Genomic DNA, 121896 nt, shown 5'->3' with positions numbered 1-121896 from the left:
TGTCAAACTGAAGGAAGGAGGCAGCGGTGAGATCAGAATGGTAATCTGAATTTAATGCACTTTCCAGGTAAAAACAAAACGTATTTCACTCCTGAATTTAACAACAGACTCACCACAGGATGCTTTGAGTCTGGGTCGAATTCAGTGGAGTTGGCGTCTAAGAAGAAAGCAGAAGAAGACATGAAATCTGTTTTTTATAAAAGCAATGAATGATAAGATAAGGGTAAGTATTAATAACTGTCCAAATATTTCTTTCCCAATTTATAAACCAGTTTGAAAATGCTTATTATTCTAAGGCAAAAGCTCAAGTGTCTTCATATTGGTTCAATAAATGGACTTCATTTCACCAACAAGGCCAGGACCCCCACTGACAGTGACTGGTATCCACCCCATAATAACATTACATTAATGCACATCATGTGAACAACATCTTGTGTGAGCCATGTTCATGCTAAGCTCTCTGCATTTTGCACACATGTCTGCACAGCTCTCCATTTTAAAATATAATTCAGTGTAGATTGCCATATATTCACTGTCTTAAATGTGGTGACTATTGCCACTCAATATCACAGAGGGATTTGCTAAACTGGGTGATTTAGTAGGACGAGTGTGATCTCCTTTGACGACGAAGTTTTTTGCTTTCAATACCATTTTATTTTGTATATTTTGTGCTCGGCGACACGGTCAGAAAACAGTTTATTCTTCCCAGTCCCATATCACACACCTGTACCAGGGACATCGATGCTATGCTGTTGCCCCACTGCGCCATCTAGTGTTCAAAATATAACCAATAACAGACAACCGAACCCTCGAGGAACCCACTGAGGACAGAGGAGACACACAGGTGATGGTAATAATCTTGATACGTTATTGAAAACAGCCTCGTGGTATTTCACCGGCTCCACATTGGCTGAGTCGATGTTCTGAGGAGGAAAACACCGTCATGTGATTGGTTGTTAGTTTAGCTTCAACCTGTATGACTCTATCTGTTGAGCTTCATTGTTTTACGTTCATCAGATTATATTCTATATAAACGGACAGGACCCTCCTTCAGTCTCTTTCTGCTTCAAGCCTTCCAAAGGACAAAGAAGAGCATAACCTCCGGTAAACTTAAAATAATCTTATTTAATGTCACAAAAGTGTGTAGTTGCTTTATTTAGCTTATAGTGAACTGAAAATATTAAGTATTTTATCATGTCAATTACTGGCTGACATGTGCTGAAACCAACGAGCTAACGTTAGCTTATGTAGTTTAGTAGCTGTTATCACGTGGTGCAGTTAGCTTAAGTTAATAGCTATAATGGCATGTTAATGTAGTTGTATTTTACCAAACATTGCGTTGCCTTATTATGCAATGAAACACCTGAAGATATGATGATGCTAGGGTATAATTGCTAAATTTAAGGTTAGCTTAACACATCACATGAGAACCACGTGTTCGGCATGCTGCTGCTTCAGGTTTGTCTTTCCTCCGCGCCTTTTAATGTTACAATTGATATTTTCTGACTGGATCACAGGTAGTAACATTATCTTTGTTTTTTTCCAGGTTGAAGCCAGTGTGCTGAGCATTGCCAAGTTTAACAGCATGGTGGTGAGCCTCGCTGCCTTCTTCCCCTTCAAGTCGGCGCAGGGTGCTCTGGAGAACATCAGTGCAATTTCTGAAGGCAAGATCATTTCCTTTTTTTGGCTGCATTTGTGTCCTCAGTTGTAATGATGTATCAATCTGTCAATCCACTGATTTCCTGTGCTGACAACCTCCATGTAACCCTGCACAACTGAGGAAAGCCTTTTGAATGCATGTGTTCTGACATTTTCAGCTATTTTCCGGATGTTTTTTCTTTAGCCCCGGACAAATTCTCCTTCAATAATACATTAACCGTACTTTACCTAGAGGACGGCATAATTGTAATTTCCCGTGTTCAGTGAATGCAACAGAGGAAAGACACCACCAGTAAGCGAACATGTAAGCAAAGCATAAATTACAGCTACGTTGACGTTACTTTGAATCGCGGGGTAAGCTAAACCGTTAGCAAGTAGCTATAGCTAGCCAGAGATATTAAATAAACACTTGGTCATACAATCTAAATGTTGTGTTTTTTTAGCGTTACCTGGTGATTTAAAAGAAAGCTCTCTGGGAAATGTTGACTTGCATGAAGATAGAAGCTACCTTACAGTACACAGTTGATCCTGAGTCCTGTCAGTGAAAGTGTTTCATAGTTAGCTTAGCTAAGCATCAACCTAGCACTGAAATATATGGATGTTATGTGACAGTATTTCTGAAAAAGTCAGCTGAAATGGTGGCATAGTTGCCACTGCTTTGTGTCGACAGCATGTTTGAACGTATTTGCAGCAGTAAATGTGGCTGTTTGGCCACTGACGTTGCCATAACAACACCTGAATTTAAATGTGCAACCTCTTTTTGTGACAGATTTTTGCATGAAATTATAATTCTTCTGAATGATATTCCTATTGACAGCTAGTTTCTGTGTGAACATTATGAGATGGACAGCCAGCTAACAAGCTTTTTATATACAGAGATTTCAGATCAAAGCTAATCCAGTGTGGCTCCTGAAAGGGGGGCAAGGGACACTCTGCTCCCAAATATTAAGCCTTGACCCATCTTAAAATTCATGATAAAAAAATGATCTGCATTGTCGGAGGCCTTTTTTCCTCATTATCATGTCAAATTGTACAGCTTTCCTTAGTTTTGAATGCAGAAAGATGACTATTAGAGTAAGTGAAAATTACTATATTAAAGTGTTAAGTGAATTACTCAAACTGCATTTGTATAGGAATGATTCTGTCCTATTGGCAGATAACTACTCTAACAGTGATATCTACAAGAGGTTTCCAATGTAAATTTAACTTTTCAATTGGTTAGTATTATATTTTGTGACAGTGGTGACACTCATTTTAATGAAGACAAATTTGTGTATCTTGAAATTCATTTATTTGACAGAGCTGGAAACTGATTGACTGATCCACAAGGCCTCAACTATTCTTTGGAAGAGCTTTAAAGCCACCCACGTCCATGGGGACATCACAGAGCAGCTACATGCTGCAAATGTCAGTGAGATTCAGGATCGTAGGGAGGATCTGAAACGCGTAGCAGCAGTAACGGCCTTTCTTGGGAAGCAAGGGATTGCTTTTAGAGGGCACAACGAAGCAGGAGAGAGTGATAACGAGGGTAATTTTATGGAATGCATGAAGCTTCTTGAAAACTTTGATCATTTTCTGCAAACATATAAGCCACCTTCATGTGTGACCTATCTCTCACCCTCATCACAGAATGATATGATTGAAAGCACCGCTGACGTTGTAATGGCAAGGATAATCTCTGAGATTAAAGAGGCAAAAATGTACTCGGTAATGGTGGATGAAGCAAGGGATAATCACACAGAGCAGCTTGCATTGTGTGCGATATGTAAGTCCACAAGGCTCAGTGAAAGAAAGGTTCCTTGGACTTTCTCAGCTTGCAGCATTTGATGCTAAAACCATTACTGACACAATAGAGCAGCTACTTGACAAACATGGAATAGGACATCTTAAATGTGTTGCTCAAAGTTATGATGGTGCTGCTGTTATGAGTGGTACAAGCTCGATTTAGAGAAGCATCCAGAGGCACTTTATGCCTAACAAAGCTAATGCAGGCACACGTTTGTTTGTGACACCAGATGGCGTAATTCTCCGATTTATCAAGGATTTTATACCAACCTTGATAACCCTGTTACACACACACGACACACCTATATGCCGCAAGCTGATTATCGAGCCTTCATTGTAACGGATCTGGTAGGCCACGTTATTCTTTACTTTCTACGTCTTTATATGTAGAAGATATTACTTTTTTCTCCGTCATGTTGTTTCCATAGCAACAACTTCCTGTCAACAGCCTAAACTCGCCTTCAAAATAAAAGCACAGGAAGTTAACCTAAATTACATTTAAGACGTACAACTGCAACAAAAGTAACAAAAAACAATGTAATATCCTTTTCAGTTTCACAGAACACAAATTGGGTTATTTACATATGTTTACAGTACTGTCGATTGTTTTATTTTTTTTAATATTATTTGCAGAATTTGGCCGTGTAAAATGTCCTCTTTGTTTGCTGTACAGCCAATACGTGACGTCATTGGTAAGCATAACGAACCCCGAACAGATTCTGGTACCTACACCGCCACTGTGGGCTAAGCCCCGAATGTTTCCAGGTCCAGGCGACGCCCCTGGTTTAAACCAAATCAATTGTTAACCTTCACATATTAGCAGTAGCCCATCATAAACTGAACAATAAAGGATTCTTCTGGCAGATCCATGTATGATGTGTTGCATCTTTCAAATGGCTCTTCTGCAGGTTTCAAGAGTAATTTGAACCAAGTCTCTACAGACCAATAAGTAATCTTCCTCCTTCCCTTGCAGGTGTGGTTCATGGTGACCTGAAGTTGTTCCTAGAGACAAACCTGCCCCTCTCTGCGAAGAAGAAAGCCGTGTTGGGGGTTTCAGATTCCAAGGTCGGAGAATCTTTACAAGAAGAGTTTACCGTGTCCATCCAGACTGGAGAGGTGGTGGCAGAGATGAGCAGAAGTGAGGATCATTTTCCTGTCTCAGTTTTTTACTCCTGTTGTGATGTCATTTTTTTTTAACCCTGAAACTCATGAAGGTTCATACTGAAAATCTGAACAGGCGCTGGTCACATGCTGTTCTGCCACTCTTCCACTGAACTCAACACATCTAATCTGTTGTCTGTCCTGTAGGTCTGCACTTCCACTCGCTGGTGAAGGGTCTCACCGGCCTGGCTGCCTCCAAGGCACAGCTGGATACCACTTCCCAGAGCTGGTCAGAATCGTCCGCAGAGCATGGAGGCCGTGGTGATGGACGGCACCAAGGCTCAGGCCATCCTGGAAGCATCCTGTTCCTCCATGGGTACGCAAACTTCATTTAATCTTTACTACGTTGGCATCTGTGCACGTCACATGCATTTAAAACTTAAACACACACCATGCCCCTATTTGCCCACCCTGGACTAATAAATGTCCTTGGTGATTAACACAGGGGGGCAAATAAAATCTCTCATAAACCTGTAGTAAAGGCACACCGTCCGCTCTGCGGATCCTGTCGGGAGAAACAAACACAAATGCAATGACTTATCAGTGAAATCTCTTTGGTTGTGTTCAACCTACTGCACAACATGGTTCATGCAATGGTAGTAAACCTCTGCTTAAAGTTCCCATGTCATGGCTATTTGAAACAATTTGGAAACAATATTTCCATTGTTGAGGTATACTAAAATAGATTTATATTGTGCAATTTTCCAAACTCACATTGGTTTCTCATACAGCATCTCTGTATAGTATGTGTATTCACTCTGTCCTAAACGGCTTGTTGGAGCTCCTGCCCCCCCCTCCTGTGAGCCCAGTGTGCTCCGATTGGTCAACCACCAGAGACTGGGCTCCGCCCATGTCCAACACAGTGCAATTTTCGGCTCCGAGCGGAACATCAGTTTTACAATGGCGTCGGTACAGCCGTATATGTTTGAACCGGAGTCCGATCCTGAAAGTGAGACAGACCAACGTGATAGACCTGATCCACCGTCCCAAACTAGAGCAGACGGTTTCACAGTGGAACGTTTTTATTTAGTATCGCTCTTACATTTCAGATGATAGAACTGCATCATGTATCTTCATCACAGTAACAAGTTTGTCCGCTAACTAACCGAACTGTACCTACAACTGTTGTTATTTAGGTGCACTTTTGGAAACTGCGCCATGATGCCTACCGAAGTGGAACACGTCTGTTGCAAAGAAATAAGAAAAGGTAGCCTAGCTGACAGTTACAACATTATGTAGCCAGCTAGCTGAAAACACCAACAGTAGCACACAACATTATATGCCAAGATATACACCATACATATTTGTCAAGTCAATAGACTTTTTATTTCTTCCTTAGTAATTGAATGTTTATTTTGTAAACCTTGCCATAGTTGGTTTAATTGCTAAACGCGTTATGTTACAAATATCTTACCTTCCTATAGGTTGTAACACGAATGAACCAAGTCCCAGCACCTATTATGTGCATGGTACACCACCCAGGACTAGAGCCAAACTGTCTCAACCATACACCCTGCAGAACCTCCATACTATTTACAGATTAGATTATGGACCTTTGAGGCGTAGAACGGAAGAAGAGTAAGTTATTCTTACCTATAATGAACTACTACTGTGTTTGATGAAAAATCAAATCATGGTTTGCTATATATGAATGATATGTTATAGGAGCAAATAATTCAGGGAAGAAAGGCTATTAAGTATTTCCATCAAACTTTATTTTTAGAAATGTACAAAATCAACATATATGTGTACTCAGGTCTTGTACTTGAGTAAAAGTATAAGTACTCAGGTTTGAGTAAAAGTAGAAGTACCAGAGTGTAGGAACAATCCTGCAATCAAAATGTTCCTCAAATAAAAGTACAAAAGTATTATCATCAAAATATAGTGAAAGTAGCAACAGTAAAAGTAGCAGATTGGTCCATTTCAGAATAATATATATGTTTTATAATGATTGATCATGAAAGTGTTCTCAAAGCTGGTAAAGGTGCAGCTAGTTTGAATGACTTTGTATACTGCAGGGGAGCTTGTGAATTTACTCCAGGTGGAACTAAAGTCTGATTTAACACTGGATTATATTTCACATCATTCATCCACATCTGTAAAGTAACTAAAGGTATTAAATACATGTAGTGGAGGAAAAGTACACCATTTACCTCTGAACTGTAGAGGAGTAGAAGAACAAAGTAGCAAAACATTGAAATACATAAAGTACAAGTATCTCAAAATTGTACCCAAGTATAGTACTTGTTGAGTTTATGAACTTAGTTACTTTACACCAGTGGCTATAAAGATAGAAAGACTAAGCCTTGCACAGAGGCATGAAAATACATTTTCAAAATGCTCAACAGTGCTGCCAAAATTATAAACTGACTGCTACACAATTAAAAATAAATGCTTTTATATATTTCTATTGGATGTGACTCTTTGGCGTTTCTGTTATTAACACTGCTGCTTTAGTTGTTCTGACTGATAACATCCTGTTATTCCTCATTTTAAAGCCGATATTCCGTGGGGTTGGGGGGCTCGGATCCTTGTCACCTTTTGCATCCCTGACAACAGCTCGTGGTTCATATTAGGCTAGCAAGAACATGTTTACAATTGCAATCTTATACGGGTAGTATGCTACGTTCGGTCATTCATTGTAGCTGGCATAAAAACAATGTTTTCCCTAGCAAACTCATGTCTAGCTCTTGGTAGCCTTCTTTTTTAGCTCGGTAGCATACACGCTAGGAACGCCAACTATAATGTAATTAAGTTTCGTGACTGACCGTACGGTAAATCACCCGGAGTATACTGTCTGAGTATTTCGTGTGTGAATGCAGACATTCTCCTGCTATGAGATACATGTAAGGCCATCTGCTGACATTCGAGTTGATATATGGAAACGCTAGCAACTTAGTTAGCCCAGTTAGCACTGTGTCAATGGCTTAGCAGCCCGAAAAACGTTTACCCATTTCAACAGTCGTGGTAGATACCTTGTTTGTTTTAAACATCATAAATACACAAACAACAATGAATACTTACAGGTTGTGTACCCGAATCTCCCGCTGGTCCAAACAAAGTAGGAACAGCATCGTTCTTCAGTGCCCTACGCTGTACATATCCGGCATGAATCGCTGAAAGGTTTGTGAAGCTTTGTTTCGTGAAATGCTGGCAGAGGGTGTATTCACACGTCACAGTACCCAGGAAGTAAACGATGGAAAATGAGAAATCTCCAACGAGGCGTTTTGGGGCAGCATAGACTGTGTTATGGCGCAGTTCCACTGCAGCGCGGAGCTCGCTTTAAGCGTGCCGTCCCCTTTTTTGGTTGTGCTTCCACTAGGCCAATTACCGGCACGGCGCGGGGCCACTTTTTCACCTCTTTTCTGGCCCTAGAAAATTGTGGTTCTATCGGGGCCAACAAACAGGGCTGAGTCGGGCTGAGTATGCTAAACTAGAGAGAGGAGCGCTGGCAAGAGGGCTAGAACTACAACAAGATGGACATATTTGACCGTGATTTAATTGTAATACACGTTTCAAAATGATGCCGAAGTAACAACATACTGATACCGGTTAGTAAAAACCATGAATTAATGCTTTGTCAAGTCTGCAGACAGACGGCAGGCGAAAAACCTTTTAAAATTCGTGTTTTTCTAGATGGAGATTGGCTAAGCTAACGCAGTATATGCCCCGACCGTCCACACTCACAACAACGGCCTATACAGACATAAATAAAGCAGCGACTGTATTCACCATGACACAGGCAGTCTGTGGTTTGTACTTGTTTAACTTTTGTCGAGTTTCTGAACATATATAAGGAGCTGTGAGCTCTGAGTGCTAACAGCTAACGGCTGTGTTGTGTTTCTGGATTTCTCATTGAAGATGACGTCACGGCTCCGCCTACACTGCGTTACTATAGTAACTACCCCAGTTCCTAAACTGTAATGGAAGCGCAGCATGAAGTGAGTCGGCCCAACGCGGCCAAGCCGTACCGAGTGTGGCCGAGGCCGACCGTGTAGTGGAAATGCGCCATTAGAGTTGTACTCGCTACAGGGTGTTCTTTGAGGGTTTGTGACTCTGCAGACCGTTTACATGCAGAAAAACCTTCAACACACAAGGGGACGGGTAATAACCGGAAAAGCATGACATGGCCCTTTAAAACAAATACAAATAATAATTTGAACTGTATCTTTTTAACTGTTTACCCTGAACGTATAGTTCAACTGAAAAACCAAAATAAATGTTAAATACCAATAAACAAGATCAACAAATATTTGAGCGCACTTCCACAAGCCACTAAACATAAATATGATAAATAAAAATAAATTAGATCAAATATGTTGCAGTGCACTGTCACAACCTAGCAAAGCAAAATAATCGTTTTTTTGTAATTGTGGCAGGACAAAATCGTAATTGCGATTTAAAATATGATTAATTGCACAGCCCTAGTTCAACCCACTGCACAACATGGTTCATGCAATGGTAGTAAACCTCTGCTTAACACATTTTCTTAATCTATCCTTCAGGTATGGACATCTCACCCATTGAGAGATTCTCCACTCGCGTGGTGGCTCTGGCTGAATATCCACTCGGGCTGCAGGAGTACCTGCGCTGCAAGATGGCCCAAGTGGCCCCAGATTTAATCTGAGAAGTGGTGAGTTAAAGTGCAATGTGTTCACTGTATATAAATTACTCTAGGACCAATGATGTGTTTACCAAATCTGTCAATCCCCTGAATCTGTGTTGATACTTCCGGTCCTGATGGTCCTCCTGAGTATTCCATTTCTCATGGTACCTCCCCCAAAGTTCTGTTGATCATTGAAGCTAATGCCCTTTTCTTCTTCAGGTTGGAGCTCGCTTTTTCCACTAGGCCGGGCCGGAACTAGGCCTAGTGGAAGCGCAACCAAAAACGGGCACGACACGGCACGCTTAAAGCGAGCTCCGCGCTGTAGTGGAACTGCGCCATAACAAGGCCCTGTTCAGGTACTGGGGCACCCCCCCCTCCCTGCTGGGGAATAAAGTGGCTACAGTGATGGCAGGGCGGGGCAGGAACGGAGCAGGGTGACTGGAGAGGGCTAAGGTCTCCTCCAGAGTGATCCCTCTCCCCCAATGCACCCCCACAGTCTGAGGTAGAACATCTGATGAACTAGTTGGACTAAAACACAGGAACTAACATTAAACTAATTGAGGCACTGACCTCCAACAATAATAATGCAACTTGACTCGAAGACAATTTGTGTAAAAAAAGTTCACTCAATAATTTCTTATGGGTGTCCTCAGTTGTAATGATGTATCAATCTGTCAATCCACTGATTTCCTGTGCTGACAACCTCCATGTAACCCTGAACAACTGAGGAAAGCCGTTCCTAACATAACACATAACTATCATAGCGCTTTCCTCGTCGCGTGGGCGTAGATATGCCGGATACGGAAGTACTTCCTTTGTTACGTTTAATAGCAGGCTATAAGCCAACGTGAAATATGCACTGCGCCCCTATCGTACCTGAATGTTGGCTTACAATATTATACTAGAGTAGTTGATTATCAGGATGATAAACAGTTTTACTATGCATTTAATGCACGTCCCATATGTATATTTTAATTGAACAACTAAAATCTCAACCTAAATGTCATGAAATAATAGTACGGTGTCTCTGGTATTTTATGAAATCATTAATACGTTGCTTATTATCTTGTGTTTTTTTCAGAATGTCTCTGTCCAAAACCTTTAGAACGGCCACTAAGCCTTATGAAAGGCTCCCATAAATTAAGGTGAAGGTTCTGGCGGTGAAAGACACCACAAAAGTACAAAGGTGGGAGTTCGATGGAGAGGGTGCCAAGGCCACACAGGTTTATCGAAACCGAACAGCTGCGGTCACAGACGGGCAGACTGTACAGAAATGTGTTTTTTTTGAAGATTTGCTCCAGCAAATAAACGAGGGCCAAACTTACATTGTAAGGAATTATGGCATGAGCAAATTTGGTCATACCAAATTTGCTCATGCCAAATCCATGCTCAGCAGAAAAAACACAGCCATATACATGTGTGCCCCGCTCCAGGCCATTTGGAGGAGGAAGGCAAGGCCCTCCTGACACCTCCCTCCACCCTGGTGCCAATTCTGGATCTGACCACAGGGATTGAGCAATTGGTGACAGCTCAAGGGTTCATCAACGAGGGACGTTATACTCAGATTTACAATGTTTTAAGCAAGTAACATCATACATCAACAATTTTAAAACATTGATATAATGTAATTTACCATGAAGTGCTTTGAAAATATCATCCTATGTTGCACAGACAACTGTGAAACAAAAGGTCAAGTTGTAATTGCACACAAAGCACTGAGGCCTACATACTCAACTAGAATATAGTGTATTAAGGTTTACATAGAAACATACATGTTATTACACCAAAGAAACATTGTATAAGTTACAATTCCAGAGAGATGTGCATAATATATATATTAGGGCTGTCAGTCGATTAAAATATTTAATCGCGATTAATCGCATGATTGTCCATAGTTAATTGGTAACACAGCCATCAACGCATCTAAGCGTATTATGAGATGTCATCAAATGCCGTAGGCATCAAATGCCGTTGGCATGGCGACAGATCATTCGCCATCAAGTTAGTTCAAAAGTTTGCATTTCAAATATTCTGCTGCTTTTCCAAGCCTTTTTACTTTCTTTTCTTCTCATCACACATTCAAGCCCCCAGTGTTCATGTAGCATCTCAATCTAAATTCTTCACTCTCTTCTTACACATTACATTTCAGCATAGCAGTTTAGCGTCAGCTTTTCAGCATAAAGCATTCCCACTAGCAATTTCTTCAGGAATTGCATTCTCTAGTTTTAATGCTGTTCTCTTCCTGCAGGCATCAATCTGCCCATGAGATCTAATCCGATGTCCTTGGGATGCAGAGGCTCCATGTAACATGAGGTATTTAAGGAGATTTGTCTGCATCATTTCATAAATTCCTGATCTATGATGAATTTAAAACAAGAGGACTGTTGGATGAAACTCGCGGATATGGGACTGAGATTAGCTCTTAAATAATGACCTTAGAAAAAGTGTTTGAATTTCACTAAATGTAGTTTCTTTGTATTCTCAGGTGCAGTGCGTTGAAGGCAGCAGCAAGATGGTGAAGGAGGACAGGAGGATGTAAAGCTCTGAGAGTCGTAGCGACTGGACAAAGTGCTATACGAGTACCGTCAGAGTTCTCTGTAAAGGATTTCTTACAAACTGTGCAGCTGAACGGTTTCTCTCCGAAACAATTGTTGAAATAAACATCTTACACAGAACAATTTTGAGAATCCCTTTATTGATATTCTTGTATTTACACATGTGAAGGACATTTAGAGTTTGTGATGAATGTTTCACAACACTTATGGTGCAACAAGCATTGGATGCTTAGTTCACCAAGTTAATACATAACATTAAAAATGATAAAATACTTCCAGACACAGCACATACTGAGGGCTTGTTTTTAATGAAAAAATGCATGTGTTATTTTTGAAAAATCTGGTTGAAATTGTCCTTTATATCCCACTATCATGTCTAGCTTAAATATCAAACTGAAGCACAGGTAATGTGGTCATTGACTAATACTAAACTTTTAAGAGTGATTTCCTGTTACTTTGTCATTGCAATGCCAAATAGTTTTAAATACAGTGGCAACCCCACACATGAATGGTTTCAGGATGCTTTACTGTTGGAATGACACAGGAGTGATGGTAGCGTTAACTTTTGTTCTCCGGACAAGCTTTCTTTTGGACTTCCCACACAATCTGAAAGGGGATTCGTCAGATAAAATGACGTTACCCCACTCCTCAACTGTCCAATCCCTGTATACCTTTTGTAGAATATCAGTGTCTGATGTTTTTCCTGGAGAGAGGGCTTCGTTGCTCCCCTTCTTGAAACTAGGCCATCCTCCAAAGTCTTCTCCTCACTGTGTGCAGATGCTCTCACACCGGCTGCTATTCCTGATCAAACGGTGCTCTGCTGGTGCTCCGATCCTGCTCCTGATCAACTTTAGGAGACGGTCCTAGTGCTTGCTGGACTTTCTTGGGCGCCCTGAAGCCTTCTTCACAACAATTGAACCTCCCTCCTTTTTCAGGATTAAGTTCATTTTCATAGCAAAGAGGGATGTTGAAATAAATTGCAAATCACTCTTCATAACATGCTGCAGTATTTGTGTCATTCTCAAAACTTTTGGCCACGTCTGTACATTTAACCCATCCTTGTATGAGAGCCGTGTGCAGCTCCTATAGCTCCAGGGCTTCTACTTTAACCTCAGGGTTTAATTTAAAACATTTCACGAATACCAAAATGTTTGCGCATAATTCAGTTATTTTTATTACATCAGGTGCACATGTCCCCCTCATAGTAAATAAATATCGCTCTACTGCACATCACTTTATTTCCTTAGTCTCATTTATTCTTCAATGTGCCTACAAAACGGTCAAACTGAATTTAATGCAATTTCCAGGTAAAAATAGAACTTATATCCTTCCTGAATTTAACAACAGACTCACCACAGGATGCTTTGAGTCTGGGTCGAGTTAAGTGGAGTTGGCGTCTAAGAAGAAAGCAGAAGAAGCCATGAAATCTGTTTTTTATTAAAGCAATGAATGATAAGATAAGGGTAAGTATTAATGACTGTCCACATATTTCTTTCCCAATTTATAAACCAGTTTGAAAATGCTTATTCTAAAGCAAAAGCTCAAGTGTCCAACAAGGCCCAGGACTCCCACTGACAGTGACTGGTATCCACCCCATAATAACATTACATTAATGTACATCATGTGAACAACATCTTGTTTTTAATACTGTGAGCCATGTTCAGGCTAAGCTCTCTGCATTTTGCACACGTCTGCACGGCTCTCCATTTTAAAATATAATTCACTGTAGATTGCCATATATTCATTGTCCTAAATGTGGTGACTATTGCCACTCAATATCACAGAGGGATTTGCTAAACTGGGTGATTTAGTAGGACGAGTGTAATCTCCATTGACGACGAAGTTTTTTGCTTTCAATACCATTTTATTTTGTATATTTTGTGCTCGGCGACACGGTCAGAAAACAGTTTGTTCTTCCCAGTCCCATATCACACACCTGTACCAGGGACATCAATGCTATGCTGTTGCCCCACTGCGCCATCTAGTGTTAAAAATATAACAAATAACAGACAACCGAACCCTCGAGGAACCCACTGAGGACAGAGGAGACACACAGGTGATGGTAATAATCTTGATACGTTATTGAAAACAGCCTCGTGGTTTTTCACCGGCTCCAGATTGGCTGAGTCGATGTTCTGAGGAGGAAAACACCGTCATGTGATTGGTTGTTAGTTTAGCTTCAACCTGTATGACTCTATCTGTTGAGCTCATAGACTGTATATATAAAGGTTGAGCTTCATTGTTTTACGTTCATCAGATTATATTCTATATAAACGGACAGGACCCTCCCTTCAGTCTCTGTCTGCTTCAAGCCTTCCGAAGGACAAAGAAGAGCATAACCTCCGGTAAGATACAAATATTCGTATTTAATGTCACAAAAGTGTATAGTTGTTATATTTAGCTTATAGTGAACTGAAAATAAGTATTTTATCATGTCAAGACAATTACTGACTGACATGCTGAAACCAACGAGCTAACGTTAGCTTACGTAGCTTAGTAGCTGTTATCACGTGGTTCAGTTATCTTAAGAGTAATTCTACAATTTAGGGTACATTCCATGTCCTTTGATGTCCATTGATTATAATTATTCTAACTATTGTCTTCAAAAATATCATATTTTGCCTATTATTGGAAAGCATGTTATAATATCACACAAACATTATGTGCATCCTATGCTTTATTTAGCTTGAAATGTGTCATGATGTTCTTTGTCAGTTTTTGCTATGTCCGTTTTTCAGTTGAGGGTGTCTTGGTTTCAAAATAATGAATAAAAACCATTAAAGTAAATTAAAAAAATTATTCATTTATTTCAAAAGTCTAAATACTAAAGAATAATGACATATTTGTAATTGATTTCGTCCTTTAAATAATTTAAATATCTTAATATATGAATGTCCGCAAAAGTTCTGTCAACTATGTTACTAACAGAACTCCCCCCTTTAACTCAAAAATGGTTTGTCCCAATACCATGTCACCAGCATCACATGATGCCATGTTCCTCTTTGGCAGACATTTTGAACACATTGTGGTGATTGTCCTCTAACTTTTTACAATATGTTATGTATAATAGCACATTGTCAATGAGTATATTAATTGACCATCAACAATGTTACGTACATTGTTATGGTTTACAATTGTTTAATGATTTTAATTCAATTATATGTTCAAATGTGATGTTAACCTGTTCAAGAAAATGACATGTGGTCATCCAGGCAAGGCCTACCATTGAAATGATGGGTCAAAATAGGGAAATTGTCAATTAAGTTACCCAGTACTGTAATAACTGGAGTAACTTAGTTGACAGGTAACCTAGTTGACAATTTGTATGACATGTAGACGTCATTACACATCATTATCAATGGAATTTTGCACTTCTGCCTTGAAATGAACATCGTGCTGATGGTTAATAATGTGTCCAGTCAACTATGTTATTTGTGTCAAATGTTTGACTTTCATTGTCAACTATGTTGCACCTCATTTTTTTCAAATTTAAAATATCTAAAATAGTGCTTCTGATATCCTTTATAGTATAATGTATATCTACACAGGTTGGAGTTTTACATGACATCTCTTAAAACTATCAAAATGACCTGTATGGTAGTTTTATTATACAAAATATCCCTATCCTTAATGACAGTGCTGAACATATCGCATGAAAAAACAAAACTTTAATACAATTATTTTTTAAACTTTAAAAAATCTTTGGATATATGGTAGAATAGACTCAAGAGCCTTTCAAATTTGATTTTACTTGAAGTGCAGGACTTAATCAAATGATTGTAATGACATCAAGTTTGTCCGTAACATAGTTGACAAACTGAGTAGTGAAAACATCCTTTCCCTTAAAATAAAAATGTTTAAGCTTTGCAACTAGTGGATATGTTACACTGAGGAATATACTAACTTGAACCACTGATTGTTCTATTGAGAAAGAACACTTTCTTTGTACTGTTTTGTTGATGTGAAATGCACCCTAAATTATAGAATCAGTCTTAAGTTAATGGCATGTTAATGTAGTTGTATTTTACCAAACATTGCGCTGCCTTATTATCAGTGGCGTTCTTATATGTACAAAAGTGGTGGGGCACAAAAAACTTAGATGTCTATATATAAGCTTCTGCAGTGACGTGCAGTGAGGTTCATGGCTGGCGAGGCACTGGTACTGACTCTTCAGGTTTACAAATATTATATTTTGACCTAAACCAAAATATAATATTATTTTCAAAAGCTTTTTTTTGTCTGATGCTTCGATTAATTTTAAACAGACAGTTCAACAAAAGGATACCCAAGCAATGTAATGTTATCATTTAAATATTGAATTGTTCTCTCTTAGTAAGATCCCATTTTCAATAAAATTGCGGTCTTACCTTGACTTGAAGATGAAGTCCATTTGTCTATCCTTCTGCACAAAAATGTCTTACTTTTTTGTAAAAGTCCTCCTTATCTTCTTGTAGTTTCAAAAGTCTATCATAAATCTAATCGATAGATTTATGATTCAAAAATTATAAAAGTAGGGTAGACATGTGGATGTTATCCGGCTGAACAAAACGTGCATTTATCTAACGGGTACGTTTCCCACAGATCTTATTTCGAGCTATTTTCTAAAATCCTATGGAGAAATCTCATTGCTTTTTTGTGGAGGGAAGCCACGCGCAGCTTACTTCCGGGTTTTAGGACGCGTCACTGCAGCTCTCTCGTCTCCTCTTCACACACCACACTTTTCGCGGCACACGTACTTACAGCCAATCGGCTCTGAATTATGTGAGATGACGTATGGTGGGGATGGCAGCTCAGTGCCCCGATGGTCATTATTTTTTTGCCACACACATTAAATAGGAAAATACTCTGAGCATGCGCAGTGTAGTTTTTACAGTCACCGTTCACTTAGACAGTGAGAGGGAGGGGCATGATCAGGTTTTGTCCCACATGGCTCTAAACAGCTCAATAGGCACACACTGTAGACACTAATTAGAAGAACACAGACTAAAACAGCAATGTACAGACGAATCAGATGATTAACCATGATCTTAAAATATATTTTATATATTTTTATTTTTTGTAATCATTATTTGTAATACTTTCTGCTGACACTAGGTGGGGCTGGAGCATAATGTTTACTGGAAACAAATGTTAGGGCTTGCATGTAAACTACACTTTGTCCTTGGATGATGTGAAATGTCTGTTTACTTGATGTATTGAGTTGAGGTTACCAGCCTTGGAGGTCTACCCTGATTTTATTAATCTGGCTGCTCCACCTCCCCAGAACCTGGCCAAACTGTAGGAGGTATTTCTGAAGAACCCCATCAGCAGCCTAATGGAGTAGGCCCTGCGCATCTGCAACACAATTGTGAGTTCCAGCTCGTCAACCAGTCGGGACCCTGTCACAACCCAAGGTTTGTCACAAAAAATAATATGTATCATCATTCTCTTTTCAGTCATGTTGTAATATTAAAACCTAGCTAGGAATGAATCCAGGGTGCTGTTTATAGATCAGGTATTGAACAATTCACTTTAAATACAATGTATTTGTCAATGTCATTGTATCTGTAACATTCATCAAGTCACAGCAGGTCAAAAACTTAGTTTCCAGTGCATCTCTTATTAAACATACCTAAATAGTTGCATGTAAACCTCACATTTCTTACTTTCTGTAAAGCACCTGCTGACTAATTTATCGATTCAAAGTCTGTGGAAAATATACCAGCTTTAATGAAGACACATGATGTTGCCAATTAACAATGACAATTTATTTGTATAGGTCTTAGGAGGAAAAATTGTATCTGCTCAATGAATCATGTATTGACGAATCACTGTGTCTAATCTTTGTAAATGTTCCTCCCCTGTGGCAGATTCAGCATGCAGGTGCTGCTGAATGGGAGGCGGTTTCCTGTCGCAGAGGCGTCAAGCAAGAAGGTTGCGAAAAAGGACGCTGCTGCCATCACCCTGAGAATGCTCACCACAGAGATGCTGAGCACGGGAGACGATGTGGACCAAGTGATGGAGGTACTCCCAGACCCTAGTGCAAGTTCTTCATTAAATGTGTGGAAAAAAGCTCCCATTAGCCATCTTAAGACCCCCAAATCTTGCATCGGAGGTTGGTCACCCACTCGACATGTAAGTAGAGAGTAGCTGGGCAATGTCTTTGATATAAGACTAGATATTGTCTTGGACTTTGGAATTCTTAATATTAAGTGTAGATTAATTTCGTTTTGTAAACTTGCCAGAATGTTTTAGCTTTACTATTATTTACCAACTTATTTATTACATCCACATTACTGATGGTTATTTATATATGCAGTGTACTACTGTAAATATAGGAACTACATTATGTTTCCCTGTTCCTGGTGTAAAACAAATCAATGATCATAAGGTGTAAACCATGTTTTTGGGAAATATGTTTTCCCTGAGAAAAAAATACATTTCTTTAAGAATTCAAAGTTTTGGAACATTATTGAAAGTAATAATTTAACTTACCATGAAGTGCTTTGAAAATATCATCCTGTGTTGCACAGACAACTGTGAAACAAAAACAAAAGGTCAAGTTGTAATTGCACACAAAGCACTGAGGCCTACATACTCAACTAGAATATAGTGTATTAAGGTTTACATAGAAACATACATGTTATTACACCAAAGAAACATTGTATAAGTTACAATTCCAGAGACATGTGCATAATATATATGTTTTCCCCCTTTACCTGCAACATTTAGATTGAGCCAATTATAAAACATCAGATGGGCTCAGAACTACCAGTCCCACTCAGGAATGTGACACTAAAAGAGGTAGGGAAAAGTGGAAATGATGTCCAACAACTGATTTATACTCTGTAAAAAAAAAACAACATTTATTTTATCACTCAAGTGCAATTGAAATGCTCTGGGAAGTGTCTGCCTAAATCACATTGTACCTGTGACTAAGCACTACTTATGTAGCCCGTTCTGTTTTTGCAGGATGAGGGGGAGATCCAGGTTTGCCTCTGGAGGGAGTCCAATCTGGTTCCCATAACAGATGGCATGTTGATCCTGGTGAGCCATCTGCGTGGCAAAAATGCCCCGAACCACGGTTTCTCCTTCCACTCCACAGCCTTCACGGAGGTAGAGGTGAGTAAAGTACTCAAGGTGTTTTACTCATGCGCCGTATATGGCTAGTATTTTACTAAACATCTGGCAACAATGACTAAATTGTATGTTTATGTTCTGTAGCTTCTTTCCATGACAAAAAAAATCAAGGTGGAGGGACTCCGTGTTTTAGAATGTGGAGACGCGGAGCTGCTACAGGAGAACGGGACCAGGATCGTAGTAGATCGAGCCATTTGGTTGAAGTACGAACCTCCAATAGTCGCCATGCCAGAGTTTAATTTCATCTTTACTACGTTGGCATCTGTGCACGTCACATGCATTTAAAATGTAAAAACACACCATGCCCCCTATTTGCCCACCCTGGACTAATACATATCCTTGGTGATTAACACAGGGGGGCAAATTGAATCTCTCATTAACCTGTAGTGAAGGAACACCGTCCTCTCTGCGGATCCTGTCGGGAGAAACAAATGCAATGACTTTGGTTGGAGCTAGTCTGATCTCCCATGCCGGCAGTCTAACAAGGCCCTGTTCAGGTACTGGGGCACCCCCCCCTCCCTGCTGGGGAATAAAGTGGCTACAGTGATGGCAGGGCAGGAACCGAGCAGGGTGACTGGAGAGGGCTAAGGTCTCCCCCAGAGTGATCCCTCTCCCCCAGAGTGATCCCTCTCCCCCAGAGTGATCCCTCTCCCCCAGAGTGATCCCTCTCCCCCAGAGTGATCCCTCTCCCCCAATGCACCCCCACAGTCTGAGGTAGAACATCTGATGAACTAGTTGGACAAAAACAAAGGAACTAACATTAAGCTAATTGAGGAATTGATCTCCAACAATTAAATGTAATGTTAAAAGCTCGTTGAGCCAATTTATTTCAAATAAGTAATGTGTAAGTGGCACGGCCTTGTTGAATTTCCTTTTGAGTTTCACGCTCTGTGGCATTATTACAATGATGTTCACATTTTTCGTCAACAGTAGTCATCCTTCGGGTTGGTGGTGATAAGCTTTATTCTGAGCAAAGCCACTAGGTTGCTAAACTACTGTTATCTTAACAATTTGTGATTTATTATTGAATGTCTTTGCTTGCAAGTGTGTACGGGGACAAGCTGCGCGGACAGGTGGAAGAGCGCTTGTCTTTCTATGAGACGGGCGACGTGCCACGCAAGAATCTGGATTTCATGAAAGAAGCTGTGAAAGAGGTGAGTGCAGAAAAGAAGCTCTTTACCCATGGATCAAATGTGTCCTATAAAAAGTTCAGTCTGTAAATGCTGTGGATGATGACAAGCTTTGTCCTGACCCTACTGTGGGGGTTTAAAATGATTTAATGAGCCTGACGCAGCATTAGGATGTAGAAATGATGAACCAAACAAGCCAGTTTGCAACCATTTAATAATTTTTTTGTCCTAGGCTACTGAGATCAAGCGGAAACGCAAGAAGCGTGAAAAGACGACGCTGGCGAGACCAACGGTGAAGCTGAGGTAAGCAGTGGTTGTAGTTTCAGGACTCTCATGTTTTGATTTGAGATTTGACCCTCACATGGTCCTCTCTGTGTACGACATGCTAAATTATCATGACTCTGAACCATTGGCTGGTCCCAAATAATGGACCCGATCACTGAAGTGAGTCAGACATTGCATCCACATAGAGCAGGATGTATATACATTGAGGGCTTGGAGTAAACATGAATATAGTTATTAACCTTTTTACTGTCTTACAGGCAGAAAATGGAGACGCAGACACAAAGCCAGCGGCCGAGGAGATGGAGGTCGAGGCAGAGGAAGCCCCTGCTGCACAGAACGGAGCCGAGGAAACCCCAGGGAAAAAGACGTGGAGGTTGCTGTGGTCGAAGATAACGGAGCAGAGGTGTCTCTGTCTCTGTGTGTGAGAGCCACATGATGACATGTATAGATGCCGCAGCCTCCGGGCCGTGAGGACCTCTCATCTATCACCCTAGTCTGATGGCTGCTCGTTAATGAGGACCAGTGTTTCCGCCAGACCAGGGCTGAGAGGGCGTCCACCCCGAGAGCGGGGGGGGGGGCGGGTGCTTGAATTTTGACTTGAGCCGTCCCTTATAGATACTGTCTTTTTACGTTAGTGAGCCGGATCATTTGGCTCGGCTCTCTTAAAGCGCCGGCTGTTTCGGCTCCCAAGCGGCTCTTCATGTTACCACAGTTTACCACGGAGCCTCAGTTTCGCCGCTGCGAGGCTCTGGTGTTCACGCGCGTGCTCCACTAGCACCGCTCATCGCGTCCAAATCGCGCACGTTCCGTGTTGTGCTGTAGCAGGCACCGCCGATGTCGGGGAAACGATCTTCAATACTCCGAAAAGAATCCCACCAGACTCCTTTGCCTCTCCAACAGAGGGATGTCCTTTTTCCTATTTGTTATTTCAAGCGATAAAAACTCGATCTTCTCTCGAATTATTAAAATGTTTGGACGCCCTCGGCTCGAGTTCAGGGCGTCCCGAGCTGAATAAGGGCGTCAAATGACGGCAAGACGCCCCCATGGCGGAAACGCTGATGAGGACTCTAATTACCTCACCTGCCCAGGGTTATAATAATAACACCGTCTGTGTGCAGGTGTGGCTCTGATGACCACGGTGGTGATCTCCACCCGGGACCACGGCGGGGTCGCTGAGATCAAGAGGGTCATCATGGAGAGAGACACCTACCCTCGAAAGTAGGGGCTGGGCCCCAAGGTACGATCTGTTTCCTTTTTACCTGTTCTGTGGTGTTAAAGTTATGTGTTGATGAGCTGCGGCTCGCCTCGAAAGTAGACGAGAATAGCCGATTGCAGCCGGGGGAGGTCTCAAAAAGCTTGCCTGAAGTCGGACAGCTCGGAGTCGGCTTGACTCGGTTTGCAATGGCAGAAATTGCGTTGGCGTTCTTCGTTGTGGATGCAATAGAAATCCCACATTTATTTATTTATATGGAGAAGGCCATGATGAACACCGTCTGCGGAGGTAATTACGTATATTTTTATTTGATAGGGACATACCATTTTAATGAACAGCAGTATAAAATACGTAAAATAAAAAATGTAAATGCTTTTGAGCAAACGTGCTAATTTACATCCGTAGTACCTAGGCAGGTAACAAAGATAGACAAAAAATACACAAGTAAAAAGACAAAATCCATTGTAGGCTACTACATGTATCTAGGCCTACCACTGGCTGCATCAGTATAAATTAAAAAGTATGATCGATTATCCGGACTGATTACTTTACTCTACAGATCACAAATTGTGCAAAAATTATGACACTATTAGTCTTTTTTCCTAATGGGATAAGATAAAAGCTACTTTACTAAAGATATAGAAAGCAAGCAAGATAGTAGTACAAAGATACAAGAATAAAACAAATCAAGTGAAGATAATATAGGCCTGCAGCAGCAGTTATGGCAACAACTGCAAAACACTAAATGTTGAATAGGTCTAATGATTTATGCTCATCTGCTGCTGTGTCTGCCTTCCTTAGATCCGTTCCCAAGGTCCAACAATTTGTGGAAGAAGTGGTCCCACAGTACAGTCCTTCAGACTTTAAAAGTCATTTCCGATTGTCCAGGGGACATGTGGAAGTGTGTGTGTATATATATATATAACATAAAATATGTATTATCTGGACTGGTGATATTAAAAGCCATTTATTCCTTTCTACCAAACAGGATGTGATGACGACTATTGGCCCGTTCTACATGAACAGACAGCACAGTAAAGTGGCGCTCCAAAACAGTGTCCTTGCCTGTCTGTGGACTCTATCCAACCAAGAGTCCTATAGGGGGGATTTCCCAACACAGACTGTGCGGTAGATAGAACTATCTGTTGAGCTTCATTGTTTTACGTTCATCAGATTATATTCTATATAAACGGACAGGACCCTCCTTCAGTCTCTTTCTGCTTCAAGCCTTCCAAAGGACAAAGAAGAGCATAACCTCCGGTACATTTAAAATAATCTTATTTAATGTCACAAAAGTGTGTAGTTGCTATATTTAGCTTATAGTGAACTGAAAATATTAAGTATTTTATCATGTCAATTACTGGCTGACATGTGCTGAAACCAACGAGCTAACGTTAGCTTATGTAGCTTAGTAGCTGTTATCACGTGGTTCAGTTAGCTTAAGTTAATCGCTATAATGGCATGTTAATGTAGTTGTATTTTACCAAACATTGCGCTGCCTTATTATGCAATGAAACACCTAAAGATATGATGATGCTAGGGTATAATTGCTAAACTTAAGGTTAGCTTAACACATCACATGAGAACCACGTGTTCGGCATGCTGCTGCTTCAGGTTTGTCTTTCCTCCGCGCCTTTTAATGTGACAATTGATATTTTCTGACTGGATCACAGGTAGTAACATTATCTTTGTTTTTTTCCAGGTTGAAGCCAGTGTGCTTAGTATTGCCAAGTTTAACAGCATGGTGGTGAGCCTCGCTGCCTTCTTCCCCTTCAAGTCGGCGCAGGGTGCTCTGGAGAACATCAGTGCAATTTCTGAAGGCAAGATAATTTCCTTTTTTGGGCTGCATTTGTGTCCTCAGTTGTAATGATGTATCAATCTGTCAATCCACTGATTTCCTGTGCTGACAACCTCCATGTAACCCTGCACAACTGAGGAAAGCCTTTTGAATGCATGTGTTGCATAGCCCCGGACAAATTCTCCTTCAATAATATAATACATTAACCGTACTTTACCTAGAGGACGGCATAATTGTAATTTCCCGTGTTCATTGAATGCAACAGAGGAAAGACACCACCAGTAAGCGAACATGTAAGCAAAGCATAAATTACAGCTACGTTGACGTTACTTTGAATCGCGGGGGTAAGCTAAACCGTTAGCAAGTAGCTATAGCTAGCCAGAGAAATTAAATAAACACTTGGTCATACAATCTAAATGTTGTGTTTTTTTTAGCGTTACCTGGTGATTTAAAAGAAAGCTCTCTGGGAAATGTTGACTTACATGAAGATAGAAGCTACCTTACAGTACACAGTTGATCCTGAGTCCTGTCAGTTAAAGTGTTTCATAGTTAGCTTAGCTAAGCATCAACCTAGCACTGAAATATATGGATGTTATGTGACAGTATTTCTGAGAAAAAGTCAGCTGAAATGGTGGCATAGTTGCCACTGCTTTATGTGTCGACAACATGTTTGAACATATTTGCAGCAGTAAATGTGGCTGTTTGGCCACTGACGTTGCCATAACAACACCTGAATTTAAATGTGCAACCTCTTTTTGTGACAGATTTTTGCATGAAATTATAATTCTTCTGAATGATATTCCTATTGACAGCTAGTTTCTATGTGAACATTATGAGATGGACAGCCAGCTAACAAGCTTTTTATATACAAAGATTTCAGATCAAAGCTAATCCAGTGTGGCTCCTGAAAGGGGGGCAAGGGACGCTATGCTCCCAAATATTAAGCCTTGACCCATCTTAAAATTGATATGATAAAAAAAATTATCTGCATTGTCGGAGGCCTTTTTTCCTCATTATCATGTCAAATTGTACAGCTTTCCTTAGTTTTGAATGCAGAAAGATGACTATATTAGAGTATTAAGTGAAAATTACTATATAAAGTGTTAAGTGAATTACTCAAACTGCATTTGTATAGGAATGATTCTGTCCTATTGGCAGATAACTACTCTAACAGTGATATCTACAAGAGGTTTCCAATGTAAATTTAACTTTTCAATTGGTTAGTATTATATTTTGTGACAGTGGTGACACTCATTTTAATGAAGACAAATTTGTGCATCTTGAAATTCATTTATTTGACAGAGCTGGAAACTGATTGACTGATCCACAAGGCCTCAACTATTCTTTGGAAGAGCTTTAAAGCCACCCACGTCCATGGGGACATCACAGAGCAGCTACATGCTGCAAATGTCAGTGAGATTCAGGATCGTAGGGAGGATCTGAAACGCGTAGCAGCAGTGACGGCCTTTCTTGGGAAGCAAGGGATTGCTTTTAGAGGGCACAACGAAGCAGGAGAGAGTGATAACAAGGGTAATTTTATGGAATGCATGAAGCTTCTTGAAAACTTTGATCATTTTCTGCAAACATATAAGCCACCTTCATGTGTGACCTATTGCTCACCCTCATCACAGAATGATATGTTTGAAAGCACCGCTGACGTTGTAATGGCAAGGATAATCTCTGAGATTAAAGAGGCAAAAATGTACTCGGTAATGGTGGATGAAGCAAGGGATAATCACACAGAGCAGCTTGCATTGTGTGCGATATGTAAGTCCACAAGGCTCAGTGAAAGAAAGGTTCCTTGGACTTTCTCAGCTTGCAGCATTTGATGCTAAAACCATTACTGACACAATAGAGCAGCTACTTGACAAACATGGAATAGGACATCTTAAATGTGTTGCTCAAAGTTATGATGGTGCTGCTGTTATGAGTGGTACAAGCTCGATTTAGAGAAGCATCCAGAGGCACTTTATGCCTAACAAAGCTAATGCAGGCACACGTTTGTTTGTGACACCAGATGGCGTAATTCTCCGATTTATCAAGGATTTTATACCAACCTTGATAACCCTGTTACACACACACGACACACCTATATGCCGCAAGCTGATTATCGAGCCTTCATTGTAACGGATCTGGTAGGCCACGTTATTCTTTACTTTCTACGTCTTTATATGTAGAAGATATTACTTTTTTCTCCGTCATGTTGTTTCCATAGCAACAACTTCCTGTCAACAGCCTAAACTCGCCTTCAAAATAAAAGCACAGGAAGTTAACCTAAATTACATTTAAGACGTACAACTGCAACAAAAGTAACAAAAAACAATGTAATATCCTTTTCAGTTTCACAGAACACAAATTGGGTTATTTACATATGTTTACAGTACTGTCGATTGTTGTTTTTTTTTAAACATTATTTGCAGAATTTGGCCGTGTAAAATGTCCTCTTTGGTTGCTGTACAGCCAATACGTGACGTCATTGGTAAGCGTAACGAACCCCGAACAGATTCTGGTACCTACACCGCCACTGTGGGCTAAGCCCCGAATGTTTCCAGGTCCAGGCGACGCCCCTGGTTTAAACCAAATCAATTGTTAACCTTCACATATTAGCAGTAGCCCATCATAAACTGAACAATAAAGGATTCTTCTGGCAGATCCACGTATGATGTGTTGCATCTTTCAAATGGCTCTTCTGCAGGTTTCAAGAGTAATTTGAACCAAGTCTCTACAGACCAATAAGTAATCTTCCTCCTTCCCTTGCAGGTGTGGTTCATGGTGACCTGAAGTTGTTCCTAGAGACAAACCTGCCCCTCTCTGCGAAGAAGAAAGCCGTGTTGGGGGTTTCAGATTCCAAGGTCGGAGAATCTTTACAAGAATAGTTTACCGTGTCCATCCAGACTGGAGAGGTGGTAGCAGAGATGAGCAGAAGTGAGGATCATTTTCCTGTCTCAGTTTTTTACTCCTGTTGTGATGTCATTTTTTTTTAACCCTGAAACTCATGAAGGTTCATACTGAAAATCTGAACAGGCGCTGGTCACATGCTGTTCTGCCACTCTTCCACTGAACTCGACACATCTAATCTGTTGTCTGTCCTGTAGGTCTGCACTTCCACTCGCTGGTGAAGGGTCTCACCGGCCTGGCTGCCTCCAAGGCACAGCTGGATACCACTTCCCAGAGCTGGTCAGAATCGTCCGCAGAGCATGGAGGCCGTGGTGATGGACGGCACCAAGGCTCAGGCCATCCTGGAAGCATCCTGTTCCTCCATGGGTACGCAAACTTCATTTAATCTTTACTACGTTGGCATCTGTGCACGTCACATGCATTTAAAACTTAAACACACACCATGCCCCTATTTGCCCACCCTGGACTAATAAATGTCCTTGGTGATTAACACAGGGGGGCAAATAAAATCTCTCATAAACCTGTAGTAAAGGCACACCGTCCTCTCTGCGGATCCTGTCGGGAGAAACAAACAAAAGCAATGACTTATCAGTGAAATCTCGTTGGTTGTGTTCAACCTACTGCACAACATGGTTCATGCAATGGTGGTAAACCTCTGCTTAAAGTTCCCATGTCATGGCCATTTCCATTGTTGAGGTATACTAAAATAGATTTATATTGTGCAATTTTCCAAACTCACATTGGTTTCTCATACAGCATCTCTGTATAGTATGTGTATTCACTCTGTCCTAAACGGCTTGTTGGAGCTCCTGCCCCCCCTCCTGTGAGCCCAGTGTGCTCCGATTGGTCAACCACCAGAGACTGGGCTCCGCCCATGTCCAACACAGTGCAATTTTCGGCTCCGAGCGGAACATCAGTTTTACAATGGCGTCGGTACAGCCGTATATGTTTGAACCGGAGTCCGATCCTGAAAGTGAGACAGACCAACGTGATAGACCTGATCCACCGTCCCAAACTAGAGCAGACGGTTTCACAGTGGAACGTTTTTATTTAGTATCGCTCTTACATTTCAGATGATAGAACTGCATCATGTATCTTCATCACAGTAACAAGTTTGTCCGCTAACTAACCGAACTGTACCTACAACTGTTGTTATTTAGGTGCACTTTTGGAAACTGCGCCATGATGCCGACCGAAGTGGAACACGTCTGTTGCAAAGAAATAAGAAAAGGTAGCCGAGCTGACAGTTACAACATTATGTAGCCAGCTAGCTGAAAACACCAACAGTAGCACACAACATTATATGCCAAGATATACACCATACATATTTGTCAAGTCAATAGACTTTTTATTTCTTCCTTAGTAATTGAATGTTTATTTTGTAAACCTTGCCATAGTTGGTTTAATTGCTAAACGCGTTATGTTACAAATATCTTACCTTCCTATAGGTTGTAACACGAATGAACCAAGTCCCAGCACCTATTATGTGCATGGTACACCACCCAGGACTAGAGCCAAACTGTTTCAACCATACACCCTGCAGAACCTCCATACTATTTACAGATTAGATTATGGACCTTTGAGGCGTAGAACGGAAGAAGAGTAAGTTATTCTTACCTATAATTAACTACTACTGTGTTTGATGAAAAATCAAATCATGGTTTGCTATATATGAATGATATGTTATAGGAGCAAATAATTCAGGGAAGAAAGGCTATTAAGTATTTCCATCAAACTTTATTTTTAGAAATGTACAAAATCAACATATATGTGTACTCAGGTCTTGTACTTGAGTAAAAGTATAAGTACTCAGGTTTGAGTAAAAGTAGAAGTACCAGAGTGTAGGAACAATCCTGCAATCAAAATGTTCCTCAAATAAAAGTACAAAAGTATTATCAAAATATAGTGAAAGTAGCAACAGTAAAAGTAGCAGATTGGTCCATTTCAGAATAATATATATGTTTTATAATGATTGATCATGAAAGTGTTCTCAAAGCTGGTAAAGGTGCAGCTAGTTTGAATGACTTTGTATACTGCAGGGTAGCTTGTGAATTTACTCCAGGTGGAACTAAAGTCTGATTTAACACTGGATTATATTTCACATCATTCATCCAGATCTGTGAAGTAACTAAAGCTATTAAATACATGTAGTGGAGGAAAAGTACACCATTTACCTCTGAACTTTAGAGAAGAAGAAGAACAAAGTAGCAAAACATTGAAATACATAAATAAAGTACAAGTATCTCAAAATTGTCCCCAAGTATAGTACTTGTTGAGTTTATGAACTTAGTTACTTTACACCAGTGGCTATAAAGATAGAAAGACTAAGCCTTGCACAGAGGCATGAAAATACATTTTCAAAATGCTCAACAGTGCTGCCAAAATTATAAACTGACTGCGACACAATTAAAAATAAATGCTTTTATATATTTCTATTAGATGTGACTCTTTGGCGTTTCTGTTATTAACACTGCTGCTTTAGTTGTTCTGACTGCTAACATCCTGTTATTCCTCATTTTAAAGCCTATATTCCGTGGGGTTGGGGGACTCGGATCCTTGTCACCTTTTGCATCCCTGACAACAGCTAGTGGTTCATATTAGACAAGAACATGTTTACAATTGCAATCTTATACGGGTAGTCTGCTACGTTCGGTCATTCATTGTAGCTGGCATAAAAACAATGTTTTCCCTAGCAAACTCATGTCTAGCTCTTGGTAGCCTTATTTATTTAGCTCGGTAGCATACACGCTAGGAACGCCAACTATAATGTAATTAAGTTTCGCGACTGACCGTATGGTAAATCACCCGGAGTATACTGTCTGAGTATTTCGTGTGTGAATGCAGACATTCTCCTGCTATGAGATACATGTAAGGCCATCTGCTGACATTCGAGTTGATATATGGAAACGCTAGCAACTTAGTTAGCCCAGTTAGCACTGTGTCAATGGCTTAGCAGCCCGAAAAACGTTTACCCATTTCAACAGTCGTGGTAGATACCTTGTTTGTTTTAAACATCATAAATACACAAACAACAATGAATACTTACAGGTTGTGTACCCGAATCTCCCGCTGGTCCAAACAAAGTAGGAACAGCATCGTTCTTCAGTGCCCTACGCTGTACATATCCGGCATGAATCGCTGAAAGGTTTGTGAAGCTTTGTTTCGTGAAATGCTGGCAGAGGGTGTATTCACAAGTCACAGTACCCAGGAAGTAAACGATGGAAAATGAGAAATCTCCAACGAGGCGTTTTGGGGCAGCATAGACTGTGTTAGAGTTTTACTCGCTACAGGGTGTTCTTTGAGGGTTTGTGACTCTGCAGACCGTTTACATGCATACAAACCTTCAACACACAAGGGGACGGGTAATAACCGGAAAAGCATGACATGGCCCTTTAAAACAAATACAAATAATAATTTGAACTGTATCTTTTTAACTGTTGACCCTGAACGTATAGTTCAACTGAAAAACCAAAATAAATGTTAAATACCAATAAACAAGATCAACAAATATTTGAGCGCACTTCCACAAGCCACTAAACATAAATATGATAAATAAAAATAAATTAGATCAAATATGTTGCAGTGCACTGTCACAACCTAGCAAAGCAAAATAATCGTTTTTTTGTAATTGTGGCAGGACAAAATCGTAATTGCGATTAAAATACGATTAATTGCACAGCCCTAGTTCAACCCACTGCACAACATGGTTCATGCAATGGTAGTAAACCTCTGCTTAACACCTTTTCTTAATCTATCCTTCAGGTATGGACATCTCACCCATTGAGAGATTCTCCACTCGCGTGGTGGCTCTGGCTGAATATCCACTCGGGCTGCAGGAGTACCTGCGCTGCAAGATGGCCCAAGTGGCCCCAGCTTTAATCTGAGAAGTGGTGAGTTAAAGTGCAATGTGTTCACTGTATATAAATTACTCTAGGACCAATGATGTGTTTACCAAATCTGTCAATCCCCTGAATCTCTGTGTTGATACTTCCGGTCCTGATGGTCCTCCTGAGTAATCCATTTCTCATGGTACCTCCCCCAAAGTTCTGTTGATCATTGAAGCTAATGCCCTTTTCTTCTTCAGGTTGGAGCTCGCTTTTTCCACTAGGCCGGGCCGGAACTAGGCCTAGTGGAAGCGCAACCAAAAACGGGCACGACACGGCACGCTTAAAGCGAGCTCCGCGCTGTAGTGGAACTGCGCCATAACAAGGCCCTGTTCAGGTACTGGGGCACCCCCCCCCTCCCTGCTGGGGAATAAAGTGGCTACAGTGATGGCAGGGCGGGGCAGGAACCGAGCAGGGTGACTGGAGAGGGCTAAGGTCTCCTCCAGAGTGATCCCTCTCCCCCAATGCACCCCCACAGTCTGAGGTAGAACATCTGATGAACTAGTTGGACTAAAACACAGGAACTAACATTAAACTAATTGAGGCACTGACCTCCAACAATAATAATGCAACTTGACTCGAAGACAATTTGTGTAAAAAAAGTTCACTCAATAATTTCTTATGGGTGTCCTCAGTTGTAATGATGTATCAATCTGTCAATCCACTGATTTCCTGTGCTGACAACCTCCATGTAACCCTGAACAACTGAGGAAAGCCGTTCCTAACATAACGCATAAGTATCATAGCGCTTTCCTCGTCGCGTGGGCGTAGATATGCCGGATACGGAAGTACTTCCTTTGTTACGTTTAATAGCAGGCTATAAGCCAATGTGAAATATGCACTGCGCCCCTATCGTACCTGAATGTTGGCTTACAATATTATACTAGAGTAGTTGATTATCAGGATGATAAACAGTTTTACTATGCATTTAATGCACGTCCCATATGTATATTTTAATTGAACAACTAAAATCTCAACCTAAATGTCATGAAATAATAGTACGGTGTCTCTGGTATTTTATGAAATCATTAATACGTTGCTTATTATCTTGAGTTTTTTTCAGAATGTCTCTGTCCAAAACCTTTAGAACGGCCACTAAGCCTTATGAAAGGCTCCCACAAATTAAGGTGAAGGTTCTGGCGGTGAAAGACACCACAAAAGTACAAAGGTGTGAGTTCGATGGAGAGGGTGCCAAGGCCACACAGGTTTATCGAAACCGAACAGCTGCGGTCACAGACGGGCAGACTGTACAGAAATGTGTTTTATTTGAAGATTTGCTCCAGCAAATAAACGAGGGCCAAACTTACATTGTAAGGAATTATGGCATGAGCAAATTTGGTCATACCAAATCCATGCTCAGCAGAAAAAACACAGCCATATACATGTGTGCCCCGCTCCAGGCCATTTGGAGGAGGAAGGCAAGGCCCTCCTGACACCTCCCTCCACCCTGGTGCCAATTCTGGATCTGACCACAGGGATTGAGCAATTGGTGACAGTTCAAGGGTTCATCAACGAGGTACGTTATACTCAGATTTACAATGTTTTAAGCAAGTAACATCATACATCAACAATTTTAAAACATTGATATAATGTAACTTACCATGAAGTGCTTTGAAAATATCATCCTATGTTGCACAGACAACTGTGAAACAAAAACAAAAGGTCAAGTTGTAATTGCACACAAAGCACTGAGGCCTACATACTCAACTAGAATATAGTGTATTAAGGTTTACATAGAAACATACATGTTATTACACCAAAGAAACATTGTATAAGTTACAATTCCAGAGACATGTGCATAATATATATATATATATATATATATATATATATATATATATATTTTTTTTTTCCCCCCTTTACTTGCAACATTTAGATTGAGCCAATTATAAAACATCAGATGGGCTCAGAACTACCAGTCCCACTCAGGAATGTGACACTAAAAGAGGTAGGGAAAAGTGGAAATTATGTCCAACAACTGATTTATACTCTGTAACAAAACATTTATCACTCCAGTGCAATTGAAATGCTCTGGGAAGTGTCTGCCTAAATCACATTGTACCTGTGACTAAGCACTACTGTAGCCCGTTCTGTTTTTGCAGGATGAGGGGGAGATCCAGGTTTGCCTCTGGAGGGAGTCCAATCTGGTTCCCATAACAGATGGCATGTTGATCCAGGTGAGCCATCTGCGTGGCAAAAATGCCCCGAACCACGGTTTCTCCTTCCACTCCACAGCCTTCACGGAGGTAGAGGTGAGTAAAGTACTCGAGGTGTTTTACTCATGCGCCCTATATGGCTAGTATTTTACTAAACATCTGGCAACAATGACTAAATTGTATGTTTATGTTCTGTAGCTTCTTTCCATGACAAAAAAAATCAAGGTGGAGGGACTCCGTGTTTTAGAATGTGGAGACGCGGAGCTGCTACAGGAGAACGGGACCAGGATCGTAGTAGATCGAGCCATTTGGTTGAAGTACGAACCTCCAATAGTCGCCATGCCAGAGTTTAATTTCATCTTTACTACGTTGGCATCTGTGCACGTCACATGCATTTAAAACGTAAAAACACACCATGCCCCTATTTGCCCACCCTGGACTAATAAATGTCCTTGGTGATTAACACAGGGGGGCAAATTGAATCTCTCATAAACCTGTAGTGAAGGAACACCGTCCTCTCTGCGGATCCTGTCGGGAGAAACAAACACAAATGCAATGACTTTGTTTGTGTTCAACCCACTGCACAACATGGTTCATGCAATGGTAGTAAACCTCTGCTTAACACCTTTTCTTAATCTATCCTTCAGGTATGGACATCTCACCCATTGATCTGATCAACATTGAGAGATTCTCCACTCGCGTGGTGGCTCTGGCTGAATATCCACTCGGGCTGCAGGAGTACCTGCGCTGCAAGATGGCCCAAGTGGCCCCAGCTTTAATCTGAGAAGTGGTGAGTTAAAGTGCAATGTGTTCACTGTATATAAATTACTCTAGGACCAATGATGTGTTTACCAAATCTGTCAATCCCCTGAATCTCTGTGTGGATACTTCCGGTCCTGATGGTCCTCCTGAGTATTCCATTTCTCATGGTACCTCCCCCAAAGCTCTGTTGGTCATTGAGCCTAATGCCCCTTTCTTCTTCAGGTTGGAGCTCGTCTGATCTCCCATGCTGGCAAGTATATTTCAAAGTCGGGCCGGGCAGTCACGACATCAGAGTTCTTCCTGAAGAATGTGAACCCATTTCATGAGGTCCCCCCCCCCCCTCCCTGCTGGGGAATAAAGTGGCTACAGTAATGGCAGGGCGGGTCAGGAACCGAGCAGGGTGACTGGAGAGGGCTAAGGTCTCCTCCAGAGTGATCCCTCTCCCCCAATGCACCCCCACAGTCTGAGGTAGAACATCCAAGTTATATTTCAACTATAAAAAGTGGCTGTGATGACAAACTTGCCCTCACTGATTAGATCTGATTGAGACAACTTAGATAACTGAGCCACTTTTGCTAACAACTAAGCCACTTTAAATAAAAGGTGTTTCAAACTCACAGTTTCTTTATCTTTCTTAAGGTGACCATGATGGCTGAGCACTAGGCACTGATCCTGATGCTGCCGTGACTTCATGAGGATGTCTCACTTCAAGGTAATTTCAAATATCTTGTATAAAATGATTTATTCACAGCATGCTATCCTAAGGACCAGGGCTTGTCTGTAGCTCTAGGGTTCTCCAAGTGCATGCCAGATAAAAGGTCGGTCTTTGACTGTTCTGGCCTCTTATGCCATCAGCAGCCACTCAACTGTCCAACAGATCCTCACGTCATTATGTAGAAATGCTTACTGCGCAACAACAGTTCTTTATTTCTTCTATATGTTATGCTACGGACGAAAAGTATATTATTCCGTCCAATTATTTTGTCCGTCTTCTCCTCCCACATTCAACATCGCAGAAACTCCGTTCAAACATCAAAACGTTCAGCTCGGTCGGGAATCGATGGCTATTACTTTTATCATTCATAACTTTCATAATTCCAGAGATACATCACATTTTTAACATTTGAACTTTAACATTGCGCAGCTCGTTAAGTTAGAGTGCGTAGGAAATCTTGAAATTTCCCTTCATATTTTTTTTTAAAACTGCCATAATTCCCAAACTCTACATTCCTGAGACATACTTTTTCATGACAAACGTAGGAAAACATCTCGTAGCTTGAAAAATGACACATAATTAAACAAAATGCCTCTTGAGGGCATGAAGTGACAAAAACGTTCAAAATGTCTCCATTAAAGCCCATTGTAATTTCAGGCAGATATTTCCACACAGCAGCAGCCGCACACCTTTAGTTAAACTGCCAAAAAGGCCACATTATTAACCCGAAAGTACACAAAAATTAAACTTCATATACTCAACTTCCTTGACATACTTCACGTTTTGAAATTTCTGTTATCGTTCTTCCACAAAACGTTCACATGTAAGAGGTTCATCTCTCATTCAGAACAATGAAACCTTTGATCTTTTCATAGCTCGTTAGCTCAACTATAAACACCTGTGTAATGGAACACGATGATGTCATCACTCCAACTGACAGCAGTCAGTTCTAATGCTGCGTTCACACCGGACGCGATGCGATGTTTGTGGGCGGCGCGATTACATGTAAAGTCAATGCAGAGATGCGAATTCGCTCCGACGGCGAGCATGAAGCGGTGGACGCGGCGTGATTGAACGGTGCAAGTTCAATTTTTTCAACTCGAGCGTCAAATTTACGTGACTCGTTCTCGCGGAAGCCAATCAGCGGTGAGGATCTCAGCCAGTGCCGTCACTGACGTTCAACCACACATCAGCCGTTAGCTGTTAGCAGTTAGCACACAGAGCTCACAGCTCCTCATATCTGTTCAGAAACTGGACAAAAGTTAAACAAGTACAAACCACAGACTGTCTGTGTCATGGCGAATACAGTCGCTGGTTTATTTATGTCTGTAGGCCGTTGATATGAGTGTGGAATGAGCATATACAACGTTAGCTTAGCCTGGTCGACCCGATCTTCATTCAGAAAACAAGCATTTTAAAAGGTTTTTCGCCTGCCGTCTTGTCTGCAGACTTGTCAAGCATTAATTAATTCATGGTTTTTACTAACCGGTATCAGTATGTTGTTACTTCGGCATCATTTAGAAACGTGTATTACAATTTAATCACGGTAAAATATGTTCATCTTGTTGCAGTTGTAGCTCCCTAGCCAGCGCGTCTTGTTTGAATGATGCGAGTAAACACAGCTGTCAGCCGCGGTGACACTCGAGCGTTTAGAGCGATGCGAATATTCGCATCGCGTCCGGTGTGAACGCAGCATAACTGTTCATTTCATACACACACACTCTCTCTCTCTCAAACTCTCTCTCTGCCACACCGATCCATGCCTCAACAGCTCTACGCCAAATCTGAAATATCACCATAAGCCGTTTCCATGGAAACGCATCCCTCGCCATAAAACACAATGTTGTCGTGATACCTATGCAAATGGTCCAAACACCACCAGACTTCAGATGACAGTTAATGGTCCAGCCCTCAACATGTCTATATACCATTAGTGAGTTTTCCTCAAAAGCTGTTGCCATGGCAACGCATCCCTTGCAATAAAACACGATATTGCTATAGAGTGGCAAAGTCCCTCCCCTTCCGGTGGACCTCCATGGGACCTTATTTCGGAAAAATTATGTATTGAAGTCAATGGAGAGAGAAAGATTATCTTTCGATCCCGTTTGAATTGTGCCACGAATTACACATATGTTGTTTGTCAATTTAAAAGATAATTTTGCAAGTCAAAAAAAAAAAAATGTGTCGTAAAACTGAAGTAACACATTTGTTTGTGTGAAACGCTCAATGAACTACATCTCTGGTCAACAACACACGTCACCAAGATGGCCGTCACTACTGTCTTGTCAACAAAACGATTGACTACCCTCACTATCACCACAATGAAACGCGTCCTGAAGAATGTCATGCAAAGCTGCCTGCCTGCCTTCCTTTGATTCTCTCTGAACTGCCTGGTCGTTTTAATGTTTAATGTCAACCATTTGTGCAGATATCATGAAGTAGAGAAGATCGCTAGCGTTAGCATTTCTCCCCCGGGCTTAAATTGTGTATTATAGAATGATCACACCGGTGACAGTACTCTTCAAAGGGTTCACGAAATATGACTACTACTCTTACTGTTTAACATTTTGGGTTACTTAATGTTACTTCATGTTAAGGCTAATAAAAATGACAAGGCTGTAATGCTAACTAACGTGCTAGCTACTAGCTAGCTTGATCCAGAGTACTCCTGGTCCTTTCATCAGACGGGAAGCGAAAGAACGAGCAAGACCCATTGCTGGTATAATAACAACCTGGTACTAAGCACACGGGCATCTTGTTAAAGTTATCTTATCTTAGCCAGCGCCATATAGATAGATTATATCTATATGGAGTTATCTTAGCTATCTCTTAGTGGAGGAAAACAATTGTGACATCACTTACGCGACTCTGGGATTTGTAGTCTTTCTAGTTGCGTATTTTTCATAGTCTTATATTTCAACAGTTTTACGACAAACTGACTTGACTAAGATTGACAAACATCATATGTGTAATTCATGGCACAATTCAAACGGGATCGAAAGATACGTTTTCTCTCTCCATTGACTTCAATACATTATTTTTCCGAAATAAGGTCCCATGGACCGGAAGTAGATGGGCGTGACTTTGCCACTCTATAACTCCTATGAAAATTGTCAAAGTGCTCAAACTTCACATGTGTGCTAACAGTCCAGCCGTGAAGACATCTACGGGACATGCCGTTGCCATGGCAACACAATGCCCGCCATGAAACACGGTTTTCTCATAACTTCAGTGAAAATGCTCCAAATGGCCCTAAACTTCACAGGTTTGGTAACACAGCCATCAACGCATCTAAGCGTATTATGGGATGTCATCAAATGCCGTTGGCATGGCGACAGATCATTCGCCATCAAGTTGGTTCAAAAGTTTGCATTTCAAATATTCTGCTGCTTTTCCAAGCCTTTTTACTTTCTTTTCTTCTCATCACACATTCAAGCCCCCAGTGTTCATGTATCATTTCAATCTAAATTCTTCACTTTCTTCTTACACATTACATTTCAGCATAGCAGTTTAGCGTCAGCTTTTCAGCATAAAGCATTCCCACTAGCAATTTCTTCAGGAATTGCATTCTCTAGTTTTAATGCTGTTCTCTTCCTGCAGGCATCAATCTGCCCATGAGATCTAATCCGATGTCCTTGGGATGCAGAGGCTCCATGTAACATGAGGTATTTAAGGAGATTTGTCTGCATCATTTCATAAATTCCTGATCTATGATGAATTTAAAACAAGAGGACTGTTGGATGAAACTCGCGGATATGGGACTGAGATTAGCTCTTAAATAATGACCTTAGAAAAAGTGTTTGAATTTCACTAAATGTAGTTTCTTTGTATTCTCAGGTGCAGTGCGTTGAAGGCAGCAGCAAGATGGTGAAGGAGGACAGGAGGATGTAAAGCTCTGAGAGTCGTAGCGACTGGACAAAGTGCTATACGAGTACCGTCCGAGTTCTCTGTAAAGGATTTCTTACAAACTGTGCAGCTGAACGGTTTCTCTCCGAAACAATTGTTGAAATAAACATCTTACACAGAACAATTTTGAGAATCCCTTTATTGATATTCTTGTATTTACACATGTGAAGGACATTTAGAGTTTGTGATGAATGTTTCACAACACTTATGGTGCAACAAGCATTGGATGCTTAGTTCACAAAGTTAATACATAACATTACAAATGATAAAATACTTCCAGACACAGCACATACTGAGGGCTTGTTTTTAATGAAAACATTCATGGGTTATTTTTGAAAAATCTGGTTGAAATTGTCCTTTATATCCCACTATCATGTCTAGCTTAAATATCAAACTGAAGCACAGGTAATGTGGTCTTTGACTAATACTAAACTTTTTTAAGAGTGATTTCCTGCTACTTTGTCATTGCAATGCCAAATAGTTTTAAATACAGTGGCAACCCCACACATGAATGGTTTCAGGATGCTTTACTGTTGGAATGACACAGGAGTGATGGTAGCGTTAACTTTTGTTCTCTGGACAAGCTTTCTTTTGGACTTCCCACACAATCTGAAAGGGGATTCGTCAGATAAAATTACGTTACCCCACTCCTCAACTGTCCAATCCCTGTATACCTTTTGTAGAATATCAGTGTCTGATGTTTTTCCTGGAGAGGGCTTCTTTGCTCCCCTTCTTGAAACTAGGCCATCCTCCAAAGTCTTCTCCTCACTGTGTGCAGATGCTCTCACACCGGCTGCTATTCCTGATCAAACGGTGCTCTGCTGGTGCTCCGATCCTGCTCCTGATCAACTTTAGGAGACGGTCCTAGTGCTTGCTGGACTTTCTTGGACGCCCTGAAGCCTTCTTCACAACAATTGAACCTCCCTCCTTTTTCAGGATTAAGTTCATTTTCATAGCAAAGAGGGATGTTGAAATAAATTGCAAATCACTCTTCATAACATGCTGCAGTATTTGTGTCATTCTCAAAACTTTTGGCCACGTCTGTACATTTAACCCATCCTTGTATGAGAGCCGTGTGCAGCTCCTATAGCTCCAGGGCTTCTACTTTAACCTCCGGGTTTAATTTAAAACATTTCACGAATACCAAAATGTTTGCGCATAATTCAGTTATTTTTATTACATCAGGTGCACATGTCCCCCTCATAGTAAATAAATATCGCTCTACTGCACATCATTTTATTTCCTTAGTCTCATTTATTCTTCAATGTGCCTACAAAACGGTCAAACTGAATTTAATGCAATTTCCAGTTAAAAATAGAACTTATATCCTTCCTGAATTTAACAACAGACTCACCACAGGATGCTTTGAGTCTGGGTCGAGTTAAGTGGAGTTGGCGTCTAAGAAGAAAGCAGAAGAAGCCATGAAATCTGTTTTTTATTAAAGCAATGATAAGATAAGGGTAAGTATTAATGACTGTCCACATATTTCTTTCCCAATTTATAAACCAGTTTGAAAATGCTTATTCTAAAGCAAAAGCTCAAGTGTCTTCATATTGTTTAAATACATGGACTTCATTTCACCAACAAGGCCCAGGACCCCCACTGACAGTGACTGGTATCCACCCCATAATAACATTACATTAATGTACATCATGTGAACAACATCTTGTTTTTAATACTGTGAGCCATGTTCAGGCTAAGCTCTCTGCATTTTGCACACGTCTGCACGGCTCTCCATTTTAAAATATAATTCACTGTAGATTGCCATATATTCATTGTCCTAAATATGGTGACTATTGCCACTCAATATCACAGAGGGATTTGCTAAACTGGGTGATTTAGTAGGACGAGTGTAATCTCCATTGACGACGAAGTTTTTTGCTTTCAATGCCATTTTATTTTGTATATTTTGTGCTCGGCGACACGGTCAGAAAACAGTTTATTCTTCCCAGTCCCATATCACACACCTGTACCAGGGACATCAATGATATTCTGTTGCACCACTGCGCCATCTAGTGTTCAAAATATAACCAATAACAGACAGCCGAACCCTCGAGGAACCCACTGAGGACAGAGGAGACAAACAGGTGATGGTAATAATCTTGATACGTTATTGAAAACAGCCTCGTGGTATTTCATCGGCTCCAGATTGGCTGAGTCGATGAGGAGGAAAACACCGTCATGTGATTGGTTGTTAGTTTAGCTTCAACCTGTATGACTCTATCTGTTGAGCTTCATTGTTTTACGTTCATCAGATGATATTCTATACGACAGGACCCTCCTTCAGTCTCTTTCGGCTTCAAGCCTTCCGAAGGACAAAGAAGAGCATAACCTCCGGTAAGATACAAATATTCGTATTTAATGTCACAAAAGTGTATAGTTGTTATAGTTAGCTTATAGTGAACTGAAAATAAGTATTTTATCATGTCAAGACAATTACTGACTGACATGCTGAAACCGAAACCAACGAGCTAACGTTAGCTTCTGTAGCTTAGTAGCTGTTATCACGTGGTTCAGTTAGCTTAAGAGTGATTCTACAATTTAGGGTACATTCCATGTCCATTGATGTCCATTGATGATAATTATAATTATTCTAACTATTGTCTTCAAAAATATCATTTTGCCTATTATTGGAAAGCATGTTATAATATCACACACACATTATGTGCATCCTATGTTTTATTTAGCTTGAAATGTGTCATGATGTTCTTAAATTGTCAGTTTTTGCTATGTCCGTTTTTCAGTTGAGGGTGTCTTGGTTTCAAAATAATGAATAAAAACCATTAAAGTAAATAAAAAAAATTATTCATTTATTTCAAAAGTCTAAATACTAAAGAATAATAACATATTTTTAATTGATTTCGTCCTTTAAATAATTTAAATATCTTAATATATGAATGTCCGCAAAAGTTCTGTCAACTATGTTACTAACAGAACTCCCCCCTTTAACTCAAAAATGGTTTGTCCCAATACCATGTCACCAGCATCACATGAAGCCATGTTCCTCTTTGGCAGACATTTTGAACACATTGTGGTGATTGTCCTCTAACTTTTTACAATATGTTATGTATAATAGCACATTGTCAATGAGTATATTAATTGACCATCAACAATGTTACGTACATTGTTATGGTTTACAATTGTTTAATGATTTTAATTCAATTATATGTTCAAATGTGATGTTAACCTGTTCAAGAAAATGACATGTGGTCATCCAGGCAAGGCCTACCATTGAAATGATGGGTCAAAATAGGGAAATTGTCAATTAAGTTACCCAGTACTGTAATAACTGTAGTAACTTAGTTGACAGGTAACCTAGTTGACAATTTGTATGACATGTAGATGTCATTACACATCATTATCAATGGAATTTTGCACTTCTGCCTTGAAATGAACATAGTGCTGATGGTTAATAATGTGTCCAGTCAACTATGTTATTTGCGTCAAATGTTTGACTTTCATTGTCAACTATGTTGCACCTCATTTTTTCAAATTTAAAATATCTAAAATAGTGCTTCTGATATCCTTTATAGTATAATGTATATCTACACAGGTTGGAGTTTTACATGACATCTCTTAAAACTATCAAAATGACCTGTATGGTAGTTTTATTATACAAAATATCCCTATCCTTAATGACGGTGCTGAACATATCGCATGAAAAAACAAAACTTTAATACAATTATTTTTTAAACTTTAAAAAATCTTTGGATATATGGTAGAATAGACTCAAGAGCCTTTCAAATTTGATTTTACTTGAAGTGCAGGACTTAATCAAATGATTGTAATGACATCAAGTTTGTCCGTAACATAGTTGACAAACTGAGTAGTGAAAACATCCTTTCCCTTAAAATAAAAAATAAATAAAAATGTTTAAGCTTTGCAACTAGTGGATATGTTACACTGAGGAATATACTAACTTGAACCACTGATTGTTCTATTGAGAAAGAACACTTTCTTTGTACTGTTTTGTTGATGTGAAATGCACCCTAAATTATAGAATCAGTCTTAAGTTAATAGCTATAATGGCATGTTAATGTAGTTGTATTTTACCAAACATTGCGCTGCCTTATTATCAGTGGCGTTCTTATATGTACAAAAGTGGTGGGGCACAAAAAACTTAGGTGTCTATATATAAGCTTCTGCAGTGAGGTGCAGTGAGGTTCATGGCTGGTGAGGCACTGGTACTGACTCTTCAGGTTTACAAATATTATATTTTGACCTAAACCAAAATATAATATTTTCAAAAGCTTTTTTTTGTCTGATGCTTCGATTAATTTTAAACAGACAGTTCAACAAAAGGATACCCAAACAATGTAATTTTATCATTTAAATATTGAATTGTTCTCTCTTAGTAAGATCCCATTTTCAATAAAATTGCCGTCTTACCTTGACTTGAAGATGAAGTCCATTTGTCTATCCTTCTGGACAAAAATGTCTTACTTTTTTGTAAAAGTCCTCCTTATCTTCTTGTAGTTTCAAAAGTCTATCATAAATCTAATCGATAGATTTATGATTCAAAAATTATAAAAGTAGGGTAGACATGTGGATATTATCCGGCTGAACAAAACGTGCATTTATCTAACGGGTACGTTTCCCACAGATCTTATTTCGAGCTATTTTCTAAAATCCTATGGAGAAATCTCATTGCTTTTTTGTCGAGGGAAGCCACGCGCAGCTTACTTCCGGGTTTTAGGACGCGTCACTGCAGCTCTCCTCTTCACACACCACACTTTTCGCGGCACACGTACTTACAGCCAATCGGCTCTGAATTATGTGAGATGACGTATGATGGGGATGGCAGCTCGGTGCCCCTATGGTCATTATTTTTTTGCCACACACATTAAATAGGAAAATACTCTGAGCATGCGCAGTGTAGTTTTTACAGTCACCGTTCACTTAGACAGTGAGAGGGAGGGGCATGATCAGGTTTTGTCCCACATGGCTCTAAACAGCTCAATAGGCACACACTGTAGACACTAATTAGAAGAACACAGACTAAAACAGCAATGTACAGACGAATCGGATGATTAACCATGATCTTAAAATATATTTTATATATTTTTGTAATCATTATTTGTAATACTTTCTGCTGACACTAGGTGGGGCTGGAGCATAATGTTTACTGGAAACAAATGTTAGGGCTTGCATGTAAACTACATTTTGTCCTTGGATGATGTGAAATGTCTGTTTACTTGATGTATTGAGTTGAGGTTACCAGCCTTGGAGGTCTACCCTGATTTTATTAATCTGGCTGCTCCACCTCCCCATAACCTGGCCAAACTGCAGGAGGTGATGCTTTAGAACCCCATCAGCAGCCTAATGGAGTACAGCCTGCATCTGCAACACAATTGTGAGTTCCAGCTCGTCAACCAGTCGGGACCCTGTCACAACCCAAGGTTTGTCACAAAAAATAATATGTATCATCATTCTCTTTTCAGTCATGTTGTAATATTAAAACCTAGCTAGGAATGAATCCAGGGTGCTGTTTATAGATCAGGTATTGAACAATTCACTTTAAATACAATGTATTTGTCAATGTCATTGTATCTGTAACATTCATCAAGTCACAGCAGGTCAAAAACTTAGTTTCCAGTGCATCTCTTATTAAACATACCTAAATAGTTGCATGTAAACCTCACATTTCTTACTTTCTGTAAAGCACCTGCTGACTAATTTATCGATTCAAAGTCTGTGGAAAATATACCAGCTTTAATGAAGACACATGATGTTGCCAATTAACAATGACAATTTATTTGTACAGGTCTTAGGAGGAAAAATTGTATCTGCTCAATGAATCATGTATTGACGAATCACTGTGTCTAATCTTTGTAAATGTTCCTCCCCTGTGGCAGATTCAGCATGCAGGTGCTGCTGAATGGGAGGCGGTTTCCTGTCGCAGAGGCGTCAAGCAAGAAGGTTGCGAAAAAGGACGCTGCTGCCATCACCCTGAGAATGCTCACCACAGAGATGCTGAGCACGGGAGACGATGTGGACCAAGTGATGGAGGTACTCCCAGACCCTAGTGCAAGTTCTTCATTAAATGTGTGGAAAAAAGCTCCCGTTAGCCATCTTAAGACCCCCAAATCTTGCATCGGAGGTTGGTCACCCACTCGACATGTAAGTAGAGAGTAGCTGGGCAATGTCTTTGATATAAGACTAGATATTGTCTTGGACTTTGGAAATCTTAATATTAAGTGTAGATTAATTTCGTTTTGTAAACTTGCCAGAATGTTTTAGCTTTACTATTATTTACCAACTTATTTATTACATCCACATTACTGATGGTTATTTATATATGCAGTGTACTACTGTAAATATAGGAACTACATTATGTTTTCCTGGTGTAAAACAAATCAATGATCATAAGGTGCAAATAATTAGATTCAGAAAACAGGTACATGACAAGATGTACAACAATGGAAAATCTACGTAAAAATCAAATAAAGTTGCAATTTCAAATGTAACCAATGTGATATGTAAATGTTGTTTCGCTCCGCCTTAGTAGAGAATAAACTCAAGTTCTTTATATAGGAGGGAAGAGAAGGGCTTTGCACATCTTCAAAATGAGTATAATGTCTTTAGAAAACTAGCAGATCGCCCTGGAGGCTGAAATAAATTATTGTGTGGCCTCTGTCACGCTGTTCTGCTCAATTTGCTCAATACTGTTCAAATCTCTCCTTCTCCCCTCTCCAGCCTCAGTTGCCCCTGGGCTCCTCCAGTGATGGCAGTGAGTCTGGGACTACATGTCCCTCTTCGCCCCCTCTGACTGCAGGCGAGGGCCCGGACTGGTCCACCAGTCGGAACTCAGCAGCAAAGCCCCGGGCTCTAGCGTACTTCAAAAGACCCAACACTGCGTTGTTGAGGTTTTTAATGAGGTCCCCGACCCCTGCCTCGTGAGCCACTCGCAACTCCCTGGAAAAAATACATTTCTTTAAGAATTCAAAGTTTTGGAACATTATTGAAAGTAATTTTCCGCTAACAACACTTTTTCTCTGCTCGTGTTCCCTTGGGACCTTTTGTTCTTAAAGTGACTGAGAAAAACTATTAAATCCTCCTTCTCTTTGCCCCTGCTCAGGTTCACATTTCAGGCTAAGCTGGGCGCACGCTGGTTCCCTGCAGTGTGTGCGTCCAACAAGAAGCAGGGAAAACAGGAAGCAGCAGATGCCGCTCTACGGGTTCTGATTGGAGAGGGCAGCCCGCACCGGGGAGCTAATCCCAGCTGAGGTACTGACTTCTTAATGGTTCACATTTTCTGTCATGAAACATTAGCCTTCTCTTGCTCACCGTGGGGATTACGCAGAGCATAATGGAGTTACAGTCAACTAGGGGTGGGCGATACCACAAAATCTGGATTCGATCCGATACCAAGTATTTCAGGGCCAGTATCGCTGATACCGATATCGATACCGATACTTTTTAAAATGAAAAGCGTCTTATGTACTTTCATGTAGGGGAGAGCTGCATGACATAATTTGAGCTGAAAGCATCAGAGACTAAATCTGAATTCATTTTCATGAATAAAGACTAGGGCTGTCAAGTTAACGCGTAAATGCAAAAAAAAAATTAACGCCACTAATTATTTTAACGCATGTGTATTTTTTGTCCTCGGCCGCCCCGTAGTTTCAGAGCACATCGAGTTTAAAATACCATCGACAAGCTGATGCTGACAGCCTCGCTCCTATCGCCCGCTTGTGGCAGACCACACTTCCACGCTCACTGGCAGGCCCGGACTGGCCATCGGGAGGACCGGGAGGGAGTGTGTATGTGTGACGCGACTCGCGCGAGCGAGGCACACCTTACGTGTTGTTGTTAGCATCTGGTGCTAGCTAGCTGCGCTAACAGATATAAGGAGCTGTTTCAATGACATTTCGCCGACAACTGCGCCGAGCACTTGACTTTATGCAGGTAGCCAGACAGTGGGACATTGTACGAAAAGTCAGCACACTCAGCACGGATAGTACTCGCTACATGATTGCAGCATCCAGGCAGCTCCCGTTGGAGCATATATGCCTTGAGCTGCACATAGCTCCAACGATCCATCAGTGTCCACACACACACACAGTATTATTGTATGAGAGAGGTTCCAGGTTGAATTGAAGGGAATATTTGTAATGTTCAGAGGTTGTTGTGTTTAATATTCATGAGAATATTTGTCATTGTTCAAATGATAATAAACAAACATATAAAGCATATGTGTCCACTCATATGTTGATAAGAGTATTAAAAACGTGAAAGATATCCCTCTAAGGTACATTTAGAACAGATAAAAAAATGTGCGATTAATTTGCAATTAATCGCGATTAAATATTTTAATCGACTGACGGCCCTAATAAAGACAGGACCGTTTTTATAGACAAACGTTTTATTTTTGCACATTTATAGTGCAAACATGAAAAATAACAATACAAAGTGGCCAGAGTAGCGAACTGCCTTCTTGCACACATCACAGTTCGCTAAGTTTTCATTGTCAGTTGTGAAATAGCTCCACACAACGCTCCTCTTTCTCTCAGCCATCATGCACGTGTGTGTCGCACTCGCGAGTCGCTGGCTGCTGCTGCTGTCCTGCTGGCAGTCAGCTTGATAATCGGCGTTCAGGCAGGGAGCGCTCGAGGAGAGGAGGACAGCAGTGGAGAGAAAAGAGCGCATATACTTGTGTTCGTCTGCACATAGTTTTTGATGAAATTGACGAGTAGAGGAGAGGGGGAAAAAAAGTATCGATCCTATTGGCTCTAGTATCGATATTTTGAAACGTAACGTAATATCAGAAGTATCGATATTTTGGGATCGATCCGCCCACCCCTACAGTCAACACCTGCATGTAATTGGTTAACCACCTCACATGGGCAAATCACACATAAAAAATAACATCTGCACACTCAGACTAACACGTAATCTCAGTTAGAACATAATGAGTCTTAAGGTAACTACACCCTGAGGCCCCGGCTCCACGAGGACGAAAACGGGTTGAATCCGCATATTTCTCATGCGTATAGCCCTCTAAGCTCGACGACGCCGTAAGGGAAACGTAGAAACAGACCCCGCAAACGACAACGGGTCCAAAGGTGGATAGATCTGGGAACGGAGCGCTCTGGGGGGTCCAACGGGGCCGTGGAGTCGCCTATACGGTCATTCGTTTTCATAGCCCCGCCTCTCCCCGCCTCTCCCCGCCTCTCCCCCGCAGGGTTGCTATCGTGCTCCAGTCGCTACTGACCATGCTACAGTTCTTTGTGCAACATCTACAGGAGCTCCTCCTTGAATTCAGATTATTTATCTTTATCTCGATATGGACATAAACGCGAGTGAAGTCTAATCTGACAGGACGGAGACACGCAGCTCCTCCCGCTGTGATGCAGCGGGAGCAAAACACACAGTTCAAGTCAGATCACCACCCTTAGCTATTTTAATTACCTCTCAAACTACCTAAACGAGTTATAAATATGTTCATTTTTACTGTCGGGTCACTCATTACAGGATCAGCTGCTGCATGAGACAGACACTGACGCTGTGAGAAGAGAGGAAAAAGAGACAGGCTCTGTGTATTTTATTATCATATATCATTATATCGTCGTTATTCATTTGTTTTAAAGCTCAATAAATAACAAAGAAGACCTTTGACCGGCACTTTTATAATTTTGTCCGGAAGATTTAAACTTTAACACACGCTGACCGGCGAAAAACTCTGCCCGGTTCTGTCGGCCCCCACCGCGGAGAATACACAGAAGTGCAGCCATGACAACCATTCTTCTTCGCTGCTTTTGTGGAGGAAGTTGCTGCTTTTGTGGAGGAAGTTACAGCGCCACGTACAGGTTCGGCATATGTACTGCAGCTTTTCCAGCGGTTGGATGTAAACGGAGCCGTCTCGTGGAGCTTGACACAATCCGGTGTATATTGCGTGGGGACGGAAGGTTTTTTGCGGTTGCATTTGCGTTACTCCGATGCGTTTTGCCGTATTTGTCCTCGTGGAGCCGGGGCCTGAGACTATTTTACCCCACACCTTGGTGGCTTCAGAGTAATTGAATCACTTGAAGGCTTTGTTGCATAAAAGGTAGTGAATATGACAAAATATAAACATTACACACATTTGGAAAGCTTTAATAACTTGCTATTGTAGTTTTCCTGAGATGTTTCATTGAATTTCACAGTCATTAATACTTCAGACGTACCAAATATTAAATAATGCTCATTTCCTTTTTGATTTTGCCTGTCCTGTTTGCACCCCTCTCTCTAGCTCCCAGTGAGTGGCAGCACTTTGCACGACCAGATAGCGATGTTGAGTCACCAGCGCTTCAATGCCCTGCCCACATGTATCCAGCACAGCCTTCTGGGACGCAAGATTCTCGCCACCATCGTCATGAGGCGGGGGGAGGGCCTGGGGACCGTTGTCAGCCTGGGAACTGGTATATCCGTCAACTTTTGCATGCATTTTTCCTTGATGTGAAGAAGTTTTATAGAACTCTGTGCTTAGAGGCATATACTGTCAGAAAGCCGGACTAGGTCACTGCTGACCAAGAGGCGTTGCATTGGTTCATGCTCTGACATTGAATATGTTTCTATTGTTTTGCTTTTCTGTCAGGAAATCGCTGTGTCAAAGGGGAGGAGCTGAGCCTTAAAGGGGAAACTGTTAACGATTGCCACGCCGAGATCATCTCCAGAAGTGCAATTGAAATGCTCTGGGAAGTGTCTGCCTAAATCACATTGTACCTGTGACTAAGCACTACTTTAGCCCGTTCTGTTTTTGCAGGATGAGGGGGAGATCCAGGTTTGCCTCTGGAGGGAGTCCAATCTGGTTCCCATAACAGATGGCATGTTGATCCAGAGTGATCCCTCTCCCCAGAGTGATCCCTCTCCCCCAGAGTGATCCCTCTCCCCCAGAGTGATCCCTCTCCCCCAGAGTGATCCCTCTCCCCCAGAGTGATCCCTCTCCCCCAGAGTGATCCCTCTCCCCCAGAGTGATCCCTCTCCCCCAGAGTGATCCCTCTCCCCCAGAGTGATCCCTCTCCCCCAGAGTGATCCCTCTCCTCCAGAGTGATCCCTCTCCTCCAGAGTGATCCCTCTCCTCCAGAGTGATCCCTCTCCTCCAGAGTGATCCCTCTCCTCCAGAGTGATCCCTCTCCTCCAGAGTGATCCCTCTCCTCCAGAGTGATCCCTCTCCCCCAATGCACCCCCACAGTCTGAGGTAGAACATCTGATGAACTAGTTGGACAAAAACACAGGAACTAACATTAAGCTAATTGAGGAATTGATCTCCAACAATTAAATGTAATGTTAAAAGCTCGTTGAGCCAATTTATTTCAAATAAGTAATGTGTAAGTGGCACGGCCTTGTTGAATTTCCTTTTGAGTTTCACGCTCTGTGGCATTATTACAATGATGTTCACATTTTTCGTCAACAGTAGTCATCCTTCGGGTTGGTGGTGATAAGCTTTATTCTGAGCAAAGCCACTAGGTTGCTAAACTACTGTTATCTTAACAATTTGTGATTTATTATTGAATGTCTTTGCTTGCAAGTGTGTACGGGGACAAGCTGCGCGGACAGGTGGAAGAGCGCTTGTCTTTCTATGAGACGGGCGACGTGCCACGCAAGAATCTGGATGTCATGAAGCTGTGAAAGAGGTGAGTGCAGAAAAGAAGCTCTTTACCCATGGATCAAATGTGTCCTATAAAAAGTTCAGTCTGTAAATGCTGTGGATGATGACAAGCTTTGTCCTGACCCTACTGTGGGGGTTTAAAATGATTTAATGAGCCTGACGCAGCATTAGGATGTAGAAATGATGAACCAAACAAGCCAGTTTGCAACCATTTTAATAATTTTTTTTGTCCTAGGCTACTGAGATCAAGCGGAAACGCAAGAAGCGTGAAAAGAAGACGCTGGCGATGAACGGTGAAGCTGAGGTAAGCAGTGGTTGTAGTTTCAGGACTCGCATGTTTTGATTTGAGATTTGACCCTCACATGGTCCTCTCTGTGTACGACATGCTAAATTATCATGACTCCGAACCATTGGCTGGTCCCAAATAATGGACCCGATCACTGAAGTGAGTCAGACATTGCATCCACATAGAGCAGGATGTATATACATTGAGGGCTTGGAGTAAACATGAATATAGTTATTAACCTTTTTTACTGTCTTACAGGCAGAAAATGGAGACGCAGACACAAAGCCAGCGGCCGAGGAGATGGAGGTCGAGGCAGAGGAAGCCCCTGCTGCACAGAACGGAGCCGAGGAAACCCCAGGGAAAAAGACGTGGAGGTTGCTGTGGTCGAAGATAACGGAGCAGAGGTGTCTCTGTCTCTGTGTGTGTGAGCCACATGATGACATGTATAGATGCCGCAGCCTCCGGGCCGTGAGGACCTCTCATCTATCACCCTAGTCTGATGGCTGCTCGTTAATGAGGACCAGTGTTTCCGCCAGACCAGGGCTGAGAGGGCGTCCACCCCGAGAGCGGGGGGGGGGCGGGTGCTTGAATTTTGACTTGAGCCGTCCCTTATAGATACTGTCTTTTTACGTTAGTGAGCCGGATCATTTGGCTCGGCTCTCTTAAAGCGCCGGCTGTTTCGGCTCCCAAGCGGCTCTTCATGTTACCACAGTTTACCACGGAGCCTCAGTTTCGCCGCTGCGAGGCTCTGGTGTTCACGCGCGTGCTCCACTAGCACCGCTCATCGCGTCCAAATCGCGCACGTTCCGTGTTGTGCTGTAGCAGGCACCGCCGATGTCGGGGAAACAATCTTCAATACTCCGAAAAGAATCCCACCAGACTCCTTTGCCTCTCCAACAGAGGGATGTCCTTTTTCCTATTTGTTATTTCAAGCGATAAAAACTCTCGACTCAACTCTCATGTTGATCCTGGTGAGCCATCTGCGTGGCAAAAATGCCCCGAACCACGGTTTCTCCTTCCACTCCACAGCCTTCACGGAGGTAGAGGTGAGTAAAGTACTCGAGGTGTTTTACTCATGCGCCCTATATGGCTAGTATTTTACTAAACATCTGGCAACAATGACTAAATTGTATGTTTATGTTCTGTAGCTTCTTTCCATGACAAAAAAAATCAAGGTGGAGGGACTCCGTGTTTTAGAATGTGGAGACGCGGAGCTGCTACAGGAGAACGGGACCAGGATCGTAGTAGATCGAGCCATTTGGTTGAAGTACGAACCTCCAATAGTCGCCATGCCAGAGTTTAATTTCATCTTTACTACGTTGGCATCTGTGCACGTCACATGCATTTAAAACGTAAAAACACACCATGCCCCCTATTTGCCCACCCTGGACTAATAAATGTCCTTGGTGATTAACACAGGGGGGCAAATTGAGTCTCTCATAAACCTGTAGTGAAGGAACACCGTCCTCTCTGCGGATCCTGTCGGGAGAAACAAACACAAATGCAATGACTTTGGTTGTGTTCAACCCACTGCACAACATGGTTCATGCAATGGTAGTAAACCTCTGCTTAACACCTTTTCTTAATCTATCCTTCAGGTATGGACATCTCACCCATTGATCTGATCAAGGTGCTTCCGGTTTCGCTATGAGTGGTCGCATTTTCGAGAGCTCCCGCTTTGGAGGTTATTCCTCACGATTTTTTACATATTTCATCCTCCTGACAATATGGATTATGGACTCCTACCTCAACTCATCAATGAGGCAACATCACTTAGAGAAGGAGAGTAGTGAAAGCAGGGATAAAATGAACCACAATGACTTTTACCTTCTCAACGGCTGGGAAAGGAAACACCTCGCTTTTGGAAGTGCAAGCATTCATGCATTATTAACTGCAAACCCGACGCGAAAGTACTTACCCCCGTCAGGCAAACTAGACCGAAGAAGTATGATCGTCTTGGTCTTATTGTTAGCGGGAGACATCCATCTGAATCCGGGCCCGGTGCAGACAAGAAGCCATTCCTGCAGGCTCGAGGAGCTAGCATCACAACTAGCATCACAACTAGCATCTCTTCCGCTACAGCAACAACTACGCGACGACAACAGAGACCATGGAGACAGCGGAGACCGAGGAATCAACGGAGACTTCGACATTCCCCCGGGGACGCCTCGGCAGACAGACACGCATGAGGCAGTGACGAGAGGAAGAGAACCGAGATCCGAGGGAACAAATATCCACCATGTTGTTAGCCACCCTGCTAGCATATCGACGGCTAAAGCTACAACGGAGCCTCCCTCCCCCCACCACCCCACCGCTCCAAGCACCACGGCAGGCCGCAAGCCGTTTGCTGTAACGGACAAAGACAAATATCTTCAAGCTGACGACATTATGCATTTAAACAACAAAAATGGACTACATATTTTTCATCTGAACACTAACAGCCTGAGACACAAACTGGCTGAACTCAGGCAACTGTTCATGAACGGTAAGGCAAGCATATTATGCTTTTCTGAGACCAAATTGGACAATTCCATTACAGATTCAGAGATTGAAATTGAAGATTATCTTGTAGTGAGAAGGGACAGGAACGTGAATGGAGGTGGTGTCTGCATGTACATACATAAAGACACCAATTTCAAAAACCGTACTGACCTGCATCATGAAAATATTGAATCTGTGTGGGTTGAAATTCTTTTTGACAATGCTAAATCTGTAATAGTCGGGACAATCTATAGACCACCGGAACAGAGTGACTTTTATGATACATTAGATGGGTGTTTGGCTGATGTGGGGGATGTAGAGACAATTATTATTGGAGACTGGAACACGGATATGCAACGTAAAGACACGTCCGTCTTCAAGTCCTTCAGTAGGATTTGTGATCTGCACGGCTTCAGCCAGCTAATCACCCAACCCACCCGGGTATGTGAAACAACACAAACTACCATTGATCTCATTCTGACCTCTGACAGGTCCAGGATCTCCAGTAAAGGGGTTATAGCATGCGGTTTAAGTGATCATTATATGATATTCTGTACCCGCAAAAAGCTAAAACAAAAGGCCGGCTGTCACAAAACAGTCATATCTAGAGACCTCAAAAACTACTCTAGCGAGGCCTTTAACCTAGAACTGGAGAGCCTGGACTGGTCAGATGAGCTCAGTGGTACACAAGTTGAAGAAACATGGCTTGGTTTCAAAAACAAATTCTCTGCAATACTCAATGATTTGGCCCCCCTAAGAACAACCAGGGTAAAAAATCGCGCTGAGCCGTGGATGCACTCCGGCATACTGACCGCCATGAAAACCAGAGACAAAAAATGCTCTGAGTTTCATAAAAGTCAGTCAATGCTTTCCAAAAGCACGAGCAGTGAACTCCAGGCCCACGTGACTGAACTAAAAATTGAAAGAAACAGACTAAGAAATGACGTAAGCTCCATGATCAAAACTGCCAAAAAGAATTTCATCAATGACAAAACTGAGGAAAACAAAAATAAACCCCGTGAACTTTGGAAATTACTCAATAACCAGCTTGGCTGCAGTAAAAAACTCAAAACGAGATTTTCAAACGTAAACATAAAGACAGATAACAGGCTCATCACAGACAAACTGGATGTGGCCAAGTACTTGAACATTTTTTTCACAAACATAGCCACAACTCTTGTAAATAAATTACCCTCCCACTCAGGGCTTTTTGGAGTAGATCACATCATGACCTACTACAAAAACCTAGGGGTACGCAAAGATGATTTCAGTCTAGCAAGGGTAACAACAGCAGAGGTACTCATTAAACTGAGCGCCCTCAAACCTAACAAGGCCACTGGCCACGACAATATCCCCTCCAAATTCCTCAGAGACACAGCAACCGCCATCTCACCAGTCATAGCTCACATAATTAACCTCTCCATAAAACAGGGAAAAGTACCCAAAGACTTCAAAATTGCAAGAGTAACCGCCCTGCACAAAAAGGGCAGCAAATTGGACCCAGGCAACTACCGCCCTGTTTCTATACTTACCTCCATCTCGAAAGTCATGGAAAAAAATAGTATATGAACAGGTCGAAAAGTACCTCGCAGAAAAGAAACTAATCTATGAATTTCAATCTGGCTTTAGAACATCCCACTCCACTGACACATGCCTTCTTTATTTGAACGACCACATCAAACAAGAGGTGGACGAGGGTAAATACTGCGGCATGGTGATGCTGGACCTACAAAAGGCTTTCGACACTGTCAATCACCCCATTCTGATTGACAAGCTAAAAGCAATTGGTTTTGATAAACTATCGGTGAGCTGGATGCAATCCTACCTGGAGGGGAGAGAACAGATGGTGGAGGTAAACGGTACTCTGTCCCCCCCCCCTCCCAGTGAGCTGTGGTGTTCCACAAGGAAGCATATTAGGTCCGTTACTGTTCCTAATTTATGCAAATGACATGTCATCAGCATGTGACTGCAACTTGTTCCTGTTCGCGGACGACTCAGCCCTGCTGGTCTCTGACAGGAGCAGATTGCAGGTTGAAAAAACCCTCAGCTCCGAGCTCGGCAGAATCTGCACCTGGCTCGCCGATAATAAATTATCATTACACCTGGGTAAAACAGAGTCCATTCTCTTCGGTTCGAAACATAATCTCAGCAAATCCGACGACTTCTCAGTTGCAGTGGGTGACATTATTGTCACAAGTAAGAAGGAAATTACATACCTAGGATCTATTCTTGAGGCAAACCTCTCCTGTGACAAAATGGCATCCAATGTAATAAAAAAAGTCAATCAAAGAACTAGATTCCTATACCGGATCTCCTCTCTGGTAAACAAAAACACCCTGAAAACTCTGGCAGGAGCACTCATTCAAGGGTACTATGACTATGCTTGCACGTCATGGTACCATAGCACCTCCAAGGCGCTAAAAATAAAACTTCAAACATCGCAAAATAAACTGGTCAGACTACTGCTTGACCTTTCATCTAGAACCCACCTCACCTCTGCCCACTTTGACAACCTAGGATGGCTTAGAGTAGACGACAGAGTACAGCTACTTGCAATGGGCCTGGTCTACAAGATCCACTACACCTCTATGGTACCCATGTACATGTCAAAATTCTTCCCAAAGGTCAAGGAATACCATGATCATAACACCAGAGGGAGCTCCACAAATCATGTAAAACCCAGATTTGGCACAAAAAAAGGGGAATACACGTTTCGCAATTATGCCACATCAAGGTGGAACGCTCTTCCCACAACTGTAAAGGAAAGTAAAACTATACTTACCTTCAAAACCTCTCTTAAAGAGCACCTTCGGGGGAAAGCATTGCAAAACTGGCCCCGGTAATGGTACAAATCTCAACCTGTCGTACAATGGACAGCTTCCCCCCCCCATCTATGTATATACTCGCATTTTAGACTCTGTTACTAACTGTATATCTGTAGACTTGGTATGTCTTAAATGTCCGGTTAGGATGTATTAGAACGAAATCTAAAATGAAAATTGTAAATAAGCCATCTGTATGTAAAAAACCACCTGTATGTAAATTGTAAATAAGCCATCTGTATGTCAAATATGTCTTATATGTCTTAAATGATATGATGAATTGGAAATGGGGGACCCTGATGTAAACAAGACGAAAGTCTTTCTCTGGTCTGCATCCCCTTAATAATTGTATGTTTTGAGCTGTACTGTACTGTACCCAATATACAAGCTGTTAATAAACTTTTCAATCAATCAATCAATTCAATCAATCAATCAACATTGAGAGATTCTCCACTCGCGTGGTGGCTCTGGCTGAATATCCACTCGGGCTGCAGGAGTACCTGCGCTGCAAGATGGCCCAAGTGGACCCAGCTTTAATCTGAGAAGTGGCGAGTTAAAGTGCAATGTGTTCACTGTATATAAATTACTCTAGGACCAATGATGTGTTTACCAAATCTGTCAATCCCCTGAATCTCTGTGTTGATACTTCCGGTCCTGATGGTCCTCCTGAGTATTCCATTTCTCATGGTACCTCCCCCAAAGCTCTGTTGGTCATTGAGCCTAATGCCCCTTTCTTCTTCAGGTTGGAGCTCGTCTGATCTCCCATGCTGGCAAGTATATTTCAAAGTCGGGCCGGGCAGTAACGACATCAGAGTTCTTCCTGAAGAATGTGAACCCATTTCATGAGGTCCCCCCCCCCCCCTCCCTGCTGGGGAATAAAGTGGCTACAGTGATGGCAGGGCGGGGCAGGAACCGAGCAGGGTGACTGGAGAGGGCTAAGGTCTCCTCCAGAGTGATCCCTCTCCCCCAATGCACCCCCACAGTCTGAGGTAGAACATCCAAGTTATATTTCAACTATAAAAAGTGGCTGTGATGACAAACTTGCCCTCACTGATTAGATCTGATTGAGACAACTTAGATAACTGAGCCACACTAAGGGAAGGACCCTTCAGACTGAATCAAAGTTAATGCATTTCTGCTCTAATTGCTGTCTCTCTTTCTTCAGGTGTTGGATAACGCTGATGCAGAGAGAAATAAGATGACTAAATCACCTGCAGGTATGTTTTTAAACTACACCTTAAATATGGATTATTTCTGGCTGTGATGACAAACTTGCCCTCACTGATTAGATCTGATTGAGACAACTTAGTTGTCTCAATCAGATCTAATCAACTAAGCCACTTTAAATAAAAGGTGTTTCAAACTCACAGTTTCTTTATCTTTCTTAAGGTGACCATGATGGCTGAGCACTAGGCACTGATCCTGATGCTGCCGTGACTTCATGAGGATGTCTCACTTCAAGGTAATTTCAAATATCTTGTATAAAATGATTTATTCACAGCATGCTATCCTAAGGACCGGGGCTTGTCTGTAGCTCTAGGGTTCTCCAAGTGCATGCCAGATAAAAGGTCGGTCTTTGACTGTTCTGGCCTCTTATGCCATCAGCAGCCACTCAACTGTCCAACAGATCCTCACGTCATTATGTAGAAATGCTTACTGCGCAACAACAGTTCTTTATTTCTTCTATATGTTATGCTACGGAAGAAAAGTTTATTATTCCGTCCAATTATTTTGTCCGTCTTCTCCTCCCACATTCAACATCGCAGAAACTCCGTTCAAACATCAAAACGTTCAGCTCGGTCGGGAATCGATGGCTATTACTTTTATCATTCATAACTTCCATAATTCCAGAGATACATCCCATAAAACATCAAATTTTTAACATTTGAACTTTAACATTGCGCAGCTCGTTAAGTTAGAGTGCGTAGGAAATCTTGAAATTTCCCTTCATATTTTTTTTTAAAACTGCCATAATTCCCAAACCCTACATTCCTGAGACATACTTTTTCATGACAAACGTAGGAAAACATCTCGTAGCTTGAAAAATGACAAAATTAAGCAAAATAATTAAACAAAATGCCTCTTGAGGGCATGAAGTGACAAAAACGTTCAAAATGTCTCAATTAAAGCCCATTGTAATTTCAGGCAGATATTTCCTCACAGCAGCAGCCGCACACCTTTAGTTAAACTGCCAAAAAGGCCACATTATTAACCCGAAAGTACACAAAAATTACACTTCAGATACTCAACTTCCTTGACATGCTTCACGTTTTGAAATTTCACAGATATCTGTTATCGTTCTTCCACAAAACGTTCACATGTAAGAGGTTCATCTCTGATTCAGAACAATGCAAACCTCTGATCTTTTCATAGCTCGTTAGCTCAACTATAAACACCTGTGTAATGGAACACGATGTCATCACTCCAACTGACAGCAGTCAGTTCTAATGCTGCGTTCACACCGGACGCGATGCGATGTTTGTGGGCGGCGCGATTACATGTAAAGTCAATGCAGAGACGCGGACAGACGCGAATTCGCTCCGACGGCGAGCATGAAGCGGTGGACGTGGCGCGAATCACGCGATTGAGGCGATTGAACGGTGAGAGTTCAATTTTTTTCAACTCGAGCGTCAAATTCACGTGACGCGTTCTCGCGGAAGCCAATCAGCGGTGAGGATCTCAGCCAGTGCCGTCACTGACGTTCAACCACACATCAGCCGTTAGCTGTTAGCAGTTAGCACACAGAGCGCACAGCTCCTCATATCTGTTCAGAAACTGGACAAAAGTTAAACAAGTACAAACCACAGACTGTCTGTGTCATGGCGAATACAGTCGCTGGTTTATTTATGTCTGTAGGCCGTTGATATGAGTGTGGAATGAGCATATACAACGTTAGCTTAGCCTGGTCGACCCGATCTTCATTCAGAAAACAAGCATTTTAAAAGGTTTTTCGCCTGCCGTCTTGTCTGCAGACTTGTCAAGCATTAATTCATGGTTTTTACTAACCGGTATCAGTATGTTGTTACTTCGGCATCATTTAGAAACGTGTATTACAATTTAATCACGGTAAAATATGTTCATGTTGTAGTTGTAGCTCCCGAGCCAGCGCGTCTTGTTTGAATGATGCGAGTAAACACAGCTGTCAGCCGCGGTGAAACTCGAGCGTTTAGAGCGATGCGATAGGAGCGATTAGAGCGAAGCGAATATTCGCATCGCCTCCGGTGTGAACGCAGCATAACTGTTCATTTCATACACACACACTCTCTCTCACAAACTCTCTCTCTCTCTGCCACACCGATCCATGCCTCAACAGCTCTACGCCAAATCTGAGATCTCACCATAGGCTGTTTCCATGGAAACGCATCCCTCGCCATAAAACACGATGTTGTCGTGATACCTATGCAAATGGTCCAAACACCACCAGACTTCAGATGACAGTTAATGGTCCAGCCCTCAACATGTCTATATACCATTAGTGAGTTTTCCTCAAAAGCTGTTGCCATGGCAACGCATCCCTTGCAATAAAACACGATATTGCTATAACTCCTATGAAAATTGTCAAAAAGTGCTAAAACTTCACATGTGTGCCAACAGTCCAGCCGTGAAGACATCTACGGGACAGTTTTGAGATTTCTTCAAATGCCGTTGCCATGGCGACAGACCACTCGCCATGAAACACGATGTCGCTGTAAGTCCAATCGACACGGTCGAATCGTCCCCAATCTTCACTTGTATATCACCGGTCCATGCCTCAACAGCTCTACGCCAAATCTGAGATCTCACCATATGCCGTTTCCATGGAAACGCATCCCCCTCCATAAAACATGATGTTGCTGTAACTCCTATGAAAATGTTCAAAAAGTGCTCAAACTTCACATGTGTGCTAACCAGGATACTCTGCAACTTCTACAGGTGCACGATAGAGAGTATCCTCACTGGCAGCATGACGGCCTGGTACGGCAGCTGCACCGACCTCGATCGTAAGGCTTTACAGAGGGTGGTGAAAACTGCACAGCACATCACCAGGACGGAGCTGCCATCCATGGAGGACCTTTACTCCCAGCGGCTCAGGAAGAAATCACTACGGATTATCAAAGACCCCCATCACCCCAGCCACAAACTGTTCTTTCTGTTGCCGTCTGGCAGACGTTACCGCATATATATATATATATATATATATATATATATATATCATTCCAATAACTTGTATATAGACTCATACTGCACTATTCCACATCATAACTTTATTTCATTTTTATAACTATTATTATTTTTGTATTGCTCATGCTCTTATTGTTATTATGTTATGTTGCATTGTTGGAGAAGCCTGTGACATAAGATTTTCAACTGCATAATTACTCTGTAGCTATGTCAGATTGACAATAAAGAACCTTGAACCTTGAACAGTCCAGCCGTGAAGACATCTACGGGACATGCCGTTGCCATGGCAACACAATGCCCGCCATGAAACATGGTTTTCTCATAACTTCAGTGAAAATGCTCCAAATGGCCCTAAACTTCACAGGTTTGGTAACACTGCCATCAACGCATCTAAGCGTATTATGGGATGTCATCAAATGCCATTGGCATGGCGACAGATCATTCGCCATCAAGTTAGTTCAAAAGTTTGCATTTCAAATATTCTGCTGCTTTTCCAAGCCTTTTTACTTTCTTTTCTTCTCATCACACATTCAAGCTCCCAGTGTTCATGTATCATTTCAATCTAAATTCTTCACTTTCTTCTTACACATTACATTTCAGCATAGCAGTTTAGCGTCAGCTTTTCAGCATAAAGCATTCCCACTAGCAATTTCTTCAGGAATTGCATTCTCTAGTTTTAATGCTGTTCTCTTCCTGCAGGCATCAATCTGCCCATGAGATCTAATCCGATGTCCTTGGGATGCAGAGGCTCCATGTAACATGAGGTATTTAAGGAGATTTGTCTGCATCATTTCATAACTTCCTGATCTATGATGAATTTAAAACAAGAGGACTGTTGGATGAAACTCGCGGATATGGGACTGAGATTAGCTCTTAAATAATGACCTTAGAAAAAGTGTTTGAATTTCACTAAATGTAGTTTCTTTGTATTCTCAGGTGCAGTGCGTTGAAGGCAGCAGCAAGATGGTGAAGGAGGACAGGAGGATGTAAAGCTCTGAGTCGTAGCGACTGGAGAAAGTGCTATACGAGTACCGTCAGAGTTCTCTGTAAAGGATTTCTTACAAACTGTACAGCTGAACGGTTTCTCTCCGAAACAATTGTTGAAATAAACATCTTACACAGAACAATTTTGAGAATCCCTTTATTGATATTCTTGTATTTACACATGTGAAGGACATTTAGAGTTTGTGATGAATGTTTCACAACACTTATGGTGCAACAAGCATTGGATGCTTAGTTCACCAAGTTAATACATAACATTAAAAATGATAAATACTTCCAGACACAGCACATACTGAGGGCTTGTTTTTAATGAAAAAATGCATGGGTTATTTTTGAAAAATCTGGTTGAAATTGTCCTTTATATCCCACTATCATGTCTAGCTTAAATATCAAACTGAAGCACAGGTAATGTGGTCTTTGACTAATACTAAACTTTTAAGAGTGATTTCCTGTTACTTTGTCACTGCAATGCCAAATAGTTTAAAATACAGTGGCAACCCCACACATGAATGGTTTCAGGATGCTTTACTGTTGGAATGACACGAGTGATGGTAGCGTTAACTTTTGTTCTCCGGACAAGCTTTCTTTTGGACTTCCCACACAATCTGAAAGGGGATTCGTCAGATAAAATGACGTTACCCCACCCCTCAACTAGCCAATCCCTGTATACCTTTTGTGGAATATCAGTGTCTGATGTTTTTCCTGGAGAGAGGGCTTCTTTGCTCCCCTTCTTGAAACTAGGCCATCCTCCAAAGTCTTCTCCTCACTGTGCAGATGCTCTCACACCGGCTGCTATTCCTGATCAAACGGTGCTCTGCTGGTGCTCCGATCCTGCTCCTGATCAACTTTAGGAGACGGTCCTAGTGCTTGCTGGACTTTCTTGGGCGCCCTGAAGCCTTCTTCACAACAATTGAACCTCCCTCCTTTTTCAGGATTAAGTTCATTTTCATAGCAAAGAGGGATGTTGAAATAAATTGCAAATCACTCTTCATAACATGCTGCAGTATTTGTGTCATTCTCAAAACTTTTGGCCACGTCTGTACATTTAACCCATCCTTGTATGAGAGCCGTGTGCAGCTCCTATAGCTCCAGGGCTTCTACTTTAACCTCCGGGTTTAATTTAAAACATTTCACGAATACCAAAATGTTTGCGCATAATTCAGTTATTTTTATTACACATTTTTGGTGCACATGTCCCCCTCATAGTAAATAAATATCGCTCTACTGCACATCATTTTATTTCCTTAGTCTCATTTATTCTTCAATGTGCCTACAAAACGGTCAAACTGAATTTAATGCAATTTCCAGGTAAAAATAGAACTTATATCCTTCCTGAATTTAACAACAGACTCACCACAGGATGCTTTGAGTCTGGGTCGAGTTAAGTGGAGTTGGCGTCTAAGAAGAAAGCAGAAGAAGCCATGAAATCTTTTTTTTATTAAAGCAATGAATGATAAGATAAGGGTAAGTATTAATGACTGTCCACATATTTCTTTCCCAATTTATAAACCAGTTTGAAAATGCTTATTATTCTAATGCAAAAGCTCAAGTGTCTTCATATTGTTTAAATACATGGACTTCATTTCACCAACAAGGCCCAGGACCCCCACTGACAGTGACTGGTATCCACCCCATAATAACATTACATTAATGTACATCATGTGAACAACATCTTGTTTTTAATACTGTGAGCCATGTTCAGGCTAAGCTCTCTGCATTTTGCACACGTCTGCACGGCTCTCCATTTTAAAATATAATTCACTGTAGATTGCCATATATTCATTGTCCTAAATATGGTGACTATTGCCACTCAATATCACAGAGGGATTTGCTAAACTGGGTGATTTAGTAGGACGAGTGTAATCTCCATTGACGACGAGGTTTTTTGCTTTCAATGCCATTTTATTTTGTATATTTTGTGCTCGGCGACACGGTCAGAAAACAGTTTATTCTTCCCAGTCCCATATCACACACCTGTACCAGGGACATCAATGATATTCTGTTGCACCACTGCGCCATCTAGTGTTCAAAATATAACCAATAACAGACAGCCGAACCCTCGAGGAACCCACTGAGGACAGAGGAGACAAACAGGTGATGGTAATAATCTTGATACGTTATTGAAAACAGCCTCGTGGTATTTCATCGGCTCCAGATTGGCTGAGTCGATGTTCTGAGGAGGAAAACACCGTCATGTGATTGGTTGTTAGTTGAGCTTCAACCTGTATGACTCTATCTGTTGAGCTTCATTGTTTTACATTCATCAGATGATATTCTATACGACAGGACCCTCCTTCAGTCTCTTTCGGCTTTAAGCCTTCCGAAGGACAAAGAAGAGCATAACCTCCGGTAAGATACAAATATTCGTATTTAATGTCACAAAAGTGTATAGTTGTTATATTTAGCTTATAGTGAACTGAAAATAAGTATTTTATCATGTCAAGACAATTACTGACTGACATGCTGAAACCAACGAGCTAACGTTAGCTTATGTAGCTTAGTAGCTGTTATCACGTGGTTCAGTTAGCTTACGAGTGATTCTACAATTTAGGGTACATTCCATGTCCATTGATGTCCATTGATGATAATTATAATTATTCTAACTATTGTCTTCAAAAATATCATATTTTGCCTATTATTGGAAAGCATGTTATAATATCACACAAACATTATGTGCATCCTATGTTTTATTTAGCTTGAAATGTGTCATGATGTTCTTAAATTGTCAGTTTTTGCTATGTCCGTTTTTCAGTTGAGGGTGTCTTGGTTTCAAAATAATGAATAAAAACCATTAAAGTAAATAAAAAAAATTATTCATTTATTTCAAAAGTCTAAATACTAAAGAATAATAACATATTTTTAATTGATTTCGTCCTTTAAATAATTTAAATATCTTAATATATGAATGTCCGCAAAAGTTCTGTCAACTATGTCACTAACAGAACTCCCCCCTTTAACTCAAAAATGGTTTGTCCCAATACCATGTCACCAGCATCACATGATGCCATGTTCCTCTTTGGCAGACATTTTGAACACATTGTGGTGATTGTCCTCTAACTTTTTACAATATGTTATGTATAATAGCACATTGTCAATGAGTATATTAATTGACCATCAACAATGTTACGTACATTGTTATGGTTTACAATTGTTTAATGATTTTAATTCAATTATATGTTCAAATGTGATGTTAACCTGTTCAAGAAAATGACATGTGGTCATCCAGGCAAGGCCTACCATTGAAATGATGGGTCAAAATAGGGAAATTGTCAATTAAGTTACCCAGTACTGTAGTAACTTAGTTGACAGGTAACCTAGTTGACAATTTGTATGACATGTAGATGTCATTACACATCATTATCAATGGAATTTTGCACTTCTGCCTTGAAATGAACATAGTGCTGATGGTTAATAATGTGTCCAGTCAACTATGTTATTTGCGTCAAATGTTTGACTTTCATTGTCAACTATGTTGCACCTCATTTTTTCAAATTTAAAATATCTAAAATAGTGCTTCTGATATCCTTTATAGTATAATGTATATCTACACAGGTTGGAGTTTTACATGACATCTCTTAAAACTATCAAAATGACCTGTATGGTAGTTTTATTATACAAAATATCCCTATCCTTAATGACAGTGCTCAACATATCACATGAAAAAACAAAACTTTAATACAATTATTTTTTAAACTTTAAAAAATCTTTGGATATATGGTAGAATAGACTCTAGAGCCTTTCAAATTTGATTTTACTTGAAGTGCAGGACTTAATCAAATGATTGTAATGACTTCAAGTTTGTCCGTAACATAGTTGACAAACTGAGTAGTGAAAACATCCTTTCCCTTAAAATAAATAAAAATGTTTAAGCTTTGCAACTAGTGGATATGTTACACTGAGGAATATACTAACTTGAACCACTGATTGTTCTATTGAGAAAGAACACTTTCTTTGTACTGTTTTGTTGATGTGAAATGCACCCTAAATTATAGAATCAGTCTTAAGTTAATAGCTATAATGGCATGTTAATGTAGTTGTATTTTACCAAACATTGCGCTGCCTTATTATCAGTGGCGTTCTTATATGTACAAAAGTGGTGGGGCACAAAAAACGTAGATGTCTATATATAAGCTTCTGCAGTGAGGTTCATGGCTGGCGAGGCACTGGTACTGACTCTTCAGGTTTACAAATATTATATTTTGACCTAAACCAAAATATAATATTATTTTCAAAAGCTTTTTTTTGTCTGATGCTTCGATTAATTTTAAACAGACAGTTCAACAAAAGGATACCCAAGCAATGTAATGTTATCATTTAAATATTGAATTGTTCTCTCTTAGTAAGATCCCATTTTCAATAAAATTGCCGTCTTACCTTGACTTGAAGATGAAGTCCATTTGCCTATCCTTCTGCACAAAAATGTCTTACTTTTTTGTAAAAGTCCTCCTTATCTTCTTGTAGTTTCAAAAGTCTATCATAAATCTAATCGATAGATTTATGATTCAAAAATTATAAAAGTAGGGTAGACATGTGGATATTATCCGGCTGAACAAAACGTGCATTTATCTAACGGGTACGTTTCCCACAGATCTTATTTCGAGCTATTTTCTAAAATCCTATGGAGAAATCTCATTGCTTTTTTGTGGAGGGAAGCCACGCGCAGCTTACTTCCGGGTTTTAGGACGCGTCACTGCAGCTCTCCTCTTCACACACCACACTTTTCGCGGCACACGTACTTACAGCCAATCGGCTCTGAATTATGTGAGATGACGTATGGTGGGGATGGCAGCTCAGTGCCCCGATGGTCATTATTTTTTTGCCACACACATTAAATAGGAAAATACTCTGAGCATGCGCAGTGTAGTTTTTACAGTCACTGTTCACTTAGACAGTGAGAGGGAGGGGCATGATCAGGTTTTGTCCCACATGGCTCTAAACAGCTCAATAGGCACACACTGTAGACACTAATTAGAAGAACACAGACTAAAACAGCAATGTACAGACGAATCAGATGATTAACCATGATCTTAAAATATATTTTATATATTTTTATTTTTTGTAATCATTATTTGTAATACTTTCTGCTGACACTAGGTGGGGCTGGAGCATAATGTTTACTGGAAACAAATGTTAGGGCTTGCATGTAAACTACACTTTGTCCTTGGATGATGTGAAATGTCTGTTTACTTGATGTATTGAGTTGAGGTTACCAGCCTTGGAGGTCTACCCTGATTTTATTAATCTGGCTGCTCCACCTCCCCAGAACCTGGCTAAACTGTAGGAGGTATTTCTGAAGAACCCCATCAGCAGCCTAATGGAGTAGGCCCTGCGCATCTGCAACACAATTGTGAGTTCCAGCTCGTCAACCAGTCGGGACCCTGTCACAACCCAAGGTTTGTCACAAAAAATAATATGTATCATCATTCTCTTTTCAGTCATGTTGTAATATTAAAACCTAGCTAGGAATGAATCCAGGGTGCTGTTTATAGATCAGGTATTGAACAATTCACTTTAAATACAATGTATTTGTCAATGTCATTGTATCTGTAACATTCATCAAGTCACAGCAGGTCAAAAACTTAGTTTCCAGTGCATCTCTTATTAAACATACCTAAATAGTTGCATGTAAACCTCACATTTCTTACTTTCTGTAAAGCACCTGCTGACTAATTTATCGATTCAAAGTCTGTGGAAAATATACCAGCTTTAATGAAGACACATGATGTTGCCAATTAACAATGACAATTTATTTGTATAGGTCTTAGGAGGAAAAATTGTAGCTGCTCAATGAATCATGTATTGACGAATCACTGTGTCTAATCTTTGTAAATGTTCCTCCCCTGTGGCAGATTCAGCATGCAGGTGCTGCTGAATGGGAGGCGGTTTCCTGTCGCAGAGGCGTCAAGCAAGAAGGTTGCGAAAAAGGACGCTGCTGCCATCACCCTGAGAATGCTCACCACAGAGATGCTGAGCACGGGAGACGATGTGGACCAAGTGATGGAGGTACTCCCAGACCCTAGTGCAAGTTCTTCATTAAATGTGTGGAAAAAAGCTCCCATTAGCCATCTTAAGACCCCCAAATCTTGCATCAGAGGTTGGTCACCCACTCGACATGTAAGTAGAGAGTAGCTGGGCAATGTCTTTGATATAAGACTAGATATTGTCTTGGACTTTGGAAATCTTAATAATAAGTGTAGATTAATTTCGTTTTGTAAACTTGCCAGAATGTTTTAGCTTCACTATTATTTACCAACTTATTTATTACATCCATATTACTGATTATTTATATATGCAGTGTACTACTGTAAATATAGGAACTACATTATGTTTTCCTGGTGTAAAACAAATCAATGATCATAAGGTGCAAATAATTAGATTCAGAAAACAGGTACATGACAAGATGTACAACAATGGAAAATCTACGTAAAAATCAAATAAAGTTGCAATTTCAAATGTAACCAATGTGATATGTAAATGTTGTTTCGCTCAGCCTTAGTAGAGAATAAACTCAAGTTCTTTATATAGGAGGGAAGAGAAGGGCTTTGCACATCTTCAAAATGAGTATAATGTCTTTAGAAAACTAGCAGATCGCCCTGGAGGCTGAAATAAATTATTGTGTGGCCTCTGTCACGCTGTTCTGCTCAATTTGCTCAATACTGTTCAAATCTCTCCTTCTCCCCTCCCAGCCTCAGTTGCCCCTGGGCTCCTCCAGTGATGGCAGTGGGTCTGGGACTACATGTCCCTCTTCGCCCCCTCTGACTGCAGGCGAGGGCCCGGACTGGTCCACCAGTCGGAACTCAGCAGCAAAGCCCCGGGCTCTAGCGTACTTCAAAAGACCCAACACTGCGTTGTTGTTGAGGTTTTTAATGAGGTCCCCGACCCCTGCCTCGTGAGCCACTCGCAACTCCCTGGAAAAAATACATTTCTTTAAGAATTCAAAGTTTTGGAACATTATTGAAAGTAATTTTCCGCTAACAACACTTTTTCTCTGCTCGTGTTCCCTTGGGACCTTTGGTTCTTAAAGTGACTGAGAAAAACTATTAAATCCTCCTCTTTGCCCCTGCTCAGGTTCACATTTCAGGCTAAGCTGGGCGCACGCTGGTTCCCTGCAGTGTGTGTGCGTCCAACAAGAAGCAGGGAAAACAGGAAGCAGCAGATGCCGCTCTACGGGTTCTGATTGGAGAGGGCAGCCCGCACCGGGGAGCTAATCCCAGCTGAGGTACTGACTTCTTAATGGTTCACATTTTCTGTCATGAAACATTAGCCTTCTCTTGCTCACCGTGGGGATTACGCAGAGCATAATGGAGTTACAGTCAACTAGGGGTGGGCGATACCACAAAATCTGGATTCGATCCGATACCAAGTAATTCAGGGCCAGTATCGCTGATACCGATATCGATACCGATACTTTTTAAAATGAAAAGCGTCTTATGTACTTTCATATAGGGGAGAGCTGCATGACATGATTTTTGAGCTGAAAGCATCATAGACTAAATCTGAATTCATTTTCATGAATAAAGACAGGACCGTTTTTATAGACAAACGTTTTATTTTTGCAAATTTATAGTGCAAACATGAAAAATAACAATACAAAGTGGCCAGAGTAGCGAACTGCCTTCTTGCACACATCACAGTTCGCTAAGTTTTCATTGTCAGTTGTGAAATAGCTCCACACAACGCTCCTCTTTCTCTCAGCCATCATGCACGTGTGTGTCGCACTCGCGAGTCGCTGGCTGCTGCTGCCCTGCTGGCAGTCAGCTTGATAATCGGCGTTCAGGCAGGGAGCGCTCGATGAGAGGAGGACAGCAGTGGAGAGAAAAGAGCGCATATACTTGTGTTCGTCTGCACATAGTTTTTGATGAAATTGACGAGTAGAGGAGAGGGGGAAAAAAGTATCGATCCTATTGGCTCTAGTATCGATATTTTGAAACGTAACGTAATATCAGTAGTATCGATATTTTGGGATCGATCCGCCCACCCCTACAGTCAACACCTGCATGTAATTGGTTAACCACCTCACATGGGCAAATCACACATAAAAAATAACATCTGCACACTCAGACTAACATGTAACCTCAGTTAGAACATAATGAGTCTTAAGGTAACTACACCCTGAGGCCCCGGCTCCACGAGGACGAAAACGGGTTGAATCCGCATATTTCTCATGCGTATAGCCCTCTAAGCTCGACGACGCCGTAAGGGAAACGTAGAAACAGACCCCGCAAACGACAACGGGTCCAAAGGTGGATAGATCTGGGAACGGAGCGCTCTGGGGGGTCCAACGGGGCCGTGGAGTCGCCTATACGGTCATTCGTTTTCATAGCCCCGCCTCTCCCCGCCTCACAGTCATTAATACTTCAGACGTACCAAATATTAAATAATGCTCATTTCCTTTTTGATTTTGCCTGTCCTGTTTGCACCCCTCTCTCTAGCTCCCAGTGAGTGGCAGCACTTTGCACGACCAGATAGCGATGTTGAGTCACCAGCGCTTCAACGCCCTGCCCACATGTATCCAGCACAGCCTTCTGGGACGCAAGATTCTCGCCACCATCGTCATGAGGCGGGGGGAGGGCCTGGGGACCGTTGTCAGCCTGGGAACTGGTATATCCGTCAACTTTTGCATGCATTTTTCCTTGATGTGAAGAAGTTTTATAGAACTCTGTGCTTAGAGGCATATACTGTCAGAAAGCCGGACTAGGTCACTGCTGACCAAGAGGCGTTGCATTGGTTCATGCTCTGACATTGAATATGTTTCTATTGTTTTGCTTTTCTGTCAGGAAATCACCGTGTCAAAGGGGAGGAGCTGAGCCTTAAAGGGGAAACTGTTAACGATTGCCACGCCGAGATCATCTCCAGAAGTGCAATTGAAATGCTCTGGGAAGTGTCTGCCTAAATCACATTGTACCTGTGACTAAGCACTACTTTAGCCCGTTCTGTTTTTGCAGGATGAGGGGGAGATCCAGGTTTGCCTCTGGAGGGAGTCCAATCTGGTTCCCATAACAGTCCGGCAGTGGCTCAGTCAGTAGGGGCTTGGACTGGGAGCCGTAGGGTCGCTGGTTCAAGTCCCCGACCAGACCTAAATATGGAGTGTGGACTTCTACTTGGAGAGGTCCCAGTTCACCTCCTGCCCTGCTGTGGTGCCCTTGAGCAAGGCACCGGACACCCCCCTTCCCCCCCACTCCCATTGCTCCCCGGGCGCTGTACAATAGCTGCCCACTGCTCCTAGTACTAGACTCCTTGTACTAGGATGGGTTAAAAGCAGAGGCCAAATTTCACTGTGTGCTGTGTGCTCTGCATGTGTGACCATTAAAGAGGGTTTCATCCCTCCCTATTCTTCTAAATAGATGGCATGTTGATCCTGGTGAGCCATCTGCGTGGCAAAAATGCCCCGAACCACGGTTTCTCCTTCCACTCCACAGCCTTCACGGAGGTAGAGGTGAGTAAAGTACTCGAGGTGTTTTACTCATGCGCCCTATATGGCTAGTATTTTACTAAACATCTGGCAACAATGACTAAATTGTATGTTTATGTTCTGTAGCTTCTTTCCATGACAACAAAAATCAAGGTGGAGGGACTCCGCGTTTTAGAATGTGGAGACGCGGAGCTGCTACAGGAGAACGGGACCAGGATCGTAGTAGATCGAGCCATTTGGTTGAAGTACGAACCTCCAATAGTCGCCATGCCAGAGTTTAATTTCATCTTTACTACGTTGGCATCTGTGCACGTCACATGCATTTAAAACGTAAAAACACACCATGCCCCTATTTGCCCACCCTGGACTAATAAATGTCCTTGGTGATTAACACAGGGGGGCAAATTGAATCTCTCATAAACCTGTAGTGAAGGAACACCGTCCTCTCCCCCAGAGTGATCCCTCTCCCCCAGAGTGATCCCTCTCCCCCAGAGTGATCCCTCTCCCCCAGAGTGATCCCTCTCCCCCAGAGTGATCCCTCTCCCCCAGAGTGATCCCTCTCCCCCAGAGTGATCCCTCTCCCCCAGAGTGATCCCTCTCCCCCAATGCACCCCCACAGTCTGAGGTAGAACATCTGATGAACTAGTTGGACAAAAACACAGGAACTAACATTAAGCTAATTGAGGAATTGATCTCCAACAATTAAATGTAATGTTAAAAGCTCGTTGAGCCAATTTATTTCAAATAAGTAATGTGTAAGTGGCACGGCCTTGTTGAATTTCCTTTTGAGTTTCACGCTCTGTGGCATTATTACAATGATGTTCACATTTTTTGTCAACAGTAGTCATCCTTCGGGTTGGTGGTGATAAGCTTTATTCTGAGCAAAGCCACTAGGTTGCTAAACTACTGTTATCTTAACAATTTGTGATTTATTATTGAATGTCTTTGCTTGCAAGTGTGTACGGGGACAAGCTGCGCGGACAGGTGGAAGAGCGCTTGTCTTTCTATGAGACGGGCGACGTGCCACGCAAGAATCTGGATGTCATGAAGCTGTGAAAGAGGTGAGTGCAGAAAAGAAGCTCTTTACCCATGGATCAAATGTGTCCTATAAAAAGTTCAGTCTGTAAATGCTGTGGATGATGACAAGCTTTGTCCTGACCCTACTGTGGGGGTTTAAAATGATTTAATGAGCCTGACGCAGCATTAGGATGTAGAAATGATGAACCAAACAAGCCAGTTTGCAACCATTTAATAATTTTTTTTGTCCTAGGCTACTGAGATCAAGCGGAAGCGTGAAAAGAAGACGCTGGCGAGACCAACGGTGAAGCTGAGGTAAGCAGTGGTTTTAGTTTCAGGACTCGCATGTTTTGATTTGAGATTTGACCCTCACATGGTCCTCTCAGTGTACGACATGCTAAATTATCATGACTCTGAACCATTGGCTGGTCCCAAATAATGGACCCGATCACTGAAGTGAGTCAGACATTGCATCCACATAGAGCAGGATGTATATACATTGAGGGCTTGGAGTAAACATGAATATAGTTATTAACCTTTTTTACTGTCTTACAGGCAGAAAATGGAGACGCAGACACAAAGCCAGCGGCCGAGGAGATGGAGGTCGAGGCAGAGGAAGCCCCTGCTGCACAGAACGGAGCCGAGGAAACCCCAGGGAAAAAGACGTGGAGGTTGCTGTGGTCGAAGATAACGGAGCAGAGGTGTCTCTGTCTCTGTGTGTGTCTCTGTGTGTGTGCCACATGATGACATGTATAGATGCCGCAGCCTCCGGGCCGTGAGGACCTCTCATCTATCACCCTTGTCTGATGGCTGCTCGTTAATGAGGACCAGTGTTTCCGCCAGACCAGGGCTGAGAGGGCGTCCACCCCGAGAGCGGGGGGGGGGCGGGTGCTTGAATTTTGACTTGAGCCGTCCCTTATAGATACTGTCTTTTTACGTTAGTGAGCCGGATCATTTGGCTCGGCTCTCTTAAAGCGCCGGCTGTTTCGGCTCCCAAGCGGCTCTTCATGTTACCACAGTTTACCACGGAGCCTCAGTTTCGCCGCTGCGAGGCTCTGGTGTTCACGCGCGTGCTCCACTAGCACCGCTCATCGCGTCCAAATCGCGCACGTTCCGTGTTGTGCTGTAGCAGGCACCGCCGATGTCGGGGAAACAATCTTCAATACTCCGAAAAGAATCCCACCAGACTCCTTTGCCTCTCCAACAGAGGGATGTCCTTTTTCCTATTTGTTATTTCAAGCGATAAAAACTCTCGACTCAACTCTCATGTTGATCCTGGTGAGCCATCTGCGTGGCAAAAATGCCCCGAACCACGGTTTCTCCTTCCACTCCACAGCCTTCACGGAGGTAGAGGTGAGTAAAGTACTCGAGGTGTTTTACTCATGCGCCCTATATGGCTAGTATTTTACTAAACATCTGGCAACAATGACTAAATTGTATGTTTATGTTCTGTAGCTTCTTTCCATGACAAAAAAAATCAAGGTGGAGGGACTCCGTGTTTTAGAATGTGGAGACGCGGAGCTGCTACAGGAGAACGGGACCAGGATCGTAGTAGATCGAGCCATTTGGTTGAAGTACGAACCTCCAATAGTCGCCATGCCAGAGTTTAATTTCATCTTTACTACGTTGGCATCTGTGCACGTCACATGCATTTAAAACGTAAAAACACACCATGCCCCCTATTTGCCCACCCTGGACTAATAAATGTCCTTGGTGATTAACACAGGGGGGCAAATTGAGTCTCTCATAAACCTGTAGTGAAGGAACACCGTCCTCTCTGCGGATCCTGTCGGGAGAAACAAACACAAATGCAATGACTTTGGTTGTGTTCAACCCACTGCACAACATGGTTCATGCAATGGTAGTAAACCTCTGCTTAACACCTTTTCTTAATCTATCCTTCAGGTATGGACATCTCACCCATTGATCTGATCAAGGTGCTTCCGGTTTCGCTATGAGTGGTCGCATTTTCGAGAGCTCCCGCTTTGGAGGTTATTCCTCACGATTTTTTACATATTTCATCCTCCTGACAATATGGATTATGGACTCCTACCTCAACTCATCAATGAGGCAACATCACTTAGAGAAGGAGAGTAGTGAAAGCAGGGATAAAATGAACCACAATGACTTTTACCTTCTCAACGGCTGGGAAAGGAAACACCTCGCTTTTGGAAGTGCAAGCATTCATGCATTATTAACTGCAAACCCGACGCGAAAGTACTTACCCCCGTCAGGCAAACTAGACCGAAGAAGTATGATCGTCTTGGTCTTATTGTTAGCGGGAGACATCCATCTGAATCCGGGCCCGGTGCAGACAAGAAGCCATTCCTGCAGGCTCGAGGAGCTAGCATCACAACTAGCATCACAACTAGCATCTCTTCCGCTACAGCAACAACTACGCGACGACAACAGAGACCATGGAGACAGCGGAGACCGAGGAATCAACGGAGACTTCGACATTCCCCCGGGGACGCCTCGGCAGACAGACACGCATGAGGCAGTGACGAGAGGAAGAGAACCGAGATCCGAGGGAACAAATATCCACCATGTTGTTAGCCACCCTGCTAGCATATCGACGGCTAAAGCTACAACGGAGCCTCCCTCCCCCCACCACCCCACCGCTCCAAGCACCACGGCAGGCCGCAAGCCGTTTGCTGTAACGGACAAAGACAAATATCTTCAAGCTGACGACATTATGCATTTAAACAACAAAAATGGACTACATATTTTTCATCTGAACACTAACAGCCTGAGACACAAACTGGCTGAACTCAGGCAACTGTTCATGAACGGTAAGGCAAGCATATTATGCTTTTCTGAGACCAAATTGGACAATTCCATTACAGATTCAGAGATTGAAATTGAAGATTATCTTGTAGTGAGAAGGGACAGGAACGTGAATGGAGGTGGTGTCTGCATGTACATACATAAAGACACCAATTTCAAAAACCGTACTGACCTGCATCATGAAAATATTGAATCTGTGTGGGTTGAAATTCTTTTTGACAATGCTAAATCTGTAATAGTCGGGACAATCTATAGACCACCGGAACAGAGTGACTTTTATGATACATTAGATGGGTGTTTGGCTGATGTGGGGGATGTAGAGACAATTATTATTGGAGACTGGAACACGGATATGCAACGTAAAGACACGTCCGTCTTCAAGTCCTTCAGTAGGATTTGTGATCTGCACGGCTTCAGCCAGCTAATCACCCAACCCACCCGGGTATGTGAAACAACACAAACTACCATTGATCTCATTCTGACCTCTGACAGGTCCAGGATCTCCAGTAAAGGGGTTATAGCATGCGGTTTAAGTGATCATTATATGATATTCTGTACCCGCAAAAAGCTAAAACAAAAGGCCGGCTGTCACAAAACAGTCATATCTAGAGACCTCAAAAACTACTCTAGCGAGGCCTTTAACCTAGAACTGGAGAGCCTGGACTGGTCAGATGAGCTCAGTGGTACACAAGTTGAAGAAACATGGCTTGGTTTCAAAAACAAATTCTCTGCAATACTCAATGATTTGGCCCCCCTAAGAACAACCAGGGTAAAAAATCGCGCTGAGCCGTGGATGCACTCCGGCATACTGACCGCCATGAAAACCAGAGACAAAAAATGCTCTGAGTTTCATAAAAGTCAGTCAATGCTTTCCAAAAGCACGAGCAGTGAACTCCAGGCCCACGTGACTGAACTAAAAATTGAAAGAAACAGACTAAGAAATGACGTAAGCTCCATGATCAAAACTGCCAAAAAGAATTTCATCAATGACAAAACTGAGGAAAACAAAAATAAACCCCGTGAACTTTGGAAATTACTCAATAACCAGCTTGGCTGCAGTAAAAAACTCAAAACGAGATTTTCAAACGTAAACATAAAGACAGATAACAGGCTCATCACAGACAAACTGGATGTGGCCAAGTACTTGAACATTTTTTTCACAAACATAGCCACAACTCTTGTAAATAAATTACCCTCCCACTCAGGGCTTTTTGGAGTAGATCACATCATGACCTACTACAAAAACCTAGGGGTACGCAAAGATGATTTCAGTCTAGCAAGGGTAACAACAGCAGAGGTACTCATTAAACTGAGCGCCCTCAAACCTAACAAGGCCACTGGCCACGACAATATCCCCTCCAAATTCCTCAGAGACACAGCAACCGCCATCTCACCAGTCATAGCTCACATAATTAACCTCTCCATAAAACAGGGAAAAGTACCCAAAGACTTCAAAATTGCAAGAGTAACCGCCCTGCACAAAAAGGGCAGCAAATTGGACCCAGGCAACTACCGCCCTGTTTCTATACTTACCTCCATCTCGAAAGTCATGGAAAAAATAGTATATGAACAGGTCGAAAAGTACCTCGCAGAAAAGAAACTAATCTATGAATTTCAATCTGGCTTTAGAACATCCCACTCCACTGACACATGCCTTCTTTATTTGAACGACCACATCAAACAAGAGGTGGACGAGGGTAAATACTGCGGCATGGTGATGCTGGACCTACAAAAGGCTTTCGACACTGTCAATCACCCCATTCTGATTGACAAGCTAAAAGCAATTGGTTTTGATAAACTATCGGTGAGCTGGATGCAATCCTACCTGGAGGGGAGAGAACAGATGGTGGAGGTAAACGGTACTCTGTCCCCCCCCCTCCCAGTGAGCTGTGGTGTTCCACAAGGAAGCATATTAGGTCCGTTACTGTTCCTAATTTATGCAAATGACATGTCATCAGCATGTGACTGCAACTTGTTCCTGTTCGCGGACGACTCAGCCCTGCTGGTCTCTGACAGGAGCAGATTGCAGGTTGAAAAAACCCTCAGCTCCGAGCTCGGCAGAATCTGCACCTGGCTCGCCGATAATAAATTATCATTACACCTGGGTAAAACAGAGTCCATTCTCTTCGGTTCGAAACATAATCTCAGCAAATCCGACGACTTCTCAGTTGCAGTGGGTGACATTATTGTCACAAGTAAGAAGGAAATTACATACCTAGGATCTATTCTTGAGGCAAACCTCTCCTGTGACAAAATGGCATCCAATGTAATAAAAAAAGTCAATCAAAGAACTAGATTCCTATACCGGATCTCCTCTCTGGTAAACAAAAACACCCTGAAAACTCTGGCAGGAGCACTCATTCAAGGGTACTATGACTATGCTTGCACGTCATGGTACCATAGCACCTCCAAGGCGCTAAAAATAAAACTTCAAACATCGCAAAATAAACTGGTCAGACTACTGCTTGACCTTTCATCTAGAACCCACCTCACCTCTGCCCACTTTGACAACCTAGGATGGCTTAGAGTAGACGACAGAGTACAGCTACTTGCAATGGGCCTGGTCTACAAGATCCACTACACCTCTATGGTACCCATGTACATGTCAAAATTCTTCCCAAAGGTCAAGGAATACCATGATCATAACACCAGAGGGAGCTCCACAAATCATGTAAAACCCAGATTTGGCACAAAAAAAGGGGAATACACGTTTCGCAATTATGCCACATCAAGGTGGAACGCTCTTCCCACAACTGTAAAGGAAAGTAAAACTATACTTACCTTCAAAACCTCTCTTAAAGAGCACCTTCGGGGGAAAGCATTGCAAAACTGGCCCCGGTAATGGTACAAATCTCAACCTGTCGTACAATGGACAGCTTCCCCCCCCCCATCTATGTATATACTCGCATTTTAGACTCTGTTACTAACTGTATATCTGTAGACTTGGTATGTCTTAAATGTCCGGTTAGGATGTATTAGAACGAAATCTAAAATGAAAATTGTAAATAAGCCATCTGTATGTAAAAAACCACCTGTATGTAAATTGTAAATAAGCCATCTGTATGTCAAATATGTCTTATATGTCTTAAATGATATGATGAATTGGAAATGGGGGACCCTGATGTAAACAAGACGAAAGTCTTTCTCTGGTCTGCATCCCCTTAATAATTGTATGTTTTGAGCTGTACTGTACTGTACCCAATATACAAGCTGTTAATAAACTTTTCAATCAATCAATCAATTCAATCAATCAATCAACATTGAGAGATTCTCCACTCGCGTGGTGGCTCTGGCTGAATATCCACTCGGGCTGCAGGAGTACCTGCGCTGCAAGATGGCCCAAGTGGACCCAGCTTTAATCTGAGAAGTGGCGAGTTAAAGTGCAATGTGTTCACTGTATATAAATTACTCTAGGACCAATGATGTGTTTACCAAATCTGTCAATCCCCTGAATCTCTGTGTTGATACTTCCGGTCCTGATGGTCCTCCTGAGTATTCCATTTCTCATGGTACCTCCCCCAAAGCTCTGTTGGTCATTGAGCCTAATGCCCCTTTCTTCTTCAGGTTGGAGCTCGTCTGATCTCCCATGCTGGCAAGTATATTTCAAAGTCGGGCCGGGCAGTAACGACATCAGAGTTCTTCCTGAAGAATGTGAACCCATTTCATGAGGTCCCCCCCCCCCCCCTCCCTGCTGGGGAATAAAGTGGCTACAGTGATGGCAGGGCGGGGCAGGAACCGAGCAGGGTGACTGGAGAGGGCTAAGGTCTCCTCCAGAGTGATCCCTCTCCCCCAATGCACCCCCACAGTCTGAGGTAGAACATCCAAGTTATATTTCAACTATAAAAAGTGGCTGTGATGACAAACTTGCCCTCACTGATTAGATCTGATTGAGACAACTTAGATAACTGAGCCACACTAAGGGAAGGACCCTTCAGACTGAATCAAAGTTAATGCATTTCTGCTCTAATTGCTGTCTCTCTTTCTTCAGGTGTTGGATAACGCTGATGCAGAGAGAAATAAGATGACTAAATCACCTGCAGGTATGTTTTTAAACTACACCTTAAATATGGATTATTTCTGGCTGTGATGACAAACTTGCCCTCACTGATTAGATCTGATTGAGACAACTTAGTTGTCTCAATCAGATCTAATCAACTAAGCCACTTTAAATAAAAGGTGTTTCAAACTCACAGTTTCTTTATCTTTCTTAAGGTGACCATGATGGCTGAGCACTAGGCACTGATCCTGATGCTGCCGTGACTTCATGAGGATGTCTCACTTCAAGGTAATTTCAAATATCTTGTATAAAATGATTTATTCACAGCATGCTATCCTAAGGACCGGGGCTTGTCTGTAGCTCTAGGGTTCTCCAAGTGCATGCCAGATAAAAGGTCGGTCTTTGACTGTTCTGGCCTCTTATGCCATCAGCAGCCACTCAACTGTCCAACAGATCCTCACGTCATTATGTAGAAATGCTTACTGCGCAACAACAGTTCTTTATTTCTTCTATATGTTATGCTACGGAAGAAAAGTTTATTATTCCGTCCAATTATTTTGTCCGTCTTCTCCTCCCACATTCAACATCGCAGAAAACTCCGTTCAAACATCAAAACGTTCAGCTCGGTCGGGAATCGATGGCTATTACTTTTATCATTCATAACTTCCATAATTCCAGAGATACATCCCATAAAACATCAAATTTTTAACATTTGAACTTTAACATTGCGCAGCTCGTTAAGTTAGAGTGCGTAGGAAATCTTGAAATTTCCCTTCATATTTTTTTTTAAAACTGCCATAATTCCCAAACCCTACATTCCTGAGACATACTTTTTCATGACAAACGTAGGAAAACATCTCGTAGCTTGAAAAATGACAAAATTAAGCAAAATAATTAAACAAAATGCCTCTTGAGGGCATGAAGTGACAAAAACGTTCAAAATGTCTCAATTAAAGCCCATTGTAATTTCAGGCAGATATTTCCTCACAGCAGCAGCCGCACACCTTTAGTTAAACTGCCAAAAAGGCCACATTATTAACCCGAAAGTACACAAAAATTACACTTCAGATACTCAACTTCCTTGACATGCTTCACGTTTTGAAATTTCACAGATATCTGTTATCGTTCTTCCACAAAACGTTCACATGTAAGAGGTTCATCTCTGATTCAGAACAATGCAAACCTCTGATCTTTTCATAGCTCGTTAGCTCAACTATAAACACCTGTGTAATGGAACACGATGATGTCATCACTCCAACTGACAGCAGTCAGTTCTAATGCTGCGTTCACACCGGACGCGATGCGATGTTTGTGGGCGGCGCGATTACATGTAAAGTCAATGCAGAGACGCGGACAGACGCGAATTCGCTCCGACGGCGAGCATGAAGCGGTGGACGTGGCGCGAATCACGCGATTGAGGCGATTGAACGGTGAGAGTTCAATTTTTTTCAACTCGAGCGTCAAATTCACGTGACGCGTTCTCGCGGAAGCCAATCAGCGGTGAGGATCTCAGCCAGTGCCGTCACTGACGTTCAACCACACATCAGCCGTTAGCTGTTAGCAGTTAGCACACAGAGCGCACAGCTCCTCATATCTGTTCAGAAACTGGACAAAAGTTAAACAAGTACAAACCACAGACTGTCTGTGTCATGGCGAATACAGTCGCTGGTTTATTTATGTCTGTAGGCCGTTGATATGAGTGTGGAATGAGCATATACAACGTTAGCTTAGCCTGGTCGACCCGATCTTCATTCAGAAAACAAGCATTTTAAAAGGTTTTTCGCCTGCCGTCTTGTCTGCAGACTTGTCAAGCATTAATTCATGGTTTTTACTAACCGGTATCAGTATGTTGTTACTTCGGCATCATTTAGAAACGTGTATTACAATTTAATCACGGTAAAATATGTTCATGTTGTAGTTGTAGCTCCCGAGCCAGCGCGTCTTGTTTGAATGATGCGAGTAAACACAGCTGTCAGCCGCGGTGAAACTCGAGCGTTTAGAGCGATGCGATAGGAGCGATTAGAGCGAAGCGAATATTCGCATCGCCTCCGGTGTGAACGCAGCATAACTGTTCATTTCATACACACACACTCTCTCTCACAAACTCTCTCTCTCTCTGCCACACCGATCCATGCCTCAACAGCTCTACGCCAAATCTGAGATCTCACCATAGGCTGTTTCCATGGAAACGCATCCCTCGCCATAAAACACGATGTTGTCGTGATACCTATGCAAATGGTCCAAACACCACCAGACTTCAGATGACAGTTAATGGTCCAGCCCTCAACATGTCTATATACCATTAGTGAGTTTTCCTCAAAAGCTGTTGCCATGGCAACGCATCCCTTGCAATAAAACACGATATTGCTATAACTCCTATGAAAATTGTCAAAAAGTGCTAAAACTTCACATGTGTGCCAACAGTCCAGCCGTGAAGACATCTACGGGACAGTTTTGAGATTTCTTCAAATGCCGTTGCCATGGCGACAGACCACTCGCCATGAAACACGATGTCGCTGTAAGTCCAATCGACACGGTCGAATCGTCCCCAATCTTCACTTGTATATCACCGGTCCATGCCTCAACAGCTCTACGCCAAATCTGAGATCTCACCATATGCCGTTTCCATGGAAACGCATCCCCCTCCATAAAACATGATGTTGCTGTAACTCCTATGAAAATGTTCAAAAAGTGCTCAAACTTCACATGTGTGCTAACCAGGATACTCTGCAACTTCTACAGGTGCACGATAGAGAGTATCCTCACTGGCAGCATGACGGCCTGGTACGGCAGCTGCACCGACCTCGATCGTAAGGCTTTACAGAGGGTGGTGAAAACTGCACAGCACATCACCAGGACGGAGCTGCCATCCATGGAGGACCTTTACTCCCAGCGGCTCAGGAAGAAATCACTACGGATTATCAAAGACCCCCATCACCCCAGCCACAAACTGTTCTTTCTGTTGCCGTCTGGCAGACGTTACCGCATATATATATATATATATATATATATATATATCATTCCAATAACTTGTATATAGACTCATACTGCACTATTCCACATCATAACTTTATTTCATTTTTATAACTATTATTATTTTTGTATTGCTCATGCTCTTATTGTTATTATGTTATGTTGCATTGTTGGAGAAGCCTGTGACATAAGATTTTCAACTGCATAATTACTCTGTAGCTATGTCAGATTGACAATAAAGAACCTTGAACCTTGAACAGTCCAGCCGTGAAGACATCTACGGGACATGCCGTTGCCATGGCAACACAATGCCCGCCATGAAACATGGTTTTCTCATAACTTCAGTGAAAATGCTCCAAATGGCCCTAAACTTCACAGGTTTGGTAACACTGCCATCAACGCATCTAAGCGTATTATGGGATGTCATCAAATGCCATTGGCATGGCGACAGATCATTCGCCATCAAGTTAGTTCAAAAGTTTGCATTTCAAATATTCTGCTGCTTTTCCAAGCCTTTTTACTTTCTTTTCTTCTCATCACACATTCAAGCTCCCAGTGTTCATGTATCATTTCAATCTAAATTCTTCACTTTCTTCTTACACATTACATTTCAGCATAGCAGTTTAGCGTCAGCTTTTCAGCATAAAGCATTCCCACTAGCAATTTCTTCAGGAATTGCATTCTCTAGTTTTAATGCTGTTCTCTTCCTGCAGGCATCAATCTGCCCATGAGATCTAATCCGATGTCCTTGGGATGCAGAGGCTCCATGTAACATGAGGTATTTAAGGAGATTTGTCTGCATCATTTCATAACTTCCTGATCTATGATGAATTTAAAACAAGAGGACTGTTGGATGAAACTCGCGGATATGGGACTGAGATTAGCTCTTAAATAATGACCTTAGAAAAAGTGTTTGAATTTCACTAAATGTAGTTTCTTTGTATTCTCAGGTGCAGTGCGTTGAAGGCAGCAGCAAGATGGTGAAGGAGGACAGGAGGATGTAAAGCTCTGAGTCGTAGCGACTGGAGAAAGTGCTATACGAGTACCGTCAGAGTTCTCTGTAAAGGATTTCTTACAAACTGTACAGCTGAACGGTTTCTCTCCGAAACAATTGTTGAAATAAACATCTTACACAGAACAATTTTGAGAATCCCTTTATTGATATTCTTGTATTTACACATGTGAAGGACATTTAGAGTTTGTGATGAATGTTTCACAACACTTATGGTGCAACAAGCATTGGATGCTTAGTTCACCAAGTTAATACATAACATTAAAAATGATAAAATACTTCCAGACACAGCACATACTGAGGGCTTGTTTTTAATGAAAAAATGCATGGGTTATTTTTGAAAAATCTGGTTGAAATTGTCCTTTATATCCCACTATCATGTCTAGCTTAAATATCAAACTGAAGCACAGGTAATGTGGTCTTTGACTAATACTAAACTTTTAAGAGTGATTTCCTGTTACTTTGTCACTGCAATGCCAAATAGTTTAAAATACAGTGGCAACCCCACACATGAATGGTTTCAGGATGCTTTACTGTTGGAATGACACGAGTGATGGTAGCGTTAACTTTTGTTCTCCGGACAAGCTTTCTTTTGGACTTCCCACACAATCTGAAAGGGGATTCGTCAGATAAAATGACGTTACCCCACCCCTCAACTAGCCAATCCCTGTATACCTTTTGTGGAATATCAGTGTCTGATGTTTTTCCTGGAGAGAGGGCTTCTTTGCTCCCCTTCTTGAAACTAGGCCATCCTCCAAAGTCTTCTCCTCACTGTGCAGATGCTCTCACACCGGCTGCTATTCCTGATCAAACGGTGCTCTGCTGGTGCTCCGATCCTGCTCCTGATCAACTTTAGGAGACGGTCCTAGTGCTTGCTGGACTTTCTTGGGCGCCCTGAAGCCTTCTTCACAACAATTGAACCTCCCTCCTTTTTCAGGATTAAGTTCATTTTCATAGCAAAGAGGGATGTTGAAATAAATTGCAAATCACTCTTCATAACATGCTGCAGTATTTGTGTCATTCTCAAAACTTTTGGCCACGTCTGTACATTTAACCCATCCTTGTATGAGAGCCGTGTGCAGCTCCTATAGCTCCAGGGCTTCTACTTTAACCTCCGGGTTTAATTTAAAACATTTCACGAATACCAAAATGTTTGCGCATAATTCAGTTATTTTTATTACACATTTTTGGTGCACATGTCCCCCTCATAGTAAATAAATATCGCTCTACTGCACATCATTTTATTTCCTTAGTCTCATTTATTCTTCAATGTGCCTACAAAACGGTCAAACTGAATTTAATGCAATTTCCAGGTAAAAATAGAACTTATATCCTTCCTGAATTTAACAACAGACTCACCACAGGATGCTTTGAGTCTGGGTCGAGTTAAGTGGAGTTGGCGTCTAAGAAGAAAGCAGAAGAAGCCATGAAATCTTTTTTTTATTAAAGCAATGAATGATAAGATAAGGGTAAGTATTAATGACTGTCCACATATTTCTTTCCCAATTTATAAACCAGTTTGAAAATGCTTATTATTCTAATGCAAAAGCTCAAGTGTCTTCATATTGTTTAAATACATGGACTTCATTTCACCAACAAGGCCCAGGACCCCCACTGACAGTGACTGGTATCCACCCCATAATAACATTACATTAATGTACATCATGTGAACAACATCTTGTTTTTAATACTGTGAGCCATGTTCAGGCTAAGCTCTCTGCATTTTGCACACGTCTGCACGGCTCTCCATTTTAAAATATAATTCACTGTAGATTGCCATATATTCATTGTCCTAAATATGGTGACTATTGCCACTCAATATCACAGAGGGATTTGCTAAACTGGGTGATTTAGTAGGACGAGTGTAATCTCCATTGACGACGAGGTTTTTTTGCTTTCAATGCCATTTTATTTTGTATATTTTGTGCTCGGCGACACGGTCAGAAAACAGTTTATTCTTCCCAGTCCCATATCACACACCTGTACCAGGGACATCAATGATATTCTGTTGCACCACTGCGCCATCTAGTGTTCAAAATATAACCAATAACAGACAGCCGAACCCTCGAGGAACCCACTGAGGACAGAGGAGACAAACAGGTGATGGTAATAATCTTGATACGTTATTGAAAACAGCCTCGTGGTATTTCATCGGCTCCAGATTGGCTGAGTCGATGTTCTGAGGAGGAAAACACCGTCATGTGATTGGTTGTTAGTTGAGCTTCAACCTGTATGACTCTATCTGTTGAGCTTCATTGTTTTACATTCATCAGATGATATTCTATACGACAGGACCCTCCTTCAGTCTCTTTCGGCTTTAAGCCTTCCGAAGGACAAAGAAGAGCATAACCTCCGGTAAGATACAAATATTCGTATTTAATGTCACAAAAGTGTATAGTTGTTATATTTAGCTTATAGTGAACTGAAAATAAGTATTTTATCATGTCAAGACAATTACTGACTGACATGCTGAAACCAACGAGCTAACGTTAGCTTATGTAGCTTAGTAGCTGTTATCACGTGGTTCAGTTAGCTTACGAGTGATTCTACAATTTAGGGTACATTCCATGTCCATTGATGTCCATTGATGATAATTATAATTATTCTAACTATTGTCTTCAAAAATATCATATTTTGCCTATTATTGGAAAGCATGTTATAATATCACACAAACATTATGTGCATCCTATGTTTTATTTAGCTTGAAATGTGTCATGATGTTCTTAAATTGTCAGTTTTTGCTATGTCCGTTTTTCAGTTGAGGGTGTCTTGGTTTCAAAATAATGAATAAAAACCATTAAAGTAAATAAAAAAAATTATTCATTTATTTCAAAAGTCTAAATACTAAAGAATAATAACATATTTTTAATTGATTTCGTCCTTTAAATAATTTAAATATCTTAATATATGAATGTCCGCAAAAGTTCTGTCAACTATGTCACTAACAGAACTCCCCCCTTTAACTCAAAAATGGTTTGTCCCAATACCATGTCACCAGCATCACATGATGCCATGTTCCTCTTTGGCAGACATTTTGAACACATTGTGGTGATTGTCCTCTAACTTTTTACAATATGTTATGTATAATAGCACATTGTCAATGAGTATATTAATTGACCATCAACAATGTTACGTACATTGTTATGGTTTACAATTGTTTAATGATTTTAATTCAATTATATGTTCAAATGTGATGTTAACCTGTTCAAGAAAATGACATGTGGTCATCCAGGCAAGGCCTACCATTGAAATGATGGGTCAAAATAGGGAAATTGTCAATTAAGTTACCCAGTACTGTAGTAACTTAGTTGACAGGTAACCTAGTTGACAATTTGTATGACATGTAGATGTCATTACACATCATTATCAATGGAATTTTGCACTTCTGCCTTGAAATGAACATAGTGCTGATGGTTAATAATGTGTCCAGTCAACTATGTTATTTGCGTCAAATGTTTGACTTTCATTGTCAACTATGTTGCACCTCATTTTTTCAAATTTAAAATATCTAAAATAGTGCTTCTGATATCCTTTATAGTATAATGTATATCTACACAGGTTGGAGTTTTACATGACATCTCTTAAAACTATCAAAATGACCTGTATGGTAGTTTTATTATACAAAATATCCCTATCCTTAATGACAGTGCTCAACATATCACATGAAAAAACAAAACTTTAATACAATTATTTTTTAAACTTTAAAAAATCTTTGGATATATGGTAGAATAGACTCTAGAGCCTTTCAAATTTGATTTTACTTGAAGTGCAGGACTTAATCAAATGATTGTAATGACTTCAAGTTTGTCCGTAACATAGTTGACAAACTGAGTAGTGAAAACATCCTTTCCCTTAAAATAAATAAAAATGTTTAAGCTTTGCAACTAGTGGATATGTTACACTGAGGAATATACTAACTTGAACCACTGATTGTTCTATTGAGAAAGAACACTTTCTTTGTACTGTTTTGTTGATGTGAAATGCACCCTAAATTATAGAATCAGTCTTAAGTTAATAGCTATAATGGCATGTTAATGTAGTTGTATTTTACCAAACATTGCGCTGCCTTATTATCAGTGGCGTTCTTATATGTACAAAAGTGGTGGGGCACAAAAAACGTAGATGTCTATATATAAGCTTCTGCAGTGAGGTTCATGGCTGGCGAGGCACTGGTACTGACTCTTCAGGTTTACAAATATTATATTTTGACCTAAACCAAAATATAATATTATTTTCAAAAGCTTTTTTTTTGTCTGATGCTTCGATTAATTTTAAACAGACAGTTCAACAAAAGGATACCCAAGCAATGTAATGTTATCATTTAAATATTGAATTGTTCTCTCTTAGTAAGATCCCATTTTCAATAAAATTGCCGTCTTACCTTGACTTGAAGATGAAGTCCATTTGCCTATCCTTCTGCACAAAAATGTCTTACTTTTTTGTAAAAGTCCTCCTTATCTTCTTGTAGTTTCAAAAGTCTATCATAAATCTAATCGATAGATTTATGATTCAAAATTATAAAAGTAGGGTAGACATGTGGATATTATCCGGCTGAACAAAACGTGCATTTATCTAACAGGTACGTTTCCCACAGATCTTATTTCGAGCTATTTTCTAAAATCCTATGGAGAAATCTCATTGCTTTTTTGTGGAGGGAAGCCACGCGCAGCTTACTTCCGGGTTTTAGGACGCGTCACTGCAGCTCTCCTCTTCACACACCACACTTTTCGCGGCACACGTACTTACAGCCAATCGGCTCTGAATTATGTGAGATGACGTATGGTGGGGATGGCAGCTCAGTGCCCCGATGGTCATTATTTTTTTGCCACACACATTAAATAGGAAAATACTCTGAGCATGCGCAGTGTAGTTTTTACAGTCACTGTTCACTTAGACAGTGAGAGGGAGGGGCATGATCAGGTTTTGTCCCACATGGCTCTAAACAGCTCAATAGGCACACACTGTAGACACTAATTAGAAGAACACAGACTAAAACAGCAATGTACAGACGAATCAGATGATTAACCATGATCTTAAAATATATTTTATATATTTTTATTTTTTGTAATCATTATTTGTAATACTTTCTGCTGACACTAGGTGGGGCTGGAGCATAATGTTTACTGGAAACAAATGTTAGGGCTTGCATGTAAACTACACTTTGTCCTTGGATGATGTGAAATGTCTGTTTACTTGATGTATTGAGTTGAGGTTACCAGCCTTGGAGGTCTACCCTGATTTTATTAATCTGGCTGCTCCACCTCCCCAGAACCTGGCTAAACTGTAGGAGGTATTTCTGAAGAACCCCATCAGCAGCCTAATGGAGTAGGCCCTGCGCATCTGCAACCACAATTGTGAGTTCCAGCTCGTCAACCAGTCGGGACCCTGTCACAACCCAAGGTTTGTCACAAAAAATAATATGTATCATCATTCTCTTTTCAGTCATGTTGTAATATTAAAACCTAGCTAGGAATGAATCCAGGGTGCTGTTTATAGATCAGGTATTGAACAATTCACTTTAAATACAATGTATTTGTCAATGTCATTGTATCTGTAACATTCATCAAGTCACAGCAGGTCAAAAACTTAGTTTCCAGTGCATCTCTTATTAAACATACCTAAATAGTTGCATGTAAACCTCACATTTCTTACTTTCTGTAAAGCACCTGCTGACTAATTTATCGATTCAAAGTCTGTGGAAAATATACCAGCTTTAATGAAGACACATGATGTTGCCAATTAACAATGACAATTTATTTGTACAGGTCTTAGGAGGAAAAATTGTATCTGCTCAATGAATCATGTATTGACGAATCACTGTGTCTAATCTTTGTAAATGTTCCTCCCTGTGGCAGATTCAGCATGCAGGTGCTGCTGAATGGGAGGCGGTTTCCTGTCGCAGAGGCGTCAAGCAAGAAGGTTGCGAAAAAGGACGCTGCTGCCATCACCCTGAGAATGCTCACCACAGAGATGCTGAGCACGGGAGACGATGTGGACCAAGTGATGGAGGTACTCCCAGACCCTAGTGCAAGTTCTTCATTAAATGTGTGGAAAAAAAGCTCCCATTAGCCATCTTAAGACCCCCAAATCTTGCATCGGAGGTTGGTCACCCACTCGACATGTAAGTAGAGAGTAGCTGGGCAATGTCTTTGATATAAGACTAGATATTGTCTTGGACTTTGGAAATCTTAATAATAAGTGTAGATTAATTTCGTTTTGTAAACTTGCCAGAATGTTTTAGCTTCACTATTATTTACCAACTTATTTATTACATCCATATTACTGATTATTTATATATGCAGTGTACTACTGTAAATATAGGAACTACATTATGTTTTCCTGGTGTAAAACAAATCAATGATCATAAGGTGCAAATAATTAGATTCAGAAAACAGGTACATGACAAGATGTACAACAATGGAAAATCTACGTAAAAATCAAATAAAGTTGCAATTTCAAATGTAACCAATGTGATATGTAAATGTTGTTTCGCTCAGCCTTAGTAGAGAATAAACTCAAGTTCTTTATATAGGAGGGAAGAGAAGGGCTTTTGCACATCTTCAAAATGAGTATAATGTCTTTAGAAAACTAGCAGATCGCCCTGGAGGCTGAAATAAATTATTGTGTGGCCTCTGTCACGCTGTTCTGCTCAATTTGCTCAATACTGTTCAAATCTCTCCTTCTCCCCTCCCAGCCTCAGTTGCCCCTGGGCTCCTCCAGTGATGGCAGTGGGTCTGGGACTACATGTCCCTCTTCGCCCCCTCTGACTGCAGGCGAGGGCCCGGACTGGTCCACCAGTCGGAACTCAGCAGCAAAGCCCCGGGCTCTAGCGTACTTCAAAAGACCCAACACTGCGTTGTTGTTGAGGTTTTTAATGAGGTCCCCGACCCCTGCCTCGTGAGCCACTCGCAACTCCCTGGAAAAAATACATTTCTTTAAGAATTCAAAGTTTTGGAACATTATTGAAAGTAATTTTCCGCTAACAACACTTTTTCTCTGCTCGTGTTCCCTTGGGACCTTTGGTTCTTAAAGTGACTGAGAAAAACTATTAAATCCTCCTCTTTGCCCCTGCTCAGGTTCACATTTCAGGCTAAGCTGGGCGCACGCTGGTTCCCTGCAGTGTGTGTGCGTCCAACAAGAAGCAGGGAAAACAGGAAGCAGCAGATGCCGCTCTACGGGTTTCTGATTGGAGAGGGCAGCCCGCACCGGGGAGCTAATCCCAGCTGAGGTACTGACTTCTTAATGGTTCACATTTTCTGTCATGAAACATTAGCCTTCTCTTGCTCACCGTGGGGATTACGCAGAGCATAATGGAGTTACAGTCAACTAGGGGTGGGCGATACCACAAAATCTGGATTCGATCCGATACCAAGTAATTCAGGGCCAGTATCGCTGATACCGATATCGATACCGATACTTTTTAAAATGAAAAGCGTCTTATGTACTTTCATATAGGGGAGAGCTGCATGACATGATTTTTGAGCTGAAAGCATCATAGACTAAATCTGAATTCATTTTCATGAATAAAGACAGGACCGTTTTTATAGACAAACGTTTTATTTTTGCAAATTTATAGTGCAAACATGAAAAATAACAATACAAAGTGGCCAGAGTAGCGAACTGCTTCTTGCACACATCACAGTTCGCTAAGTTTTCATTGTCAGTTGTGAAATAGCTCCACACAACGCTCCTCTTTCTCTCAGCCATCATGCACGTGTGTGTCGCACTCGCGAGTCGCTGGCTGCTGCTGCCCTGCTGGCAGTCAGCTTGATAATCGGCGTTCAGGCAGGGAGCGCTCGATGAGAGGAGGACAGCAGTGGAGAGAAAAGAGCGCATATACTTGTGTTCGTCTGCACATAGTTTTTGATGAAATTGACGAGTAGAGGAGAGGGGGAAAAAAGTATCGATCCTATTGGCTCTAGTATCGATATTTTGAAACGTAACGTAATATCAGTAGTATCGATATTTTGGGATCGATCCGCCCACCCCTACAGTCAACACCTGCATGTAATTGGTTAACCACCTCACATGGGCAAATCACACATAAAAAATAACATCTGCACACTCAGACTAACATGTAACCTCAGTTAGAACATAATGAGTCTTAAGGTAACTACACCCTGAGGCCCCGGCTCCACGAGGACGAAAACGGGTTGAATCCGCATATTTCTCATGCGTATAGCCCTCTAAGCTCGACGACGCCGTAAGGGAAACGTAGAAGAAACAGACCCCGCAAACGACAACGGGTCCAAAGGTGGCTAGATCTGGGAACGGAGCGCTCTGGGGGGTCCAACGGGGCCGTGGAGTCGCCTATACGGTCATTCGTTTTCATAGCCCCGCCTCTCCCCGCCTCACAGTCATTAATACTTCAGACGTACCAAATATTAAATAATGCTCATTTCCTTTTTGATTTTGCCTGTCCTGTTTGCACCCCTCTCTCTAGCTCCCAGTGAGTGGCAGCACTTTGCACGACCAGATAGCGATGTTGAGTCACCAGCGCTTCAACGCCCTGCCCACATGTATCCAGCACAGCCTTCTGGGACGCAAGATTCTCGCCACCATCGTCATGAGGCGGGGGGAGGGCCTGGGGACCGTTGTCAGCCTGGGAACTGGTATATCCGTCAACTTTTGCATGCATTTTTCCTTGATGTGAAGAAGTTTTATAGAACTCTGTGCTTAGAGGCATATACTGTCAGAAAGCCGGACTAGGTCACTGCTGACCAAGAGGCGTTGCATTGGTTCATGCTCTGACATTGAATATGTTTCTATTGTTTTGCTTTTCTGTCAGGAAATCACCGTGTCAAAGGGGAGGAGCTGAGCCTTAAAGGGGAAACTGTTAACGATTGCCACGCCGAGATCATCTCCAGAAGTGCAATTGAAATGCTCTGGGAAGTGTCTGCCTAAATCACATTGTACCTGTGACTAAGCACTACTTTAGCCCGTTCTGTTTTTGCAGGATGAGGGGGAGATCCAGGTTTGCCTCTGGAGGGAGTCCAATCTGGTTCCCATAACAGTCCGGCAGTGGCTCAGTCAGTAGGGGCTTGGACTGGGAGCCGTTAGGGTCGCTGGTTCAAGTCCCCGACCAGACCTAAATATGGAGTGTGGACTTCTACTTGGAGAGGTCCCAGTTCACCTCCTGCCCTGCTGTGGTTGCCCTTGAGCAAGGCACCGGACACCCCCCTTCCCCCCCACTCCCATTGCTCCCCGGGCGCTGTACAATAGCTGCCCACTGCTCCTAGTACTAGACTCCTTGTACTAGGATGGGTTAAAAGCAGAGGCCAAATTTCACTGTGTGCTGTGTGCTCTGCATGTGTGACCATTAAAGAGGGTTTCATCCCTCCCTATTCTTCTAAATAGATGGCATGTTGATCCTGGTGAGCCATCTGCGTGGCAAAAATGCCCCGAACCACGGTTTCTCCTTCCACTCCACAGCCTTCACGGAGGTAGAGGTGAGTAAAGTACTCGAGGTGTTTTACTCATGCGCCCTATATGGCTAGTATTTTACTAAACATCTGGCAACAATGACTAAATTGTATGTTTATGTTCTGTAGCTTCTTTCCATGACAACAAAAATCAAGGTGGAGGGACTCCGCGTTTTAGAATGTGGAGACGCGGAGCTGCTACAGGAGAACGGGACCAGGATCGTAGTAGATCGAGCCATTTGGTTGAAGTACGAACCTCCAATAGTCGCCATGCCAGAGTTTAATTTCATCTTTACTACGTTGGCATCTGTGCACGTCACATGCATTTAAAACGTTAAAAACACACCATGCCCCTATTTGCCCACCCTGGACTAATAAATGTCCTTGGTGATTAACACAGGGGGGCAAATTGAATCTCTCATAAACCTGTAGTGAAGGAACACCGTCCTCTCCCCCAGAGTGATCCTCTCCCCCAGAGTGATCCCTCTCCCCCAGAGTGATCCCTCTCCCCCAGAGTGATCCCTCCCCCCCAGAGTGATCCCTCTCCCCCAGAGTGATCCCTCTCCCCCAGAGTGATCCCTCTCCCCCAGAGTGATCCCTCTCCCCCAATGCACCCCCACAGTCTGAGGTAGAACATCTGATGAACTAGTTGGACAAAAACACAGGAACTAACATTAAGCTAATTGAGGAATTGATCTCCAACAATTAATGTAATGTTAAAAGCTCGTTGAGCCAATTTATTTCAAATAAGTAATGTGTAAGTGGCACGGCCTTGTTGAATTTCCTTTTGAGTTTCACGCTCTGTGGCATTATTACAATGATGTTCACATTTTTTGTCAACAGTAGTCATCCTTCGGGTTGGTGGTGATAAGCTTTATTCTGAGCAAAGCCACTAGGTTGCTAAACTACTGTTATCTTAACAATTTGTGATTTATTATTGAATGTCTTTGCTTGCAAGTGTGTACGGGGACAAGCTGCGCGGACAGGTGGAAGAGCGCTTGTCTTTCTATGAGACGGGCGACGTGCCACGCAAGAATCTGGATGTCATGAAGCTGTGAAAGAGGTGAGTGCAGAAAAGAAGCTCTTTACCCATGGATCAAATGTGTCCTATAAAAAGTTCAGTCTGTAAATGCTGTGGATGATGACAAGCTTTGTCCTGACCCTACTGTGGGGGTTTTTAAAATGATTTAATGAGCCTGACGCAGCATTAGGATGTAGAAATGATGAACCAAACAAGCCAGTTTGCAACCATTTAATAATTTTTTTTGTCCTAGGCTACTGAGATCAAGCGGAAGCGTGAAAAGAAGACGCTGGCGAGACCAACGGTGAAGCTGAGGTAAGCAGTGGTTTTAGTTTCAGGACTCGCATGTTTTGATTTGAGATTTGACCCTCACATGGTCCTCTCAGTGTACGACATGCTAAATTATCATGACTCTGAACCATTGGCTGGTCCCAAATAATGGACCCGATCACTGAAGTGAGTCAGACATTGCATCCACATAGAGCAGGATGTATATACATTGAGGGCTTGGAGTAAACATGAATATAGTTATTAACCTTTTTTACTGTCTTACAGGCAGAAAATGGAGACGCAGACACAAAGCCAGCGGCCGAGGAGATGGAGGTCGAGGCAGAGGAAGCCCCTGCTGCACAGAACGGAGCCGAGGAAACCCCAGGGAAAAAGACGTGGAGGTTGCTGTGGTCGAAGATAACGGAGCAGAGGTGTCTCTGTCTCTGTGTGTGTGAGCCACATGATGACATGTATAGATGCCGCAGCCTCCGGGCCGTGAGGACCTCTCATCTATCACCCTAGTCTGATGGCTGCTCGTTAATGAGGACCAGTGTTTCCGCCAGACCAGGGCTGAGAGGGCGTCCACCCCGAGAGCGGGGGGGGGCGGGTGCTTGAATTTTGACTTGAGCCGTCCCTTATAGATACTGTCTTTTTACGTTAGTGAGCCGGATCATTTGGCTCGGCTCTCTTAAAGCGCCGGCTGTGTTTCGGCTCCCCAAGCGGCTCTTCATGTTACCACAGTTTACCACGGAGCCTCAGTTTCGCCGCTGCGAGGCTCTGGTGTTCACGCGCGTGCTCCACTAGCACCGCTCATCGCGTCCCAAATCGCGCACGTTCCGTGTTGTGCTGTAGCAGGCACCGCCGATGTCGGGGAAACAATCTTCAATACTCCGAAAAGAATCCCACCAGACTCCTTTGCCTCTCCAACAGAGGGATGTCCTTTTTCCTATTTGTTATTTCAAGCGATTAAAAACTCTCGACTCAACTCTCATGTTGATCCTGGTGAGCCATCTGCGTGGCAAAAATGCCCCGAACCACGGTTTCTCCTTCCACTCCACAGCCTTCACGGAGGGTAGAGGTGAGTAAAGTACTCGAGGTGTTTTACTCATGCGCCCTATATGGCTAGTATTTTACTAAACATCTGGCAACAATGACTAAATTGTATGTTTATGTTCTGTAGCTTCTTCCATGACAAAAAAAATCAAGGTGGAGGGACTCCGTGTTTTAGAATGTGGAGACGCGGAGCTGCTACAGGAGAACGGGACCAGGATCGTAGTAGATCGAGCCATTTGGTTGAAGTACGAACCTCCAATAGTCGCCATGCCAGAGTTTAATTTCATCTTTACTACGTTGGCATCTGTGCACGTCACATGCATTTAAAACGTAAAAACACACCATGCCCCCTATTTGCCCACCCTGGACTAATAAATGTCCTTGGTGATTAACACAGGGGGGCAAATTGAATCTCTCATAAACCTGTAGTGAAGGAACACCGTCCTCTCTGCGGATCCTGTCGGGAGAAACAAACACAAATGCAATGACTTTGGTTGTGTTCAACCCACTGCACAACATGGTTCATGCAATGGTAGTAAACCTCTGCTTAACACCTTTTCTTAATCTATCCTTCAGGTATGGACATCTCACCCATTGATCTGATCAAGGTGCTTCCGGTTTTCGCTATGAGTGGTCGCATTTTCGAGAGCTCCCGCTTTGGAGGTTATTCCTCACGATTTTTTACATATTTCATCCTCCTGACAATATGGATTATGGACTCCTACCTCAACTCATCAATGAGGGCAACATCACTTAGAGAAGGAGAGTAGTGAAAGCAGGGATAAAATGAACCACAATGACTTTTACCTTCTCAACGGCTGGGAAAGGAAACACCTCGCTTTTGGAAGTGCAAGCATTCATGCATTATTAACTGCAAACCCGACGCGAAAGTACTTACCCCCGTCAGGCAAACTAGACCGAAGAAGTATGATCGTCTTGGTCTTATTGTTAGCGGGAGACATCCATCTGAATCCGGGCCCGGTGCAGACAAGAAGCCATTCCTGCAGGCTCGAGGAGCTAGCATCACAACTAGCATCACAACTAGCATCTCTTCCGCTACAGCAACAACTACGCGACGACAACAGAGACCATGGAGACAGCGGAGACCGAGGAATCAACGGAGACTTCGACATTTCCCCCGGGGACGCCTCGGCAGACAGACACGCATGAGGCAGTGACGAGAGGAAGAGAACCGAGATCCGAGGGAAACAAATATCCACCATGTTGTTAGCCACCCTGCTAGCATATCGACGGCTCCTAAAGCTACAACGGAGCCTCCCTCCCCCCACCACCCCACGCTCCAAGCACCACGGCAGGCCGCAAGCCGTTTGCTGTAACGGACAAAGACAAATATCTTCAAGCTGACGACATTATGCATTTAAACAACAAAAATGGACTACATATTTTTCATCTGAACACTAACAGCCTGAGACACCAAACTGGCTGAAACTCAGGCAACTGTTCATGAACGGTTAAGGCAAGCATATTATGCTTTTTCTGAGACCAAATTGGACAATTCCATTACAGATTCAGAGATTGAAATTGAAGATTATCTTGTAGTGAGAAGGGACAGGAACGTGAATGGAGGTGGTGTCTGCATGTACATACATAAAGACACCAATTTCAAAAACCGTACTGACCTGCATCATGAAAATATTGAATCTGTGTGGGTTGAAATTCTTTTTGACAATGCTAAATCTGTAATAGTCGGGACAATCTATAGACCACCGGAACAGAGTGACTTTTATGATACATTAGATGGGTGTTTGGCTGATGTGGGGGATGTAGAGACAATTATTATTGGAGACTGGAACACGGATATGCAACGTAAAGACACGTCCGTCTTCAAGTCCTTCAGTAGGATTTGTGATCTGCACGGCTTCAGCCAGCTAATCACCCAACCCACCCGGGTATGTGAAACAACACAAACTACCATTGATCTCATTCTGACCTCTGACAGGTCCAGGATCTCCAGTAAAGGGGTTATAGCATGCGGTTTAAGTGATCATTATATGATATTCTGTACCCGCAAAAAGCTTAAAACAAAAGGCCGGCTGTCACAAAACAGTCATATCTAGAGACCTCAAAAACTACTCTAGCGAGGCCTTTAACCTAGAACTGGAGAGCCTGGACTGGTCAGATGAGCTCAGTGGTACACAAGTTGAAGAAACATGGCTTGGTTTCAAAAACAAATTCTCTGCAATACTCAATGATTTGGCCCCCCTAAGAACAACCAGGGTAAAAAATCGCGCTGAGCCGTGGATTGCACTCCGGCATACTGACCGCCATGAAAACCAGAGACAAAAAATGCTCTGAGTTTCATAAAAGTCAGTCAATGCTTTCCAAAAGCACGAGCAGTGAACTCCAGGCCCACGTGACTGAACTAAAAAATTGAAAGAAACAGACTAAGAAATGACGTAAGCTCCATGATCAAAACTGCCAAAAAGAATTTCATCAATGACAAAACTGAGGAAAACAAAAATAACCCCGTGAACTTTGGAAATTACTCAATAACCAGCTTGGCTGCAGTAAAAAACTCAAAACGAGATTTTCAAACGTAAACATAAAGACAGATAACAGGCTCATCACAGACAAACTGGATGTGGCCAAGTACTTGAACATTTTTTTCACAAACATAGCCACAACTCTTGTAAATAAATTACCCTCCCACTCAGGGCTTTTTGGAGTAGATCACATCATGACCTACTACAAAAACCTAGGGGTACGCAAAGATGATTTCAGTCTAGCAAGGGTAACAACAGCAGAGGTACTCATTAAACTGAGCGCCCTCAAACCTAACAAGGCCACTGGCCACGACAATATCCCCTCCAAATTCCTCAGAGACACAGCAACCGCCATCTCACCAGTCATAGCTCACATAATTAACCTCTCCATAAAACAGGGAAAAGTACCCAAAGACTTCAAAATTGCAAGAGTAACCGCCCTGCACAAAAAGGGCAGCAAATTGGACCCAGGCAACTACCGCCCTGTTTCTATACTTACCTCCATCTCGAAAGTCATGGAAAAAATAGTATATGAACAGGTCGAAAAGTACCTCGCAGAAAAGAAACTAATCTATGAATTTCAATCTGGCTTTAGAACATCCCACTCCACTGACACATGCCTTCTTTATTTGAACGACCACATCAAACAAGAGGTGGACGAGGGTAAATACTGCGGCATGGTGATGCTGGACCTACAAAAGGCTTTCGACACTGTCAATCACCCCATTCTGATTGACAAGCTAAAAGCAATTGGTTTTGATAAACTATCGGTGAGCTGGATGCAATCCTACCTGGAGGGGAGGAGAACAGATGGTGGAGGTAAACGGTACTCTGTCCCCCCCCCCTCCCAGTGAGCTGTGGTGTTCCACAAGGAAGCATATTAGGTCCGTTACTGTTCCTAATTTATGCAAATGACATGTCATCAGCATGTGACTGCAACTTGTTCCTGTTCGCGGACGACTCAGCCCTGCTGGTCTCTGACAGGAGCAGATTGCAGGTTGAAAAAACCCTCAGCTCCGAGCTCGGCAGAATCTGCACCTGGCTCGCCGATAATAAATTATCATTACACCTGGGTAAAACAGAGTCCATTCTCTTCGGTTCGAAACATAATCTCAGCAAATCCGACGACTTCTCAGTTGCAGTGGGTGACATTATTGTCACAAGTAAGAAGGAAATTACATACCTAGGATCTATTCTTGAGGCAAACCTCTCCTGTGACAAAATGGCATCCAATGTAATAAAAAAAGTCAATCAAAGAACTAGATTCCTATACCGGATCTCCTCTCTGGTAAACAAAAACACCCTGAAAACTCTGGCAGGAGCACTCATTCAAGGGTACTATGACTATGCTTGCACGTCATGGTACCATAGCACCTCCAAGGCGCTAAAAATAAAACTTCAAACATCGCAAAATAAACTGGTCAGACTACTGCTTGACCTTTCATCTAGAACCCACCTCACCTCTGCCCACTTTGACAACCTAGGATGGCTTAGAGTAGACGACAGAGTACAGCTACTTGCAATGGGCCTGGTCTACAAGATCCACTACACCTCTATGGTACCCATGTACATGTCAAAATTCTTCCCAAAGGTCAAGGAATACCATGATCATAACACCAGAGGGAGCTCCACAAATCATGTAAAACCCAGATTTGGCACAAAAAAAGGGGAATACACGTTTCGCAATTATGCCACATCAAGGTGGAACGCTCTTCCCACAACTGTAAAGGAAAGTAAAACTATACTTACCTTCAAAACCTCTCTTAAAGAGCACCTTCGGGGGAAAGCATTGCAAAACTGGCCCCGGTAATGGTACAAATCTCAACCTGTCGTACAATGGACAGCTTCCCCCCCCCATCTATGTATATACTCGCATTTTAGACTCTGTTACTAACTGTATATCTGTAGACTTGGTATGTCTTAAATGTCCGGTTAGGATGTATTAGAACGAAATCTAAATGAAAATTGTAAATAAGCCATCTGTATGTAAAAAACCACCTGTATGTAAATTGTAAATAAGCCATCTGTATGTCAAATATGTCTTATATGTCTTAAATGATATGATGAATTGGAAATGGGGGACCCTGATGTAAACAAGACGAAAGTCTTTCTCTGGTCTGCATCCCCTTAATAATTGTATGTTTTGAGCTGTACTGTACTGTACCCAATATACAAGCTGTTAATAAACTTTTCAATCAATCAATCAATTCAATCAATCAATCAACATTGAGAGATTCTCCACTCGCGTGGTGGCTCTGGCTGAATATCCACTCGGGCTGCAGGAGTACCTGCGCTGCAAGATGGCCCAAGTGGACCCAGCTTTAATCTGAGAAGTGGCGAGTTAAAGTGCAATGTGTTCACTGTATATAAATTACTCTAGGACCAATGATGTGTTTACCAAATCTGTCAATCCCCTGAATCTCTGTGTTGATACTTCCGGTCCTGATGGTCCTCCTGAGTATTCCATTTCTCATGGTACCTCCCCCAAAGCTCTGTTGGTCATTGAGCCTAATGCCCCTTTCTTCTTCAGGTTGGAGCTCGTCTGATCTCCCATGCTGGCAAGTATATTTCAAAGTCGGGCCGGGCAGTAACGACATCAGAGTTTCTTCCTGAAGAATGTGAACCCATTTCATGAGGTCCCCCCCCCCCCCTCCCTGCTGGGGAATAAAGTGGCTACAGTGATGGCAGGGCGGGGCAGGAACCGAGCAGGGTGACTGGAGAGGGCTAAGGTCTCCTCCAGAGTGATCCCTCTCCCCCAATGCACCCCCACAGTCTGAGGTAGAACATCCAAGTTATATTTCAACTATAAAAGTGGCTGTGATGACAAACTTGCCCTCACTGATTAGATCTGATTGAGACAACTTAGATAACTGAGCCACACTAAGGGAAGGACCCTTCAGACTGAATCAAAGTTAATGCATTTCTGCTCTAATTGCTGTCTCTCTTTCTTCAGGTGTTGGATAACGCTGATGCAGAGAGAAATAAGATGACTAAATCACCTGCAGGTATGTTTTTAAACTACACCTTAAATATGGATTATTTCTGGCTGTGATGACAAACTTGCCCTCACTGATTAGATCTGATTGAGACAACTTAGTTGTCTCAATCAGATCTAATCAACTAAGCCACTTTAAATAAAAGGTGTTTCAAACTCACAGTTTCTTTATCTTTCTTAAGGTGACCATGATGGCTGAGCACTAGGCACTGATCCTGATGCTGCCGTGACTTCATGAGGATGTCTCACTTCAAGGTAATTTCAAATATCTTGTATAAAATGATTTATTCACAGCATGCTATCCTAAGGACCCGGGGCTTGTCTGTAGCTCTAGGGTTCTCCAAGTGCATGCCAGATAAAAGGTCGGTCTTTGACTGTTCTGGCCTCTTATGCCATCAGCAGCCACTCAACTGTCCAACAGATCCTCACGTCATTATGTAGAAATGCTTACTGCGCAACAACAGTTCTTTATTTCTTCTATATGTTATGCTACGGAAGAAAAGTTTATTATTCCGTCCAATTATTTTGTCCGTCTTCTCCTCCCACATTCAACATCGCAGAAACTCCGTTCAAACATCAAAACGTTCAGCTCGGTCGGGAATCGATGGCTATTACTTTTATCATTCATAACTTCCATAATTCCAGAGATACATCCCATAAAACATCAAATTTTTAACATTTGAACTTTAACATTGCGCAGCTCGTTAAGTTAGAGTGCGTAGGAAATCTTGAAATTTCCCTTCATATTTTTTTTAAAACTGCCATAATTCCCAAACCCTACATTCCTGAGACATACTTTTCATGACAAACGTAGGAAAACATCTCGTAGCTTGAAAAATGACAAAATTAAGCAAAATAATTAAACAAAATGCCTCTTGAGGGCATGAAGTGACAAAAACGTTCAAAATGTCTCAATTAAAGCCCATTGTAATTTCAGGCAGATATTTCCTCACAGCAGCAGCCGCACACCTTTAGTTAAACTGCCAAAAAAGGCCACATTATTAACCCGAAAGTACACAAAAATTACACTTCAGATACTCAACTTCCTTGACATGCTTCACGTTTTGAAATTTCACAGATATCTGTTATCGTTCTTCCACAAAACGTTCACATGTAAGAGGTTCATCTCTGATTCAGAACAATGCAAACCTCTGATCTTTTCATAGCTCGTTAGCTCAACTATAAACACCTGTGTAATGGAACACGATGATGTCATCACTCCAACTGACAGCAGTCAGTTCTAATGCTGCGTTCACACCGGACGCGATGCGATGTTTGTGGGCGGCGCGATTACATGTAAAGTCAATGCAGAGACGCGGACAGACGCGAATTCGCTCCGACGGCGAGCATGAAGCGGTGGACGTGGCGCGAATCACGCGATTGAGGCGATTGAACGGTGAGAGTTCAATTTTTTTCAACTCGAGCGTCAAATTCACGTGACGCGTTCTCGCGGAAGCCAATCAGCGGTGAGGATCTCAGCCAGTGCCGTCACTGACGTTCAACCACACATCAGCCGTTAGCTGTTAGCAGTTAGCACACAGAGCGCACAGCTCCTCATATCTGTTCAGAAACTGGACAAAAGTTAAACAAGTACAAACCACAGACTGTCTGTGTCATGGCGAATACAGTCGCTGGTTTATTTATGTCTGTAGGCCGTTGATATGAGTGTGGAATGAGCATATACAACGTTAGCTTAGCCTGGTCGACCCGATCTTCATTCAGAAAACAAGCATTTTAAAAGGTTTTTCGCCTGCCGTCTTGTCTGCAGACTTGTCAAGCATTAATTCATGGTTTTTACTAACCGGTATCAGTATGTTGTTACTTCGGCATCATTTAGAAACGTGTATTACAATTTAATCACGGTAAAATATGTTCATGTTGTAGTTGTAGCTCCCGAGCCAGCGCGTCTTGTTTGAATGATGCGAGTAAACACAGCTGTCAGCCGCGGTGAAACTCGAGCGTTTAGAGCGATGCGATAGGAGCGATTAGAGCGAAGCGAATATTCGCATCGCCTCCGGTGTGAACGCAGCATAACTGTTCATTTCATACACACACACTCTCTCTCACAAACTCTCTCTCTCTCTGCCACACCGATCCATGCCTCAACAGCTCTACGCCAAATCTGAGATCTCACCATAGGCTGTTTCCATGGAAACGCATCCCTCGCCATAAAACACGATGTTGTCGTGATACCTATGCAAATGGTCCAAACACCACCAGACTTCAGATGACAGTTAATGGTCCAGCCCTCAACATGTCTATATACCATTAGTGAGTTTTCCTCAAAAGCTGTTGCCATGGCAACGCATCCCTTGCAATAAAACACGATATTGCTATAACTCCTATGAAAATTGTCAAAAAGTGCTAAAACTTCACATGTGTGCCAACAGTCCAGCCGTGAAGACATCTACGGGACAGTTTTGAGATTTCTTCAAATGCCGTTGCCATGGCGACAGACCACTCGCCATGAAACACGATGTCGCTGTAAGTCCAATCGACACGGTCGAATCGTCCCCAATCTTCACTTGTATATCACCGGTCCATGCCTCAACAGCTCTACGCCAAATCTGAGATCTCACCATATGCCGTTTCCATGGAAACGCATCCCCCTCCATAAAACATGATGTTGCTGTAACTCCTATGAAAATGTTCAAAAAGTGCTCAAACTTCACATGTGTGCTAACCAGGATACTCTGCAACTTCTACAGGTGCACGATAGAGAGTATCCTCACTGGCAGCATGACGGCCTGGTACGGCAGCTGCACCGACCTCGATCGTAAGGCTTTACAGAGGGTGGTGAAAACTGCACAGCACATCACCAGGACGGAGCTGCCATCCATGGAGGACCTTTACTCCCAGCGGCTCAGGAAGAAATCACTACGGATTATCAAAGACCCCCATCACCCCAGCCACAAACTGTTCTTTCTGTTGCCGTCTGGCAGACGTTACCGCATATATATATATATATATATATATATATATATCATTCCAATAACTTGTATATAGACTCATACTGCACTATTCCACATCATAACTTTATTTCATTTTTATAACTATTATTATTTTTGTATTGCTCATGCTCTTATTGTTATTATGTTATGTTGCATTGTTGGAGAAGCCTGTGACATAAGATTTTCAACTGCATAATTACTCTGTAGCTATGTCAGATTGACAATAAAGAACCTTGAACCTTGAACAGTCCAGCCGTGAAGACATCTACGGGACATGCCGTTGCCATGGCAACACAATGCCCGCCATGAAACATGGTTTTCTCATAACTTCAGTGAAAATGCTCCAAATGGCCCTAAACTTCACAGGTTTGGTAACACTGCCATCAACGCATCTAAGCGTATTATGGGATGTCATCAAATGCCATTGGCATGGCGACAGATCATTCGCCATCAAGTTAGTTCAAAAGTTTGCATTTCAAATATTCTGCTGCTTTTCCAAGCCTTTTTACTTTCTTTTCTTCTCATCACACATTCAAGCTCCCAGTGTTCATGTATCATTTCAATCTAAATTCTTCACTTTCTTCTTACACATTACATTTCAGCATAGCAGTTTAGCGTCAGCTTTTCAGCATAAAGCATTCCCACTAGCAATTTCTTCAGGAATTGCATTCTCTAGTTTTAATGCTGTTCTCTTCCTGCAGGCATCAATCTGCCCATGAGATCTAATCCGATGTCCTTGGGATGCAGAGGCTCCATGTAACATGAGGTATTTAAGGAGATTTGTCTGCATCATTTCATAACTTCCTGATCTATGATGAATTTAAAACAAGAGGACTGTTGGATGAAACTCGCGGATATGGGACTGAGATTAGCTCTTAAATAATGACCTTAGAAAAAGTGTTTGAATTTCACTAAATGTAGTTTCTTTGTATTCTCAGGTGCAGTGCGTTGAAGGCAGCAGCAAGATGGTGAAGGAGGACAGGAGGATGTAAAGCTCTGAGTCGTAGCGACTGGAGAAAGTGCTATACGAGTACCGTCAGAGTTCTCTGTAAAGGATTTCTTACAAACTGTACAGCTGAACGGTTTCTCTCCGAAACAATTGTTGAAATAAACATCTTACACAGAACAATTTTGAGAATCCCTTTATTGATATTCTTGTATTTACACATGTGAAGGACATTTAGAGTTTGTGATGAATGTTTCACAACACTTATGGTGCAACAAGCATTGGATGCTTAGTTCACCAAGTTAATACATAACATTAAAAATGATAAAATACTTCCAGACACAGCACATACTGAGGGCTTGTTTTTAATGAAAAAATGCATGGGTTATTTTTGAAAAATCTGGTTGAAATTGTCCTTTATATCCCACTATCATGTCTAGCTTAAATATCAAACTGAAGCACAGGTAATGTGGTCTTTGACTAATACTAAACTTTTAAGAGTGATTTCCTGTTACTTTGTCACTGCAATGCCAAATAGTTTAAAATACAGTGGCAACCCCACACATGAATGGTTTCAGGATGCTTTACTGTTGGAATGACACGAGTGATGGTAGCGTTAACTTTGTTCTCCGGACAAGCTTTCTTTTGGACTTCCCACACAATCTGAAAGGGGATTCGTCAGATAAAATGACGTTACCCCACCCCTCAACTAGCCAATCCCTGTATACCTTTTGTGGAATATCAGTGTCTGATGTTTTTCCTGGAGAGAGGGCTTCTTTGCTCCCCTTCTTGAAACTAGGCCATCCTCCAAAGTCTTCTCCTCACTGTGCAGATGCTCTCACACCGGCTGCTATTCCTGATCAAACGGTGCTCTGCTGGTGCTCCGATCCTGCTCCTGATCAACTTTAGGAGACGGTCCTAGTGCTTGCTGGACTTTCTTGGGCGCCCTGAAGCCTTCTTCACAACAATTGAACCTCCCTCCTTTTTCAGGATTAAGTTCATTTTCATAGCAAAGAGGGATGTTGAAATAAATTGCAAATCACTCTTCATAACATGCTGCAGTATTTGTGTCATTCTCAAAACTTTTGGCCACGTCTGTACATTTAACCCATCCTTGTATGAGAGCCGTGTGCAGCTCCTATAGCTCCAGGGCTTCTACTTTAACCTCCGGGTTTAATTTAAAACATTTCACGAATACCAAAATGTTTGCGCATAATTCAGTTATTTTTATTACACATTTTTGGTGCACATGTCCCCCTCATAGTAAATAAATATCGCTCTACTGCACATCATTTTATTTCCTTAGTCTCATTTATTCTTCAATGTGCCTACAAAACGGTCAAACTGAATTTAATGCAATTTCCAGGTAAAAATAGAACTTATATCCTTCCTGAATTTAACAACAGACTCACCACAGGATGCTTTGAGTCTGGGTCGAGTTAAGTGGAGTTGGCGTCTAAGAAGAAAGCAGAAGAAGCCATGAAATCTTTTTTTTATTAAAGCAATGAATGATAAGATAAGGGTAAGTATTAATGACTGTCCACATATTTCTTTCCCAATTTATAAACCAGTTTGAAAATGCTTATTATTCTAATGCAAAAGCTCAAGTGTCTTCATATTGTTTAAATACATGGACTTCATTTCACCAACAAGGCCCAGGACCCCCACTGACAGTGACTGGTATCCACCCCATAATAACATTACATTAATGTACATCATGTGAACAACATCTTGTTTTTAATACTGTGAGCCATGTTCAGGCTAAGCTCTCTGCATTTTGCACACGTCTGCACGGCTCTCCATTTTAAAATATAATTCACTGTAGATTGCCATATATTCATTGTCCTAAATATGGTGACTATTGCCACTCAATATCACAGAGGGATTTGCTAAACTGGGTGATTTAGTAGGACGAGTGTAATCTCCATTGACGACGAGGTTTTTTGCTTTCAATGCCATTTTATTTTGTATATTTTGTGCTCGGCGACACGGTCAGAAAACAGTTTATTCTTCCCAGTCCCATATCACACACCTGTACCAGGGACATCAATGATATTCTGTTGCACCACTGCGCCATCTAGTGTTCAAAATATAACCAATAACAGACAGCCGAACCCTCGAGGAACCCACTGAGGACAGAGGAGACAAACAGGTGATGGTAATAATCTTGATACGTTATTGAAAACAGCCTCGTGGTATTTCATCGGCTCCAGATTGGCTGAGTCGATGTTCTGAGGAGGAAAACACCGTCATGTGATTGGTTGTTAGTTGAGCTTCAACCTGTATGACTCTATCTGTTGAGCTTCATTGTTTTACATTCATCAGATGATATTCTATACGACAGGACCCTCCTTCAGTCTCTTTCGGCTTTAAGCCTTCCGAAGGACAAAGAAGAGCATAACCTCCGGTAAGATACAAATATTCGTATTTAATGTCACAAAAGTGTATAGTTGTTATATTTAGCTTATAGTGAACTGAAAATAAGTATTTTATCATGTCAAGACAATTACTGACTGACATGCTGAAACCAACGAGCTAACGTTAGCTTATGTAGCTTAGTAGCTGTTATCACGTGGTTCAGTTAGCTTACGAGTGATTCTACAATTTAGGGTACATTCCATGTCCATTGATGTCCATTGATGATAATTATAATTATTCTAACTATTGTCTTCAAAAATATCATATTTTGCCTATTATTGGAAAGCATGTTATAATATCACACAAACATTATGTGCATCCTATGTTTTATTTAGCTTGAAATGTGTCATGATGTTCTTAAATTGTCAGTTTTTGCTATGTCCGTTTTTCAGTTGAGGGTGTCTTGGTTTCAAAATAATGAATAAAAACCATTAAAGTAAATAAAAAAAATTATTCATTTATTTCAAAAGTCTAAATACTAAAGAATAATAACATATTTTTAATTGATTTCGTCCTTTAAATAATTTAAATATCTTAATATATGAATGTCCGCAAAAGTTCTGTCAACTATGTCACTAACAGAACTCCCCCCTTTAACTCAAAAATGGTTTGTCCCAATACCATGTCACCAGCATCACATGATGCCATGTTCCTCTTTGGCAGACATTTTGAACACATTGTGGTGATTGTCCTCTAACTTTTTACAATATGTTATGTATAATAGCACATTGTCAATGAGTATATTAATTGACCATCAACAATGTTACGTACATTGTTATGGTTTACAATTGTTTAATGATTTTAATTCAATTATATGTTCAAATGTGATGTTAACCTGTTCAAGAAAATGACATGTGGTCATCCAGGCAAGGCCTACCATTGAAATGATGGGTCAAAATAGGGAAATTGTCAATTAAGTTACCCAGTACTGTAGTAACTTAGTTGACAGGTAACCTAGTTGACAATTTGTATGACATGTAGATGTCATTACACATCATTATCAATGGAATTTTGCACTTCTGCCTTGAAATGAACATAGTGCTGATGGTTAATAATGTGTCCAGTCAACTATGTTATTTGCGTCAAATGTTTGACTTTCATTGTCAACTATGTTGCACCTCATTTTTTCAAATTTAAAATATCTAAAATAGTGCTTCTGATATCCTTTATAGTATAATGTATATCTACACAGGTTGGAGTTTTACATGACATCTCTTAAAACTATCAAAATGACCTGTATGGTAGTTTTATTATACAAAATATCCCTATCCTTAATGACAGTGCTCAACATATCACATGAAAAAACAAAACTTTAATACAATTATTTTTTAAACTTTAAAAAATCTTTGGATATATGGTAGAATAGACTCTAGAGCCTTTCAAATTTGATTTTACTTGAAGTGCAGGACTTAATCAAATGATTGTAATGACTTCAAGTTTGTCCGTAACATAGTTGACAAACTGAGTAGTGAAAACATCCTTTCCCTTAAAATAAATAAAAATGTTTAAGCTTTGCAACTAGTGGATATGTTACACTGAGGAATATACTAACTTGAACCACTGATTGTTCTATTGAGAAAGAACACTTTCTTTGTACTGTTTTGTTGATGTGAAATGCACCCTAAATTATAGAATCAGTCTTAAGTTAATAGCTATAATGGCATGTTAATGTAGTTGTATTTTACCAAACATTGCGCTGCCTTATTATCAGTGGCGTTCTTATATGTACAAAAGTGGTGGGGCACAAAAAACGTAGATGTCTATATATAAGCTTCTGCAGTGAGGTTCATGGCTGGCGAGGCACTGGTACTGACTCTTCAGGTTTACAAATATTATATTTTGACCTAAACCAAAATATAATATTATTTTCAAAAGCTTTTTTTTGTCTGATGCTTCGATTAATTTTAAACAGACAGTTCAACAAAAGGATACCCAAGCAATGTAATGTTATCATTTAAATATTGAATTGTTCTCTCTTAGTAAGATCCCATTTTCAATAAAATTGCCGTCTTACCTTGACTTGAAGATGAAGTCCATTTGCCTATCCTTCTGCACAAAAATGTCTTACTTTTTTGTAAAAGTCCTCCTTATCTTCTTGTAGTTTCAAAAGTCTATCATAAATCTAATCGATAGATTTATGATTCAAAAATTATAAAAGTAGGGTAGACATGTGGATATTATCCGGCTGAACAAAACGTGCATTTATCTAACGGGTACGTTTCCCACAGATCTTATTTCGAGCTATTTTCTAAAATCCTATGGAGAAATCTCATTGCTTTTTTGTGGAGGGAAGCCACGCGCAGCTTACTTCCGGGTTTTAGGACGCGTCACTGCAGCTCTCCTCTTCACACACCACACTTTTCGCGGCACACGTACTTACAGCCAATCGGCTCTGAATTATGTGAGATGACGTATGGTGGGGATGGCAGCTCAGTGCCCCGATGGTCATTATTTTTTTGCCACACACATTAAATAGGAAAATACTCTGAGCATGCGCAGTGTAGTTTTTACAGTCACTGTTCACTTAGACAGTGAGAGGGAGGGGCATGATCAGGTTTTGTCCCACATGGCTCTAAACAGCTCAATAGGCACACACTGTAGACACTAATTAGAAGAACACAGACTAAAACAGCAATGTACAGACGAATCAGATGATTAACCATGATCTTAAAATATATTTTATATATTTTATTTTTTGTAATCATTATTTGTAATACTTTCTGCTGACACTAGGTGGGGCTGGAGCATAATGTTTACTGGAAACAAATGTTAGGGCTTGCATGTAAACTACACTTTGTCCTTGGATGATGTGAAATGTCTGTTTACTTGATGTATTGAGTTGAGGTTACCAGCCTTGGAGGTCTACCCTGATTTTATTAATCTGGCTGCTCCACCTCCCCAGAACCTGGCCAAACTGTAGGAGGTGTTTCTGAAGAACCCCATCAGCAGCCTAATGGAGTAGGCCCTGCGCATCTGCAACACAATTGTGAGTTCCAGCTCGTCAACCAGTCGGGACCCTGTCACAACCCAAGGTTTGTCACAAAAAATAATATGTATCATCATTCTCTTTTCAGTCATGTTGTAATATTAAAACCTAGCTAGGAATGAATCCAGGGTGCTGTTTATAGATCAGGTATTGAACAATTCACTTTAAATACAATGTATTTGTCAATGTCATTGTATCTGTAACATTCATCAAGTCACAGCAGGTCAAAAACTTAGTTTCCAGTGCATCTCTTATTAAACATACCTAAATAGTTGCATGTAAACCTAACATTTGGGGTAACAAAATCACCGTTGGAGTGATCTGTAACAGAAGATGCTCTTAGTTGAGGTATCAGGAAAGTAAAAGTTAGATCAGGGCATCCCTAAATGTTACAAGTTTACAGACACGTGTGATGAAATGCTATCTGTCTTTTCATTGTGTGAAAGGAATCTTTTTGTTTATCTGCTCACATTTCTTACTTTCTGTAAAGCACCTGCTGACTAATTTATCGATTCAAAGTCTGTGGGAAATATACCAGCTTTAATGAAGACACATGATGTTGCCAATTAACAATGACAATTTATTTGTACAGGTCTTAGGAGGAAAAATTGTATCTGCTCAATGAATCATGTATTGACGAATCACTGTGTCTAATCTTTGTAAATGTTCCTCCCCTGTGGCAGATTCAGCATGCAGGTGCTGCTGAATGGGAGGCGGTTTCCTGTCGCAGAGGCGTCAAGCAAGAAGGTTGCGAAAAAGGACGCTGCTGCCATCACCCTGAGAATGCTCACCACAGAGATGCTGAGCACGGGAGACGATGTGGACCAAGTGATGGAGGTACTCCCAGACCCTAGTGCAAGTTCTTCATTAAATGTGTGGAAAAAAGCTCCCATTAGCCATCTTAAGACCCCCAAATCTTGCATCGGAGGTTGGTCACCCACTCGACATGTAAGTAGAGAGTAGCTGGGCAATGTCTTTGATATAAGACTAGATATTGTCTTGGACTTTGGAAATCTTAATATTAAGTGTAGATTAATTTCGTTTTGTAAACTTGCCAGAATGTTTTAGCTTTACTATTATTTACCAACTTATTTATTACATCCACATTACTGATGGTTATTTATATATGCAGTGTACTACTGTAAATATAGGAACTACATTATGTTTCCCTGTTCCTGGTGTAAAACAAATCAATGATCATAAGGTGCAAATAATTAGATTCAGAAAACAGGTACATGACAAGATGTACAACAATGGAAAATCTACGTAAAAATCAAATAAAGTTGCAATTTCAAATGTAACCAATGTGATATGTAAATGTTGTTTCGCTCAGCCTTAGTAGAGAATAAACTCAAGTTCTTTATATAGGAGGGAAGAGAAGGGCTTTGCACATCTTCAAAATGAGTATAATGTCTTTAGAAAACTAGCAGATCGCCCTGGAGGCTGAAATAAATTATTGTGTGGCCTCTGTCACGCTGTTCTGCTCAATTTGCTCAATTTGCTCAATACTGTTCAAATCTCTCCTTCTCCCCTCCCAGCCTCAGTTGCCCCTGGGCTCCTCCAGTGATGGCAGTGGGTCTGCGACTACATGTCCCTCTTCGCCCCCTCTGACTGCAGGCGAGGGCCCGGACTGGTCCACCAGTCGGAACTCAGCAGCAAAGCCCCGGGCTCTAGCGTACTTCAAAAGACCCAACACTGCGTTGTTGTTGAGGTTTTTAATGAGGTCCCCGACCCCTGCCTCGTGAGCCGCTCGCAACTCCCTGGAAAAAATACATTTCTTTAAGAATTCAAAGTTTTGGAACATTATTGAAAGTAATTTTCCGCTAACAACACTTTTTCTCTGCTCGTGTTCCCTTGGGACCTTTTGTTCTTAAAGTGACTGAGAAAAACTATTAAATCCTCCTTCTCTTTGCCCCTGCTCAGGTTCACATTTCAGGCTAAGCTGGGCGCACGCTGGTTCCCTGCAGTGTGTGCGTCCAACAAGAAGCAGGGAAAACAGGAAGCAGCAGATGCCGCTCTACGGGTTCTGATTGGAGAGGGCAGCCCGCACCGGGGAGCTAATCCCAGCTGAGGTACTGACTTCTTAATGGTTCACATTTTCTGTCATGAAACATTAGCCTTCTCTTGCTCACCGTGGGGATTACGCAGAGCATAATGGAGTTACAGTCAACTAGGGGTGGGCGATACCACAAAATCTGGATTCGATCCGATACCAAGTATTTCAGGGCCAGTATCGCTGATACCGATATCGATACCGATACTTTTTAAAATGAAAAGCGTCTTATGTACTTTCATATAGGGGAGAGCTGCATGACATGATTTTTGAGCTGAAAGCATCAGAGACTAAATCTGAATTCATTTTCATGAATAAATACTAGGGCTGTCAAGTTAACGCGTTAATAACGCGTTAATGCAAAAAAAAATTAACGCCACTAATTATTTTAACGTGATTAACGCATGTGTATTTTTTGTCCTCGGCCGCCGTAGTTTCAGAGCGCATCGAGTTTAAAATACCATCGACAAGCTGATGCTGACAGCCCCGCTCCTACCGCCCGCTTGTGGCAGACCACACTTCCACGCTCACTGGCAGGCCCGGACTGGCCATCGGGAGGACCGGGAGGGAGTGTGTATGTGTGGCGCGACTCGCGCGAGCGAGGCACACCTTACGTGTTGTTAGCATCTGGTGCTAGCTAGCTACGCTAACGGATATAAGGAGCTGTTTCAATGACATTTCGCCGACAACTGCGCCGAGCACTTGACTTTATGCAGGTAGCCAGACAGTGGGACATTGTACGAAAAGTCAGCACACTCAGCACGGATAGTACGCGCAACATGATTGCAGCATCCAGGCAGCTCCCATTCGAGCATATATGCCTTGAGCTGCACATAGCTCCAACGATCCATCACAGTGTCCACACATACACACACACACACACAGTATTATTGTATGAGAGAGGTTCCAGGTTGAATTGAAGCGAATATTTGTAATGTTCAGGTTGTTGTGTTTAATATTCATGAGAATATTTGTCATTGTTCAAATGATAATAAACAAACATATAAAGCATATTTGTCCACTCATATGTTGATAAGAGTATTAAAAACTTGAAAGATATCCCTCTAAGGTACATTTAGAACAGATAAAAAATGTGCGATTAATCGCGATTAAATATTTTAATCGACTGACGGCCCTAATAAAGACAGGACCGTTTTTATAGACAAACGTTTTATTTTTGCAAATTTATAGTGCAAACATGAAAAATAACAATACAAAGTGGCCAGAGTAGCGAACTGCCTTCTTGCACACATCACAGTTCGCTAAGTTTTCATTGTCAGTTGTGAAATAGCTCCACACAACGCTCCTCTTTCTCTCAGCCATCATGCACGTGTGTGTCGCACTCGCGAGTCGCTGGCTGCTGCTGTCCTGCTGGCAGTCAGCTTGATAATCGGCGTTCAGGCAGGGAGCGCTCGAGGAGAGGAGGACAGCAGTGGAGAGAAAAGAGCGCATATACTTGTGTTCGTCTGCACATAGTTTTTGATGAAATTGACGAGTAGAGGAGAGGGGGGAAAAAAAGTATCGATCCTATTGGCTCTAGTATCGATATTTTGAAACGTAACGTAATATCAGAAGTATCGATATTTTGGGATCGATCCGCCCACCCCTACAGTCAACACCTGCATGTAATTGGTTAACCACCTCACATGGGCAAATCACACATAAAAAATAACATCTGCACACTCAGACTAACATGTAACCTCAGTTAGAACATAATGAGTCTTAAGGTAACTACACCCTGAGACTATTTTACCCCACACCTTGGTGGCTTCAGAGTAATTGAATCACTTGAAGGCTTTGTAGCATAAAAGGTAGTGAATATGACAAAATATAAACATTACACACATTTGGAAAGCTTTAATAACTTGCTATTGTAGTTTTCCTGAGATGTTTCATTGAATTTCACAGTCATTAATACTTCAGACGTACCAAATATTAAATAATGCTCATTTCCTTTTTGATTTTGCCTGTCCTGTTTGCACCCCTCTCTCTAGCTCCCAGTGAGTGGCAGCACTTTGCACGACCAGATAGCGATGTTGAGTCACCAGCGCTTCAACGCCCTGCCCACATGTATCCAGCACAGCCTTCACGGAGGTAGAGGTGAGTAAAGTACTCAAGGTGTTTTACTCATGCGCCCTATATGGCTAGTATTTTACTAAACATCTGGCAACAATGACTAAATTGTATGTTTATGTTCTGTAGCTTCTTTCCATGACAAAAAAAAATCAAGGTGGAGGGACTCCGTGTTTTAGAATGTGGAGACGCGGAGCTGCTACAGGAGAACGGGACCAGGATCGTAGTAGATACACAGGTCTACATTTCCAGCAAACCCAACACTGCCCTCCCCCCAACCTCTCTCACCAACTGCCTCCAGGACATCAGGAACTGGATGAGCAGGAACTTCCTAAAGCTCAACGGCAGCAAAACCGAAGCCCTGCTGGTTGGCACCAAAACCACCCTCTCCAAAACCTCATCCTCCCCTGCCTCCAACCTCATCATTGATGGCTACTCCATCCCCTTCTCTGGCCAAGTTAAGAGCCTTGGTGTCATCCTGGACAGCTCCCTCTCATTTTCACCTCACATAAATAACATCACCCGGACTGCCTTCTTCCACATACGCAACATCTCCAGACTCCGCCCATCCCTTTCTCAATCAAACACTGAAATCCTGGTCAATGCCTTTGTCACCTCCCGCATCGACTACTGTAACGCCATCCTCTCAGGCATCCCCACCAAGCTCATCAACAAACTACAAATCATACAGAACTCTGCAGCCCGGATCATCACCGGCACCAAGGCCTCAGAACACATCACCCCCATCCTCATCCAACTCCACTGGCTCCCCGTTCAATCCTGCATCAACTTCAAAAACCTACTGCTCACTTACAAAGCCCTACATAACCTGGCCCCCCCTATCTGGCTGACCTTCTTCAGGAGTACACCCCGTCTCGCTCCCTCCGCTCCTCCTCTGCTGGTCTGCTAACCGTCCCCACCCCACGCCTCGTCACCATGGGTGCTCGGGCTTTTAGCTGCACTGCTCCCAGACTCTGGAACTCCCTCCCCCCGCACATCCGACAGTCAGACACAATCACCATATTCAAATCCCAATTAAAAACCCACCTGTTCAGATCTGCCTACTCACTGTAGTCCTCCCTATTATATGTTTAATTTGTGTCCACTTGACTGTCTCCTCCATGATTTCCTGTTTGTGTTTTTATCATGTTTTGCTGCCTATTAGTGTTTTATTTATTTATTTTTTAACAAATTGTATGGTGTCCTTGGGTGTCATGAAAGGCGCCTAAAAATAAAATGTATTATTTATTATAGATCGAGCCATTTGGTTGAAGTACGAACCTCCAATAGTCGCCATGCCAGAGTTTAATTTCATCTTTACTACGTTGGCATCTGTGCACGTCACATGCATTTAAAACGTAAAAACACACCATGCCCCCCATTTGCCCACCCTGGACTAATAAATGTCCTTGGTGATTAACACAGGGGGGCAAATTGAATCTCTCGTAAACCTGTAGTGAAGGAACACCGTCCTCTCCCCCAGAGTGATCCCTCTCCCCCAGAGTGATCCCTCTCCTCCAGAGTGATCCCTCTCCCCCAGAGTGATCCCTCTCCCCCAGAGTGATCCCGCTCCCCCAGAGTGATCCCTCTCTCCCAATGCACCCCCACAGTCTGAGGTAGAACATCTGATGAACTAGTTGGACAAAAACACAGGAACTAACATTAAGCTAATTGAGGAATTGATCTCCAACAATTAAATGTAATGTTAAAAGCTCGTTGAGCCAATTTATTTCAAATAAGTAATGTGTAAGTGGCACGGCCTTGTTGAATTTCCTTTTGAGTTTCATGCTCTGTGGCATTATTACAATGATGTTCACATTTTTCGTCAACAGTAGTCATCCTTCGGGTTGGTGGTGATAAGCTTTATTCTGAGCAAAGCCACTAGGTTGCTAAACTACTGTTATCTTAACAATTTGTGATTTATTATTGAATGTCTTTGCTTGCAAGTGTGTACGGGGACAAGCTGCGCGGACAGGTGGAAGAGCGCTTGTCTTTCTATGAGACGTGCCACGCAAGAATCTGGATGTCATGAAGCTGTGAAAGAGGTGAGTGCAGAAAAGAAGCTCTTTACCCATGGATCAAATGTGTCCTATAAAAAGTTCAGTCTGTAAATGCTGTGGATGATGACAAGCTTTGTCCTGACCCTACTGTGGGGGTTTAAAATGATTTAATGAGCCTGACGCAGCATTAGGATGTAGAAATGTTGAACCAAACAAGCCAGTTTGCAACCATTTAATAATTTTTTTGTCCTAGGCTACTGAGATCAAGCGGAAACGCAAGAAGCGTGAAAAGAAGACTCTGGCGAGACCAACGGTGAAGCTGAGGTAAGCAGTGGTTGTAGTTTCAGGACTCGCATGTTTTGATTTGAGATTTGACCCTCACATGGTCCTCTGTGTACGACATGCTAAATTATCATGACTCCGAACCATTGGCTGGTCCCAAATAATGGACCCGATCACTGAAGTGAGTCAGACATTGCATCCACATAGAGCAGGATGTATATACATTGAGGGCTTGGAGTAAACATGAATATAGTTATTAACCTTTTTTACTGTCTTACAGGCAGAAAATGGAGACGCAGACACAAAGCCAGCGGCCGAGGAGATGGAGGTCGAGGCAGAGGAAGCCCCTGCTGCACAGAACGGAGCCGAGGAAACCCCAGGGAAAAAGACGTGGAGCTTGCTGTGGTCGAAGATAACGGAGCAGAGGTGTCTCTGTGTCTCTGTGTGTGTGAGCCACATGATGACATGTATAGATGCCGCAGCCTCCGGGCCGTGAGGACCTCTCATCTATCACCCTAGTCTGATGGCTGCTCGTTAATGAGGACCAGTGTTTCCGCTAGACCAGGGCTGAGAGGGCGTCCACCCCGAGAGCGGGGGGGGGGGGGCGGGTGCTTGAATTTTGACTTGAGCCGTCCCTTATAGATACTGTCTTTTTACGTTAGTGAGCCGGATCATTTGGCTCGGCTCTCTTAAAGCGCCGGCTGTTTCGGCTCCCAAGCGGCTCTTCATGTTACCACAGTTTACCACGGAGCCTCAGTTTCGCCGCTGCGAGGCTCTGGTTCTCACGCGCGTGCTCCACTAGCACCACTCATCGCGTCCAAATCGCGCACGTTCCGTGTTGTGCTGTAGCAGGCACCGCCGATGTCGGGGAAACAATCTTCAATACTCCGAAAAGAATCCCACCAGACTCCTTTGCCTCTCCAACAGAGGGATGTCCTTTTTCCTATTTGTTATTTCAAGCGATAAAAACTCGATCTTCTCTCGAATTATTAAAATGTTTGGACGCCCTCGGCTCGAGTTCAGGGCGTCCCGAGCTGAATAAGGGCGTCAAATGACGGCAAGACGCCCCCATGGCGGAAACGCTGATGAGGACTCTAATTACCTCACCTGCCCAGGGTTATAATAATAACACCGTCTGTGTGCAGGTGTGGCTCTGATGACCACGGTGGTGATCTCCACCCGGGACCACGGCGGGGTCGCTGAGATCAAGAGGGTCATCATGGAGAGAGACACCTACCCTCGAAAGTAGGGGCTGGGCCCCAAGGTACGATCTGTTTCCTTTTTACCTGTTCTGTGGTGTTAAAGTTATGTGTTGATGAGCTGCGGCTCGCCTCGAAAGTAGACGAGAATAGCCGATTGCAGCCGGGGGAGGTCTCAAAAAGCTTGCCTGAAGTCGGACAGCTCGGAGTCGGCTTGACTCGGCTTTGCAATGGCAGAAATTGCGTTGGCGTTCTTCGTTGTGGATGCAATAGAAATCCCACATTTATTTATTTATATGGAGAAGGCCATGATGAACACCGTCTGCGGAGGTAATTACGTATATTTTTATTTGATAGGGACATACCATTTTAATGAACAGCAGTATAAAATACGTAAAATAAAAAATGTAAATGCTTTTGAGCAAACGTGCTAATTTACATCCGTAGTACCTAGGCAGGTAACAAAGATAGACAAAAAATACACAAGTAAAAAGACAAAATCCATTGTAGGCTACTACATGTATCTAGGCCTACAGTACCACTGGCTGCATCAGTATAAATTAAAAAGTATGATCGATTATCCGGACTGATTACTTTACTTTACAGATCACAAATTATGACACTATTAGTCTTTTTTCCTAATGGGATAAGATAAAAGCTACTTTACTAAAGATATAGAAAGCAAGCAAGATAGTAGTACAATAAACAAGAATAAAACAAATCAAGTGAAGATAATATAGGCCTGCAGCAGCAGCAGCAGTTATGGCAACAACTGCAAAACACTCAAGAATGTTGAATAGAAGTGTGGAATTTGTGGAAGAAGTGGTCCCACAGTACAGTCCTTCAGACTTTAAAAGTCATTTCCGATTGTCCAGGGGACATGTGGAAGTGTGTGTATATATAACATAAAATATGTATTATCTGGACTGGTGATATTAAAAGCCATTTATTCCTTTCTACCAAACAGGATGTGATGACGACTATTGGCCCGTTCTACATGAACAGACAGCACAGTAAAGTGGCGCTCCAAAACAGTGTCCTTGCCTGTCTGTGGACTCTATCCAACCAAGAGTCCTATAGGGGGGGGATTTCCCAACACAGACTGTGCGGTAGATGGATGCCACATTCCCATTGTGAAACCACACTGCGAGAACCCAGTAGCATACCTCAACAGAAAACAGTTTTATTCTGTTGTGCTTACTGGGTTCTGTGACAGTGAGCGGCGATTCTGTCACGTCAATGTGGGCCACCCTGGTAGCTGGCATGATGCACGGGCATTCCGGTTGTCTGCTGTTGGAAGGCTGCTTAATGAAGATCCCCAGTCCCTGGTGCCTGAGGGAATGCACATCATTGGGGACTCTGCCTACCCACTATTGCCTCAGCTTATGAGGCCATACAGGGACAATGGCCATTTAACTGCTCGGCAGCGTTGTTTTAATCAAAAATTAAATGTTGCACGCGTGGTCATTGAGCATACCTTTGGCCTACTGTAAAACAAAGTTCAGGAGGCTCAAATGTTTGTATATGAAAAACCTCGCAAACATTAGCACAGCAGTCACTGCCTGTTGCATACTACACAACATGTGCTTGGAGGAAGGGGAACCAATTGAAGTTGATGAGCAGGTTGAAGCAGCAGATAACGGGCCACCGCATCCCCAGAACCAAGATGCAGTGTTGCACAGAAATCAAATTTGTGACCTTTTGTAAAGAGCTTCTTCTTCCCCCCCCCCCCACACACACAAATAACCACTGTCATATTCTTTGTGGACGAAATTTGTATTTTATTTCCTTTCCTTTTTATGTCATGTCACTCCCTGACTTGCCCCACCACTGTATGGGTTAGCCGTACCATAGATAACCCAACAAAAGTACTCTGGCGCCTCCACTGGCTGTGATTGAGAGAAAATAAAATATTTGTTTACAATAAACATGAATGTGTCATTTGTTTGGTTTGCATTAAAAGAAATTACCGTGTTTGATTTAAATTACAGATGACCTTGCATATTTCTTGCAGCCCTTGCTTGCTGAATCATCTGAGCTGCTAAAATGTTATCTGAAAAAGCATTTACATAATTTAAAGTCATATCCACATTGTTAATATAGGAATGCAATTTAGTTGTTTACTCACCATTTCGTAGTCTTTCTGAAGTTGCTTTTGAGACTCTTACGGTGATCTCTCAGTCGTCTCTCAGTGTAAGGAACACAGATTCCATTTTAACCACTGTAGACAAAGGTGGATCTTTTACCATAAGAAAATATTCTTTGTGTACACAGGGAAGAGTGAGTTCACCACAGGCCAGGGACTCGGCTACTCCTCCGTGATGGACCTCCTGCCACTCCCTCTGCTCGGTGTGGGCTACACACTCTTTGAGGACAACTTCTACACCAGCCCTGCCCTCTTTGGGGATTTTGGGGACATGTTTTATGGGGAAGATGCCACCGTGGCCAGGAGGTGCCAAGATGCTGGAAACAAAAGGGTGAAGAAGACACCCGTGTACTGCAGTAAGTGCCAGGTCCCTCTGTGCTTCACTGTCAAAAATAACTGTTACAAGGAGTGGCATGACTAAATACTGTAACATTCAGGATGTATAAAGTTTTGCGAGCGTGTTTATTACAAAAAAAATGCTTGTTTTTACCTACCTATAGTGTGGTAATGTATAGTGTGTTGGTAAAATGTTTGAAATAAATCTGCTCCAGTTAGAGTCAAATGTTTCCTAATTTGTATTGTGTAAGTAAACATGCATCTCATGCAAAGAGGAAACTGCAGTTTTAATTTAGGTCCAGGCTACAAAGAACATGTTCTACATTCTGTGAATACGTGACACCTATCGTTCCTAGAAGTGTCAGTCGGGTGATAAACATGTAAGGACTGTGGCAAAGTCAACACACAAAACATTTATTTATTTTTTAAAACACTTGTATTTGGATGGAATGAATACCTATAGTGATAATTCAATGTAATACAAATGATTTTTACAGTCTGGTACCTTTTTTTTAAAAAGGTCAAATGGCACTGATGGTATCCAGATGTACCCAAATGTGCCCAAAGGTTAAACTTCTCTAAAAAGGTCAAATTTCACTTGTTTTGCCTCAATCTTGATACAGGGTAATTATGTTATACTTTGGATTCCTAAAGCTTTTAGGCTACTATCCCATCATTCAAGGTTGGTCTTCACCAGTGTTGGGTGTAACGAGTTACAGTAAAGTGTAATGAAATTTGGGTAATATACTACCCGTTACAATTCTCAGTAACGCAGTTACAACACATTTTAAACCGAAATGAAATGGTGTTTTGTTTTTAAGAATTTACTAACATCGCGAGACATTCCGGGTAGATTAGTAAGCCTGGTGTTTACCCTTCAGGCTCAAGATCCCTCCGCTTCGCGTCGGGTTCCCTGATCAGCCTGTCGGGTGTACGGTTCCCCATAATGACCGCCTCGCTGCACATTATCCCGCTCATTACAAGGCCACATACTAAACAAACTACAGAGCCCATTCCGTGTTCCTGTTTACTTCCTCTCTGCCTTCTTCTGGTGATTTATCTGACGTCCAGCGCTCCGTCTTTTAACCTCTTTTACTTTCTCTTTCTTATCCTCCTTAGCAACCTTCATTATAGTCCTTGACAGTGGTCTGTACTACTGTATTAACAACGTGTCACATGTTAATAATTTACAATCGGAATCGAGTATTCAACTAAGCCGTGTAATAAAAGTTGTTAGTAGCCTTAATGGCCTACACAGTTATGCTATACCATATTGCCCTTCACTGGATGTATAATGAGCTGCACTAAACTACATTTTAGCATTTAAAATACCTAGCCATTCTTTTGAGGTTATTTTGGTAAAGTAACTCAAAAGTCATATAAAAGTAGTGTAACTGATTACATTTCAGAGACTGTAATATTGTAATGTAACTTATTTAAAGACAGTAATATGTACTGTATTACATTTTGGAAGTAACTTGCCCAACACTGGTCTTCACTATAAGTAATGGGTTTTTTTTAGGCGGAGATAAGAATTAAAAAAAGATTTAGTAACTCGCTACTTTACTCGTTACTTTACTCGTTACTTTACTCGTTACTTTACTCGTTACTTTACTCGCTACTTTACTCGCTACTTTACTCGTTACTTTACTCGCTACTTTACTCGTTACTTTACTCGCTACTTTATCGCTACTTTACTCGTACTTTACTCGCTACTTTACTCGTTACTTTACTCGCTACTTTACTCGTACTTTACTCGCTACTTTACTCGCTACTTTACTCGCTACTTTACTCGCTACTTTACTCGTTACTTTACTCGTTACTTTACTCGCTACTTTACTCGTTACTTTACTCGCTACTTTACTTTACTCGCTACTTTACTTTACTCGCTACTTTACTTTACTCGTTACTTTACTCGTTACTTTACTCGCTACTTTACTCGTTACTTTACTCGCTACTTTACTCGTTACTTTACTCGCTACTTTACTTTACTCGTTACTTTACTCGCTACTTTACTCGCTACTTTACTTTACTCGCTACTTTACTCGTTACTTTACTCGTTACTTTACTTTACTCGCTACTTTACTCGCTACTTTACTTTACTCGATACTTTACTTTACTCGTTAATTTACTCGCTACTTTACTCGTTACTTTACTTGCTACTTTACTTTACTCGTTACTTTACTTGCTACTTTAATTTACTCGCTACTTTACTCGTTACTTTACTCGCTACTTTACTCGTTACTTTACTCTCTACTTTACTCGTTACTTTACTCGCTACTTTACTCGCTACTTTACTCGCTACTTTACTCTGCGTTAGTAGTGCGTGAGGCCATATGTACAGACATGTACATGGGACATGAAAACAGTGCATCTGACATTGACAAAAATAAACTGAGTTTTCCAAATCACTCCGGCATTGTGCTTAAGTCAAGCCGTTGTGATACACGTGTAGACAACGTCTGCAGAATCATAAATGATCATTACATTGGGGTCATTAAACCATTATTTCGCCAAGATAAAAAACATGAATGTTTTGGATTTTAGTGTAATTCACAAATGTTCCCTCAGATGGTGCCACACACACCCAGGGGGAAAATATAATATATTAACCCAGGAATAAGTGGGCAAAATATGGGTACATTAGTGTTTAAAGTCGGGGGAAATGTTTTAATTCAACAGGAGAGTGTATTTCAAGTGATACCTGGTGAGCAGCGCTGCAAACATGGCTAAATGAGTGTTAAAATAAGATCAAACTGTTTTAATTCAGTCATTGTCGTTTTTAGACGGTGTACATTGTACTCAATAAACAGACAGAGCTATGGACATAAACCTGTCAGTATAGAGAGAACAATGTACATATTAATCATATTTCACTTATTAAATGTACAAGAAACTAAAAGCAGCAGAATCACTGCTTTAAGCAGCATATCACACTTCCAGGCAGACATAGACACACCCAGGGTGAAAAGATAACACATTTAGCCAGGAATAAGTGCTCAAAACATGGGCACATTAGTGTTTAAAGTCGGGGGAAATGTTTTAATTCAACAGGAGAGTGTATTTCAAGTGTTACCCGGTGAGCAGCGCTGCCAACATGGCTACATGAGTGTTAAAATACGGTCAAACTGTTTTAATTCAGTCATAATTGTCGTTTTTAGACTGTGTACATTGTACTCAATAAACAGACAGAGCTATGGACATAAACCTGTCAGTATAGACAGAACAATGTACATATTAATCATATTTCATTTATTAAATGTACAAGAAACTAAAAACAGCAGAATCACTGCTTTAAGCAGCATATCACACTTCCAGGCAGACATACACACACCCAGGGTGAAAAGATAACACATTTAGCCAGGAATAAGTGTCTGAATCATGGGCACATTAGTGTTTAAAGTCGGGGGAAATGTTTTAATTCAGGAAACAGAGTCATTTAATGAAATCTGGTAGTTCACAATGTGCTATTTCAGCAGAAATAGCAGAATAGCAGAATCTGAACATGTGCCAGAACTACAATGCATGTTGTCATGCAGTCTTAAACTGGTGAAATGCAGGCAGCAGAGTCACTGCTGTTAGCAGGGTCTCAGAGACCCAGGACACATCATTCACATGTATTACCCAGAGAACAGGGCTCTGATCAGGGCCAAAGTAGTGTTCTAAACTGCTGAATCTGTTTAAATGAATGAGGAGAGGAGCATTCACCGAAAAAGTGCAGAGAGAAGGCTGAAAATGACTCTCCAGGACCCCGGAGAGCTCCCAGGTGCTGAAGTGGGGGAGAAAGGCTCACAGCACGGCCTGGGACCTTCAGCAGGCCCCCCTTGCAGCACCCCCAGCTGCTGGGCATCGAAATGGAGAGAGTACTTCCAGGAGAGACAACGGGAAAATCCCCTCTCATACCCCCAAAGGACGGCCTAGAGACCTCCAATAAGTGTCCCTAACAGTGGCACTCTGTTTATTTCACACTTCCAGGAGAGACAACGGGGAAATCCCCTCTCTTTGCCCGCTCACAGACCCCCAAAGGACGGCCTAGAGACCTCCAGCACGACTCCCTAACAGTGGCACT

The 121896-nt window shown here is 41.8% G+C and overlaps 1 protein-coding gene, 7 long non-coding RNA genes and 26 other non-coding genes across 40 annotated transcripts; all 34 read left to right on the top strand.

The window, feature by feature from the left end:
• Window positions 1-4431: 4431 nt before the first annotated feature.
• LOC117477542 lies at window positions 4432-9578 on the top strand. The gene is made up of 4 exons (XR_004555352.1): window positions 4432-4582; window positions 4753-4921; window positions 9111-9238; window positions 9431-9578. It is a non-coding gene; the product is annotated as an uncharacterized LOC117477542 (long non-coding RNA).
• LOC117478469 lies at window positions 5008-5128 on the top strand. The gene has a single exon (XR_004555433.1). It is a non-coding gene; the product is annotated as a small nucleolar RNA SNORA26 (small nucleolar RNA).
• A 1983-nt stretch (window positions 9579-11561) lies between the features above and the next one.
• Window positions 11562-11632, top strand: LOC117478478. Its single transcript, XR_004555442.1, has one exon. It is a non-coding gene; the product is annotated as a small nucleolar RNA SNORD99 (small nucleolar RNA).
• A 6664-nt stretch (window positions 11633-18296) lies between these two features.
• On the top strand, window positions 18297-49177 carry LOC117477566 (nucleolar protein 56-like). 7 transcript variants are annotated; one of them, XR_004555354.1, is made up of 14 exons: window positions 26413-26575; window positions 27370-27440; window positions 29972-30099; window positions 30294-30577; window positions 31157-31403; window positions 31494-31609; window positions 31970-32041; window positions 32196-32345; window positions 32448-32566; window positions 32897-33039; window positions 33234-33479; window positions 33651-33723; window positions 37327-37391; window positions 37564-37752. XR_004555354.1 is itself a non-coding variant. In XM_034124259.1 (6 exons), the coding sequence occupies exons 1-6, from the start codon at window positions 18502-18504 to the stop codon at window positions 20691-20693; spliced, it is 633 nt and encodes a 210-aa protein (XP_033980150.1). In that variant the 5' UTR covers window positions 18297-18501; the 3' UTR covers window positions 20694-20835. The 7 variants fall into 7 exon arrangements, 1 of the variants encoding a protein (XP_033980150.1); XR_004555355.1 differs by lacking the exons at window positions 26413-26575; window positions 27370-27440 and adding an exon at window positions 19000-19088; XR_004555356.1 differs by lacking the exon at window positions 27370-27440.
• Window positions 19198-19318, top strand: LOC117478461. The gene has a single exon (XR_004555426.1). It is a non-coding gene; the product is annotated as a small nucleolar RNA SNORA26 (small nucleolar RNA).
• On the top strand, window positions 20110-20177 carry LOC117478512. Its single transcript, XR_004555475.1, has one exon. It is a non-coding gene; the product is annotated as a small nucleolar RNA SNORD57 (small nucleolar RNA).
• LOC117478500 lies at window positions 20728-20804 on the top strand. Its single transcript, XR_004555464.1, has one exon. It is a non-coding gene; the product is annotated as a small nucleolar RNA SNORD83 (small nucleolar RNA).
• Window positions 26662-26782, top strand: LOC117478465. Its single transcript, XR_004555429.1, has one exon. It is a non-coding gene; the product is annotated as a small nucleolar RNA SNORA26 (small nucleolar RNA).
• LOC117478462 lies at window positions 32675-32795 on the top strand. Its single transcript, XR_004555427.1, has one exon. It is a non-coding gene; the product is annotated as a small nucleolar RNA SNORA26 (small nucleolar RNA).
• LOC117478524 lies at window positions 33760-33890 on the top strand. The gene has a single exon (XR_004555487.1). It is a non-coding gene; the product is annotated as a small nucleolar RNA SNORA44 (small nucleolar RNA).
• LOC117478477 lies at window positions 37429-37499 on the top strand. Its single transcript, XR_004555441.1, has one exon. It is a non-coding gene; the product is annotated as a small nucleolar RNA SNORD99 (small nucleolar RNA).
• A 140-nt stretch (window positions 49178-49317) lies between the features above and the next one.
• LOC117478509 lies at window positions 49318-49385 on the top strand. Its single transcript, XR_004555473.1, has one exon. It is a non-coding gene; the product is annotated as a small nucleolar RNA SNORD57 (small nucleolar RNA).
• A 551-nt stretch (window positions 49386-49936) lies between these two features.
• Window positions 49937-50013, top strand: LOC117478498. The gene has a single exon (XR_004555462.1). It is a non-coding gene; the product is annotated as a small nucleolar RNA SNORD83 (small nucleolar RNA).
• Window positions 50014-50485: 472 nt separating this feature from the next.
• Window positions 50486-51134, top strand: LOC117477569. Its single transcript, XR_004555361.1, has 3 exons — window positions 50486-50554; window positions 50657-50775; window positions 51107-51134. It is a non-coding gene; the product is annotated as an uncharacterized LOC117477569 (long non-coding RNA).
• On the top strand, window positions 50885-51005 carry LOC117478468. Its single transcript, XR_004555432.1, has one exon. It is a non-coding gene; the product is annotated as a small nucleolar RNA SNORA26 (small nucleolar RNA).
• Window positions 51135-55666: 4532 nt separating the features above from the next.
• LOC117477568 lies at window positions 55667-60093 on the top strand. The gene is made up of 5 exons (XR_004555360.1): window positions 55667-55800; window positions 55977-56028; window positions 56201-56273; window positions 59672-59736; window positions 59909-60093. It is a non-coding gene; the product is annotated as an uncharacterized LOC117477568 (long non-coding RNA).
• Window positions 56310-56440, top strand: LOC117478521. The gene has a single exon (XR_004555484.1). It is a non-coding gene; the product is annotated as a small nucleolar RNA SNORA44 (small nucleolar RNA).
• On the top strand, window positions 59774-59844 carry LOC117478476. The gene has a single exon (XR_004555440.1). It is a non-coding gene; the product is annotated as a small nucleolar RNA SNORD99 (small nucleolar RNA).
• Window positions 60094-70517: 10424 nt separating the features above from the next.
• On the top strand, window positions 70518-70585 carry LOC117478508. Its single transcript, XR_004555472.1, has one exon. It is a non-coding gene; the product is annotated as a small nucleolar RNA SNORD57 (small nucleolar RNA).
• A 553-nt stretch (window positions 70586-71138) lies between these two features.
• On the top strand, window positions 71139-71215 carry LOC117478495. Its single transcript, XR_004555459.1, has one exon. It is a non-coding gene; the product is annotated as a small nucleolar RNA SNORD83 (small nucleolar RNA).
• A 472-nt stretch (window positions 71216-71687) lies between these two features.
• Window positions 71688-72336, top strand: LOC117478202. Its single transcript, XR_004555397.1, has 3 exons — window positions 71688-71756; window positions 71859-71977; window positions 72309-72336. It is a non-coding gene; the product is annotated as an uncharacterized LOC117478202 (long non-coding RNA).
• On the top strand, window positions 72087-72207 carry LOC117478467. The gene has a single exon (XR_004555431.1). It is a non-coding gene; the product is annotated as a small nucleolar RNA SNORA26 (small nucleolar RNA).
• Window positions 72337-76876: 4540 nt separating the features above from the next.
• On the top strand, window positions 76877-81295 carry LOC117478201. Its single transcript, XR_004555396.1, has 5 exons — window positions 76877-77002; window positions 77179-77230; window positions 77403-77475; window positions 80874-80938; window positions 81111-81295. It is a non-coding gene; the product is annotated as an uncharacterized LOC117478201 (long non-coding RNA).
• On the top strand, window positions 77512-77642 carry LOC117478520. The gene has a single exon (XR_004555483.1). It is a non-coding gene; the product is annotated as a small nucleolar RNA SNORA44 (small nucleolar RNA).
• Window positions 80976-81046, top strand: LOC117478474. Its single transcript, XR_004555439.1, has one exon. It is a non-coding gene; the product is annotated as a small nucleolar RNA SNORD99 (small nucleolar RNA).
• Window positions 81296-91727: 10432 nt separating the features above from the next.
• Window positions 91728-91797, top strand: LOC117478506. Its single transcript, XR_004555470.1, has one exon. It is a non-coding gene; the product is annotated as a small nucleolar RNA SNORD57 (small nucleolar RNA).
• A 543-nt stretch (window positions 91798-92340) lies between these two features.
• On the top strand, window positions 92341-92417 carry LOC117478497. The gene has a single exon (XR_004555461.1). It is a non-coding gene; the product is annotated as a small nucleolar RNA SNORD83 (small nucleolar RNA).
• An 875-nt stretch (window positions 92418-93292) lies between these two features.
• Window positions 93293-93413, top strand: LOC117478463. Its single transcript, XR_004555428.1, has one exon. It is a non-coding gene; the product is annotated as a small nucleolar RNA SNORA26 (small nucleolar RNA).
• A 4681-nt stretch (window positions 93414-98094) lies between these two features.
• LOC117478222 lies at window positions 98095-102511 on the top strand. The gene is made up of 5 exons (XR_004555398.1): window positions 98095-98220; window positions 98396-98447; window positions 98620-98692; window positions 102090-102154; window positions 102327-102511. It is a non-coding gene; the product is annotated as an uncharacterized LOC117478222 (long non-coding RNA).
• Window positions 98729-98860, top strand: LOC117478526. The gene has a single exon (XR_004555489.1). It is a non-coding gene; the product is annotated as a small nucleolar RNA SNORA44 (small nucleolar RNA).
• LOC117478473 lies at window positions 102192-102262 on the top strand. Its single transcript, XR_004555438.1, has one exon. It is a non-coding gene; the product is annotated as a small nucleolar RNA SNORD99 (small nucleolar RNA).
• An 11300-nt stretch (window positions 102512-113811) lies between the features above and the next one.
• LOC117478257 lies at window positions 113812-114597 on the top strand. The gene is made up of 3 exons (XR_004555402.1): window positions 113812-113909; window positions 114118-114188; window positions 114427-114597. It is a non-coding gene; the product is annotated as an uncharacterized LOC117478257 (long non-coding RNA).
• On the top strand, window positions 113980-114047 carry LOC117478507. Its single transcript, XR_004555471.1, has one exon. It is a non-coding gene; the product is annotated as a small nucleolar RNA SNORD57 (small nucleolar RNA).
• Window position 114598: 1 nt separating the features above from the next.
• LOC117478496 lies at window positions 114599-114675 on the top strand. The gene has a single exon (XR_004555460.1). It is a non-coding gene; the product is annotated as a small nucleolar RNA SNORD83 (small nucleolar RNA).
• The last annotated feature ends 7221 nt before the right edge of the window (window positions 114676-121896 follow it).

The sequence above is a fragment of the Trematomus bernacchii genome, unplaced genomic scaffold, assembly GCF_902827165.1.
Source record: "Trematomus bernacchii unplaced genomic scaffold, fTreBer1.1, whole genome shotgun sequence".
Lineage (NCBI taxonomy): Eukaryota > Metazoa > Chordata > Actinopteri > Perciformes > Nototheniidae > Trematomus > Trematomus bernacchii.
This window is presented reverse-complemented; position numbering and strand designations above follow the sequence as displayed.

Bases quoted from the DNA above. Each gene is read 5' to 3' on its own strand.
- LOC117477566 (XM_034124259.1), top strand. From the start codon at position 18,502: ATGGGCTCAGAACTACCAGTCCCACTCAGGAATGTGACACTAAAAGAG. The intron at 18,868-18,969 runs GTGAGTAAAGTA...TATGTTCTGTAG, and splicing joins CAGCCTTCACGGAGGTAGAG to CTTCTTTCCATGACAAAAAA. The intron at 19,089-19,930 runs GTACGAACCTCC...TTTGCTTGCAAG, and splicing joins GATCGAGCCATTTGGTTGAA to TGTGTACGGGGACAAGCTGC.